Raw genomic sequence first — 136,183 nt, 5'->3', positions numbered from 1 at the left:
CAAAAAAGCTGAGACACAATACAGGGTGTCCCATAAGTCTCCATACACAGGAGACATAATACATATGGTTCTAACATGTATTTCTTTATATTTCTTCTTTATAGTTCTTCAGCAGTGGAGGACACGCATTGAAATGTGTTCCCGACAAAATGGCAGTCATATAGAGCATATTATATAAATAAAAATGGTTTATGTCAAGAAATGTTTATTTTCCTTTGTATGGAGACTTATGGGACACCCTGTAGAATAGACAGCTGTGGTCTACTGAGCCTTGTCCTCAGTTTACATTCACTAATTTAGGAGAAAAGCTGATCATTGTTCATCCTTAATCATTAATATTATACATCATAGATTTAAGATGATATTAGACTCATCTGGTCAAATGGTTGATCTAGTGGTGGGATTGGATCAGTGGAACTTCTACATAGTTCATGGTTGGATTATCACACATTAATGTTATATATACTTTTATGAAAAATCTTTGCCTTTTCTAAGAACTTAAAAAAATGGATTAAATTCAGTAGCCTAAGAACTCTTTGTCAAGAATGGATGTCAGCTGCTTCCTGGGGGCTGAGCCCCCCCCCCTCCCCAAAGGTCAAATCCTAGAATCACCCCTGACTGTCCTGATGCTAAATGAGTGTCCAGCTCAGATCAGTGTGAATCCAGTCAAATATTGTTGGTTTGATGAATCCTGTCTGTTCCAACAGTGACAGTGTCAGAGCTGAGTTAGAAGGAGGAGCTGCTGACTGGCTCCATTATTGACTTGTGTCATAGATCCCATGGGATAAACCAGTGCACGTGTGTGTGGTGCTTTCATCAGCCTCAGCTTCTGTCTGGAACTGGTCTGTGGTGGATTTGTGGATCAGGATCAAACACATCCATGTTGTGTTTCCTCTCAACACACACCAGTACATGAAGAGTCTGAAGCACCTTTACTGATCCACTTCCTGTTTGTCACAGCAGCTGCTGATTCCAGCTCTGTGATTGGTTCCACAGTCTGTCCATCAACTGCTGTTCCACAATCCACTGACAGAACCTGTTCAACTCAACATCTGGGTTCAAATGATCCAAATGATCCATATATGATCAGTTCTGGTTGAATGTTTTTTGAATCCATCCATCAAACATAAACTGAACAATAATCAGTTTTATTCAGTCTGGGTTGATTTCAGTCGATTCATTCATGATTCCTCCAGTTGGACTGATCCTGCTCAACCTAAATGTGTCAGTTTCATCTTGTGGTGGTTCATCTGCTGCTGTTCAATCATGTCATAGATTTGGATTTGAACCTTCATCTGTGTCTCATGTGCTGCTTTGGTATTTAGACGCCGTTTGTCAAAGTCAAAGCACAAACACAGTTCAGACAGATTTGGATCCAACCTGATCAGCCTCAGTTTCCTGTTTGGTTCCTCATGTGGACATGTTGGAGTTCTAATCCCAGTCTTGTCCTGTTTTCATGGCTGTCCTTTGTGTTTTTCCTGCAGGGCTCCTGTCTGAAAACAACAGCACTTCAACAGGTAAGAAATGCACAAAGGAGGGATGTGAACTGGGCTGAAGCTGAACATCCTGGTTCAGGTGGTTTTCATCTGAACAAACTGGAGCCAATGCAGAGGATTCAGGAAGGATGGGTTTACAGAAGCTCCACTGAGTACGCTCAGCTCCTGTTCCTGACATTTGGACAAGTGTGGCTTTAAAGATCCACAAGTGAAGGAAACACTGACAAACAGGAGCAGACTGAGCCATTCAATTCACTGACTGAATGAATGAGGGATGAACTGAGTCCGTTTGGACACAAAATCTGTCAGTGGGACTGAAAACACTGTTCACACATGGAAACCACATGTGCTCAAGAATCCAGTCCATGTGGTCCACATGGGCTGGGCTGGTTCTGGACTGGACTCTGACTGGTCTGTCTTATTTCTACAGGGGCGGTCCACTTCAGGTTGGTGGGAGGAGCCAGTGGTTGTCATGGTGACCTGGAGATGAAACGACAGGATGGAAACTGGAAACCAGTGAATGGGAGAGACTGGAACAGGAAGTTAGGAAACAGAGTCTGTGCAGAACTGGACTGTGGATCTGCAGTTTCAACGAGACGCAGGTGGAATATTTCACCTATAGATAGTTGGTGGATCAGTTCAGTCTGTGATGAATCTGAACTGAGGAACTGTTTTATATCTCATCCACGTCTCACTTCATCTGTGGAGCTGAGTTGTTCAGGTAAGAGCATGAACACTGAACCTGAACCCTTCCACTGTCACTGTGGGCTCCAGACTCTGTGGACTCTCAGATCCTGGTCGGTTCAAGACTTCAACTCAGATTTAATGTGAACTCACACAAACTGATCAATACAATCAATCAATCAATCATATCCACATCCACAAACAAACAGCTGATGAACATCATGTCACACAGAAGAAACAAACACAAACACATATGAATGTGAGTCCACTACAGTCCACTACAGTCCAGTAAAATCCACTATGTAGTCCAACCCCCAGACCCCGGTCTACTCCAGTCCACTACAGTCCAGTAAAATCCACTATATAGTCCAACCCCCAGACCCTGGTCTCCTCCAGTCCACTAGAGTCCCTTAGAGTCCACTTCAGACTCTAGTCTTATTCCAGTCTTCTTCCATCTGTGTCCACAGACTCTGTCAGACTGGTCCATGGGTCCAGTGTGTGTTCAGGCAGACTGGAGGTCTGGTCTAACCAGTCCAGGTCCTGGTCCTCAGTGTGTGAAGGACACTTGGACCTTCCTGGTGCCCAGGTGGTCTGTAGGGAGCTGGGCTGTGGGGCTCCTGGGCTCCTCCAGGGGGCGCTCTCTGGAGCAGCGGAGGCTCCTGTGGTGCAGACGTTCACCTGTGAAGGCCATGAGTCTGCTCTGCTGGACTGTGGAAGCTCAGGGGCACAGACCTGCTCATCTGGAACAGCTGTGGACCTTACCTGCACAGGTGGGCGGAGCTTTGACTGACACCAGCTGACATCAGTTCACTCACTTTGAGCTCATGTATCTGTCACTTGTATTTGATCAGATCCTGATGATGTCAGACTGGTGGGAGGAGCCAGTCGCTGTAACGGTGAAGTACAGATGAAACATCATGGAGAATGGAGAGACATGGGATATGATATTTCTTATCCCTCTGACCCCTGGACCCTGAAGGCAGCAGATGTCATATGTCGTCGACTGGACTGTGGATCTGCTGTTTCTGGGAGAACATCTGGTTCATCTGGTTCATCTGATCATGTGTGGTCCATCAGCCCCTACTGTCTTCTCTCTACATCTGCACTGACGGACTGTGTGATATCAGATCCTGACTCCAGTGGCTCCGCCCTGTTCCTCACCTGTTCAGGTAAGTCTACTGATGATGGTTCTGATTCTGTCCCAGTTCTTCCATGAGTCCATTCAGGTGTGTTTTATCTGAGCTGGGTCAAACCAGACCCAGTCAGACCAGGTCCACACATTGGACAGTTGGACTGAACCATCAAACACATGCAGCTGAATTCAGTTCCAGTCCATGAACGTGGTCACATGACTCTGCTTTCCAACAGGCTGTTGAACAGCTCAGAAGGACTGAGTCCATTAGTTTGAACTGGACTTTGTGTTGGTCCATGTGCTCTTTTTCCAGCTCTATGTGGGTCTGCTGGACTCTGAGGACACCATGGAAACATCACTGACACTAAAGCATGTCCTTAAATGCAGATGTTTGACATGAGCCACATGTTTCCAGTGGTCTGAGATGAACCAGTGCACAGGTCACTGATCAAACCCACTGCATTATGGTGCATTCACTGACCACTGGGACTGTGTGTGTGCCTTTGAACAGACCCCACTCACACATATTGAATGTTCAGTCTGACTTCAGAATGACTGTGTGTCCACCAGCGCTGACGTTCAACTAACTCTAACCTGTGACTGAGGATCCAGAGTGGACCTGAGGGAGAGCCCTTTGGTGCTTAGAGCCCCCGAGCCACCAGGGGGCCCCAAAGCTGCATGTCCAGCCTCATCTGAGGAGAATTCAGATGTCCTGTCTGTATCTGGAGCTGTCTCTTGTGTTTATTACATCCCTTATATGCTTAAAAAATAAATGTAGGATATGAATAAAATAAACTGCATTCATAGGCTGTAGCTGGTGTTTTTGTGGCATTGTTAGGTCATATTCGTTGGACCGCACTGTCACACAGTTAGTGATGTAGCAGGCCACTGACAGGTATGATGGGAATGATTGACAGCTACCCACCTACCATTCCTGTTAGCCAGAATATTAAACAAAACACACAAAAACCCCTTTTCCACAGCACTTGTGTTGTGGGAACGTTTTACCTTTGTTCCAGAACGACGTCTGCGTAAACACAATGTTGGGATCATTTGGTCCCACCTCTGTCACGGCTCTGTAACGCCTCTGGAGGTAGGAACGGAGCCCAGATAAAGGTGGGATCAGGATTCTGGAACGCTGTGGAAAAGGAACACCTCTGGTTCCACAGCCAAGGTGTGACGTTTGGATGACAGCGACCCCCAGTGTGGGAGAGACAGCAGGTGCACATGGAGGCACCGGCATGATTCAGCTACAGCACCAGTGTACGAAGCCGCAGCGGGCAGGACGCCAGGCATGAAGCCGTCTGCAGCGGGCAGGACGCCAGGCATGAAGCCGTCTGCAGCGGACAGGACACCAGGCATGAAGCCGTCTGCAGCGGACAGGACTCCAGGCATGAAGCCGTCTGCAGCGGGCAGGACACCAGGCATGAAGCCGTCTGCAGCGGACAGGACGCGGTGGTACGGGTCGGCTACTGCACAGTCCATGCCGGTGCCTCCATATGCGTCCGCTGTCTCTCCCGTGCCGGGGGTATTTAAAAATGAGCGCTGCGTCCCCACCCCTTTGGTCTGCTGTGTAAAAGTCCAGCCTATCTCACCTGTTCCGCCTTGGTCTTGGCTGTGGAAATCAGACAATAGTGGAAAAAGGTGGATCACCATCTGAGCTTTTTTCATTGTGTAAAAGTGGCTAAAAAGAAGTTATGTCAGCAGTCGTACTTTCTTATTTAAAGTGAACATTTTTTATAAACACTCCAAATCTGACTGTTTTCTTTGAGGACGCTGTGTCTCTGCTTGAACTGGTCCATGAGTCCAGTTTAGTTCCTGTGTCACTAATGACTGACAGGAGGCTTTGACAGAGTCCACCCTCACACTGCCGTCTGTCCAGGGGCTTTTGTGTCTTTAAACATGTGTGTGTGTTGTTGTGTGTCCACAGACTCTGTCAGACTGGTCCATGGTTCCAGTCGGTGTTCAGGCAGACTGGAGGTCCGGTCCAACCGGTCCTGGTCCTCAGTGTGTGAAGAGGATTTGGACCTTAACGATACCCAGGTGGTCTGTAGGGAGCTGGGCTGTGGGGCTCCTGGGCTCCTCCAGGGGGGGCTCTATGGAGAGGGGGAGGCTCCAGTCTGGACCAGTGAACTCCAGTGTGAAGGAAATGAGTCTGCTGTCCTGGACTGTAGGAGGTCCAGCTCAGCTAGGAAGACCTGCTCACCTGGAACAGCTGCTGGACTCACCTGTACAGGTATCAAGGGGGCGTGGCTTTCATATGACAGACTTTTACACATCCAATGAGAGAATGAGGGATAGCACAGGTCATTCCTTCACAGCCATCAGAACACAGAACAGTTCTCAGGAACCCCCCCCCATATCACACCATGTGCATGTGCAAGTATGTAAATATGAATATAATATTTATATTTAAAACTAAATTTATATAAATACTTGTTACTTTATATTATTATTATTTTTATTTTTAGGGCTGGGCAAGTTGACGCCTTCTTACCGCGTTAACGCATTCATTAAATAATGCCGACAATTTTTTTTTTTATCTCCAGTTAATGCCGTTCTGCCTTTCAAGCAAGTCTTAGGGTGTATTCACACCAGGAAAGTCCGATAGTTCACTTGCTTTGGTCCGGACCAAATTTTTTTTTTTTTTTTAATTTGATGCAGTTCGCATTCACTCTGTACATTTTTGTAAGTGGACCAAAATCTGTAAACAAAACCACGTGTGCTGAGGTCATTCATCCATTGGACAGAAATGCGCAGAAATTGCACAAGTGTTTGAGCAGCAAGAGTGTTTGATGCAACGTCAGGTTTACAATATTGTAGAATTCATTTCTCAACGATGCAGACACAGGGCAAGACGACTACGGAGGTCAGCGCTCATGTGCACATCATGTTGTGACGGTTGGTCTGATTCACACAAGACGGAACAAGTATGAAGCTGGAATTCTGCTACTATATGAAAAGACTGTTATCAAAAAGCATTAGTGCTCCATACTGCTTACCTATGCGTATCTATCCTATATCACCGTTCAGTTTAACCAGGGACAGAATTCCTTAACACAGGTAAAGTTTGCTGGGGCTGGTGAAGTCGTTTATTATTTTTTATTTCAAGCACAACAGACAAATCTAACCATCATCCTAATCATTCTCTCGCTGAACAAGCTGAAAACGTTGGAGTTTTTCTGTGTCCTTTCCAGCAGTTGTGTTATATGTACATCTGCCCAGATGTCCTAAAGGCAGCGTGTCTGTTCAGAGCTCCAAGTTTGACCACGGCTCATGTTCAGCTCCGTAGCCTATCCTCACTCTGAGCAGTTCTCTGGTAAAACTCTATTGTCCATAATGCTCGACACACGACGGGAGCTCGTTAGGTACAAAAACCCCAACTGTGTCGGATCGGGTCCGGTCTGCTTTCACACCTCAAACGAACCGCACCAGGGTTCGTATGGAACCGCGCCGAGACCACCTCTTCAACTGGGTCTCGGTTCGCTTGTTTGGTCCGGAACAGAGTTCGGTGGTTTTTATTCACACCAGCCCAAAAGGTCCGAACCAAGGGAGCAAACGAACTCTGGTCCGTTTTAAACGGACTAAACAAGGCAGGTGTGAATACACCCTTAGTTCATTTGTACATAGAGACTCTTATTTTGAAACTCATGCTTTTATTTTGGCGCTCCACACGCACCAAGCGCCGGTGCCGGTGTAGCTGAGAGGAGAACACTTTCCGAGTAATGCTGAATCAAACTGTGTGGAACTCCTGCAGTTCAACACCTGTATGTGTCAATCATTCTGTTGTTTGCTAAATAATTTCACATGCAAACGTGCCGTTAGAAACATGTTTATGAGGTTATGTTGGATGTGTTTATTACAATGTATTATTAACATGTTTAAGCTAATTGGTTTATGCTAGCGGTCACAGATGGGTTGCTAATTCTTTCTGCAGGCTCATGTTCAGTTTATGTAAATTCATTGGTTGTGTTTAATATGCCAGCCTTTGAACGAACCTGGACTTATTTACCATGTGACTGTTGGATTAGCAGTCAATTTAAGTTTAGAATAATTACATCTATGTATTCTCTGTGAATATGCATATCATTAATAGACATAACTAATTGAATTATTTTGTCTTTATTTTATAGTTTCACTCTGTCAGTCTGCACGATGTCAAGTATGGACATTAAAGCTGCAGACTGCAGAGCACAGATCTGGCATCGTCAGTTCAGAGTTAAGCTCGCTGTCTAGCTCAGACTAAGTACAGACGTCTTAGCGAGGACAGTACAGTTATAACCCCTATTCTTCTGCTTGTGTGTGTGTAGCATTAGCTCGGCAGATAGACAACAGGTTTACCAAGAAAAGCCGGACGCCCTAAACTTCTGTTCAGATCTGTTCCTGTAGACTCACTGTAAAACTGTAACATACAAACAAAATATGTCTGAGTTCTGTTCATTGCTTTAGTACATTTACATGGCATTATACATTTGCCATGGGAAATTGGAATGGGAAAAAGATTGCTAGCTTTATGCTAACTTGAATGGGAAAACCCATAGACACGCTAATGATTAGCATTTACAGATTAATTTAAGATTTACAACGTCTTTTTATCCAACAACAAAGGTTCACACCAGAGATATTTGATACTATTCATTCTGACAACATCTGAACATAAAATACTCAAACATTTTTGGGGCCATACAGACAGAGTGAAAGAAACGTGTCTGTTAGTTCCTTCTTATGTTAGAACTGACTACGGGAACACCGCAAGGACAAAACATACATTAGTGCAACTTATTCTGACCACTAGAGGGCCCCCTTTGCTTGCTTTTAACAACTGAACATCACATATTGTTGGGCTTATTAGTATTACATAGTACTTATTAATGGGCTTAAGACTCCTGTCATTCACTCACAAGTGGAAATAAACTGGTGTGGACATAAACATGGAGAAAAGTACCGGTCTTTTCCATGGACATTTTCATTTGAAATGTCTTCAGGTGGTGGGGTTGAGAAGGACAAAGTTGTTTGGAAGCACTGACATGTGGAATTATTTTTTATCACTGGAGTACTTCAGTCTGAAATATCACTGAGAGGAAATACACGCTGTTGATGACCGCACCCCTCCATAACTATGTGATTAATCGCGATTAATCACAGAAATCCACGCGATTAAAAATTTTAATCACTGCCCAGCACTAATTATTTTATATTATTACTTCATTTTTCATGCTTCTTACCTTACCTTACCTTTCCTTTCTTGGACTCCTTTCTTTGTCTGTGTAGGTTCTCATTTGTCCAGGTTATGGTTCTTCTGGGTTGAGCTGGACTGCTTCAGCTCTTTTGAAAATGTTTTGTTTCTCTTCGTCTCTTGGATGACAGTCCAAACATTTTCTAAACAGCTGAACCAGTCCTCCTGTCTTTGTGTCTCTGCTCACATACAGGTGGTATCAGGCTGGTGGGACAGCTGAGCCGCTGTGCTGGTACTTTGGAGATCCAACACCAGGGACAATGGAGACCAGTAGTAAACCATCTTAAAGCCTGGGACCTGAAGTCTGGATCTGCTGTGTGTCAGTATCTGGACTGTGGATCAGCTGTTTCAGTCAACAACACAGATGATTCTACAGTCAGACCTGTGTGGTGGGTCTCAGTTCCTTGTGTAAAGCTGACATCTGGACCCAGGGACTGTGTTAAACTAGATGATTTCTATGAACTCCCATCTGCTGTGGTCGTGGTGTGTTCAGGTACAAACGGACACAAACTGTGTCTGAACTGAATTCTCAGTGACCAGATGGTTCTGACTCTGACGTTTAAAGTTCCATCGAATGAATCTGTTCATTTCATCAGTTGATTATTTTGTCTCAGTTCATTGTTTTTTCTGTCAAATGTGTCAAATATTGACCTTTGACCTTTGGAACGTCCAGATCCCAAATGAACGTCTTCATTTGGACCAGATGAGGCTGAAAACACAAACAGATTTCACATTAGTCTCATTTAGGACAAAAGGACCAAATGTTGACATGTGAGACTCTAAAAGCACCACATGTGTGTCCTTTTTTACCCATAATGCCTTTGAAGGTCAGCTGTGCTCTAAATGAGCCATTCCTCATGTTTTCATTGGTCAGTGTTCATCCCATCCCAAACTCCTGTGGATCAGATCCATCTGTGTCTCTGAGGAGGATGGATTCTCTGACTGCTTGTTTGTGCTCATGTGTGCTGCTTGGTCCAATCATGTCTCTGTGTGTGGACAGATCTGCTGCCTCAGCCCAACATCTCCCTGTCTGACGGGGTCTTTGAGGTCTACCAGCAGGGGTTCCGGGTGCTGGTGTTCTCCGACTTCACCATCACATGCTCCATTCGACCACAGTACCCAGGAGGCTCCTTCCAGCTGATCTCTGACACCAAGAAGCCGCTGAACCTCACCCTGCCGGCTATCAATCACTCCGCCCACTTCCTGTTGTCCTCCATGGGCTACGCCCACCGAGGGAACTACACATGTGTTTATCACGTGGTCGTTTATAACCGCAGCTTCTTGTCGTCTCAGAGCTCCGCCCTCTATCTCACTGTCGGAGGTAACGTCACGACAAACACACAAAACACCCACAATGCATCAGTACCAGTCACATGACCATGTTCCACAACATTCCCAGTGAGCAGAGTGAACAGGTGTGAGCAGAACCACGATGGTAGGAGTGAGATCAGGTAAAGCCGGTCCAGTTGAACCTGTCAGAGACTGGGCTGAACCAACAAACACTCCTTTAATCTGAGCTCAGTTCAAAGCACAGCTGAGTTTAAACCCAGGTTTAAATCCAGGTTTAAAGCCAGTCCATCCAGTTGAATGTGAAGCCCAGTTAGTGTCCACAGTTCAAGGTGCATGTGTACATGTGTGTGTGTGGTCCACATGTCCAGGGTCTAGAGGGGGTCCACTGGGATCAGTCAGTCTATGAGCTGCAGCAGATGGAGGTCTGGACCAACACAGTTGGACACATGCACTGGAGTCCAGTCTGTCCAATAGGACCAGTCCACTTCAACAACATCAACCAACACTTTGAAGTCAACTTCAGCTCAGAACTCAACTCATAGTTTCAACAAACAAGTCCGACTTCATCCTGTCAATCAAGGTGGTTTAGACAGAACTGAGAGAAAATGGAGAAATTAAACAGCATTTTGTACAAATTTGAGTGTGAGTGTGAAAAGGACATGAAAGCTGGTAAATGATCAGATGAAAACATGTTGGAACACAGATATGAAACAGTGAAAGTTGAGTTTCTAATGGATCAGTCTTTTTTTGAGGCTTTTACAGACGTATATATGCACTGGAGTTCCAGACGATAAACGCTAAACTAACTAAAAACATAGATCACATACATATAGGATTTAGGACCACATGTGAAAGAGGTCCGGGTCAGATTTAGGACCACATGTGAAAGTGGTCTGGGTCAGATTTGGGACCACATGTGAAAGTGATCTGGGTCAGAATTAGGACCACATGTGAGAGTGGTCTGGGTGGGATTAGTGCTGTTCAGACTGTCTTTAACAGATCAGATCCAGGTCACATATGGGCAGATAAATGGGACTTGGGCCACGTTTACCTGCATCTGAACGGAGCCTCAGACACAAATGTGACTTCAGTCTGAACTCAGACTCAGAATCCCACTGAGCTCAGCACACAAACGTCCTCAGGATGAAAATATGTCCCATTGGTGCAGGTTTCTTCAGACTGAATACACTGGTCTACAATTATGACCCCGCCCTCCAAAGGGGAGGCAAGGGCTATTATGACACCCCCCCCCCCAAGGGGACGCGAGGGCTATTGTTCTTGTTTTGGTTTGTTTGTTTGTTTGTTTGTTTACACTTTAGCAGCAAAGCTACTGTTTGAATTCAGTCCTAACTGGGTTTATAGATTACCAGTGACCCAGAATAGATGTGGTTACATTTTGGGAAAAGTGGGTCAAAGTTCACATTTTTTATGAATTTTTAAAATCTTTTTCTCCATTTATTTATAATGGGTAAAATTTCAAATGTTTATAAAATCATCAGTTTTGTTTCAGTTTACTTCAAACTTGGCTCATACATAGAGGTTATTGTTCTCCATCACTCTGACATAAACCTAAAGCTTATGTATTTTTTCATATTTTAGGTAAATTATTTTCATTTTCCCCCATTTCCCTAACATTGTGGTACTCCACCGTTATAAAGGATCAGGAAATCAGTCAAAAAATAAAAAAAGCCTCCATCAAAAATTCATCATTTCTAATGAAGTCATTGTGAAAAAACAAATGAACTTGTTTTAATTAATGAATGTGATTAAAGTTGCTGTGGGTTAAATGTTGAGCTCTGGGGTTGAAGGTTCGAGTCTGTGACTTTGAAATAATATCAAACAGACCAAAGTCCTGAAAACATACTGTGCATTTCTTTATTCAACTTCATGAACGTTATCACGACACCAGGGTGGAGAATAAGCTCCAATAGGAGTGAGGGGGCGGGGTTTGTTTGGCCTGACACCACTGGGTTAGAAATGATCTGCCTCACATGAAATGTGTTCAATGTTCCAGATGTGAATCAGATTAACTGTGAAACTAATGACCACAGGGTTGGTTTGTGCTGTTTTCCAGGAACATGATGGTGTGTTCTAACACATATGTGTTGGTTTGGGTCCATTTATCCAATAGATGTGTAGATGTTCCACTGGTAGAACCTGTCCAGTCCATTTATAAACAGATGTGTAGATGTTCCACTGGTAGAACCTGTCCAGTCCATTTATAAACAGATGTGTAGATGTTCCACTGGTAGAACCTGTCCAGTCCATTTATAAACAGATGTGTAGATGTTCCACTGGTAGAACCTGTCCAGTCCATTTATAAACAGATGTGTAGATGTTCCACTGGTAGAACCTGTCCAGTCCATTTATAAACAGATGTGTAGATGTTCCACTGGTAGAACCTGTCCAGTCCATGTGTTGTCATGTGCAGACAGTGTTTGCAGTTGATCTGACACTAATATTCATCTGGATTTAAACTCATTCTCTGGTTAATTTTTCATTTTCTCATTTTCAGCCCAGACCTGATGGTTGTTGTTGTTGTTGTTGTTGTTGTTGTTGTTGTTGTTGTGTTTCAGACTTGGTGACAAACCTGATCATTAGGGTGGTGCTGGTGCTCTTCCTCCTGATCATGGGGACCATCTCCCTCTTCTTCTACTGTCGGGTCAGTTCACAGCTTTATTCAACACTAACACACTTCAGCGCTGACATGGGACGCTTCTGCCAAACTGGGTTTACCTCCAACATTAGTCCCATGGGTTTCTTCAGGTTTCAGAGGCTCATGGTGCTTTTCCACCGTCAAACACAAATGACCTTCATGTGTGTTTAATGGTTTGACTGGTTGAACTGGGCTGGGTTTCATCTGGGAAATGTCCACACAGATGAGATCATATGACTCAGGTCATGTGATGGTCTAAAGGTCCAACCTGGAAGGACTGAGGATGGGAACTCCAGTCTGTGGAGTCCAGGTCCTGGGTTTAGTCAGTCCTCCTCCTGTCTGTTCCAGTCCACCAGGACAAGTCCAGACAAACAAACACTGAGACTGAACGTCTGTGTGCGTTCAGAGCCGACCCATGTCAGCGTTATGTCACTGATCAGCTGGAGTGGATTCAGTGACCGACTGGACATGGACTCACACACACGAGTGACCGACTGGACATGGACTCACACACACATAAGTGACCGACTGGACATGGACTCACACACATGAGTGACCGACTGGACATGGACTCACACACACATGAGTGACCGAATGGACATGGACTCACACACACGAGTGACCGACTGGACATGGACTCACACACACATAAGTGACCGACTGAACATGGACTCACACACATGAGTGACCGACTGGACATGGACTCACACACACATGAGTGACCGACTGGACATGGACTCACACACACATGAGTGACCGACTGGACATGGACTCACACACACATGAGTGACCAACTGGACATGGACTCACACACATAAGTGACCGACTGGACATGATGATGACATGTTTGTTCCAGGCCAGCAGGGGGCGGAGCCGACTGAAGGCACGACACACACCATGAGATACAGCAACACAGTCTACAGCCACAGCAACAGGAACCGCCACAGCAACCACCATGGACACAGTCTATGTCCACATCCCTGTCCACCCTGCAGAATAGTTGTGTGTGTGTTGTTTGTGTCCCAGTCCCAGTTCTGGTCCTGGAGTCCTGGTCTGGTCTGAATGTTCAGTGTGTTTGTGTTTCAGTGGTTCTGGTTCTTCTTGGACTTGGACTCAGACCTGTTCGGTCCGGGGTTAGGGTTGGGGTTCTTGGACTTGGACTCAGACCTGTTCGGTCCTGGGTTAGGGTTGGGGTTCTTGGACTTGGACTCAGACTTGTTCGGTCCTGGGTTAGGGTTGGGGTTCTTGGACTTGGACTCAGACCTGTTCGGTCCGGGGTTAGGGTTGGGGTTCTTGGACTTGGACTCAGACCTGTTCGGTCCTGGGTTAGGGTTGGGGTTCTTGGACTTGGACTCAGACCTGTTCGGTCCGGGGTTAGGGTTGGGGTTCTTGGACTTGGACTCAGACTTGTTCGGTCCTGGGTTAGGGTTGGGGTTCTTGGACTTGGACTCAGACCTGTTCGGTCCGGGGTTAGGGTTGGGGTTCTTGGACTTGGACTCAGACCTGTTCGGTCCGGGGTTAGGGTTGGGGTTCTTGGACTTGGACTCAGACTTGTTCGGTCCTGGGTTAGGGTTGGGGTTCTTGGACTTGGACTCAGACCTGTTCGGTCCGGGGTTAGGGTTGGGGTTCTTGGACTTGGACTCAGACCTGTTCGGTCCGGGGTTAGGGTTGGGGTTCTTGGACTTGGACTCAGACCTGTTCGGTCCTGGGTTAGGGTTGGGGTTCTGCAGATCAGCTGTTCAACACTGTGGTTGACGCTCACACATGAACTCTGCTCTGAAATCAGCTGCAAACACTTGGAAATCCTTCAGATGAATTCAACCCTTTTCCTTCAGTTGGACTCCACAGTTCTACTGGAGTTTGTAGTTTTTATTCACTCTGTCTCTGTGCTTTTCTGTCTTTCTGTCATCCAGGTGTTTGTGAGTTTGTTCTGTTTTTCTGTCAGTATTGTCAGGGCCAGTTCCACACATTTTGGCGCCCAAGGCCAGATAGGAATTTGCCCCCCCCCCCAGATACACACACATATCTATCTATCTGTATATATGTATATATAGGGGGGAGGGGTCACGAAGAGGAGATGTACGAAGCATAAAAGGAGATGTACAAAGCAGCCAGCAGTAAACCAGTTAGAAACATATATAAACCAGATAGAAACATATATAAACCAGCTAAGAGGGAACATTCTCTATAAGTTCTGTTCAGGGTTTGAAGAAAACATTGTCATTTAATGTAACAAGAACATTTTCAGAATGTTTCATTGAATATAATGTTCCTATAATGTTAACTGTTAACAGAGGAATAAGGTTTTGGGTCCAACATTCTGTAGATGTTTTGGGGATATTCTTTAGGGAACAGATTCTAGAAAGTTCTACTGTAAAACGTTCCTACAATGTTAACTGGTAACAAATAAAGAATATTCCCCTAACAACATTCAGAAACTGTTTTAAGGATGTAATTTAGGCCTCAGATTACAGAACATTTTTATAAAACGTTTCTACAAAGTTACATGGCAACAGAGAAAGAACATTGTGAAAGCCACATTTGGAAAATGATTTTGGAATGTTGGACAGCAGAACCAACCCATAAAGATGGAAGAGGCTAAACAGCGTCGGCTCTCCGGTTGGAAATATGAGCCCAAAAACCCCCCCGAGGCAGAACAGTTTATACAGTTGTTTTGTTGAAAGTGCTGAAGATGTTTAATAAACACATTAAGTGCATATATATTTCCTCCTTTCTTGAGTCTCTTTGCTCATGCAAAATGAAACACAATTAATATAAATTAAAAATGAATGATATTTAATCATGATCAATCAAAATTATTCCACAGCAACCCTGTGATTAATCTGATTAAAAGCTATAATAGTTTGACTGCACTAACTCAAATACAAATCAGCAGAAAAGAATATGTACAATATAAACATAGTGCAATTATTAGATGCAATGTAGAAGCAGTGTCCACAGTCCTGCCATTATTTCAGTCCACTCTGATATAGACATGTCATTTCAGTCACGGCCTAATATAACAGAGAGAAGGCCTTTTACCTGCTCTGCTGTAATATAAAAAAACAGACTCAGGTCTTTTACCTGCTCTTTTGTAAAGTGTCTTGAGGTCACATTTGTTATGACTTGGAGCTGTACAAATAAAGCTTGATGGATTGGTTTATATTTATTGTACTATATGAATCAAAAGTGATTTTCTGGCAACAAATCTTAAGTTGCAAAAGTACAACTAAAAGTAAATTCTGCATATGTTTACATGTATATTTTATATTGTACATTTATTTATACTATGGGTTGACCAATTATCGACCTGACTAATTTGGATCTGATATATATATATATATATATATATATATATATATATATATATATATATATATATGTATGTACAGTACAGGCCAAAAGTTTGGACACACCTTCTCATTCTTCACATTTTCTTTATTTTCATGACTATTTTCATTGTAGATTCTCACTGAAGGCATCAAAACTATGAATGAACACATGTGGAATTATGTACTTAACAAAAAAGTGTGAAATAACTGAAAACATCTCTTATATTCTAGTTTCTTCAAAGTATCCACCCTTAGCTCTGATGACTGCCTTGCACACTCTTGGCATTCTCTTGATGAGCTTCCAGAGGTAGTCACCTGAAATGGTTTCCACTTCATAGCTGTGCCTTGTCAGGGTTACTTAGTGGAATTTCTTGCCTTATTGATGGGGTTGGGACCATCAGTTGTGTTGTGCAGAAGTCAGGTTGATGCACAGCTGACAGCCCTATTGGACAACTGTTAGAATACATATTATGGCGAGAACCAATCAGCTAAGTAAAGACAAACGAGTGGCCATCATTACTTTAAGAAATGAAGGTCAGTCAGTCTAGAAAATTTCAAAAACTTTGAATGTGTCCCCAAGTGCAGTCGCAAAAACCATCAAGCGCTCCAACGAAACTGGCTCACATGAGGACCGCCCCAGGAAAGGAAGACCAAGAGTCACCTCTGATGCTGAAGATAAGTTCATCTGAGTCACCAGCCTCAGAAATCGCAAATTAACAGCAGCTCAGATTAGAGACCAGATGAATACCACACAGAGCTCTAGCAGCAGACACATCTCTACAACAACTGTTAAGAGGAGACTGCGTGAATCAGGCCTTCATGGTCAAACAGCTGCTAGGAAACCACTGCTCAGGAGAGGCAACAAACACAAGAGATTTATTTGGGCCAAGAAACCCAAGGAATGGACATTAGACCAGTGGAAATCTGTGCTTTGGTCTGATGAGTCCAAATTTGAGATCTTTGGATCCAACCGCCGTGTCTTTGTGCGACGCAGAAAAGGTGAACGGATGGATGCTACATGCCTGGTTCCCACCGTGAAGCATGGAGGGGGAGGTGTGATGGTGTGGGGGTGCTTTGCTGGTGACGCTGTTGGGGATTTATTCAAGATTGAAGGCAACCTGAATCAGCATGGCTACCACAGCATCCTGAAGTGACATGCCATTCCATCCGGTCTGCGTTTAGTTGGACCATCATTTATGTTTCAACAGGACAATGACCCCAAACACACCTCCAGGCTGTGTGAGGGATATTTGACCAAGAAGGAGAGTGATGGAGTGCTGCGCCAGATGTCCTGGCCTCCACAGTCACCGGACCTGAACCCAATCCAGATGGTTTGGGGTGAGCTGGACCGCAGAGTGAAGGCAAAAGGGCCAACAAGTGCTAAGCATCTGTGGGAACTTCTTCAAGACTGTTAGGAAACCATTTCAGGTGACTACCTCTGGAAGCTCATCAAGAGAATGGCAAGAGTGTGCAAAACAGTCATCAGAGCTAAGGGTGGATACTTTGAAGAAACTAGAATATAAGAGATGTTTTCAGTTATTTCACACTTTTTTGTTAAGTACATAATTCCACATGTGTTTATTCATAGTTTTGATGCCTTCAGTGAGAATCTACAATGAAAATAGTCATGAAAATAAAGAAAATGCAAAGAATGAGAAGGTGTGTCCAAACTTTTGGCCTGTACTGTATATATATATATATATATATATATATATATATATATATATATATATATATAAAGAGTTATTGATAGATTTGTTGAAACTTTTGTTCAGTTGTATGTGTTTTAATAACTTTACTCTGAGCTTTAATGACCATCTACGTGATAGATGACAGATATAGGAAAATACATAATAAACACAGAGGATAAAATTAGAATAACTGGTGATAAATAAGTTTTAAAGGGTTAAATATAGAGGGGAACTTTCACTAAAGTAGTTCTGTTTCTTTATGTGTAATGTTTTTATTGGTTCTTCTGTTTTTATCCATATTTTCCAGTAAATGTTTTTCCGGTTGGTTCCTGGTCACGTGTCCATAGTCACTCCTTTGATCTTTGCTCGTGCCTGGATCACGTGTCCAGGTTTTGCGCCTGCGCTGCCCCAGGTGAACCCCAGGGGGCGCGCGGAGCCTTTTGCAGCCGGTTCAAACTGTAAACTTTATTGACAGCAGACCGCGCAGACAGAACAGAGGAAGAGTCCGCTGTGGCCGGACGTGAACCTGGACCCAGACTGGGACCGGAGGACCCACACGGCTCTGCAGAGGACCGGGACCGGAACAAAACCCGGACACGGACCAGGACCGTCAGCGGAACCGGGACAGGGACCGGCAGAACCGGCTGACGGCAGTCCGGAACCAGGAGCCACTTCCCGGTGAGTCCGGACCTGATGTCGGTCCGCCGGGTGTCCGTCCGGTTCGGCGGTGTTCGGCTGTTTCCGCGCCCTTTCGGTCTGCTTCGGGTTTTAGTGCAGAATCAGACTGAAGGTAGAAGTTAGTTTGTGTTTGCGTTCAGAGTTCATGTGGAGGTCAGCGGTACAGGTTTACGGACATGGATGAGTTCAGAGCCACAGAAGGCACCGAACACAGGTTAGACCAACCAGGACCAGGACCTGGACCAGGACCAGCGGACCCGAGGCTCTGTTTGGGTCCAGGCTGAGGTCCGTGAAGGCAACACGAGTCCAAGTACAAACACGAGCAGTAACTGTAACGAGCAGACTGAATAAGACACAGGAGTCAAACATGCGGCCCGGGGGCCAAACCCGGCCCACCAAAGGGTCCAGTCCGGCCCTGGGGATGGATCTGTAAAATGAAAAAAGTACACTAAGATCTGAACAGTCCGTTTAGTTCAGTTCCACATTCAGACCAGTTCAGTCTGCAGTGGGCAGGATTCAGTCACATACTATCAGAAGAACATAGAAATAATGACAACTGCTAACTTGTCTCTGTGGAAATGTTTTCATGTATTTACACTAAAACAAAGTATAATTTCACAGCAAATATGAACAACCTGAACTGTCTGAAGAGAAATAAGTACAATGTGAACAATATTCTGTCTGTTATTAAATGTTTTGTGTGTTTGTAGATCCACTGTGATCTGTCAGTTCTAATGTACATGTGGAAATGATAAACTGAGGCAGAATAGTGTTAAAATTACACTGATTTTTTCAGTTTGTTCATGTTATTCACATCTTTTGAAAGGATAGTTTGTAGATGTAAACCTTTTCATAATGTAAATTAACTTTTTTGCTCTAAAACATAGAGAAAAGTTTGGAGTTGACATTATTTCTATATTATTATTCTGTTCTTATTTGACTGGTTCAGCCCACTGCAGATCAAATTTAGTTGAATGTGGAACTGAACTAAAATGAGTTAGACAGCCCTGGAATAAGACATGTCACAATAAAGACCAAAGTCAGTCTGGATTCAAACTTAACCCTTTTGTGGCTGTTCCAAAATATTTTTTTTTCTATATGTTACTTTTCTTAAGTGATTTATCAGCATTTATTATAATAGTATCCCCTGTATGTTTCTTTTTTCTCAGTGATCATTAGGTATTTTCCTATATTTCATTCACGGATCATGTAGATCAGGGCTCTCAAACTCATTTTCTTTCAGGTTCCACATTCAGCCAGATTTGATCTGCAGTGGACCGAACCAGTAAAATAATAACAGAATAACCTGTAAATAATGACAACTGACTCTTTTTGCACTAAAACTCTGTTTTAGTGCAAAAAAACCCCATTAACTTATGAAAATTCTTAGTTTTCTCAACTATCCAAACAAAAAAGATGTGAATAACCTGAAAAAACTGAAATTTCTTAAGAAAAATCAGTGTAATTTTCTCAGTCTTCTTCCTCCACTTCTCATTAGTCCATGTGCATTCTGGATCAGATCTCCAAAGACACTAAACACTGAGGAACAGGAAGAAAAGAGTTCAAACTGGACTGAATTTAATACAGACATTTCAGGTTGTACATATTTGTTCAGGTTAGTCACATTTTATTGTTACAGGATAGTCTGGAAATGTGAATATTTTCATAATTTAATGTAATTTTTCGCTCTAAAATGAAGACAAAAATGTGAAATTGTCATTATTTACAGACATAATGTAATATTATTTTTCCATCAAACCCAGTAGTAAATCTGCAGTCCTTCTTTTGTGTGGGTTCTTCTGCTGTTATTATTGGACTGTAGATCAGATTGGTCTGGATGTGGAACCTGAACTAAAATGAGTTCCACAGCCTGGACTGTGGAATTTAGACACTTTGTAAATTCATCCCAGGGGTCGGACTGGAACCTTTGGTGGGACGCATTTGGCCCCCGGGACGCATGTTTGAGACCCCTGGTGTAGATGTTTATAAAAACTCAGATTAAAGTTGAGGGTGATTATATCAAAAACAGAGAAAACTGAATAAACAGTGACTTTTTCAGTAAAATCTGTCATTAATTAAACACAAACCCAGTGTGTCCATCCACTGGCATTGATCCAACTCCATGGGGTTTACTGGTGAATCAGTGTTGTAGAACAGGGGTGTCAAACTCATTTGAGTTCAGGGGCCACATTCAGCCCAATATGATCTCAAATGGGCCAGACTAGTAAGATGTTTATGTCTACAAACAAAAAGGGGGAAAAAAAAGAAGTATGATTTTACCAATATTCTGCCTGTTACTAAATGTTTTGTGTATTTTTTTTGTTAATAGAGCCACTGTGATCTGTAGTTACATATGTAAATGATAAACTGAGGCATGATATTGATAAATTGCACTTATTTTTCTTAAGAAATTTCAGGTTGTTCATATTATTCACATTTTTAAAGGATGCTTTCTAGACGTAAACATTTTCATAATGTAATTTAACTTTTTTCACTCTAAAACAGACAAAAGTTTGGAGTTGACATTATGTATAGGTTATTATGTTATTGTATTGATTTTAACGTCACTGATTGTTAATATCTTCAGTGAAATTTTTGCACTTCATAAATTCATCCCAGTGGGCCTGATTGGACCCTTTGTGTGTGTGTGTGTGTGTGTGTGTGGGGGGGGGGGGTTGTATGTTTGACACAGTGGCGATTTCTGTCAGACTGCAAGGAAAGCCCGAATTTCCCTAAAATGACTCCCATTAAATGCTCAAATCTGTTCAGTTGTTTTCATTTCATTGACTCCAAATGTGTTGGAACCCGTTCATCTCTCAGACCAGTTGGTTCAGAATCAGTTTGATCCCAGATCAGTGGACTGGATGTTGTTCACTTCTCCTCCATTCCCGTGTCTGTGTTTTCTCCTCCATCTCTGCTCAGTGCATTTGTCCGTAGACGCTCAGCGTCCATGCACTTCAACGGGACTGAGTGGAACTGCTGGAAACTGACTCTGAACTGGACGATCATTGGATAAATGACACCATGTTGTCCCGCCCCTGGACGCTGGGCGTCTCTGGGGGTGAATGGAGCTGTGGGCGGAGCTCGGCCGGGCTGGACGCCAGAATCCCATGTGCTGATTGGAGGATCAGTCCAAAGGCTGAATCCCGTTTGATTGACAGCTGTTTTCAGATCTGCTCCTTCACTGACGCAGTTCAGTTTAATACCGTCACACATTCTGCTGGGAAATCACACAAACCACTACCAAATTAATCGTTCATTTCTTGCACTGTAAATAAAACACACTCATTGTTCTTCCTTGTTTCAATTTAACATCATTTCAGCGTTTTCTTGTTTCACTTTCATAATTTAATCACTTCTTGTTTGAGTTTAATATCTTTTTGTAGATAGTTAAATCAATCATACTGTTAGGTCGGAGTGAAAGGAGACTCTCTTGATTAAAAGGCTGAAGTCTGACACCCACAATGCACTGGGCCAAGGCCGTCTGAGCAGCCCAGCTCTGCTGGACATTCAGAGGACACTGGTCCAGTCCCTGGAAAAGACGCCTACTGGTACGATAAGGACACTGAGCATTTTCTGAAAAAGGAACGGAGGGACGAATTTATGTTTAAATAACTTGACAATTTTTTTTGATGTAAGCCGACAGTGAGCTTCCCCTGTCTGAAAGACCAGCAGCCGCCACTGGTTTGACACCTTTGTTGTAGAAGATTACGGTGTGTGAGGTTCACTATGGAGCCTCTGAATGTCCAAATATGGTCATATCTGATGACCATGAAAAGATGAAGAACTGTATTTTACACCAATTATTGACATGGATTAATAGGTTTAGTGGTTCAGGAGTTATCAAACATTTTAGATCAGTAGACGGTTTAGGTTAAAGGTGGACGTCTGGGTCTGTAAGGGTTAAAGATGAAACTATTTTTAAGTTATTTATATGTGATGAAACACGTCAAAACACACACGTCTGTAATTATCCAGAGTTTATATGAATCATTTTCTTTCTTTCACAACAATGAACAAATTCTGAGTTCTTATTGAACAAAATGATGCAGTGAATGAACTGCTCTTATCGTCAGAACATGTTAGACGTCTATAATACTGAACACTGAAATCTGTTATAACGAACAACAACATGAGATTAAACAGGAGTGAAACGACAAAACACTCAAACATTTATTACCTCCGCCTGGAGGTATTGTGATCACTTTGCTTTTTGTGTTATTGTTTCTTTGTTTTAGCAACTTTAGGGGAAAACTCTTCCACCCATCTTTCCTGAATCTTCCCCACAGATAGGCCTAGGCCCTGGGACCAACCCAGTCCATTTTGGTCCCAGTAGGACAAAGTTCAAGGTCACAGCAAGGTCACAACTTCTACAGTTTTCCTATCTCTCATCTCTCATTGAGCAATTTTTGAAAATTCATAACGACTCTGATTCTCCTCCAATTGGATCCACCTGTAGCTTAGAACAATATCTTGTATCTGGCAAAAAATTGTCCACATCCACTGTGGAATGTGGACTCTGTGGACATTTACGTTAAACATTGAAAATCCCATTTACCACACATTTAAAATTAGAACTCAACTAATATTGATGGGAATTTAATATAATTTGACATACACATGACTGGTACCAAGCTTCAACTTTGTACCAAATATCATTCTGCTCCATTTCTCTTCCGTTACGCTCTGTTGACTTTTGTTATTTTTTATGCACCGTTTTCAAAAAATCATAAAAAATGCAATTCATGAAATATCATCATAAAATTTGACATATGTTCTATGACATAAGTTCCAGTTTTTGTTGTTCATAAATAAATAAATAAATAAAAACTACAGACCCCCTGTACCGAACACCTATAGTTCAAATCTTTGAATTCAATCAAACTATAAAAATTTAAAACCTATAAAAATTTATTACCATGTTTGACTACAGTTTTTCTGCTGTATGGAACAACCTTGAAACTGTTTAATTTAAACAGAAATAGTCGATCCACACATGCACACCATTCGGGGTGCTTGGCGGAGGTTTGCATTCTCTGAACACTAGTTGGAGTTTTATTTGAGACTGTGAATAAACTGAACCTACAGACCAGTGCGTAACAGGATCATAATTAGTTTACTGAGCTGAAATAGTTGTAATGTTTACACGTTTGAAGGTGAAAAGTATGAACGTTTGGAGGTTGAGGCGGTGACTGGAGCAGATCAGATCAGCTGTCAGATATTCAGACAATGAAAAGCATCCATCCACACAGTATTTATAGCATCTGCGTATACATTCACTGCACCTCCCACCGTTTGGTGTCGGACTCTGAGCCTCAGCTCAACTTTTCAGTCATTTTCATTTCATTTAATTATTTATTTTGACCGTGTGAAGGTAGAAAAAGAACAAACAGCATAAAGCAGTGATTTTCAACCTTGGGATCGGGACCCCACGTGGGGTCGTCTGAAATGTCCAGTAATTGATAACAAATCAAAACTTACTAATAAAAATTCACATTATATAACCCAAATGTTACCTAAAATCAACCTTTATTTGCAACATATTATAGCAAACTATTACATGATCAAAAACAAATTAATTTTAGCCAAGAAAAAGTCTCTGTTTTGAATGTCTGGGGTCACCTGAAGTTTCTAATAATTTATAAAAAAAAAAAAAAAGAAAAAAATTAAAACTTACTAATAAAAATTTACATTATATAGTCAAATGTTGTCTAAAATTAACATTTATTTGCAACATATTATAACAAACTATTACACGATCAAAAACAAATTAATTTTAGCAAATAAAATGTTTCCGTTTTGAATGTATTGTGTTGTATTGGCAAGAACCTGGTGATATGATACAAATCACAGTGCTAGGATCACGATACGATATATCACGATATATCATGATACTGTTAAAATGGCAATTTTTTGTTTGTTTCTTTTTTTTAAATGATTATTTCCTTGAAAAACTGAATTCCAGCAGAAATCTGCACAAATCCTAAACACATTTTTATTTGATCCCAACAGGATTGAATGTTCTATCACCAAATGTTCAAACTGTGTTCAAACTGAAATTCTGTTTTACAGACATTCCAGTTTCAGATCCTGTTCAAATGTTCAGATTCTATTAGTTCACAACTAACATCAGAACAGGATTTGAGTTCAATCCCAACAAAGGAACAAACATTATTGAACAAAAGAGTGTGAAATAATAAGAAATAAAATATAAACAAAAAAGATAAACAAAAATGAACCTCCACAATATCTGCATTTGAATAAATACCTAAAAGTATCCATACAGTACTTTTTAATATCGATACAGTATTGTGAAATGAAATATCGCGATATATTGCAGAACTGATATTTTCTTACACCCTCGTGGTGACTGGGAATCTCCTCACAGTGGAAGGAATCATGAAGAAAGAAGGACGTGAAGATTTGAAAGAAAACCTCCGTCAGCAGAACTGTGTCTGACTCCAACACGACCATGACCCAAACCAGAGGTCACTGCTGCTGCAGAACTATGTCCAGGGAATGTTATGGAGCGGCCGGTGCATAACCCTGAGCTGAAACACTTTGAAAACCTACGGCTGGACTGAACAACAACGTCTAAAAAACCAAAATACATGAAAGCCGATTTTCTATTATTGCAGTTTTTTCAGTGTGAATATTAGTTTATTTCCTTTTCTCTGTCATGAACTGAATATGTTAAAAATCTGAACCGACACTTAAGCATGAATCCTAATTAATTTTATGACTTTTAATCAGATTATTTTCATCTCATACGTGACTTTTTACATGAAGCGTTTTAATCTGACTGGACTTTAAAAGACTGAGAGAACAATAAAGTTTGGAGTTCAGAGTCAGTGACTGATAAAAGGACAGTTTTCTGACATTTGGTTTTAACCCTTTCAGGCATGAATTATGAGAACCTTAGTGGAGACTTTTGTTCTGAGTGTTTTTAATTCCTCTTTTTAAATCAAATTTATTTATAGATTTTTCTGGTGTGAAGGAAAATTTACAATATTTGTTCAATTGAAGACAACGTTTTTCAACACAGGAAACAAATATCAGACTCCAACAACCAAAGCAAAACAAACAAGACAGAAACTAGAAGCACTCATAGAGCACAGACCTCTGCCAAGGCAGATCAGTGGGCCCCCGTGGGCCGCCCACCCCCGATCACCGCCAAAATTTAATCATTTGTTCCTTGTGCCAGTATCAACATTTCCTGAAAATTTCATCCAAATCTGTCCATAACTTTTTGAGTTATCTTGCACACACACACAGACAGACAGACAAACCAACGCCGACAAAATCATAACCTCCTTGGCGGAGGTTAAAAGAAAAAAAAAAATCCTCTTTCGACATGAAAACAACAATGCGATTGAAATTTTTTTATGAACCTAATTTTCATGGAGTTACAAAAATGTCTGCTCAGCTGGACACCATGTGTTTAATTTCTGAAGAAAACAAACATTTATTCAAAACCCATCATCAGAAAGTGATAAACTGTGTGAAAACTATGAAATATAGTTGTAGTTATTTTTATTTGATTTCAATGTTTTTTAATGCTTTTGTACATTTTTTATTGTGCTTTTATTCTTCTGTACAGCACTTTGGTCCACTGTAGTTGTTTTAAAGTGCTTTAGAAATAAAGTTGGATTGGATTGGAAATAAAAACATTTTTAATGCAGTCAATCTGATGTTTTCTCACATTTTATCATACTCTAATACTAGTTATTACTCACTTCATGGAGATAATATGCAAAAAGAAACCCTGTTTGTTTAAGAAAACTGGTAATTACAGTCTAAAAACAACTAGCAGTCGATTTACACTCAAACATGTCACTGCAGATCAGGTTTGTTAAGAACAGCAAAGTTACAGTAATGGTCTGAATTACAGAGTATGAGATGGTGCATTAGTGTCTAATGTGTCGGCTGATATGAACTAAAACAACAAAACCCATGAATATACAAGAGAACAGCTGGAGAAGAACTGTCCACTGTACTGACCAGTATGCATGAAAGGGTTAAATATTTTAACTGACCTAAAGGTTCATAAGATAAATAGTACACACACACACACACACACACACACACACACACACACACACACAGATAAGCTAGTTGACGTATGAGTTGATAAAGTCAATGACATGTTTTCAGTCAGAGACAAACCATGTGACATCTGTGGAGAACAAAAGGAGACTGAAAACAAAATAAATCCTGAAGAAAAAAATAAAAAGAATGTAAATAACATTGTGGAACATTGCGCTAGTTGTTCAGTTCACAATAAAAACAACAGTGAACAAATTAAAACTCTGACAGAATAAGGACATGTCATCATAAATCTCCTCCTTTTACAGTTCTTTACCCATCATGCCTCAGTGCATGTTATTACCCATCATGCCCCAGTGTCAGAGTCCATGTTGTGCTTATATGAGTTTATCTGTGTTGACTGGGTTCATTTCAGCCTCCTGTCGTCACCTCTCACTGTGATGATGACTGATCTGTCCTGCCCCCCCCCCCCCTCACCCCTCCCCCCCCAGTACCAGCCAACCCCAACAGAACAGGGAACAGGGTTATTTCTGGACAGAGGTCAGGCGCCAAGAGGAAAGACCTGAGACATGTTTAAAGGACTGAAGTCTATGCAGTCAGATTCAACCTCCGCCTCAGCCACTGAGGGCGGAGCTGAGGGCGGAGCCGGGGGCTGTGAAGGGGCGGAGTCAGTGCAGTCAGATTAAGCCTCCGCTTCAGCCGCTGTGGGCGGAGCCGGGGGCTGTGAAGGGGCGGAGTCAGTGCAGTCAGATTCAGCCTCCGCTTCAGCCGCTGTGGGCGGAGCCGGGGGATTTGAAGGGGCGGAGTCAGTGCAGTCAGATTCAGCCTCCGCTTCAGCCGCTGTGGGCGGAGCCAGGGGCTGTGAAGGGGCGGAGTCAGTGCAGTTAGATTCAGCCTCTGCGTGAGCTGCTGTGGGCGGAGCCGGGGGATTTGAAGGGGCGGAGTCAGTGCAGTCAGATTCAGCCTCTGCGTGAGCTGCTGAGGGCGGAGCCGGGGGCTTTGAAGGGGCGGAGTCAGTGCAGTAAGATCCAGCTTCTGCATCAGCCGCTGTGGGCGGAGCCAGGGGCTGTGAATGGATGTGAATGGCAGGCGTCAGGTGGTGTTCTGGTGATGTTTGTGGTGTGTGTTCATGTCCGATCAGACTCTAGACTGTTAATGGACTCTGTTGTCGACGGTCTGCTTTGGGCCATGTGGGTTCGTGTTTTCATTCATTTCGGTTCATGTTGTCGGTTTGATAAACACTAGGACTGCAACGACTAGTCCACTAGTGGATGAATAGTCAACGGCAAACTTAGTGGATGACTAAATTATTCATCGACAGGTCGTTAGTGACGTCATGCACTTTTGTTTGAGGAAAAATGTTTATTTCATTGATGAATACAACTCCTGATTATTTAGCTGTTTGTTTGTCTATTAGTCACTGGAATTGTTCTGCACAAAATGCACTTTAGTTTAAGGGGAAAAAGTGTTTTGTTGCTGCTTATTGAATTGAATATTTATTTAACAAACTTTATTCTGCATTCTAATTGTTGTGCACTAAATGTTCTTGTTAAAGGGAAGAAAATCAGAATCGGAATACTTTATTAATCCCAGGGGGAAATGATTGTGTTACAGTCGCTGCATTCAAGTAATAATAATAATAATAATGGGTTGGATTTATATAGCGCCTTTCTAGACGCCCAAAGCGCTTTACATTATTGACCCATTATTCATTCGCTCTCATATCAGGAAAGAAATTATCAATACAACAAAAAAGAAAAAATATACACATATACATACAAGAAGCTGTAAATATACAAATGTGTGTGTGTGTGTGTATAGCTCTGAATATACAGGGTGTCCCACAAAAATGTATACACACTTTAAATAATTGTAAAGTAGGTGTTTATTCAAATTCATTTAAATTTCCTAACCTCCTTTTCTTGTTTGTTCCTCCTGTTCTCAAACTGACGTCCGTTCTGGTCCAGACTCTGCTGACGACAACCAGTGGAACCACACACATCACAAACGGTTCCACTGGTATTTGTGTGCATCCACCTTCAGTGGCTGCTCTCAGTTCAGCCACTGCTGCAGGTCTCATAATGGAGACTTTGTCTTTTAGGGATCCACATAAAAAACAGTCTGGTGGTGTGAGATCTGGAGAACTGGACAAACAGGTGGATTGGACGGAGGGGTTTGGGTGAATATCCTCTGCATTCTCCAGAACCTCACACCACTAGACTGTTTTTTATGTGGAACACAAAACCAAATATTTATTTTTTGAAAGATGTTGAACTTTATTTAAAGCTGTTTGATAAATCTGGAAACAAAAAGGCTATACAAACTCTGCTCTTTGCTCTGATTTGGACAATTTATAGTAGTGTATTCCCCCTGGCAAACTTGTTATGTTATTTTCTTGTTGTGTACATTGTTTGTATACTCTACTTCATTCAATAAAGATTTAATGAAGAAAAAAATAAAACTTTTGTAGGTTCATCACGTGATACCATCACAGATTGGAGCTAGGGAGCAGTGCCTTGCATTGTGGGCTGCTCACGAAAACGACATGCTGACTTCTGTTGTCTTTTGTAGTTTTACCCAAAAATAGAAATCGAAAATCAAGTTTTTAGAGGAAAAAATCGGGTGTTCGGCTGATGTATGCAGCAGCAACAGTCATCCTAGAGATGCTCAGCTAAAAGATGAACAGTATTAGTAGTAGCCAGAAGGAGTGACTTGCCCCATGGAGGAGAAGGCTAGAGGCAAAGATTGTGGCGGCACAGAGAGAAGTCCTCCTTCTAACAGAACTAAGCAGAGGTGGGACTCTAAAGAAAGAGCCGCCCAGGAAATACAACAAACTGTCCACAGCTGAGGACCTGGAGACTGCTAAGCAAACACTCACAGCCCTAGGTACCCCCTAAAGAGGTCTACAAGAGAAGAAGAGGCAAGGAGAAGAAACAAAGTGTTCTCCATCGACCCAGCTGAGGTCTACTGTCAATGGAAGGGTACCAAGGTGACAACAGACCCACCCAGAGCTGAGACTGAGTAGTACTGGAAGAGTATCTGGGACAAAGAGGAAACACAGAACACTAACGCCCAATGGCTGATGGACTGACAGGCAGAGCACAGCCAACTTCCAGAACCAGACCCAGTCGTCACCACCCCAGCAGACACCCAAACAAGAAATGGTAATCATGAGGAGGCAGCTCGGCGGTCAGCCACAGCAGAATACCTACACAGGGTAAGGCAGGTCCTGAAAAGTCAGCTGAACGGCAAAAATAAGACCCAGGACATTAACACCTATGTCCTGCCAGTGGTCAGATACCCCAGTATACCCCCTGGTATAACATCCTGGCCACTGGAAGAGATACAAGCCACTGATATCAAGACTAGGAAGCTCCTTACCATATATGGAGGGTTTCACCTGAAGTCCAGCGTCCTGGGGCTGAACACAAAGAGACAGGAAGGGGGCCGAGGACCTCAGGAATATATGAAGAAGATGGAAAAATGGCAATCGTGTTGGCTTTATTTTAGAAGATTGCCATACAGTAATAAAGGCATTTTATTTTTACACAAATCCTACAGTGTGCCTTGGAAAAAAATTCTGAAATCTTGCATGTTTATGTGGAGAGAGAGATCACCACTGACCGGTCTGGATCAGATCACCCTAACATGTTTTTAAATCCTCATTCTTTCAGAATATTTACATTTGTTCATTAAACCGTTCATGAAAATCTGTTTGTGTTTGACTTCCTGTTTGTGTGCATAATGGAGTATATGTGTGACACTGGGAATGATCTGATCTGAAAAGGGTCAAATAAACTCTGACCTGTCCAACTACTTTTGTTCCCACTCAAAAAACCACTCAGGAATCAATAGGAGAATTGATATGGAATTGGATTGATAAGCAGAATGGACAATGGCATTGATATTGATCAGATCCTATCAGTTCCAGCCCTGGTGCACATATCTGTTCTGTCCTGAATGTTTGATGTTTACATGTTAATATTTGAATGTTTCTGCCAACAGAACATTGTGCGTGTCATTTTATTATTGTTATTTTCAAAATACAACTTTGTTAAATTATTTCAGTGTGTGTATCAGTACTTTTGACCACTGTGATCACATTTCAACAATACCACGATAATAATGATTACCATGATCATTTTGATCATGGTAATCATGATATGATATCTATCTATCTATCTATCTATCTATCTATCTATCTATCTATCTATCTATCTATCTATCTATCTATCTATCTATCTATCTATCTATCTATCTATCTATCTATCTATCTATCTATCTATCTATCTATCTATCTATCTATCTACGTTCGTTCTTTCTATCGTTCTATCGTTCTATCTATCGTTCTATCTATCGTTCTATCTATCTATCGTAGGGATTAAAGTTCTCCGTCACCACGACAGATTTCCGTCAAATGGAAAAATTGAGGGAAAAAAGTCATATTGAAGTAACTTCCACACGTGTTTCATGGAGTCCAGTCGGCACCACGATCCTGTCCTGGGTCTGCAGTCCTGGGTCTGCTGTCCTGGGTCTGCAGGTGTTTAACACAGGCTCAGGGGGCTGATAGGTTTAACAGTGATGATAATAAGATGACTTCTTTATTTTTATGTCGGGAGGACAGATTGATGAGTATTTCTCTTTGGAAGGAAACGCTGCTCATTCTGTGCCTCAGAAACACATGGACAAGTTCAGCTTTACCGAAGTTCAGCCTCCAGACTAACTTTAGTTTAGTGCTAACAAGTAGCTTTCATTATGAAAGAACCACAGCGAAAAGGGAAGAAGATGGAACTGATCTGCATGGACCTTCATGTTTGGGTTCAGAGCTGATCTCCTCTTGCCGGTATATGACTAGTGTGTGTGTGTGCGTTTGTGTGTATGTGCCCTTCCCGTGCGTGCGGCTGTGCGCGCCGCGGCCTTACGCGGTTACGCGCCTGACTGCATAAGTGCTTTATTTGGACCCGTTTAGCATCTTATTTCTATCTGTGTGGTACAGTACGAAGAGAAAACTGAATGAATGAGTAACACCCTTGGTATTTGCAAAGCCACTGTATTTGAAATCCCCTCAGAGAGGATCTGGAACGGAATAGAATTTCTGTTTCAGTTGACGTAATTTCTTCCAATCAGAACATGATATTGGTGGGAGGGGGTTGTGGACGCAGGTTTGACGACGTACAGATTATTTTGGCTAGCATATACGACATCATGGACACGTTTGTAGAGGAAGGTGCTGAAGTGGTAACTATTGAGAGATGCGTGAAAAACAGATGGAGGTGGGCGTGGCTTGATGAGAAGGGAGACGATGGAACTCCAATTAGATCATGGTGCAAAAAAACATTTACACAGACATTTTCCCCAAAATTCATGTGCTGTTGGAGTTGGAGTTATGTTTTTGGAGTTCCTAAATTGTTAAATAAAAAGTTTTTCACTCATTTTTTGCAGTAAGGTTTTCTTCTAGTTATTTTCACTTGCTTCACAGGTTTTCATACCCTTTAAAATTAACCACAGAACACCAAAATTGACCTGAAGCTTTAAAAATTTTCTGGGGGAGGACCCCCAGACCCCCCACCAATACCACTCATGACATTTTTTCTATCCATGTTACTAATCTTCTACACCTGTACACTCTCCCATTCAGTGGGTTTTACAGTATTGCCAAATTTGACTATATAAACTTGTACGCTATAGTAGTATTGTATTGCATCATTTTTAATAGTGGCCAATGATTTTGACCAGAAGAAAATTTTCAGTCAGATGAAAAATTTTTGCTTTAATCCCTTATCTATTGTTCTATCCTTCTATACACTCTACAAAGACACAAAATTAGAACAGCAATTTGTACCATATGTACTAGACAATACCTTATCAATATGATAATTAATTAATGAAATATAAATAAGTGTACAAAAATATTCAGTACATATAATTATGAGGTCATAAGAAAATGTATTTTATTGCTTCAAGAAATATAAATAAGATGGTAGTTTTTTGCAGTTCATACTGTGACGAGTCGACAGTGTAAACAGTCATTAGTTCCAGCCTTAATAACAGTAATAATCATTAATCTGGTCGGTCTGATGTGGTGGTGCTCCTCACTGACATGTTTCTTCTTTCTCCTCTGACCTCAGATGCTGACGCTGGCGTTTCCCTCCGTCTGAACATGTGAACGTCTTATCAGTCGACTCATGGCTCTTTTACAGCTCGGATCCATCTGATACCTGAACACACACCTACACACCTGTCCTGCACATGCTCTCTGTCCACGTCTCCTGATCACCTGACCCGAGCGGAGCCTCCCCATTGGCCATGCGGCTCGGCACTCTGTGATGTCCGAGCGGCGCGGCGGTCAGGGGCGGGGCTGCAGAGACGTTCCTCGGTTTGTGGTCGGATGGGAAGATGATGAGCAGGACTCCAGTCGAATGGAGGCGGGGCTGAAGAGAGACATGTTCAGAGAAGAAGACATGGAGTATGACGATGACGACGACTCGGTAAGAGGAAGAATTTACTGAGGCTGACCGTTTATTATAGCGTTAGCCTCCTAGCATAATGTTCTAACTCAAACACAAATGGACAAAAGTCTGTGTACACGTTGAATGCAGGTGTTTGTGTTCTAACAGGGCTCTGGGATCCAAAACAAGAAGGACTAATGTCAGAATATACTTTCATATTATGGGATAGATATCCTGTTGATTATTAATACTGATGTTTCTGTGTCTGATCCTCATGAACAGGACATCTGACAGCTGGAGACATGATGTGTCCACATATTTATGTCCATAGAGTTTAGAACAGGGCTCTCAAACTCATTTTCTTTCAAGGGCCACATTCAGTCTGATTTGATGTGAAAGTGGGCCAAACCAGTAAAATAATAACATAATAACTTATAAATAATGACAACTCCAAATTTTGTCTTTGTTTTAGTGCAAAAAACCCCAATTAAATCATGAAATACTTTTATAAACTATCCAGACAAAAAAGATGTGAAGAACCTGAAAAAAGTGACATTTCTTCAGATAAATCAGTGTAATTTTCTTAGTCTTCTTCCTCCACTTCTCATTAGTCCATGTGCATTCTGGAGCAGATCTCCAAAGACACTAAACACTGAGGAACAGGAAGAAAAGAGTTCAAACTGGACTGAATTTAATACAGACATTTCAGGTTGGGCACATTTGTTCAGGTTATTCATATTTTTTTGTTACAGGATAGTTTATAAATGTAAATACTTTCATAATTTAATGTTATTTTTTGCACTAAAACAAAGACAAACATTTGAAGCTGTCATTATTGATAGGCATAACGTAATATTTTTTTTTTCACATCACAGGGACTACAGTGCGCATGCGTGGCGTCTGTCAAACCGCCGGCGGATCTACTCTTAGAAATCCAGCCTTTTAACTACTTATTTCTTGCCTTTCAATGCTTACTCACTTGAACCCAACCTCTTAACCGTGTCTTTTTAACTTGACGCTATCAACCCAAACCTTCATCAGGACAGGTCAGTATTGTCAGTGGATCCTTACCTCTGGTTGTCACCCACCGCTTCCCGCGCTCTGCCCCGTATCTCGCTGTTTCCACCATGGCGTCATCCTCATCAGCCGGAGATAGTCCTCTCGTCCAAGCAAACAAAACCCTGGTAAAGGCTTACCAAACTATCGCGGATCTCAAAGAGGAAATACTGCGCCTCTCCGCAGAACTCGCGGAGAAAAATGTCCAGCTCTGTGGTTTCTCCAGCCGCCTTCCCACACTGTCCAGTCTGTTCCTGAAAAGCGCAGAGAAGCCCAAAGCCTCCTGTGATGATACGGTGTTATGGGATCCTTCCTCTGCCTGTTCTCGCCCCCCGTGTTCTACACCCTGGTCTGAAGTGGTGATTCGTGGCCGCAAAAAGAACACCAGCAAAGACTCACCACCTCCGACCATCAGCACATCAAACCGCTTCGCCGTCCTGTCCGTGGAGGACGCTCCGGCTCCCCCCGCCACGGCTGGTGTGCCCCCCATCCCACCTGGCTCTGTCCCGGAACCGGCTCCTGCTGACACCGTGGCTGCCACCGAGCTGATTACCGGCGACGGTCCTAAAGCCGGTCCTCCTGTAAAGCCGTCGAACAAGGGTCCCCGCTCCTCGGTCCGCTCCTCTGCCCGGCGCCGCCTCCTCCGAGAGGCCGTCCGCCGTCACACTGACGGTCCACCCGTGGAATGTCCACCTAGAGAGACCAGGAACCCTTCACCTTCAACACCGTCTCCTCGACCACTTTTCCCTCCGACCACCGCTATCCTCGGGGACTCCATCATCCGTCACGTCCGTTTCTTTAACGCCATAACCAGGTGTTTTCCTGGTTCCACCGTCACCTCCATCCTCCATGAACTGCCTCAGCTGCTGCTCTCACTGCCGTCCACCGTTACCCGGATCAGAGTTCACGTGGGCTTCAATGACACTGTCCACCTGTCAACTAACCTCCTCAGTGAATTCCTCTTCTCCTTCCCCATCTCCAGCAGCCTACACCTCTGCCTTGCTCTTCCCCATTCCTGTCATATCCAGGTCTCGTATGGGGTTTCACTCTGCTAAAAGGCACCGTAGGTGGTTGACACAAATCCCATTACACACAGCGGACACGAACACCATGATGTCACCACCACCTAGCCGGTTTGGATTACTAAATGCACGTTCCATTGCCAATAAATCCTTCTCCCTAAATGAGCTTTTTACCAACAGGAACTTGGATGCATTATTCCTGACGGAGACGTGGCAAAGGGATGGGGAGTTCATTCATTTAAATGAACTGTGCCCTCCTGGCTGCTCTGCTTTTGGTCAGCCCCGCCCCTGTCGCCGGGGCGGTGGCCTGGCTGTAGTGCACCAAGACAAATACATATGCAGAGGGATGAGCACCGATGACTTTCCCTCATTTGAGTCACAAATGATCAAGATTGGCTCGTCCAGTGTGTTTTACTGTTTCTTAATCTACCGTCCCCCTGGCCCTGCTGGTGCCTTCTTAAGCGATTTCAGTGATTTCCTAACATCAATAATAAAACTGGAGAAGGTTTTAATTCTTGGGGATTTCAATCTGCACATCGATAACAATTCATCCAGCCCAGCAATGGAACTTTTAGCCATGACTGACACTTTTAACCTCAAACAACATGTATCTGGCCCCACCCACAGGAAAGGCCACACCCTGGACCTGGTTTTCTCATTGGGCTTACACGTCACAAATGTGTGTGTTGAGGATGTCCACTTGAGTGATCATTGTGGTGTGTTTTTTGACTTATGTGTGCCTCTGGAGCCCAAGCCTGCACCTAGAAGGGCCAAGAGGAGGATCATTACAGAGTCCACAGCCCAGGATTTCCGTGCCCTGTTTAACCCTAGTCTTCTTAATGAGTGTCCTGATGTTGATGAGTTTATCCAGTGCTTTGCCACACACTGCAGCTCTATTCTTGACCAGGTGGCTCCCGTGAAAACTAATGTCACTGGTAAGTGGTCTTGTCCCTGGATAAATGAAAACATCTTAAACCTAAGGAGAACTTGTCACAAAACTGAGCGTCTTTGGAAATCACCCCAGTTGGAAGTACACAGGTTACATCTTAAAGATCTCATAACCTCATTAAATAAAATGATTAAGGAGGCAAGATCCAGCTACTTCCACAAACTTATAGCCACAAACAAGAAAAACCCCAAAGTAATCTTTGACACAATCCAGTCCATTGTGTCCCCTGCTGCCCCCCCCCCCCCCCCCCCCCTGTGCTCTGTAAAGCTGACAGCAATGACTTCCTAAACTTCTTCACAGACAAGATCAGGGATATTAAACACAATATCCCACCACCCTCTGGCCGTCTGACCCTATCTGATCCCCCTCTGCAAACCTGGTCCTCTTTCGACCCTGTGACACTGGAGGACATCTCAGCACTTTTATCCAAAACGAAACCCTCCTCCAACTCTGCAGACCTCCTCCCCCATAAGCTCCTTGTCGGTGTCTTTGACACTATTGGACCATGGGTCATAAAGTTTTTTAACCTGTCGCTCACAACTGGTTTGTTTCCCAGCTCCTTCAAACAGGCCATCATAGAACCTAAACTAAAGAAAACCACACTGGACCCCACAGACTTCAAAAGCTACAGGCCCATTTCAAAGCTCCCCCTATTGGCCAAAATCCTTGAGAAGGCAGTGTCTAAACAACTGACAGCTTTTCTGGAGACACACCAGATCTATGACACTTTTCAGTCTGGGTTTAGACAACGCCACTCAACACAAACCGCACTATTAAAAGTGTCTAGTGACATCCTGATGGCGGCTGACTCCGGGAAATCCACGGTCTTGGTCTGCTAGATCTCTCCTCGGCCTTTGACACAGTGGACCATACCATAATGATTGAGAGACTGAGGGACCTGGTAGGGATGTCAGGTCATGTGCTAGACTGGTTCTCCTCTTACCTGACCGGCAGAAGCTTCACTGTGTCAATAAACAACTTCCAATCTGACTCAGCGGATCTACTGTGTGGTGTGCCCCAAGGCTCTGTCCTGGGACCAGTCCTATTCTTACTCTATGTCCTCCCACTTGGCCACATTATCCAACAGTATAGTGATGTCTCCCATCATCTATTCGCGGATGACATCCAGATATACTGCTCCTTTAACTCCTCTGAGCCCCACAAACTGAGTTCCTTAATCAACTGCTTGTCAGAGCTGAAGCAGTGGCTAAATGAGAACAGCCTCCAGCTGAACTCCAGTCAAACACAGACCCTCATCATTGCCCCGGATAGTGCAATCCCAGGGATCAAACATCACCTTGGAGACCTGAGTTCCTCGGTAAAGACCAAACTGAGGAATCTGGGTGTCATCTTTGACCAGGACATGTCTTTAGAATTCTACTCCAAACACCTAGTCAAAAACTGTTTCTTCCACCTACGCAACATCTCCAAACTCAGATCTATGGTGTCCACAAATGAGCTCGAGATGATCGTTCACGCTTTTGTGTCTTCTGGCTCAGACTACTGCAACAGCCTGTTTACATGCTTAAACAAGAAGGAGCTGGCCCGTCTACAGTTTGTCCAGAACTCTGCTGAAGGCTCCTGACCCGCACAAACAGGAGAACCCACATCACTCCCATCCTTAAATCTCTCCACTGGCTCCTGTTCTATATCGTCTTCATTTCAAAATTCTTGTGCTAACTTTCCGGGCCCTACATGGCCAGGCCCCTGCATACATTGCTTCCCTGATCCGCGCTACAGCTCGACTCGTAGCTTGAGGTCTTCAGGGACAGCACCTGCTGATGGTTCCACGGACCTGTTTTAGCACACGCGGTGACAGGTCTTTTAAAGCTGTGGCACCACGTCTATGGAATGACCTGCCTCTACACCTACGGTCCATGGACTCTGTACAGAGCTTTAAGAAACACCTCAAAACCCTCCTGTTCAAAAAGGCTTTTTAGTCTCCCACCTGACCAGGACCACCACAGACTGATTACACTCTATGTATTCATCATAACGTACTCCATGTGTCATCCCCCCCCCCCCCCCCCCCAGTCTCTCTATATCTCTATCGCTCTCTCTTTTCTCCTCCTTTACTCTCTCTCTCTCTCTTTAACCCCAACTGGTCAAGGCAGACGTCCATCCTTCAGGAGTCTGGGTCTGCTCGAGGTTTCTGCTGTTAAAGGGAAGTTTTTCCTTCCACTGTCACCAATCACAAGTGTTTGCTCCTGAAGGATTCTGTTGGGTCTCTGTAAACTTAATTTGATTCTGATTTGAATTGATAAAGCACTTTGTGACTCTGTCTGTGAAAAGTGCTCTATAAATAAAATTTACTTTACTTACTTACTTAAATTGAGAAGAAAATATGGGGTCATTATTTTTTGTAGATTATTATACTGTTATTTTACTTGAGATCATATTGGTCTGTATGTGGAACCTGAACTAAAACTAGTTCAACAGCACTTTGCTAATTCATCCCACGGGTCGGATTGGAACCTTTGGTGGGCCGCATTTGGCCCCTGGGACGCATGTTTTACATCCCTGGTTTAGAAACATCAGTATTTGACAGTAGTTTAATGGTAAATTTTTCTTGCTCAGTCAGATGTGATGACAGTAGATGGTTCGATGAGGAAGAAAATTATTATTTACAGTCAGAGCAGGAAAAATATTACAGACATTTAGAGGAAGAACATTTAAAATCAGGGTCATGGATAAAAAAAAACCAATGTTGAGAGAAATTATGTAAAAACCATCTCAGGCATTTTGGAAACAAAGATAATAATTGAACCCAAATGAACCAATGCACTGATATCTATCCCATAATATCAAACTCTATTCTGACATTAGTCCTTATAGTTTGGATCCCAGACCCCTGTTAGAACACAAACACCTGGATTCAAGGGCTCCACAGACTGTTGGACACACAGTGGAGAAACAACTGTATTTACACTGATTTATTCATTTTGTTGATTATTTTATCCATTTGTGTTAATTTTGTTCATTATTTTGGTCTTCCTTAGTTATTTTTGGATTATTTTGTTCATTTTATTGATTATTTGGGTCTTTTTTACTCTTTTTTTTTTTTTTTTTTTTTTTTTTTTTTTAAATAAACCAAAACCAAACTAACCAATGCACTGATATCTATCCCATAATATTAAACTCTATTCTGACATTAGTCCTTATAGTTTTGGATCCCAGACCCCTGTTAGAACACAAACACCTGGATTCAACAGGTCCACAGACTGGTCCATTTGTGTTTGAGTTAAACAGTTATGATCTGAGGATAACAACATGACAGTTTTGTCCAGTTTTTTTTTTGTCTCTAGTTTTAATTTTGACACATTTAATCCTCTGTTTAACATCTGAAATGAGGCCTGAAGACATGGATATGTTGAAATAAACTCGGTCCAGGTTTGACTCATTGCACCTTTAGTTCTTAGTTTGGTGTGAACCTTTAAACAGGTCCAGAACAGGAGACATAAGACACTGCAGTCGTGTTAAAGTTGGGTGGAAAAGGTTGAGTTGTGCTCATTTTCTGTGTGGGAATCAAAAGAGGAACAGAATCTGTGGACAGAGGAAACAGACATCAGCTGACCTGAGATCAGTTTAGACTCAGGGCTGTTAAAGTCATTTCAGTTCAGGTTCCACATTCAGACCAATGTGATCTGAAGTGGATCAGAACCAGGAAAATAATAACTGTGAAAAAAGTCCAATTACATCATGAAAATGTTCACATCTACAAAGTGTCCTTAAAAATGTGAATAACATGAACAAGCTGAAATGTCTTAAGAAAAATAAGTGCAATGTGAACAATATTCTGCCTCAGTTTATCATTTACCACACGTGTATTATTACTGACAGATCACAGTGATCTACAAATACACAAAAAAAAACATTTAATAACAGGCCAGAATATTGGTATAATGCAGTGGCAGCTGCTGGTCTTTCAGACAGGGGAAGCTCATTGTCAGCTTCCATTAAAAAAAAAAAAAAAAAAAAAAAAAAAGTCAAGTTATTTAAACATAAATTCGTCCCTCCGTTCCTTTTTAAGATAACAGTCAGTGACCTTATCGTACCAAGTAAACAAGAAAACGTTGAAATTATGTTAAATTGAAACATGGAAGTCCAATGAGTGTGTTTTATTTACAGTGCAAGAAATGAACAAGTAATTTGGTAGTGGTTTCTGTGATTTCCCAGCAGAATGTGTGATGGTATTAAACTGAACTGTGTCAGTGAAGGAGCAGATCTGAAAACAGCTGTCAATCAAACAGGATTCAGCCTGTGGACCAATCCTCCAATCATGCACGCGGAAGCTCAGCGTCCGGCCCGGATGAGCTCCGCCCACAGCTCCATTCACCCCCAGAGATGTCGAGCATCCGGGGGCGGGACAACATGGTGTCATTTATCCAATTAGCGTCCAGTTTAGAGTCAGTTTCCAGCAGTTCCACTCAGTCCATTGAAGTGCATGGACGCTGAGCGTCTACGGACAAATGCACTGAGCAGAGATGGAGGAGAAAACACAGACACGGGAATGGAGGAGAAGTGAACAACATCCAGTCCATGATCTGGGATCAAACTGATTCTGACCAACTGGTCTGAGAGATGAACGTGTTCCAACACATTTGGAGTCAATGAAGTGAAAACAACTGAACAGATTTGAGCATTTAATGGAGTCATTTTAGGGAAGCTGAGCTTCCACTGCAGTCTGACACTAAACACCACTGGTCCAATAGGAGTTACTTCTTTTCAGACATGTCAGGTTTTTCAGGTTATTCACATTTTGTAAAAGGATAGTTTCTAAATGTAAGCGTTTTCATGAAATTTTACTTTTTTTACACTAAACTTATGAACTGAATTATGAACTGAAGACCAAACAAACAATGCCTCCTATCAATCAAATTTTTTTCCTTCTGTGTAAAAATTCATCTCGTGGGTCGGATCGGGACCCTTATGCGAGCCGGTTCTGGTCCACGGGTCGGATGTTTGACGCCTGTTTTAGAGCAGTGTTTCCAACCTTTTTGAACCACGGCGCATAAAAATTACAAGGCACACCACCAAACAAAAATGACACAGAAAATATATGTATGTAAATATAATGCAAATCTAGTCTCTTTACCTCCTGGGTGGTGAAACCTTGGCCTGTTTAGTCGAACACAAAGATGATACTCCAGCAGGAACTGAAGAAAGAAACACAAATCTGCCTCAGCAGCTCTGAGTCTCTCTTTTTTCGGGTTAGGGTTAGGGTGCGTCAGCGACCCCTCGGATGGACCCCCGGATCGAGGTCCGTTGTATAATAGTATGGGATGGCGCTCCGACCGATAGATTAATGCCCCCCCGTGCACGCTCTGACGAGGATGAACCACCAACCCGCCCCCTGAAAATCACGGACCCCCCCGTCTTATGAACTATTCACCCCCCCCCCCCACACACACCCCCATGTCCGTGCACTTCCTGTCTCCCTCACAGTTTCATTCCTGCAGGCAGGCCTGGGTGTTAATAGTTGTAGGGGAGACCGGGGACAGTTGTAACTCTTGCAGTTGCTCCAATCAGAAACAACTTAGGACTCACCTAATTCACTCTGCACATGCTCAGTTTAGTTCTTAGTCCACATGGGCAGTTGTAGTGCTGTGAGGCAGACACATCCACATGGTGTGAGTGAAAACAGAATTGTGTGCTCAGTCAGATTTTTTGCTCTAATTATTTTTGTGATTGCATAGTTTACATTTGAAAGTTGTCGTCAATTATCTGTGTGAGATAAACACAGATTTATGCAACTGTTTATCCACCTGTCCACAATTATCTAATGTAAGATTATTATATCCTGTGTGGATCAGTGTTCTTATTTCATATATCGGCCAATATATCGGCATCGGCCAGTTTTGGATATCGGCCGATATATTGGAATTCAGCTTTTTTTAGCCCCAATATCGGTATTGGCATCGGCCCCAGAAATCCCATATTTGTCGGGTCTCAGTATGGGAGGCATACCCCCCACCCCACCCCACCCGCCCCAACCCAGTACCCCGAGGTTTGCGGGTCACTCACTAATCCACACATCACTAGTGGGGGGTGGTGGTGGGGCTTTCTCAACAGAACGCCCCACATCAGGGCCGGGTTCACTTTCACTTTCACCTTTTATTTTGACAGGGGAACAGTAGACTGTTGTACAGTGGGTCGTTGGTGTGTGCAGTCGTATGTACGAGGGCCGTTCAATAAGTTCATGGCCTCACCCAGAACAGAACAACACAGACTGATAATTTATATTTTATTTTTCAACATACATCTCCATTTACACAATGCACTTGGTCCATCGATGTTCAAGCATCACTAGCCCCATCACGAAAGAATGTAACATCCTGTATTATAACAACCAGTATTTCTGGGTGAGGCCATGACTTATTGAACGGCCCTCGTATGTATATGACGCTGCTCACTTACAGAACCAAACAGGTGAAACTGGATAATTTTCCACGGCACACCTGATGATTTCTCATGACACCACTGGTTGGGAAACACTGTTTCAGAGGATTATACTATTCTTTTTTTCTTTGCTCAGAATCAGGTATAGGTTGGTTAGATGTTCCCTGCGTTACAGTTCAAACCTTTTCTGAACAACAGAAGAAAGAAAAGTATATTCATGAACAGAAGACAACCTGAAGCTCCTTAGCCTGGCTGTTGTAGAGGATGTGAATGTGTCTGCTGCTTTGTGCTAAATGCGTCCCGTTCTGGAACGGTTCTTGTGTTTAGGTCTTTGTGAACACATATTCCTGTCTTCCCTCCAGCCGTCGGAGCGACAGATCATGGTCGGAATCTGCGCCATGACGAAGAAGTCCAAGTCCAAGCCCATGACTCAGATCCTGGAGCGTCTGTGTAAGTTCGACTACATCGATCGTGGTGATTTTCCCAGAGGAGGTGATTCTGGAGGAGCCGGTGGAGAAGTGGCCGCTCTGCCACTGCCTCATCTCCTTCCACTCCAAAGGTACAGGCCTGGTGCATCATGGGAAAGCAACCTTCAGATCTGTTTGTTATCTAACACCAGAGGAATATTTAATGTGCAGTTTATCACACATGTTACTGATGTGAAACAGATCAAGTATTTCACTCCTCACAGAAGAAAAAGGATCTAAGAGTCAGTATTCTAAACATTCAGGTATTTTTGTCAGTATTATTTTGTTGTATACGTGTACACACACACACACACACACACATGTATATATATATGTATGTATGTATGTATATATATGTATATATGTGTGTGTGTGTGTGTGTATATATATATATATATATATATATATATATATATATATATATATATATGTGTGTGTGTGTGTGTGTATATATATATATACGATATTATATATATACACACACACACACATATATACATATATACATACATACATACATATATATATGTGTGTGTGTGGTGTATATATATATATATATATATATATATATATATATATATATGTATGTATGTATGTATATACAGGGTGGGGAAGCAAAATTTACAATATTTTGAGGCCGGGATGGAAAGGACAGTGTATGCCCAATTAGTTTATTGAAAGTCATGAGAATTTATTTGCCACAAGAAAATGTCCATAATAGAAAATGTTTTTTAGTCTATGTGTCCTCCTTCTTTCTCAATAACTGCCTTCACACGCTTCCTGAAACTTGTGCAAGTGTTCCTCAAATATTGGTGGTGGACAACTTCTGCCATTCTTCTTTAATAGTATCTTCCAGACTTTCTCGTAATAGTTTTGCTCATAGTCATTCTCTTCTTTCCATTATAAACAGTCTTTATGGACACTCCAACTATTTTTGAAATCTCCTTTGGTGTGACGAGTGCATTCAGCAAACACACACTCTTTGACGTTTGCTTTCCTGATTACTCATATGGGCAAAAAGTTTCTGAAAAGGTATGGATAATAGTGTTAGGTTATGATTATGACATCAGTATATGTTGGGTTCAAAACAACTGACGTAGTGCCTGCTGAGAAAAAACACTAAATGTTCATTGTACATTTTGCTTCCCCACCCTGTGTGTGTATATATATACATATATATATATGTATATAGATATATATATATATGTAAATTATGTCTGTTTTCAGGTTTTCCTCTGGACAAAGCTGTAGAATACGTCAAACTGAGGAATCCACTGTTTATCAACGACCTCAACATGCAGTACTACATACAGGACAGGTACCACAAAGTACTACATACAGGGACAGGTACCACAAAGTATTACATACAGGACAGGTACCACAAAGTACTACATACCAGGCCAGGTACCACATAGTATTACATACAGGACAGGTACTACAAAGTACTACATACAGGACAGGTACACAAAGTACTACAAAGTACTACATACAGGAAGGTACTACAAAGTACTCATACTGGATAGGTACCACGTGACATATTGTATGTATGTTTGACTCCTCCAGGAGGGAGGTGTACCGCATCCTGTTGGAGGAGGGCATCGATCTGCCTCGATATGCCGTTTTAAAACCGAGACCCAGGACAATCCTGAAGGTAAACACCCACTGTTAGTACCAGACCATGACCCACTATTAGTACCAGGCCAGGACTAGAAGGGAAAAGATGCTGATACAGCGCCTGCAGCTGCATGGACAAAACAGTTCCAGCTGTTTACATGGACAATAAATATATGATTCATGTACACGTATTTGTTGATTCACACACATTCATTAAATGTTATGTAGAGGTGTTTGTCATCACCATAATATGTTGATAAATGTTAGAATAATCAAAATCTGTGTGAATGGAAGCCTTTAGATGTTGTGCAGAAGAGGACACAGGAAGGAGCCTTGAGGAAACTCCATGCACTCACATGAATGAATCAACTGACACAAAGTTTGAAGAACTCACAGAACTATTAGGAACCTGAAACTCAGGAGTGACAGTAGCTTAAAATGTCAGCAGAATTATATGAACTGTCTTATTGTAACATTTAGACGTGGTTAAACAAACCAAACACAGTACAGAGCAATAAAAGGAGGAAAACAAATAATGGGCTTATCGTATCATAAAACCATTTGTGATTTTAAATGATAAGAGGATTTTACAGCTGTAATCTCAGTCATTCAGTCCAAAGTGTGTGTTGGAACGACAACTTTGTCTATTCCAACCCTGATTGCAAAGACCCCGCCCCCTTTATTAATTAGCCTGGACCTTGGAACCAACAACAGGATCCATGATGGGACACGGGACAGTAAAAGATCTGTTACCATGGAAAGGAATGAGGCCTCGAAGGCTGTAAAAGTAATCAATACTCATTAAAAATCAATTATGGAAGTAGGGCTGCACAATTCATTGATTTTAAATTGATTATTGATTGATTATTTAATTAGGACGATGTTTAAAAAAGGGTAATTGTCAAATTAAATTTCATCTCTCTTGTGTCTCCGGGCCGTGTGCCTCGGGCTACCGTAGGCTCCTCCTCCTCTGGGCTACGTAGGCTCCTCCCCCTCTGGGCTACTGTAGGCTCCTCCTCCTCCATGGTCCCTATACGTCCAACAGATATGGTCCCTCGCAGATGGAGGACACATTCTGTTTATGTAAACAGGCTGAAGGATGAGTGTATCATGTATATTCGGTTTGTTTTGTGTGTTGTCTGTGCAGAATGTAACCTGGTGGAGTGCGAGGACCATGTGGAGGTTAACGGAGAGGTTTTCCCCAAACCGTTTGTGGAGAAACCAGTGTGTGCCGAGGACCATAACGTGTACATCTACTACCCAACGTCTGCAGGAGGAGGCAGTAGAGACTGTTCAGGAAGGTACGACTCCCACCGCTCCACCCTTTCAGGAGCTTCATCCTCTAAACATTTACAGGAACAACTGTGCGTTTGTGTCTCCAGTGAAAATAAAAAAGCAGAAGGTCATCATTAAAGACAAAACTGTGTCAGTCTGATTTTAAACCTAAAATTGAACATAATTGTATTAAAAGGGGTTGAATTGTCAGAGGTTCAGTCAGAAATTCTGTTCCATGAACTCATTCTCCTCTTGGTTGCAACAGTACTGTGGTCATATATGGAGTATACTTCAGTTCATTCTGTCCGTGCATTTTCTACCACAGTACTGTGGCAACTGACGGAAGAAGAGAAAAGAAAACGACTAATTAGTGATAGTTTATAGTATAGAATAGGAATTATTGTTCTGATTGTCTATATGTTGTGTTATTGTGTTGTTTGCTCTGTTCAGTCAGTGAGGCTGGAGAAGAAGGTGGGCGGAGCTACATGTTATACCAATTTCCACTACGTGGAACCGGTTTGGCTTGACTGACTTGACTTTGACTTGACTCGACTCGACTCTGGGTACCAGGTCCTATTCCTGGAGATCGTTTCCGTGACAGGATACTACCCACTTTACAGGACCTGGTCGTCATAGCGATGCAGCGCGTTCCTTCCGTGTTGTCTGCTCAGAGTTGCTGGTAAACTTGCTCGTTTCGTGTTCTCTCGTCAAACTCATGCTGAATTTTTACGTCTGAACCTCCTCAACAAACCAAACCATTTACTGTCAACTTCTGCATCTGTTTTTTGTAAAACGGCGGGTCACAGAGACGACTCTGACCAATCAGTGTCTGCAGTGTTTACACGTCACCTTTTAGTATCTGGTTCCCAGTCCTGGTGATACCAAAAAACTAGTACCGGGTACCAGATTCCAGGTCCTTTTTTGTAATGGAAACGCAAAAAGGTCGCGCCGAGTCGAGTCGAGCCGATACCACATAGTGGAAACGCGGCATTAGATGCAGCAGTGTGCCATGTGACTTGTCAGTTCTGTGTCAGTTCAGTGTGTTGAGTACTGTGGTGTGAATTCTGCAGTCTGAACGTTGTCCAGTGGCTGACTTCAGTCAATGTCGGATTTGCCCACCCCCCCCCACCCCCTTTGAAAATCTATTAAAAAAACAAGAAGTTACTCTGACTGGGATTTGAACCCTAGTCTCCTGGATTACAGTCCGATACGTTACCAGGTGAGCTAAATCTCCGCTGTATCCACATCTGACCTATTTGCTGTCTGATTGTCCTGGTACTTTTTAGGCTGTGACACGTTACCAGTCTAGACATGATATAACGAGGGCGCTGATTGGCTCTGTGGTCATAGACAACCCATGCTTTGTGCCACAGTACTGTGTCAATAGCCTCTTTCTATTTTTAATGTGTCCTTTCCTTTTATCCTTTTACTTTTATACTTTTTGTGGTTGTTGTTTCAGTTGGTTATGGAATAAAGGACAAGACATTTGTTTCACATTTTTACATTTTTTTTTCACCCATTCAAATAATCAAATTTTAAAAAGTAATCAATAGCTGCAGCACTAAATGTGATTGTTTTTTTGTTTGTTTGTTTTTTGCAGATCGGCAGTCGCAGCAGTGTTTATTCTCCTGAAAGCAGCGTCAGAAAGACCGGGTCCTACATCTATGAGGAGTTCATGCCGACAGACGGCACCGACGTGAAGGTACAGAGTCCTGTCGGTCCTGATGCGGGTCTGAAGGGGGGTTCTGTGGCCCTGGTTCTGTATTTGTGTTTGTGCTTGGTCTCAGGTCTACACTGTGGGTCCAGATTACGCTCACGCAGAGGCCAGGAAATCTCCGGCTCTGGACGGGAAGGTGGAGCGGGACAGCGAGGGGACAAGAGATCCGATATCCTGTGATGCTGACGGCCATGGAGAAACTGGTGGCGAGAAAAGTCTGCCTGGCCTTCAAGGTGATCAGGAAATAAGAGCAGGCATCCAGGTCGTGTTCCAGGATGAACACATCGTTAGCCTCAGAGCGTAATTACTAACTCATAAACTAAATGGACTCAAGTCTGTGGACACGTTGAATCCAGGTGTTTGTGTTCTAACAGGGTCTGGGATCCAAAACAATAAGGACTAATGTCAGAATGGAGTTTAATATTATGGGATAGATATCAGTGCATTGGTTAGATTGGGTTTGGTTTATCAAAAAAAATGAGTGAAAAAGACCAAAATGACCAACAAAATGAACAAGAAAATCAACAAATGAACAAAATAATGAATAAAATGAGTAAGAAAGTGCAAAATAATCGACAAATGAACATAATTAGCAAAAGGAACAAAATAATCAAAAATGAGTTTAAAAAAACCCCCAAACAATCAACAAAATGAACAAAATAATTTAAAAAATGTACAAAATAATCAACAAAATGAACAAATTCTCAAAAAATGAGGTAAGGAAGAGCAAAATAATCGACAAAATGAACATAATAATTAACAAAAGGAACAAAATAATCAAAATGAGTTTAAGAAAAACCCCAAACAATCAAAAAAATGAACAAAATAATTTTAAAAATGTACAAAATAATCAACAAATGACACAAAATAATCAAAAATGTGTAAAAAAAAACAAAAAAACAAAAAAAAACAACAGCGACAAACAAAATGAATATAATAATCAACCAAAACAAACAAAATAATCAAAAAATGACTTTAAAAAACCCCCAAAACAATCAACAAAATGAAGAAAATAATCAAAAATGAGGTTTAAAAAAACCCCAAGAGATTCAACAAATGACAAATAATCCAAAAATACTAAGAAAGACCAAATAATGAACAAAATGAAGAAAATGGATAAATAATCAACAAAATGAATAAATCAATGTAAATACAGTTGTTTCTCCACTGTGTGTTCCAACAGTCTGGAACCTGTTGGATTCCAGGTGTTTGTGTTCTAACAGGGCTCTGGGATCCAAAACAATAAGGACTAATGTCAGAATAGAGTTTATGTTATGAGGATAGATATCTTATTGATTATTAATATTGATGTTTGTGGTCTGATCCTCATGAACAGGACATCTGACAGCTGGAGACATGATGTGTCCACAGATTTATGTCCGTATAGTTGATAAACATCACATTTCACTGTAGTTTAATGGTAATGTTTCTTCCTCAGTCAATGTGATGAACAGCAGATGGTTCCATGAGGAAGAACATTAGTATTTACAGTCAGTGCAGGACAAATATTAGAGACATTTAGAGAAAGAACAGTGAAAATCAGAGTCATGGAGAAAAACCAAATCATGCTGAGAGAAATTATGTAAAACCATCTCTGAGTCATTTGGAAACAAATGCCTGCGTTTCGACTACGTGGTACCAGGCTCAACTCGGCTCGGCCTTTTTGCGTTTCCATTACGAAAAGAACCTGGAATCTGGTGCTACTTTTTGGTATCACCTCCGCAAGGTTCCAAGACTTGGGACCAGATACTAAACTAGTGACGTATAACACTGCAGACCACTGATGGTCAGACAGTTTTCTGTGTGGCCCGCCCTCAATTTACAAAAACAGATGTGGAATTGGACAGTAAATATAGCGGTACATTAATCCACAGAAAGCCCAAAACTACACCATGGTCGGTCGAGGAGATTCAGTCTTTGGTGGCCGACGTAAAAATTCAGACGAGACAACACGCAACGAGCGAGTTTTCAGCAACTCTGAGCAGACGACACGGAAGTAACGTGCCGCATCGCTGTGACGTCCAAGTACTGTGAAGTCAGTAGTATCCTGGAATGGAAACGGTCTGCAGGAATACCGAGTCGAGCTGAGTCGAACTGGTTCCACAGTGGAAACGCGGCATATGATAATAATTGAACCCAAATGAACCAATGCACTGATATTTATCCCATAATATCAAACTCTATTCTCTCAAATCTGTTCGTTTTAATTGCAAATCCATTCTTTTTGATTGATGAATAAAGAAACAAATGTCTCTCCATACCTCCAGTGAAAGTCCCGCCCACTTCTACTGTTAGATTAATCTGCATCCAGACCTCAGGACTGGAACATAGAACAGAACCTGACAAGGCTTTGGTTCTGAGGTGGTGGTTGAAGCTACAGGAATGCAGACTGCAGTTGAATGTTTAGAAGTGACTGTACAGATATGACGGTATTTTCCCCGTGAGAGTTTGGTAAATGAACAGGAACCAATCAGTTTGTCTGGGAGAATGGAGTGAAGTCCAGTTCAGCAGAATCCAGGCAGCAGTGGAGAGTTAAGCAGCGTAGTAGATAACATCCACCTGACTCAGATGACCTTATGGTCTGTGTTTGAAATACTGGACACATTTAACCCTTCGGTGTCACACCATTAATGAAAGATCAGTTTGCTGATTGTATTGATGACAGACACATGTCCTGTGTCTGTCCTGATCTGAGTCGGTCGGTGAGAGAAGTAAAGCTGTTAAACAGCTTTGACAGGACTGGGAATAATTAATTTTTTATTTAACCAGAGAAAGTCCCATGGTGGTCTTTTACAAGGGTGACCTGGCCACGAAGTCAGCACCAAACACTGTAATGGAAAACAGGTTAAAGGTGTGGGAGACTTTTGGGAGCAATTTTTCCTCAGATCTGTCCGTCCTCAGTCATATCCTCAGTATCATGAATCTGTCAGTACGTCTGTCATTCCTCAGCTGAATCTCTTCCTCATGCTGAACAGTTTCTTAGTTCCATCCACCACAAACAAACCATGTGTTCACAAACAGTCAGGAGGAACTGGGCATCTGAGGACAGATCTGAGGAAAAATTGGTGACGAAAGTCTCCGGCACCTTTAAAAGATCAGTGGTAACAATAAATAAAAAAAAATTATTAAAAAATGCAGGAGGAGGTGTCTGGGGAGAGGGAAGTCTGGGCATCCCTGGTTAGACTGTTACCCCCGCGACCCGGCCCCGGATAAGCGGTGGATAATGGATGGATGGATAAAAAATGCCAAAAAAATAGTAATGGCACAAAGTAATAACAGGAGTTTGACAAAATGTTTAAAGTGCAGTGTAGTTTAGGTCAGGTGAGATTTGGAGAAAGCTCCTCCTTATTTCAGAACAGATAAAGCCCAGTACAAATGCACCTGGTTCTGTGATGAGACCAGGACTGTCAATGAGGTTCTGAACCCAGTGTCCTGTTCTGCATCTGTTCTTTTATTGTTCTTACAGTTCATAAAAGTCATTAAAATGGATAGAATAGAATAGACTTCATTTGCCGTTTGCACAGATACATAGCAGTATAGGTACACTGGAATTAATGTGCATTTCCCTGAGTCACGGAGTTAGAAAAAGATAAAGATATGACCAAAAAAGATACAAAACATAAACACAGCTAAAACATAACAAAAAAACAGTTATTGCACGGACAAGCACAGTATTATAAAAAAGTAATAATAATAATAATAATAATAATAATAATAATAATAATAAGAGTACTGAGAGGTAACAACAAGTTATTGCACATTTGAATGAAAAGTACTGGGAGGTTGAGTGGACCAGAGACTGAAATTCATCATATTCAACTCATGGAACATTTTTCCGTCTCTTCTGCTGTGAATCTGTTTTTCATGTCCTTCTGTTCTTATTTGTCTTTTATTGAAATTCACAGCAAACAGTCTGTGGCTTCGACCTGCTCCGAGCCAACGGACACTCCTACGTGTGCGCGTCAACGGCTTCAGCTTCGTCAAAAACTCCATGAAATATTACGATGACTGTGCCAAAGTCCTGGGGTGAGTCATGACTTGAACGTGAACCGATGAACCCTGAACTTCCTGGTTCATAATTACGCATTAATGACTGCTGTAATTATTATTATTATTATTATTATTATAATACCTCTGGGATGGGTGGGGCTATAACATAGAGATTGGCTAAAATGTCCTTAGGGGGTCAAATGAGTGTCCATTTTTGTCAAAAAAACAGTTGTCCTAAAGTCATAGAAGTGTGTGTAAATAATGCTAACATCTGTGCACAGACTACTGATATTCTCTGACAGTAGAAGCTCTATTTTCATAAATATTGGATTTGGAATAGCACGTGGATGTGAAAACTTTTGCTGGTGGACGGACGTGACATTACCCATGATGCTCTGGTCAGTCCCAGTACTTTATTAGGAATAAACTTCTAGACTTCCTATTGCTAATTGTGCTCTTCTTCAAATGTTGGTATTGTGGATCTAAACAATCCCAGCTGACACAAAAACACTAAATGTGTCAGTGGACGGATGTGACATGGTTGTTGTGGATCCCATCATACTGATGCTCTGCAGCCATGTCAGCGTTTACACTAATGATCCCTGTGCAAAAACTAGGAGCACTATTATTTATTGGATAGTTTAGCATCAGACTAAAGAGGAAAGAACAATAGAATTGTTCTTTGTGTCTAAAAATGCTTCTTATTGTAAAAGTGTTGATGTAAACAGTGCTGTGTGCCATTCTTCATGTATGTATTGGTGGAACAGAAGCAGGATGGATCAGCACCATACTCCAGATTGAACCTGTACAAATAAAACATGTGATATGGAGGAGAGAATCTGGGAAGAAAAACTGGGGAATCCAAAAGAAGAGAAGATTTGTTTTTCAGCTCAGTTCAGTTCAAATAGAACTTGTCCATTTGTGACATGAAAATATAGCATTAATTGTGCTGAAATGGTCATTTTGGAGCTGAAAACATAGTTCATATGAGCATCAACATGTTGAACAGAACTGAAATCCTGTCCATTTGAACAACTGTCATTTACCAACACAAAGTTCCTTTGGATTCACTGAGACTGATTTAATATGAACACAGACACAAAGAAGAGCTGTGAGCACATGTGAGCCGAAATATACCAGGAATTCTGTCCATCTGAGGTGTTTGTCCGTCCCATCTCTCAGACACTTTTCACCTGATTCTTTTTAAATTTCACACACGTTCTTTACACCAGGGTTCATATAGGTGCTTGAAATCCTTGAAAATGCTTAAATTTCAATGTTGTGTTTTCAAGGTCTGAAAAGTGCTTGAATTTCCATTTAAGTGCTTGAAAGTGATTGCAATTATGACTCTGACGTGGTTTCTTTAATTATTCTTAATATTAACTCAAGCCAAAGCTACTTCCACAGGTGATACATTTGGAAAAATAAAACTTAATGTCAAAAAATTAAAATTCCAGGTGTTCTCAGGTCGACTCCAGGTACAGTTTTACTTTAAGCTTTGTCTCAGTGCGAGTGTGTCTGAAGAACCCCAAGTGTCTTCCCTTTTTTGGATCAGACTTTGTGTTCTTTAATTTCTGAAGTTTTTGCTATTATGAAACATAATTTTAGATGTTCATAGCATAATATAATGTACATCATGTGATAAAAAGTGAATAAAATAACTCTGAGTATCTGTACCTCAATTAAAATATGATCATAAATAGAACTCAAATTACAAAAAACTAATTGAAAAACACATCTAAAACTGGTCCGTTCATGTAAATAAACTAAACCTACTGGTGACGTTTCTAAACAACCTGACATGTTTTTGATCAGACAGTTTAACGGTTTGTTTTTGTCGCCGTCAGAGTCATGTCTCCTCTGGTTCTGATTTATTTCGTCTCTTTTGAGGTGAAGTAACTGGAGCTTTTTTTTATGGCCCCACGCTCATAAATTTTCCAGACAGACAGTAAACGCAGCACGGCTACAGTAACACACACCAGAGGGAAGATCACGGGTCAACATGCAGAACGCCACATGTTCCACGTGGATTAGGACATGTTTTAGCCCACGTCAGGGTCGCTATGCAACGTGTGATTTTGGTTTCATGGACATACGTCAGAATAAACATGTGACTCAACATGTTTGGTTTGATGAAATCACAACGAATTGTATTTTCCAGTCATGTTGGACTTTTAAACTACATGGTTCCTGATGTCAAAAAGTACAGTTGTATTATGACAAACTAATCTTTAACCTCCTAAGACCCAGGAAATGTCAGCAAAGTACCAGCTTGTTTGTTTTATTATTACATAAGTGCCTTTATTGGAAACATCATGATGCAACAGTTTTTTCAGATGCAGTTTTTAAAATTTTTATGGAATGTCCTTTGTGGTGGACAGTTTTCCTTTCTTTTTTTTTTTTTTTTTGTTTGTTTGAAGTTGTGAAACTCTTGTCCACAAATGTGGACAGTGGGTCTTAGGGGGTTAAAAATGTGAATAATATGAGCAACCATGAAAAAACTGAAATTAATGCAGAAAAATAAGTGTAACTGTGACAATATTGTGCCTTGGTTTATGATTTACACATGTTCATTATAACTACGGATCACAGTGGATCTACAAACACACAAAACATTTAATCCAGTAGTTCCAACCTTTTTTTACTCCTGATTCCATTTTAACATCACAGAATTCACACAACCTCAGACATTCAAAACAGAGACTTTTTAAAAATTTTTTAAATTTATCTTTTTTAGCAATGTAACATTAGATACAAATGAACAGAATTACAGTGCATTCATTATACATTGCCTTTTATATCATTTTCCCCCCATGTCCAAACCAACCCCAAGGCCCTCTGAGAAGGGGCAACAGCAGAAATAAGAACATTAGAACATAGTGTCTGAGCAGCAGAAAATCAAATAAGTACAAGCAGTATCGAATATGTGATGTACAAGAATATTAACTGAGCTAACGGAAATAGAAGAAAATAAAAATAATAATAATTACAAAATTTTAAAAAGTCATAGCTTGTAGATACCTGTGGTTACTTTAAGATATTAGACATTACATAGATGTATCAAATGTGACAATAATTGGTGGACAGAATGAATTCTGACAAAAAACAACACCTAAACAATAACAAAATAGAGTAGGGTGGAGGTGTGAGAGATCAACCTGAAGGCAGTGTTCGTAAAGTTCGAAAGTAATCTAAAAAAGATCGCCATTTATTAAAAAATTTTGTTGAGGAACCTTGTAGTGAGAGTCTACTCTTTTCTAATGTAAGAAAAAACATAACATCCTTAAGCCAAAGTGAAATAGATGGGGGTTTAGGAGACTTCCACAAAAATAAGATGCATCATCTTGCAAGGAGGGATGTAAAAGTTATTATATCAGACTGTATTTGGTTCAAACAGGAGTCCACAGAGAGCCCAAATTGACTATAAAGGGCACGTATTGATATTTTTCCCCAAGAGACATTTTTTTTTTTAACTAAAATTCATTTGTTTTGATCATGTAACAGTTTGTTATACTATGTTGTAAATGCAGGGTAATGTTAGGGACTTTTAGTCTATATAATGTATTATTGTGGATGGAGGCAGTAAATCCAGGTGTAGATTTCTGCACAAAGTGAGAATTTTATTTTCCTTGGTCAGGATATGCACAGTCAGTCCAGCTGTGATTTACAAGTAGGACAATTAATACTGAACAAACAAGAACTGAAACTATGAATTATGAAAGAGCTGCAGCATCTGAAACTGACCACATGAACATTTGACACAGAAACAGAACCTCAGTTCTGCAGTTTCACAACCACAGTTTGTCTGATATGGATTGGGATTGGCTCTGTCAACTCAACACAGATTTTTATTTGCAAGTTTTTCTTTTTCTTTTAATCAATTACTAGAAATTTCAGGCGATCCCACTTGAATTTCAGGCGACCCCACATAGGGTCCCGACACCAAGGTTGAAAAACACTGATTTAAGAACAGGCAGATCATTGGTACAATTGCATTTATTTCTCTTCAGACATTTCAGGTTCATATTTGTTCAGATTATTCACTGCTTTGTGAAAGGATAGTTTGTAAATGTAAACACTGTCATTATGTCATTTCAGTTTTTACTGTTATTTTACTCCAGATGGAATTGGGCTGAAAGTGGAACCTGAACTAAAATGGTTGTTAATGTCTTCAGTGTAATTTTTGCATTTCACAAATTCATCCAGAGGACTGAACTGGACCCAGTTTTGGCCCGTGAGCCGTAGGTTTGACCTCCATGTGTTATACCAAGGGTCTAAGCCCTACTGAAACTGTTTTCATGGTTGAAGCTGACTGTTCTGGAAAATTTCAGGAAACTTTGCACATTCAGACGAGCCAAACAAATCTGTGTTGTCTTTTTCCGTCCAGAGTCACTATAGCACGGGTGTCAAACATGTGGCCCGGGGGCCAAATTTTACCCCTCCAAAGGGTCCAGTCTGACCCTTGGGATGAATTTGTGAAATGCAAAAATTACACTAAGATGTTAACGATCCTTTTAATTCAGGTTTCACATTCAGACCAGTTCAGTCTACAGTGGGCAGGATTCAGTCAAATACTATCAGAATAACATAGAAATAATGACAACTACAAATTTTTCTCTTTGTAAATGTAAATATTTTCATGTATTTACACTAAAACAAAGTATAATTTTGCAAAAAATGTGAATAACCTGAAATGTCTTAAGAGAAGTAAGTACAATTTTCACAATATTCTGTCTGTTATTAAATGTTTTGTGTGTTTGTAGATCCACTGTGATCTGTACGTTATAATGCACATGTGTAAATGATAAACTGAGGCAGAATATTGTTAAAATTACACAGATTTTTTCAGTTTGTTCATGTTGTTCACATCTTTTGAAAGTATAGTTTGTAGATGTAAACCTTTTCGGAATGTAAATTCACTTTTTTGCTCTAAAACATTGAGAAAAGTTTGGAGTTGACATTATTTATATATTATTCTGTTATTATTTTACTGGTCCGGCCCACTGCAGATCAAATTTAGCTGAATGTGGAACTGAACTAACATGAGTTTGACAGCCCTGCACTATAGTTTAGTCTTCTAACTTGTCACTGGCTGATGTTTGTGTTGTTTGTTTTGTAGGAACATGGTGATGAGGGAGCTGGCTCCTCAGTTCCACATCCCCTGGTCCATCCCCATGGAGGCTGAAGACATCCCCATCGTCCCCACCACCTCAGGAACCATGTATGAGCCAACACAACACTTCCCCTTTCATTCACATCCATCTAAACTGCACCTGCAGCTGACAGTTTTTTATAATCAATTAAGATACTGATTATTTTCTTTGATTTGATTAAAGGATTATTTAAGCCTTTATAGTTCACTCACGGAAATACTCTGAAATTCAAAATTTCAACCTTAGTGTGTTTTTGGAGGACAGACTTTATTACTTTTGTGAAAATTTTCAACAGTTTTTATTGTCATGTAGAAAATCAAGGTCAATGAAGTTACCATATTGGGTTCCTTACTTATAAGTGGCATTAAAAAAACAAAAATCCAAGAAGTGTATATAAAAAAGAATAGAAGAAAAACACATGTAGTGTGAACGGAACGTGTATTTTAGGATCAGAATAGTTTATCAATAACAGGGCGAAATTATTTGGTGTTACAGTCACTCCATTCAAGTTGAATAAAAAATAGCAGGGAAGAAATTATCAATACAACAGAAAAAGAAAAATATATAAATATATATGAAGCTCTAAAACCAACTGAACATGAAACTTACATCCAACTGAAACAAATACACACTCAGATTTATAATGTCTGTGTTAAAGCTTCAAAGATTAAGGAGTAAGTGATGGTTCCAGTGGAGAAAGTCCACATATAGACATTTTCTGCCTGTTTGTCCTCATCTCTTCTGTTGTTTGTGTTGATCCTGGCGTCATGTGCATCATAATAAGTGTCCGTATAACACAAAACACTGGAACCAATGTTCAACAGCAGAGAAATTAAGGAAATGAAGCTTTGATTCAAGAAAATTTTAATTTGATCATTTGTTTCAATTGATTTGAGTTGATTAATTAATGAATTGTTTCAGCTGTAATCCAAGCATGAATGAATCTGAGGTTTTTGTTGTGTTCAGCTTCATAAGAACATGGGTCTGTCCATGAAACATCAGACATATTTCCCCCCAGGATGGACCTAATGATGACCTCAGATAGGCGAAAAAAAAATGATCCTTTCTCTGATCCATCCAATAATTAATGAATTTTTAATCAATTTTTGGGTCCAAAAATAGGACCCAAATATGGACGTTAAATCTCCTTAGGTGTCAGTGCATTAGATGTGTAAACATGTGTAAATGCTCTTCTGCAGACTCGAAATACAGACCCTGTGTGTTCACCGTGGTGTGGTTTTTCTAATCCACATGTGGGTTTGTCATCAGTCTCAGTCTCATTCCAGGTTTGGTGTGGAACCCATCATGTCCACTGGTGTTACATACAGACCCTGAACATTTAAACACATGTAAATCGTGAATGATTTTTCAACAGCGGTCATTTTTGTCAAACACTCTGCCTTGAATATTTACTGCGATTCCCAAAATGCACCTGTGAGAGAATAAAAAGATATGCAAAAAATAGCGCCTAATTTCCATGTCCTTTCCTTTGGTTCCATCGTGGTAATCACTGCTGCAGAATCATCGGTGTGCTGTTGGAATACTGACTAGTCCTAATTTCAGTTAAAACTCTGATATCACTGAGTTGTCTGTGGATTTGCCTGTAATAGTGTGGGGATTGGAACAAAAAAACCTGACAGAAAAAGATAAGGAGTTCTTTATAGAAACCTGGTGTTTGTGTTACATGTGGATTTATGTAGGAGTGTCAAATAAACGTGTTTTATCTGAAAAAATAGACCCAAAGTGCTTCCAAACCTGCTTCCTAACACATTCCATGTGGTTTGAATGTTCAGCCCCTCTGTCCTGTTTTTAGGACCAGGTTCGAAAAAGAACCCACGTTTTTGTCCGTTTCTGTGTAATCCACCTGTAATTTTAATGGTATTTTAATTGTTTTTTTTATTTGTACTGTTTATTTGTACTTCGCACTGTAAAGCACTTTGTGACTCTCTCTGTGAAAAGTGCTCTGTAAATAAAACTTACTTCCTTAATCTGATGTGGAGGACAGGTCAGGGTTTCAGTCACAGTGTCTGCTTTGTTGTCGTCAGGATGGAGCTGCGCTGCGTCATCGCCATCATTCGCCACGGAGACCGAACACCAAAGCAGAAGATGAAGATGGAAGTCCGACATCCACTGTGAGTCTGTTCTTCGGTGTGTTTTATTTCAGCAGAGTGAAACTGCATCAGAACACCCATTACCCACAGGTGGACAGATGGAAAAACTAAATGGAAGAAGTATCCAGTCATAGTCGTACGTCTTTGAAAAGGTCACTTTCCTTTACCTGACATCAGTGAATGTAGAAATTATTAGTTAGTGTTTGTGTGTCTGGGCATCACACTAACTCCGTACACAGCTGACTGCTGCAGTTTGGCAGACTTATGTATTTGTGGTCAACGGAGACAGTAGCGAAAACAGCAAGTTGATACAACCAGTATTTGGGAAATATTAATAATTTTGAATATGATAACCTTGGATAAATATGATACCATCAAAACGAGCTCATAGTAGTTTAATTTCAGAGCTGATGTCTATCCATTTAACATGTTTTCTTGATTAAAACCAAAATCCCTTCAGTTTTTCCATCAGTATCTCTCATTGTACTGACAAAAACAGTGCTTTTATTCATTCCATGTTTTCTTTTGTCTGTTTTAGTCACATGACACACACAGGAGTTAGGACTGGATTACAGAACCTTTGTTTTGATGACTGTTGATGGTCTAATAATTTATTTTGTGACTATATATATATATATATTATATATATATATATATATATATATATATATATATATATATATATATATGCTTCCTATATACTTATACATATTGTGCATACTATATTATCTTAATATTACAACCTAATAAACTTCTTCTTCTCTTCTTACTACTTTGCCACTTGTTTCTACTAGTACTTTTCAGTGTGTAATGGCATGTTTCCCTCCTGTTGTTTATAGTTATTGTTTTACTATTTTCTTGTTGTATTTCTTGTGTGTATGTTCAGTGTTTGTGCTGCTGTTGGAACTCCACTTCCTGAAGGCTTGGCCTAAAGGATCAGCAAAGTTCAGTCTAATCTAATCTAAGTGTGGTTTCTAATTCTGGTTTTGTCACAGATTCTTTGAGCTGTTTGAGAAGTATGGAGGATATAAGTCAGGAAAACTGAAGCTGAAAAAGCCCAAACAGCTTCAGGTGAGTCTGTTTGTTCATCAGTATTATCACAGTGGATGGTCAGCTGCTCTAAATACACACCTTCTTTATTCTTCCTCCATAACAACTGGATTTATGCTGCTGTTAAACTTGAATGCATCATAAATAATGTGTAGTGATGATGTGGAGTTCAGATTTGCATCATTATAATTAATTTCACAGTTCTAGTAAAGGCATCCTGTGAGATACACCTTCTCTTCCTGAGGCTTTCATGAGTCAAAGTCCTCATGAAGAACATTAAACATCCATCAAATGAATCAGTCTCAAAACAATATGAAATTATGAAAATATTTGCATTTGCAATCTTTCCAAACAAAAAAGATGTGAATAACTTGAAAAACTGACATTTCTTAAGAAAAATAAATGCAATTTTAACACAGTTCTGCCTCTACTTATTATTTCTACATGTGCATTAATGATCTGATCTACAAAGACAAAACATTTAATAACAGGCAGAATATTGTTAAAATTATGTGTAATTTTCTTTAGACATTTCAGGTTGTTCATATTTGTTCAGGTTATTCTCATTTTATTGTTAAAATGGTGGGCTGGTTTGGGTCCGCATGCTCCAGGTTTGAGGGCCCTGCTGTGGAGACATACGTGGGACTTTAAAACAAGGTTGAAGCGGTTGGAAAATAACTCATGTCATGATGGGAAACGGACTCAGATGAGTTCAGGTAAAAGCCTGATTCAAATCACACAGAAAATGACCCATGTTCTGGCTCATGGATGAACATCTGTCCTCAGGGCTCAGAAGGTATGAAGGCATCTGTAAAAGCAGCTCTGAACTCAGGCAGGACCGACTCAGACCAACACACCCTGAAGGACTTTTCCTTCTGTGCGGAAACAAAATCACACAGTCTCATTATCCAGTAGGAACTGGTTTTAAACAGCTCAACAGTCATTCATCATTTAACCCTTTACAGGACACTGATTAAAATACTCCAAATGTCAACTGCAGTCCATTAACAGTTGGACATCGTCATCCTCCTCCTCGTCATCGGTACTGATGACAGGGTGGGTTGCTGTGACAACAGTTTCCCTCCGTAATAATCCTAGCAGACACTTGCTAAAATTAAACGCATGCAATAAAACTGTCATAAGGTCATAAACTGAAAAAATCACTCACATTCACTATTTAAACCAGGGTTCTCAAACTCTTGTTCTTTCAGGTTCCACATTCAGTCTGATTTGATCTGCAGTGGACCAAACCAGTAAAATAAGAACAGAATAACCTAGAAATAATGACAACTGCACATTTTTGTCCTTGTTTTAGAGCAAAAAACCCCATTAAATTAAGAAAATACTTACTTTTATAAACTGTCATTCAAACAAAAAACTGTGAATAACCTGAAAAAACTGAAAATTATTTAGAAAAATATTGTGGAATTTTAACAATCTTCTTCCTCCACTTCTCATTAGTCCATGTGCATTCTGGATCAGATCTCCAAAGACACTAAACACTGAGGAACAGGAAGAAAAGAGTTCAAACTGGACTGAATTTTCTGTAGACATTTCAGGTTGGGCACATTTGTTCAGGTTATTCACATTTTATTGTCACAGGATAGTCTGTAAATGTAAATATTTTTGTACTAAAAAACAAAAATTTGAAGTTGTCATTATTTCTAGGCATAGTGTAATATTATTTTTTCACATCAAACCAAGAGTCATTTTTTTTGTAGATTATTATGTTATTTTTGGACTGCAGATCAGATTGGTCTGGATGTGGAACCGACACTAACATGAGTTCCACAGCCTGGACTGTGGAGTTTATACACTTTGTAAATTCATCCCAGGGGTCGGACTGGAACCTTTGGGGGGACGCATTTGGCCCCGGGACGCATGTTTGAGAGCCCTGATTTATAGTTTCAAAATGTCTATAAACAGATTAAAATTCTCTCTGAATCACTGCATGGTGTTATGAAAACTATAGGAAATGCACTAAGAACGGTTTGTTAGATGCACTGGGCATATGTCCAAAAACGGACACATCAAATTAACTCTAATTTTTAAGTGAACAGGGCGTGATGCATTTTTCATGCTACAGTTTCACTCATTTCACTAATGCCGTGTTTCCACTGTGTGAAACCAGCTCGACTCTCCTCACCTCGCCTGGACTCCAGTAGTTGTATCTGTGGGGGTGTGGTCCATAACTAACGTAACCGTGGCTGGGGTGAAATGAAAGTGAAACCTAACATGCTTTCAACGTCTGACTCCCGGCTTCTGTTCCTCTGTGGATCCAGCGGATCTTATACTAAATTTTCACCCCTTCTTAACCTGTATCCACTGGACCCCCTCCACATGAATTTGTCATGTTTACCCCCCCCCCCCCCCCCCCCCTTTATGGCGCCCCAGCTGCATATAATGTTATTTTGACCCACATCAGTCTGGTCCAAACTGAACCATTTCCAGGCTGGTGATGTGGACCCATGTGAGCTATGAAACCATCTGCTGGACAGACACTCCTGCAGATTTCCTTCATGTGAGACCATGTTGTGTTTTGGCTCCGCCCAGTCACCACCTGACTGAATCCTGTCCGCTGATTGGATTCTGGGGCATGCATTCGGCCAATGAGGACTTTCATGTGCCTCTCCTTTACCGTCTATGAACCGTCCGTTTGTTTTATTTTGTTACAGTATGAATACTGGATAATGTAAAATTGCGCACTGTCAAATCAACATTTACAATATTATCGCAGGTGACATACATCGGCCACCTCTAACTGTAATATAACATGCAATACTACATGTAATGTGCAATAATCTGTTTACATTCAGTCATTTCTCCTCTTCTTCTGTATTGATTTCTTTATTATCTGCACTTTGCTCTGTTGTTTTCTATTTTAAATGTGTGTTTTTAAATATTCATTCAGTTGATCCAGTGGATTACAATTTCGTTCATCGTAATAATGTTGAAAGAATCTGGAATCAAGTCCAAGTCGCAGCCATGAAGGTCCCAAAGCTGTAAACGTGGTCTCTTCCATCCAAGGTTCTAATAGTTTAGGATTTTTCATAATAGTTTAGTTTTGTTTGGTTTTGACTTTTTTTCCTCTAATTCAGGTAGTTTTAATTCGTTTTTAGAGCAGGTTTGCTAGATTTTATCTTTTCTAAATGCTTAGTTGTAGTTCAGTTGTAGTTCAGTTGTAGTTCAGTTGTAGTTCAGTGGTCTCTTTTCTCTTCTTCTCTGTGCTCCTATTCAAATCAATCCCAGACAGGACTCTGTGCTTTAGTCTCCATGTTTCCAGGTAGAGTGGGGACCAGAAGACGACTGGAAACCACAAGTGATGGACCCTTAAATATCATTCGGTGGCAGCAGCTAAAATTGCTTGAGGGAAATAAATCGCTTTCATATCAATCCGACATTGACAAAGACGAAAACGAAGGGAATTTCATCCATAATTTTATCTGTTTTAGTTAGTTTTGTAAACACACAATACAGTTTCAGTTAGTTATAGTTGTTTTCTTTTAATTATAGTTTTTATTTATTTCAGTTAATGAAAATGTTTTTTCAGTTCTAGTTTTCGTCATTTCGTTAGTTTTCGTTAACAATAATAACCTTGCTTCCATCCAGTGGTTCTAGTGTCAGTGTGATCCGTCATGTCGGTCTCATGTTGGTCCAGTCGGTAACAGACGGTGTGTGGTTTTACAGGAGGTTCTGGACATCGCTCGGCTGCTGCTGGTGGAACTGGGCCAACACACGACTGTGAGATCGAGGAGAAGAAGTCCAAACTGGAGCAGCTGAAGACGGTTTTGGAGATGTGAGTGTCTCTTCATCCTCATCCTCATCCTTTATGGTTCTTCAGCAGCTCGTCACTGTCATCTCTCACTCCACCTTCATGTCTCTAACTCTGAGCTGTTTTCTCCTTCTTTTCCAAAAGGGAATCCAGCTTGAATGACACTCAGTACGCACTCCTCTGTTTAAAGGATGAGGTTTTCCTGCCTCCTTTTCTTTAGCCTGTCCAAACGGCAGCGGCAAAATATCAGGAACACCAGCGTCGGCCTGTAACCGAGAGGCAGCGCTGATATTACAGCATCCACACCCGACGCACATTTGAACAGTTTTATCTCATAAATTACAACTGAAACCTCAGAACATGCGCATTTTCTCTTGTAGATTCATGACTTTCAGGTTGTTTTTGTTTTGTTAGTTTTTTTCTCAGAACGTCCCCCATCCCCCAGCTCTTTGATAGACCGGTCCAGACCTAGTCCAGATAGATCACCATACGGTCACTACTAGGGCTGTTAGAAAATATTGGTTCTACAATATATCGCAATATTTCATTTCACAATACTGTATCGATATTAAAAGTACTGTATCGATATTTTTAGGTATTTATTCAAATGCAGATATGGCGGAGGTTCATTTTTGTTTTTTGTTTTTCTTTATTGTTTATATCTTATTTATTATTATTTAACACTGTTTATTAAATAATGGTTATTTGAATCATCCTAAAAACACTTTTTACTGTCTGAGAGGCAGATGGTAGTTCCTTTGGAAACTAGGAGAGTTAGAAAAATGTTGTGATATAGCATTAGATTCTGTTGTGATCAAACAAAATGTGTTTAGTATTTGTGCAGGTTTCCGGTGTAATTCAATTCTTCCAAGAAATAATCCTTAAAAAAAAAAAAGAAAAAAGAAACAAACAAGAAGTGGCCTTTTAACAGTATTGTGATATATCGTATCGTGAGTCTAATATTGTGATGTGTATCGTATCGGCAGATTTTTGCAGATACACAGCCCTAGTCACTACGATGGATTGGACCCAGTTCATATGAAACCGAAGGTGTTCCTGATGTGTTGTACGCTCACTTCCATTGACTTCCATTCATTTGTTCCTGTTAACTCCACACATACAGTCACATGACTTGTGTGTGTTTGTGTGTGCTGTGTGTCGTTTGTAGTAACATGATCAGATTCACCACAAAAAAACAGGTTTATAGTGAAATACATCAACTGTTGAAACACAAAAAGTGGAGTTGGGAATAATTAGATTAAAACGACCATTTGTTTCCAGCTCACGACTTGTATTTTGTTGCATGGATCACACTAACAAACTGTAAAAAAAAAATCAGTTTATTGATCAAAATCTTTAACAGGGATTTTAGACTGTTGGGTTCTTCTCTGAAACTGGTCCTAAAAACAGGACATGGGGGCTAAAAATTCAAACCAGATGTAGACCAATGTTATGAAGCACTTTGGGTCTGTTTTAAAAATAAATAGTTTGTTATTGAGCAAACAGTTGAATTTTTACGAATATTTCAAATAAATCATACGGTCAGAACGCTCAGCACTGACACGTCAGGGGTTAAAGGGTTAATAATGCATCTGCTCACTGCACAAAGGAAGGAACTTTGATTTAGCATGACCGGTGTTTTAATGCAGAGGTGAAACGTTAAAAGTGAATTCATCAAAAACTGAAGTAAACTAAAAAAAATGAGTGAGAATCAGATCATTAGAGTGAAAATGACTTTGACCCAGTGAATAGTTTTTAACCCCAGTGGTTCAAAGTGTTCAGAGTCGGCACAAAAATGAAAATGACTGTTTGTAAAGACTGGAACAAACGTATCCGACCAGGCAGGAGTCAAATGTGTCCGACAGCTGAACACAAACCTCTGAGGTGAAGCTGAGGCTGTGCACTTCTGCTTCCTGTCACACCTGCTCACATTTGTCCTGGAGTTCAAGTCTTGTGTGTGTTGATTCCAGGTACGGCCACTTCTCAGGCATCAACAGGAAAGTCCAGCTGACCTACCTGCGCTACGGCCAACCCAAAGCCTCCAGCGAAGAGGAAGGTACGCAAACGATATTTTTATCAACCCCCGTTTTCTTTTTTTCTCCCTCTCTCTCTCTCTCTCTCTCTCTCTTCTTTTCCTTTCTCCTCATCTCAGTTTCAGCTACCTAATGATTGTATTTGGTCATACCCCTGACTTTTATTTTTTAAATTTTTATTTATTTATTTATTTGTTTGTTTTCCTTTTTTATTTTATTTGATTTTTAGTTTTATTTATTTATTTATTTTATTTTTCTGGAGAAGTCCACATCAAAACAGTCCCACCACATCCACATCCTACACACTCCACCACACACAGAACATTTACAACCAGGACAGGACATTGATATTTATTACTGACTGACGTGTGTTTCTTTGTATATTACATGCCATATATCCTAACCCCCCCCATTTTAATGATGTCATGTAAATATGTAATACTGTACTTAAACCTCTGTGTCACTTGGTGTTGCTTCAGTAAAGGTTAAAAAATAAATAAATAAAATGGATGATCTGTTTCAGATTCCAAGAAGGATGGCCCGTCTCTGCTGGTTCTGAAGTGGGGGGGCGAACTGACGCCTGCAGGCCGGGTCCAGGCAGAGGAGCTGGGCCGGGCGTTTCGCTGCATGTACCCCGGAGGTCAAGGTACTCAAAACAAACACAGCATCACTCTGAAACTCACACTGATTAGAACAGCAGCAGTACATGTCCCTCTGTGTGATCATCTCCCCAACCTTCCTCTGGTCTGGTCACCTGTGGAGAACACCGGTCCGTTTATCGGAGAACATGTTCCAGGGTACCCTCAGAGACACTTCTGGTGGAACCCACTTCCACAAATACAAACACAAAATGGAAAAACATGCATGATAAATGACATATGATGTACAGATGTGGAAGTTTGGACTTTGACTTGGACTTGTTCAACTTGACAAGGTTATTAGCAAAGGAACTGCTCAGCTTTGGCAGAATTTGTTCTTGACATGGGACTTGTTTGTGACTCAGGCTGTATTCACACCTATCGTTTGGTCCGTTTAAAACAGACCGAGTTTGTTTCCCCTGAAAGTCTGGACTTTTTGTTTGGTGTGAATACAAACATGCGAACTCTGATTCGAATCAAACAAGCGGACCCAGACCTCCTAGAAGAGGTGGTCTGGGTCCACTTCCAAACGGACTCTGGGCCGGTTCACTTCTGGTGTGAATAGAACTGACCTCGAACCGAAACAAACCAAGGAATTTTGCACCTTTTTGTGCTTGACGAGCCACCGTAGCTTCTGGAAGTAGCCGAGGTTTACGGGTGGTCAGAGCGAACAGCAGCAGATATGAGCTGTGGACAGACGAGGAGCAATGAGGACACTGAATGTGTCACTGACATTTGGTCACATGTCCATTTTACCAAACTGGCTCTGAATGAGCTTTTCTTGAGTGTTACATTATCTTCGTAAATTTGTGTCTGATAAAATAGAATAAATATTCTGAAAATGATAACTGTATGTAGGAGCACCACGTCTATTTTCATCAACACCGGTCTCTGATTCACCCCGCCCCCAACTTTTCTGTCCATTGCCAGCGCAGTTCATCACATGCTGCTTCTGTTCACGCATTTTGGTCCACTAGCAAAAAGTCCAATGAGAATGCAATCCGACCCAAATGAAAAAAGAAAGTCCACATTCGATCTGAATCAAATAAGCGGACCAAAGGACTTTTCAGGTGTGAATACAGCCTTAGTGCTTTTTTTTGATAGAGGACTTGCTCAACTTGTTGGACTTGGGACTTATTCTTGACTCACTACTTCTTATTCTTTTCTTGAAAGTTGTTCTTTACTTGGGACTTGCTTGTGACATTGAACTTGGTTTTTGTGGTAAAATTTGCTTTTAATTTGGGACAGTTGTTTGTTGTGAGGTGTGTTTGACTTGTTGGTCCAGACTTGAGACTTATTCATAACATGGGGTTTGTTTTTGACCTGGGGTTTGTTCAGGAGCTGTGTCTTGTTATTCTTGACTCTGAATGTGTTTTTGTTGTTGGTATTTTTTGTGACTTGGAACTTGTTCTTGGTTTGGAACCTGCTGTTCTTGACTTACGTCGCGTTTCCACTACATGGAACCGGCTCGACTCAACTCTGGTGCCAGGTCCTATTCCTGGAGACCGTTTCCATTCCAGGATACTAACCACTTTACAGTACCTGGTCGTCATAGTGATGCGGTGCGTTACTTCCGTGTCGTCTGCTCAGAGTCGCTGATAAACTCACTCCTTGCGTGTTGTTTCATCAAGCTCATGCTGAATTTTCACGTCTGAACCTCCTGGACAAACCATGGTGTAGTTTTACAGACTGTCATCATGTGGATTCACCTACTGACAGATTTACTAGAAACTTCCACATCTGTTTTCTGTAAAAGGGCGGGTCACAGAGACAACTCTGACCAATCAGTGGTCTGCAGTGTTTACACATCACCTTTTAGTATCTGGTCCCCAATTCTGGAACCTCGGCGGAGGTGATACCAAGAAACTAGTAGCGGGTACCGGGTACCAGATTCCAGGTCCTTTTTCGTAATGGAAATGCAAAAAGGCCGAGTTGAGTTGAGCCGGTACCACATTGTGGAAACACAGCATAAGTGCTTGTTCTTAAAGCTGCAGTATGTAGGAATTCTGTTCTAAGTAACTGTAAAATTGCCTTGACTGTCACCAGACATAAGGAATCATGTTCATTTCAAATCTGATCTCACTGACAGTAGTAGTCCAGCCAGAATATGTGCAGTTGAAAAGCTCAGTGTCAGCCCGAAATGATGTTTATGTTGACATTGTGTGTTTTGGTCTGATGCCCCGCCCATCACCTGTCTGCCAATCACAGAGTCAGAAGCCTTTCAGCTCCAGGTTGCCAGATCCCCGTGGGCTGCAGCTGGAACATTTCTGATCACAAATGTCTGACGTTATTAAACCTAAAAGGACTCTTATTATTCCCAAATACATCGTGACAAAGTGAGAAATAAAACAAGGAGATGTATAGGAGATGATTCAGAAACATGGAGACGGCTGAAAGAGGAGAAGGATTTGAAGACCGACGCCGGCCTGCCTTAGTCTGACCACCGGTAAGAGCCACTCAGAGCCGGGGTCGCGGCCTCTTCACCTGGTCCCTTCTTCCGGGGCCGGGCAGCAGTCTCTTCTCCTGGCCCCGGTGAAGAGACTGCCGGTCCGGGACTGGTGAACAGACCAGGTACCGGTGTAGGACTTGTCTCTATCCATGGTAGCTCCTTGTAGTTCAGTGTTTTCTGTGGAAGTGACCTGTTCATTTAGCGGTGTGTAATCCGAACGGGGGGGGGGGGGGCGGTGTCCGTGGTTCGGTGGGGGGTTCGGTTGGTAGTTCGGCGTCTGTGGTTCGGTGGTGTGGGGGGGATCAGTAGTCCGGAAAGTGTGTGTGTGGTGGGGGGGGTCGGGTGTCGGTTGTCCGTGGTTCGGTGTGGTGGTGGGGGGGGTTAGAGCTCCTGAATCTTCGCAAATTTTCATTTGACTGTGCAGGACGTTTGTTCTGGCCTGTTATATATTAGACTTATGTAGAGTAAGTCTGGTGATGATTTTTTTGTATGAAATTTATGGTGTGGTGGCAAGGATTAGAGGAAACGCTAGTAGTGGATGCTCATGCGGGATCTGGCAACCCTAGCCTGGGGGGAGGAGGAGAGGATACCACGTTCTACAGTATTTTGAATGTAATTGCAGTACCAGTTTTGGCCACAATCCTACATACTGCAGCTTTAACGTAGAGGTTATTTTCTTGACGTCTTGACTTGGGGATCGTTCTTGACTCTGTGCTTCTTGTTCTTTTCTTGACATTTGTTCTTGACTTGGGACCTGCTTGTGACATTGGACTGTGTTTTGTCATAAAATTTGCTCTTGACATTGGACTTGTTCAGAGGTTGTCTTGTTATTCTTGACTGTGCTTTTGTTGAGGTATCTTTTTATGACTTGGGGCTTATTCTTCACTTCTAATATTCACCATGTGATGATGTATTTAATACAGATCTGTATTTATAAATCATCATTTTATCTTGATGTTCCAGGTTTTAACACTGAAAAGAATAAATTGTGACTCAAAGTCAAATCATTCTTTTTAGTTTTCCATAGATTTCATGTGTGTTTGTGTGAACATGCTGTGTCCTTTAACCTCAGCCTTAAACCTGAATCCTGTGACGCTCAGGTGTTTGGTGTTGGAATGTGGATGATTGAAGTAGAGTCTGTGTAACGTGTGGTCAGGGCAGACGACCATCCAAGGTCTGCTCCAGGTTTTGTGCCTGTTAAAAGGTAGTCTTTCCTCACCACTGTCATCTAGTGTTGACTCCTGGAGGATTCTGTTGGGTTTAAGAGTCTGGTTTAGACTAGGGATGTAACCATATAAAAATATCATATCACGATTATTGTGACAAATTATCACGGTTGTCAATATTATTGCGGTATTGTTGAAAATTGTGCTCAAAATGTTCAAAAGTACTAATACACACACTGAAATACTTTTACCAAGTTGTATTTTGAAAAATACAATACTGGATGGACCGGGTCCTTGTGCTCGCTCGGACAGACCAGGTCCGTGTGGGAAGCCCACTATCTTTGAATCTGCGGAGCTCCACGTACCTTCCACAATGTTTTCAGAGGCCAGACACTGCAAACTACGCACACGCGCCCTGGAATGATGCTGCTTCTCCAGGAAATGAACAGTACCGTGAGTTTTCAAAGTGTGGTAATCGAACACGGTTATCATGATCATCAGAATTTAAACGGTAATACTAACTGTCGGAAATTTTACCACGGTTCATCATTATAGTGGTAATCGTTACATCCCTAGTTTAGACCAGCTCTAAATGTTAAGTGTCATGAGATAACTTTTGTTATGGTTGTGATGCTTTATAAATAAATTGATTGTTTTGTTGCTTCTGAAGACATGATGGAACGATGACTTCAGAGTGAAGGCGTTCACTCGATGATCTTGTTGGTGGAGTTCTAACATGATACGGTCTAAACCAACAGTGGAAAAGAAACTTTAGACATACCTCCCCATTATTAGAATTATTATTATAGAATAATTATTTTATAAGTGGTGTAAAACATCTTGGATTCCTTATAAAACTCTGTTGGACACCTGTCTCATCACCTAAACCATCCTCAGACCACAGAGAAAACTTAGACCAAACCCTGATGAAGAGGTGGTTCAGATCACAGATCCTGAATCCATCATGAGACTTTAGACCAGGGGCCTGCTCTGCATTCAGGTCTGGGCTCCAATTTTCAAACCAGGTCTCTGTTTAGGTCTTTCTGTTCAGATCTTTATTCAAGACTCTTTGTTCAGGTCTATAATCAGGTCTTCATACAGGCCCATATTCAGGTCTCTGTGTTCAGGTCTATGTTCTGGTCCATGTTCAGGTCTGTATTTGGGTCTTTGCGTTCAGGTCTATGTTGTTCAGGTCTCTGTGTTCAGGTCTGCAGTCAGGTTTTTATTCAGGTCCTTGTGTCCAGGTCTGTGTCTAGGTCCAGGTCCAGGTCTCAGTATCTGCAGGTGGACAGTTGGACTCCATCCGGTTCTTCCTCTGTCATTAAGGCCGTTTTCACACTGCGAGCCGAGTCCGTACCATACCTGAATACTTTCACAACTTTCCTGCAGATGTTGTGTTCACAAGTACACACCGCGGCCCAAGTCCGAGTGGATGTTACAGGGTCGAAACAGTAGGTGGGGGTGTGGAAGGAATTATGTTTATGTTTATTATCCAACAAACACGGAAGTCCGAAGAAAACAAACCCTTACGTCATCAGCTGAGTGACTGTTCTGGGGCCTCATGTATAAAGACTTGCCTGGATTTCATCCGTAAACCTGGCGTACGCTTAAATCCAGAAAAGTCCGTACGCACAAAAAAATCCAGATGAATAAAACTGTGCGTACGCCTGAATCCAAGCACACTTCCTTTATTCATCCCAGTCAGCGTGGAATTGACTGAATATGTTGGAGTACCTGACTCCTCCTCTCCATGCTCATATTTAAATATGCAAATGAGCATAAACAGGGTCTGCAGGTGGGATTCCTCTGGGATTCTTCTCTCTGCATGATCACATGACGTCAAGGTGGACGCGAAGCGGAGGACGAAACAGACGGAAGAAGAAAAGAGACGAACTCAGACCGTTTGAGCAGAGAGTGACCGCTAATGTGAGAGACAGTGGTGTCACAGGACTGACTGGGATCAGCCCCAAAATAAATATAGATTTAGTATTAGTGTCAGTCACACATTAGTTCATTCTGTGGGTCATCCAACAGTCTGATCACAGACAAACAAGATAAAGGTTCATGTGTGATCATGTCAGGAGATCAAAGAGGAAATCATAGACTTTGACTCCTGTTAATTACTCCATTTATTATTTCCCAAAAGACAATGAGACAGAAGACGGTCAGACGCAGTCCCAGCCTGTCACAGACTGTGGGATTTCTCCGATCCAACAGCTGCTGTTGTCCGTCCTCAGCCGTGTCCTCACCTGTGTTCACCTGAGTCACCAGAGGACATCGAGTGCCTGGACCGAATAATAAATGTTCCCATAGACATTAGTGTTACATTAAATGCATTTATCAACAAGTGAATTCTGTGTCCTTGTGTCTTCATGTGGCTGAAATCACATCCTATTTGGATGGCAGGATTGGTATTGATGGGTCCAGGGTTGATCTGGTTGGTTCTGGTTCTGGTTGGTTCTGGTTCTGGTGGTGGATGCGCTGCTCTAACAGTAGGATGACCTGTCTGTGTGTTCACTGTTCTTCTGTGTATCTCTGATGTGCACAACAATCGGAGGAATGACCTTTTTCACATTATTAACAGTTTCCCAGGATCTCCTCAAAGTGTCTCCAGTGGTTCCCAAAGCAGTAGAAACGTGCGTACTCCAGCTGTGGAGTTGACGTGGAGCACTGCACATTTCCACGGTCATTTCAGTCTTTATACATCTGAACGTGAGCGTGGAAAAGGGCGTACGCCAGGTTTTTGTGCGTATGCAACCTTTGTACATGAGGCCCCTGGTCTGTGTGTTCAGGTCCTGGTCTAGGTTCTGGTCCAGGTCCAGGTCTGTGTGTTCAGGTCCTGGTCCAGGTCCAGGTGTCAGTGTGTCTGTGTGTCCAGGTCCAGGTCTAGGTTCTGGTCCAGGTCCAGGTCTGTGTGTTCAGGTCCTAGTCTAGGTTCTGGTCCAGGTCCAGGTCTGTGTGTTCAGGTCCTGGTCCAGGTGTCAGTGTGTCTGTGTGTCCAGGTCCAGGTCTAGGTTCTTGTCCAGGTCCAGGTCTAGGTTCTGGTCCAGGTCCAGGTCTGTGTGTTCAGGTCCTAGTCTAGGTTCTGGTCCAGGTCCAGGTCTGTGTGTTCAGGTCCTGGTCCAGGTCCAGGTCTCAGTGTGTGTGTGGTTCCTCCTCTTTGTCATTAACTCTGCTCTTCTCTTCCTACCTGTTGACCCCCCCTCCCACCCCCCCTCCCTTACCTGTGCTGTAAACGAGCCGGTGGCCCCCGGTCCCGAGGCTCTGAGTCCCCTATAGACTTTGGTAAGACAGTCCAGTCCAGCTCCTCCTCCTCGTCTGCCTCATCTGTCACTAACGGCTCTGATCTGTCCTCGTCTCATCATGATTGGTCTGATTGACTGTGGGCTCAGATTGCTGTGCTGTTTGTGCCGTCGCTGGGGTTTGTCGGCTGAAAACGCTCCAGAACCACAGTGTCTGAGGAGGTGGACGCTAACCACATCAGCTCACACTAATCTGCATCCTTTCATCCACCTGGACCACAGTTATTAGAACCACGAACGGTCTGGACTTTCACAACTGGCGTTTCTCAATATCGAGTTCGACGAGTACGGCCTAGGTAAAAACGGTCCCAGATAACCGACTTCCTAAGAACACCAGTCTGTCTGTTAGTGGAACAGTTGCAAACTTTCCTCCGTGGGGTCTCAAACATGCGTCCCGGGGGCCAAATGCATCCCACCAAAGGTTCCAATTCAGCCCCTGGGATGAATTTACAAAGTGTATAAATTCCACAGTCCAGGCTGTGGAACTCATGTTAGTGTGGGTTCCACATCCAGACCAATCTGATCTACAGTCCAATAAGAACAGCAGAAGAACCCACACAGAAGAAGGACTGCAGATTTACTACTGGGTTTGATGTAAAAAAAATATTACATTATGTCTATAAATAATGACAACTTCAAATATTTGTCTTTGTTTTGGTGCAAAAATAACATTAAATTATGAAACTCTTTCCATTTCCAAACTCTCCTGTACCAATAAAATGTGACTAACCTGAACAAATGTGTCCAACCTGAAATATCTGTATTAAATTCAGTCCAGTTTGAACTCTTTTCTTCCTGTTCCTCAGTGTTTAGTGGCTTTGGAGATCTGATCCAGAATGCACAATGGACTAATGAGAAGTGGAGGAAGAAGACTGAGAAAATTACACTGATTTTTCTGAAGAAATGTCAGTTTTTTCAGGTTATTCACATCTTTTTTGTTTGGATAGTTTATAAAGTAAGTATTTTCATAATTTAATGGGTTTTTTTGCACTAAAACAAAGACAAAAATTTGGAGTTGTCATTATTTCTAGGTTATTCTGTTCTTATTTTACTGGTCCGGTCCACTGCAGATCAGATCAGGCTGAATGTGGAACCTGAAAGAATATGAGTTTGAGAACCCTGATCTTGATGATAAAGCAGTTCAGAAGGTGATTAAATATTTTGTACGTTCTTCAAAACTTTACAAACAGATTTCATTGAATCTAATATCATGATAATAAAGGTGTATTTTCTCGCAATTCTGCTTCTCACGCATGTTCCGACATCCTATCATATGATCTCATGACGCTCATCGACTCAATAAAACATTTCTGAGGTAAGTTTTCACAGATGCTGCCATTGTCTTTGACATTAGCACCAAATGCATCCTGGGGATATTTGCAGCAACAGTCTACACCAGTCACAAACCCAGTGCATTGGTCCGGAGCTAGGAGACAAGAACAGCATCTGCGAATTTTATCCGATGTTGGTTTGCGCAAACTTTTAACATGGAACAGTGCTCGGGCTGCGACTGATGACCTTTCATGCGATCGCGAGAACAGACAAGAACGTGTATTGAGAACGCCCTTTTGAGTCAGTTTAACAAACGCATCAGTAGTTTTATTTCCATCAACTGACCAGTTTGACTGGAGTCTGGTCTTTACTGGAGTTTTATTTACATGAGTCAAGTAGTTTTGTACGACAGCGTATTAGGTCCACATAAGGAAATATAACGCTTGTCACTACGAGAATAAAGTCGCTAATTAACGAGAATAAAGTCATTATTTAATGAGAATTAAGTCGTAGTTTGAAAAAACTCATTATTTACCAAGAATTAAGTCGTTATATTTCGAGAATAAAGTAATTATTCAATGAGAATGAAGTCGTAGAATAAAGAACTCCTTATTTAATGAGAATAAAGTCGTTATATTTCGAGAATAAAGTCATTAATTAATGAGAATAAAGTCGTACCCACTCATCGAGTACTGCAGAACTGTGAACATTTAGTTCAGTTCTCCTTTCATTTGTGGTTTAGACACAAAGACCAAATACTGAGTCTGTCCTCCATCAACACATTAGCGTTAGGACTGTGAAATGAGTTTGCACTCATTTGGGTTTGTTGTAAGAACTGAACTGATTTGTAGCAAATTTCCTCTTTTGTGGAGGAGAAACTGCAGAAGTGTTCGTCTGTAGGACTTTCAGTGGAAACAGCAGAACTAAACACAGGGTTTGTGTTTCTGAACAAACTGTGAGGATTCTACTGTGAGTCTGAGTCCAACAGAAGGAAAGGATCTGCTTCACTTTTTTCCTTCACTGTAAAAACCTGAAGTTCTGTCGAATTTTCAAAATACTACGACTTTAATCTTATACAAGTATGACTTTATTCTCATTAAATAATGACTTTATTCTCATAGTGACAAGCGTTTTTATTTTCTTATGTGGCCCTAATACGCCATCGTAGTTTGGACTGAGTTGACTTGTGATTTTTATTGTTATTTTTTATCTCAGGTAAGGTTTTTTTTGTTTTTTTTGTTTTTTTCATGCCCTATAATAGCCGTGGCCCGTACAGGAGTTTGACCCTCATAACCCTGTCATGGTTTCACAGCTCCAGGCCGTTAAATGCATGAAGCATCAGTGTGATTTGATGTGAGGCGTTCCTTTGCATCTCCACCAATCTGTTTTGTTTTTTTTTTTTTTGAGCATGTAACGTCTGTGCAGAAAAAGACAATCTGAAGGATGTGATCACCGTCGACTAAATTGACTTTTCACTTCACTTTCACTTCATTTTGGTTTTTAAACACACGTTGAGTCATTTGAAGTGAAAGTGACGTCACACCTCCGTTTAAATCCCTGGTCCTTCTGGGTCCAAATCAAAGCCGTGTTCATGTTTCCTTTTCCTCCACTCGGACTTTTCCTGAATCTGATCTGCTTCTTTTCTTTGCTAACAGTTGTGTCTCTGTGTGTTTTCCCTCATCAGGTGACTACGCTGGGTTTCCGGGCTGCGGTCTTCTGCGACTTCACAGCACGTACCGCCACGACCTGAAAATCTACGCCTCAGACGAAGGCCGAGTGCAGATGACGGCCGCCGCTTTCGCTAAGGTGACTTCTGCTGGAAAGCAGACTGAATACTTTAGTTTGGAGTTGTGATAACGTTCAGCTTTAGTTGCTTTTTTATCTCACCGGCCGATGGGTTACGAGTAGGGATGTAACGATTACCAGTATAACGATAAACCGCGGTAAAATTGCAGACGGTTAGTATTACCGTTTAAATTCTAATTCTCATGATAACCGTGTTTGATTATCGCACTTCTAGAGGAAAAAACGCCTATGTAAAGATCTGCTTTTATGTCAAATATTTGAGTATAGTTTAATTTATTACAATTTTAATTTTCTATACCTAATATTTGGAACCAATATTCACTTTTAAAAGTCTGTGAAAAGGTTCGTTAAGCATTTGTGTGTTATTTATGCAATAAATTATATTCATTTTTCAAATCAGATTTTCTATATTTTTTTGTGTGTTTTCTGTCCTTTTGTGTTTTTATAGTAGGTTAAAGTGAAAAAAAATAACAGACAGATGATATAAATGAAGTTGTGCTGAAAAAACAGATCCAAACATGGGTATAGTAAACATTTGTTTCTATAGTATATAAAGGCAAAATCAAAAGGACTGAAAACGGACAAAATAGACTCAGACCACTAAGGGTTAATATTTGAATGTTTGTTGTACCATTATTTTATTTGTTTTTTTTCAAAATACAACTTGTTTAAATTTTTTCAGTGTGTATTAGTACTTTTTGAACATTTTGAGCACAATTTCAATAATACCGCGATAATAATGATAACTGTGATCATTTTAATCACAATAACCGTGATATGAAATTTTCATATCGTTACATCCCTAGTCGTGAGTTACTGTGAAGGCGGAGTCCAGCGGCGTCTTTGTCTTCATTAGCAATTTCGTTTTGTATCGTCTTTGATGTCAGCTGCACACAGGACAGGCTTTTATTACGTCACCGGCCGATGGGTCATGAGCTGTTGTAAAGGCGCTGTCTGTCGTCATTTTTGTCGTAGTCTTCGTCATCTTCGTTAGCAATTTCTTTAAACACGTTCTCAGACAAAACTACTGATCAGATTCATGTCAAACTGTTTTTTTTATCTTTCTTGGGACAATGTCTACAAAGTTGTTCACATTTTTGAGAAATTTAGATTTTTAATTTTTGACAAATTTTTGAATTACTAAAATGTTCCTTTCCTTCTAATGGTCCATACTTTGATGGTTACAGACATCAGTCTAGTTCCTACTGATCATTGTTAGAAGTCAGATATGGACTTTCATTTGGGTCCGTGACTTTTGACCTTGAAGGGTCAAACTCAAGGTCACCAGTATCTAGATTTTAACAATTGTCTTCTTCGACACTACTGGTTGGAATCATTTTACATTTTATATGTAGTTTTATCAGGACAATGTCTATAAAGCTTGTAAACAGTTTTGAGAAATTTTAATTTTTGTATTTTTGATGAATTTTTGAAATTCTAAAAATTGCCCTTCCTTCTACTAGTCCATATGTTGATGGTTTAGAACATGTAAATGGTTCCAGATATTAATGTAGTTCCTATTGATCATTGGTAGAAGTCTTATGCCACGTTTCCACTACGTGGTATCGGCTCAACTCGACTCGGCTCGGCTCGACTCGGCCTTTTGCGTTCCATTACGAAAAAGGACCTGGAATCTGGTACCTGGGACTAGTTTTTTGGTCTCACCTCCGGCGAGGTTCCAGGACTGGGGACCAGATACTAAAAGGTGACACTGTGTAAACACTGCAGACCACTGATTGGTCAGAGTTGTCTTTTACAAAAACAGATGCAGAAGTTTTTAGTAAATCTGTCGGTAGGTGAATCCACATGATGACAGTCTGTAAAACTACACCAGGGTTTGTCCAGGAGGTTCAGACGGAAAAATTCAGCATGAGTTTGACGAGACAACATGAAACGAGCGAGTTTATCAGCAACTCTGAGCAGACGACACGGTAGGAACGCGCCGCATCGCTATGACGACAGGTACTGTAAAGTCTGTAGTATCCTGGAATGGAAACGGTCTCAGGAATAGGACCTGGTACCAGAGTCGAATAAGCCGAGCCAAGTCGAGCCGGTTCCACGTAGTGGAAACGCGGCATTAGTTTAGGTTTTCTTTAGTTTTAGTGTGAGTTTGAGTTTTTCAGATACTGTTTTGCCAAAGCTAATGAAGGTTGGATGAAACCCAGGCCTGAACTATTATTTCTCCTTTCTAATTGTCATGGTGTTCCACTTGGGTCTGTCCTCAGCCCCCTGGTTCAGGTGTAGATCTGTAACGTAGACTTGTGTGATGCCTTTGTGTTGGATGTGGGTCCGTTCAGGGTCTCCTGGCTCTGGAAGGGGAGCTGACCCCCATCCTGGTCCAGATGGTGAAGAGCGCCAACATGAACGGCCTGTTGGACAGCGACAGCGACTCTCTGACCGACTGCCAGCAGAAGGTGAAGGCTCGGCTGCACGAGATCATGCAGAAGGACCAGGACTTCGCTCAGGACGACTATCAGAAGGTAAATGGGACGGTTAGAAACATGGAGAGTCCACAGGACCAAGCTGAAACAAACTCATAAAGGTTTTGGCTTCAAGATTTTTTTAACTGAAGATTTTTTTGGCTTAATTGAGGATTTTTTTTGGCTAAATTCAAGATTTTTTCCTTAATTCAAGCTAAATTTATAATTATTTTCATGTATTAACACTAAAACGAAGTATAATTTCACAAAATTCTGAATAACCTGAACAAATATGAACATCCGGAATGTCTCAAGAGAAGTAAGTAGAATTTAACAAGATTCTGCCTGTATTAAATGTTTTGTGTATTTTTGTGTATTTTAAATGTGTAAATAATAAACTGAGGCAGAATATGCTAAAATTACACTTATTTTTCCAGTTTGTTCATGTTACTCACATTGTTTTAAAAGGATAGTTTTGTAGATGTAAACCTTTCATAATGTGAATTTACTTTTTTCGCTCTTAAATGCAGAGACAAGTTTGGAGTTGACATTCGTTCTATATTATTCTGTTATTATTTGACTGGTTGGGCCCACTGCAGATCTAATTTAGCTGAATGTGGAACTGAACTCAAATGGGTTTGACAGCCCTGGTTCAGATTCATTCCTTCTTCGCTCTTCCTGTTGTTTCTTTGTATTTTAGTTGAATATGTGACTCTTCCATCTTTGACTTGAGGACTTCTAAACCACATCTGTGTGTTTGTCTCAGCTGGCTCCGACCGGTAGTCCGTCTCTGGTCAACTCCATGAAGGTGATCGAGAACCCGGTCCAGACCTGCGATAAGGTCTACGCCCTGATCCAGAGCCTGACTTCCCAGATCCGACGGAGGCTGGAGGATCCCAAGTCTGCAGGTAATCTGACACCATGGGTCATGTGATCAGTCTCAGCTTTTTCATCTCGTTTGGTCTTGGACATTATTTCTGTCTTTTATACGGTTTTTATTTTGTATCGTCTGTGATGTCAGCTGCATACAGGACAGGTTTTTATTACGTCACCGGCCGATGGGCTATGAGCTGTTGCGAAGGCGCTGTATCGTAATTTTTGTCTTAGTCTTTGTCGTCATTGTCTTCGTTAGCAATTTCTTCAAACATCTTCTCTGACGAAACTACTGGTCAGGTTCATTTCAAACTGTTTTAGCATGTTTCTTGGGATAATGTCTCCAAAGTTTGTTCACAGTTTTGAAAAATTTAGATTATTGAATTTTTTTTTTTTGTACTTTATTTTTTATTGTTTTAATATAAAATACAAAACAAAGAGAAACACAGTCACAGGTCACAGGTACATTCACACATTTACAGACTGTTTACTGTCCACAGATTGAATGAAAGAGTCCCATTTTTTCCAGTACTTTACACCCTTATGTTGTTGTAGGCGGAGTTTGTATGTCATCATTTCCATTAAATGGATTTGGTTGACAATTTTTATCCCCAAGGAAATTGAGGGAGGGTCCTTTTTAAGCCAGTATTTGGTGATGGCTTTTTTGCCTGCGGCAAGCAGTATTCTAAATAAATATATGTCACTTTCCTGTAATTCCTCTGGGGGAATGCTAAAAAACAAAGTAGCCAGTGACATATCAAATGAACACCAAAAACTGAATACATCAACTTAATCATCTCTCCCCAAAAGCCTCCAACACCAGGACAGGACCAGAATACATGTACTTGATCTGCCTCCAGTGGACCACACTCCCTCCAGCAGAAAAATGAACTCCAGAAGAATGTGATTTTCGTGCAGGTGTAATAAAGAAACGGACCAGACATTTCCAACAAAAACCCCTCCATGATAGTGAGTTTGTAGTACAGTTTTGAGATTTCCACCCCTCTGACCAGATCTCATTTGGTATTTCCTCTCGCAGGTCCCTCTCCCACTGTTTTTTTGTGTGAAAATATATCTCATTGTCTTTTGAATTCAAAGCTGTATAAATTTTACCAGTGATGTTTTTGTTACTGGAACCTTTATAGGCTTCTACCAGTATTTGAATTAGATGAGAGGGAGTCTGTGTCATAGAACGTTGTATTTCCTTTACAAAGTAATGACAGAGCTGGAGATATCTGAAAAAATCATGTTTACCAAGTCCAAATTTGAGAGAAAGATTTTGAAAGCTGTCCGTCTGTCCTTTTGAAAGTATCCTACAGAAAGCAGTTAGACCATGTTTAGACCACGGTCTAAATCTGTAGTCATGTAGTGCAGGTTAGAGGTGCGGGTCACTCACAGGCCAGTTTAGGATCTGAATTTGTTTATGAAGTCCAAATGTCTTGACCACTTGTAACCAAACTTTAATTGAGTTACATACACATAAATTGTCCAACTGTAGGGCTGCTCTAGCGCAGTCCAGACAGCCAAGAACTGAAGGTAACAGAACTTCAGTGGAGGAAAACTCCATGCCTTTCCATTTGGCCGTATAGGACTCACTACACCAAAGTACTAGTGATCTTACTTGAGCTGCGATGTAATAATGTTTAAGGCAAGGTAAGGCCATGCCTCCCCTGTCCCTTGGCAGCTGTAAGACAGAGAGCTTTATCCGTGGTCTTTTTGTTCCCCAAACAAATCTAGAAATATGCTTGTCTCTGAATTGTTTCAGTGGAACCTCTACTGGTAAAGCCATGAATAAATATAATAATTTAGGAAGGATTACCATTTTAATTGACCTTATTCTATCACCGATGTCTAGGGGAAGCAAAGCCCATCTTTCCAAATCCTTGTATATTTTTTTACTAATTTTTTCATAATTTGTAGCAAAGAGAGAGGTCAAGTCCCTTGGCAAGGACACACTTAAATACTGAATAAGGGATGAGTTCCAGTTAAATTTATATTTTTCAATTAAATCTGGAGTGGGGATAAAATTAAATAAAAGGGCCTGCGTTTTATGCACATTAAGTGAGTATCCTGATAGAGATCCATACATTTTGAGAGATTATTGAATTTTTGATTAATTTTTTTAAATGTTAAAAATGTGCCTTTATTTCAATGGTCCATATTTTGATGCTTTATAACACAGGTGTCAAACATGTTTCCCGGGGTCCAAAACCGGCCCTCCAAAGTTTCCAATCTGGCCCGCGGGATGAATTGGCAAAGTGCAAGTTAGGGCATCAAATCAAAAATAATATCATAATAACCTAAAAATAATGACAACACCAATTTTTTCTCTTTGATTTAGTGCAAAAAACATTAAATTATGAAAATATTTACATTGAGAAACTATTACTTAATAATAATAACAGCAGAATAACCTACAAAAAAGAATGACTCCAGATTTTCTTCTCAATTGATGTAAGAAAAAAAAAAATTACACTATGTCTATAAATAATGACAACTTCAAATTTTTGTCTTTGTTTTAGTGCAAAAAAATAACATTAAATTATGAAAATATTTACATTTACAAACTATCCTGTAACAATAAAATATGAATAACCTGAAAAAATATGAACAACCTGAAATGTCTAAAGAAAATGAAGTGCGATTTTAACAATATTCTGCCTGTTACTAAATGTTTTGTGTCTTTGTAGATCTGATCTGTAATGAACATGTAGCCTATAAATGATAAGTCAAGGTATAATATTGATAAAATTGTACTTACATTTCTTTACAAATTTCATTTTTTTCAGGTTTTTCACATCCTTTTTGTTTAGGTGGTTTGTAAATGTAAATATTGGCATAATTGAATGTTATTTTTTGCACTAAAACCATTTGTAGTTGTCATTATTTATTGACTGTCATGCTGTTATTTAAACTGGTCCGGCCCACTGCAGATTAAATTGGGCTGAATGTGGCCCCCGGAAGAACATGAGTTTGACACCCCTGGTTTAGAACATGTCAGTGGTTCCAGATATCAGTCTAGTTCTTATTGATCACTGATTGAAGTCATATATGGACTTTAACTGAATTAGTTGAATTCTCCACCAGTGAAAGTCCCGCCCACTTCTATAGTTAGACTGATGTGCATCCAGACCACAGGACTGGAACACAGGGTTCTGGATTTTTCATAGTAGTTTAGTTTTATTTAGTTTTGACTCTTTTTTTCTGTAATTCAGTAGTTTTTATTAGTTTTTAGAGCAGGTTTGCTAGTTTTTATTAGTTTTGTTTTTTTCTAAATGCTTAGTTTTAGTTTAGTCGTCTCTTTTCTCTTCTTCTCTGTCGTCATATTCAAATCAATCCCAGACAGGACTCTGCTGCTTTAGTCTCCATGTTTCCAGGTAGAGTGGGGACCAGAAGACGACTGGAAACCACAAGTGAACACAAGTGACGGACCGTTAAATATCATATGGTGCCAGCAGAGAAAATTGCTAGTATGAAATAAATCGATTTCATATCAATCCAACACTGACAAAGATGAAAACGAAGGGAGTTTTATATCCATAATTTTTATAGATTTTGGTTATTTTTGTAAACACACAATGCAGTTTCAGTTAGTTATAGTTTTTTTTTTTCTTTTAATTATAGTTTTTACTAGCGGCATTGTACCCGTGGTGCCACTGTACGCTAGCATGATAAGTAGAAGTTGTCTGCCACCACTGTTCATTTGTAAACTACCATTTACTCCTGCATTGTGCAGGTAATAATTAGAGCCAACATGTGAGGCATGAAGGGAAGAGCTTGTATTTGTTTGTCCTGTCAAACATGATTATATTCATCCAGCGGCAGTGAACTGCAGCCTTCACATTGTAGCATGGTCTGCCAGCAGGAGAAATGTCATGAACGGCAGCAGAACCACTCCTGAAAATATAGTGTGGCGGCAGGGATGAAGAATTCAAAGTAGAAAGAGGCTAAAATCACCCAGCATACCTCACAACATTTGAATACGGACATAAAATTGTGCCTAGTAGATAGTCAGGGAATGTTTGTATTCATTTGGTGAGTTTGGTGACGATCGGGCCTGTGAAGGCTGAGGAGAACCCGTACAAACACCCTCCTGTGCTGCAACATCGATCGATGGGACACAGAATGTGCATTATATAGTAGGAGCATTTATTTCAGTTAATGAAAATGTTTTTACAATTCTAGTTTTTGTCATTTCGTTAGTTTTCTTGAACGATAATAACTTTGCTGGAACGTAGAGACAGAACCTGACCACCTCACACATTCAGCTGGTTCGGATGCAGCAGAACAGGACGCTACAGGGACACGGGTCCTGTTTTTAGATATTGTAACGCACCGTGGGTGACACAGTGGTGCAGTGGATAGACCTGGTGCTTCTCAGACAGAAGGTCCTGGGTTCGATTCCAACACCAGTCCATGGGGGTGGGACCTTTCTGTGTGCAGTTTGCATGTTCTCCTCGTGTCTGCGTGGGTTCTCTCTGGTACTCTGGCTCCTCCCACCATCCAAACACATGCTCTGATAGGTTCATGGGTTAATCTAAATTGCCCATAGGTGTGAATGTGACAGTGATTGTTTGTCTCTATATGTTCAGCCCTGAGATGAACTGGTCACATGTCCAGGGTGAACCCCGCCTTCACCCCTATGTAGCTGGGATAGGCTCCAAGTGACCCCCGTGACCCTAGTGAGGATAAAGTGGGTTCAGAAAATGAATGAATGAATGAACTCAGACTGGCTTGGATGTTGTTCTGCTCAGACCTGCAGCTCTACCACAGTGAGACACTGGAGCTGATGCTGCAGCGCTGGTCCAAACTGGAGCGAGATTTCCGCATGAAGAGCGGCCGCTACGACATCAGTAAGATCCCCGACATCTACGACTGCATCAAGTACGACACCCAGCACAACAGCTCCCTGGGTCTGGAGGACACGCTGGAGCTGTTCCGACTGTCACGAGCCCTGGCGGACATCGTCATTCCTCAGGTACGTCTGACGTCCGAACAGCCACGATCACATGTCCTCACATGTTCTATGGACCTGGTTCAGATACACCTGTTAATCCAGGGGTGTCAGACATGCGTCCTGGGGCCCAAATGTGTCCCACCAAAGGGTCCTATCCAACCCATGGGATGAATTTACAAAGTGTATAAACTCCACAGTCAAGGCTGTGGAACTCATTTCAGTTCAGGTTCCACATACAGACACAGGAAATTTGCCTGAGTAAAATTTACTCAAATTGATGAAAATTTTACTCAGATAACATTTGGTCCCTCTCTAAAAAGAATAAAAGTTACTCTTTGGGTAGAGCTCTCCAAACTCAATTTTGAGCCAAATTTACTCATTATAGAACAAAATTTATTCTTTTTTAGGAAAATACATTTGACTCTGGAAAACATGCTCAGTAATTTTTCCTGTGGACCAATCTGATCTACAGTCAAATAATAACAGCAGAAGAACGGACAAAAAAGAATGACTGCAGATTTTCTTCTCGGTTTAATGTGAAAAAAATAATCTTACTTTATGTCTATAAATAATGACAACTTCAAATGTTTGTCTTTTAGTGCAAAAAATAACATTAAATTATGAAAATATTTACATTTCCAAACTCTCCTGTACCAATAAAATGTGACTAACCTGAACAAATGTGACCAACCTGAAATGTCTGTATTAAATTCAGTCCAGTTTGAACTCTTTTCTTCCTGTTCCTCAGTGTTTAGTGTCTTTGGAGATCTGATCCAGAATGCACATGGACTAATGAGAAGCTACTACTCAAAAATCACCCAAATTCACCTAAAAATTACCCTAAAACCACCTAAAAATTACTCAGAAAACACCTAAAAACCACTCAAAAAAAACACCTAACATTATGCCTATAAATAATGAAAACTTCAAATTTTAGTACAAAAAAATATTAAATTATGAAAATATTTACATTTACAAACTATCCTTTAACAATATAAAATGTGAATAACCTGAACAAATATGAACAACCTGAAATGTCTAAAGAAAATTAAGCACAATTTTACTAATTAATAATTAATTGACTTATTTTTCTTAAGAAATTTCATTTTTTTCAGGTTTTTCACATCTTTTGTTTAGATAGTTTATAAAAGTAAGTATTCTCATAATTTAATGGAGGTTTTTTTGCACTAAAACAAAGTCAAAAATTGTCAGTTGTCATTATTTACAGGTTATTCTGTTCTTATTTGACTGGTTCGGTCCACTGCAGATCAAGTCGTCCTGAATGTGGAACCTGAAAGAACGTGAGTTTGAGAGCCCTGGGTTCATCAGTGCATCTGCAGAACAGGCCTGTGCATGACAGTCGGCTTTTCCTCCAATCTGAAGACAAAGTCCAGCTCAGAAATCTAAACTGATCCCCCCTGTATTTAATGTTTATCTGATTATTACAGCTGAAAATACTTTCTCATAGAAATACATGCTTTTCTCTCCTTCTGTTCTATTGGCCTTAAATAAAAATCCTGACACACAAACAGACATTTCATATGCATCACACCTATGTATATAATTTTAATGTAATTTGTCTTTGCAATATGTAGACTTTTAGCTATCAAACATTTTTGAAATTGACTTTTTTTTATATTTGATTAAATGATTATTTGAATGGGTGGAAAAAAATAGTACAAATGTGAAGCAGACAAGTCTGAAAAGAATTTGTGCTTTATCCCTGAACCAACTGAAGCGGCAACTACAAAAAGTATAAAAGGGAAAATAGAAAAAATGTTTATATAGAAATAACAATAACAACAGTATAAAAGTATATATAAAAATATCTGTAGATATGGTAATCTTTAAAATAAAATTTACTTACTTACTTACTTATATAAACAACAACAGACCAGTCCAGTGACATCTACAAACAATCTGTCAGGTCAGTCTGAAACACATTGGATCCAAATAATGAACTTCTACCAACTGACACAAACACACACTCAGATTTAGAAGGTTTGTGTTAAAGATTCAAAGATTAAAGGAGGAAGTGATGGATCCAATGGAAAAAAGTCAACAGATAGACCAGTGGCGGCTGCTCGTCTTTCAGACAGGGGAAGGTCATTGTCACTTACATCAAAAAAATTGTCAAGTTATTTAAACATAAATTCAGCCCTCCGTTCCTTTTTAAGAAAATGGTCAGTGAGATAGCTAGTTCACTTTGACCTAGGCGACAGTTCGATTGATTTAACTATCTACAAAACAATATTAAACTCGAACAAGAAATGATTAAATTATGGAACTGAAAGAAGAAAATGTTGAAATTATGTTAAATTGAACCATGGAAGTCCAATGAGTGTGTTTTATTTACAGTGCAAGAAATGAACAAGTGATTTGGTAGTGGTTTCTCTCTGGATTTCGCAGCAGAATGTGTGACGGTATTAAACTGAACTGTGTCAGTGAAGGAGCAGATCTGAAAACAGCTGTCAATCAAACGGGATTCAGCTTTTGGACCCATCCTCCAATCAGCACGTGGAAGCTCAGTGTCCGTCCCGGCCGAGCTCCGCCCACAGCTCCATTCACCCCCAGAGATGCCAAGCGTCCGGGGGCGGGACAACATGGTGTCATTTATCCAATTAGCGTCCAGTTTAGAGTCAGTTTCCAGCAGTTCCACTCAGTCCCATTGAAGTGCATGGACGCTGAGCGTCTACGACAAATGCACTGAGCAGAGATGGAGGAGAAAACACAGACACGGGAATGGAGGAGAAGTGAACAACATCCAGTCCACTGATCTGGGATCAAACTGATTCTGAACCAACTGGTCTGAGAGATGAACGTGTTCCAACACATTTGGAGTCAATGAAATGAAAACAACTGAACAGATTTGAGCATTTCATTTGAGTCATTTTAGGGGAAGCTGAGCTTCCCTTGTAGTCTATGAGAAATTGCCTCTGATATCGACATTTTCTGTCTTTTTGTCCTCGTCTCTTCGGTTGTTTGTGTTGATCTTGGCGTCGTGCATCACAATAAGCGTCCGTGTGAAACACAACAGTGGAACCAATGTTTAACAGCAGAACAGTCAGTTGATTAATGGCTTTAACTCTTCTTTTTTGTATTATTGCCTCCACCAAGTGTAACGGCAGAGGTAATGTTTTCATCGGGGTTTGTCTGTCTGTTAGCAAGGTAAATCAAAAAGTTATGGATGGATTTGGATGAAATTTTCAGGAAATGTTGATACAGGCACAAGGAACAAATGATTATATTTTGGTGCTGGTTGGGGTTGGGGGGGGGGTGATCTGCCTTGGTGGAGGTCTGCGCTCTCCGAGTGCTTTTCTAGTTTTACATGATTTGTGTGGTTGTGTAACGTGACAAAAACGACATGAAAGAAGCAACAAATTGTACAAACATCAGTAAAGTATCCTGTCTCCTTTCAGGCATACGGTGTTGGTAAAGTGTCTTAATTTCCGGTGAACGCCGTGGCTTAATTGCATCTTTCTTTCAGGAGTACGGTATCTCTAAGGTGGAGAAGCTGGACATCGCTCAGGCCTACTGCGTCCCTCTGATGAAGAAGATTCAGCTGGACCTGCAGAGGACCCACGAGGACGAGGCCGTCAACAAACTGCATCCGCTGTGAGCAAATAGATAAGGAGGGTGAGGGCGGGGCTTCCTGACTCAGGCTCAGCTGATGATGTCACTTACTGTCCCCCTCAGGTACTCTCGAGGTGTGATGTCTCCGGGCCGTCACGTCCGAACGCGACTTTACTTCACCAGTGAGAGCCACGTCCATTCGCTGCTCAGCATGTTTCGCTACGGTGGCCTGTTGGACGTACGCTCGTTACATCACACACACACACACACACACACTAATCTGTTTATATTAATTATGTTTTATATTAACACCAGAAAGACATGAAATGATACACCCAGGTCTCTGACATTTGCGCATATAAGGTCCAGACTTCTGACGAACATTTCTCCAACATTTGGTTTAACTCTTAGTTTAACAGTATTAGTTTGGACTGAACCTGTTCTACGCAGACTGTCCATGTGGTGGATTTAGTCAGAAAATCAGGTAAATGTGACCCTGGATGACCACAGCAGTTTAGAAATGACCTTTACTTCCATGGAAAAGTGTGTGTGTGTGTGTGTGTGTTTATGAGTGTTTGTGTGTTCAGGAGGAGAAGGACCAGCAGTGGAAACAAGCCATGGATTATCTGAGCGCTGTGACTGAACTCAACTACATGACGCAGATTGTTATCATGTTGTACGAGGACAACAATAAAGTGAGTTTGGAGGATGTGGGTCAGTTCAGCGGGTCTGGAGGATGTTGTATTAAGGGGTTAGTTTTACAGTTCTGTTTGGAATTACTACTGTAGAGACAGAACATATACGACTATCCTTCTTTCTGCTCCTTTTCATTCATGATGCGGTCGGTTTACCGACATGCACCAGGAGATTTTATTTTATGACTGAAATAAATAAACTAATTTGAGCTTTTACATAAATGTATCCTGTTCTTGTTCTATATTAGAACAAAGAGAATGTAATAAAAATAATAAAAAACAGTATTATTATTGGTTTTTATTAGTATGGTGTCCTCAGTGGATCTGTGTGCAGTGGTAGATGTTCAAATATGAACTTCATCCATGTTTTGGACAGGACCCGTCGTCAGAGGAGCGTTTCCACGTAGAGCTTCACTTCAGTCCAGGAGTCAAAGGATGTGACGACGAGGACAACGTCCCTCTGGGCTTCGGTTTCCGTCCAGCTTCATCAGAGGTAAGAAGGTCAAAGGTTAAAGAGAAACCGGTGAAGGTCTGAATCTAAAGTTCAGATGCTGTTTACACATGAGGTTTCTGCCTGTGGTTTTTAAACCACAGCACATGACCTGATCAAACATCGATCACCTCCTCCCTGTTTCTCTGACCAATCAGAATAAGGACAAAAAGCCCAACCAGGGCAGTCTGGAGGACCTGACCCAGGACCAGCCGGACCAGGCCATCCCTGTCTCTGAACCCATCAACATTCAGAGAAGGTCTCCCATGATCCGCAACCGCAAGACCGGCTCCATGGAGGTGTGTTGCCCCCACACATCCACATATAGTCGTCTCATATCAGATACAGATCAGGTTTGGTTTTCAGACTGCACACTGAGCCTCTTCACATTCACACTAAAACTCCCATCATGAGTTCTGCACTTTTCAGATGGTTTGGGGGATCATGTGAACCAGTTTAGTTCAGGGGCCACATGGTCCCAGTTTGATCTGAACTGGATCAGACCAGTTAGAATTTGGGCTGTAAGAAAATATGGGTTCTGCAATATATTGCAATATTTCATTTCACAATTCTGTATCAATATTAGAAAGTACAGTATCGATATTTTTAGGTATTTATTCAAACGCAGATATGGAACAGGTTCATTTTTGTTTTTCTTTTATTATTTCACACTCTTTTATTAACTAATGTTATTTCCTTTGTTGGATTGAACTCAAATCCTGTTCTGATGTTAGTTGTGAACTAATAGAATCTGAACCTTTGAACAGGATCTGAAACTGGAATGTCTGGAAAACTGAATTTCAGTTTGAACACAGTTTGAACATTTGGTGATAGAACATTAGATCCTGTTGGGATCAAATAAAAATGTGTTTAGTATTTGTGCAGATTTCTGGTGTAATTCAATTCTTCAAGAAAATAATATTTGAAAAAAGAAACAAACAAAAAATTGCCTTTTTAACAGTATCATGATATATCGTGATATATTGTATCGTGATCCTAGTATTGTGATTTGTATCGTATCACCAGATTCTTGCCGATACACAGCCCTAGTTATAATAACCTTTAAATAATGTCAACTCCAAACTTTTTTCTATGTTTTAGAGTAAGATGTATGGTGGCCCAAAGGTGCAACAGCCCAAAAAATGATCCATTGTTCTGTTTTTTTTTCTTATAGTGGATTATTTTTTTGGGCTGTTGCACCTCTGGGCCACCACAAAGAAAAGTGAAATTACATTATGAAAATGTTTGCATCTATAAACTGTCCTGTAAAAAACTGAATAACATGAACAACCATAAAATAAATAGAATATTGGTACAATTACACTTTTCATGTTGTTCGTATTTGCTCCGGTTATTCACCTTTTTTGTAATAGTTTATAAATGTAAACATTGTCATCATGTCATTTCAGTTTTTTCCTGGTTCTGACCCACTTCAGATCATAGGGGTCCGAATGTAGAACCTGAACTCAAATGTTCATATCTTCTGTGTCATTTCTGTATTCCACATTCTTCCCATGGTGAACCTTGGACCCTTTGGTGGGCCGGGTTTGGCCCACAGACTGTATGTTTGACACCCCTGATGTAGACAGTCTAATCTGATCGGTTTGATCAGATAACAGCAGTAATCTGATTATAATCAATGAGATTACCACACCTGAATTGGTCCCCAGTCCTCCCGTGTCTTCTGCATGTGTAAAGGTTCATCGGATTTATTTAGTCCTTTTACGTCTGAACATGCAGAAAAACTATAAAAATCACAGAAAACTGAAGTTACACAGTCAAACGTACATATGAACTCTGAAGGAAATCCGATAATGAACTGGAGCATCTAAACCAGGGTTTACGATTATCGCATTTCTGAAGTTTATGTAAAGATGTCAGATCTGATTATGACATGTATGTGACAGTTATCAGATTTTTCTGCTCATGTAAACAGACTGGTTGTTCATTCATGGATAGTCTATACCCTCCTGTTCTGTGACGGGTTTTTCCTCCGCATATAACCCCCCCCCCCCCCCGTCTCCCCCTGCAGGTCCTCTCTGAGACCTCCCCCTCTCAGACGTCCAAAGGTGGCCCCTCCCACCGACTCTTCCCCTCGTGTTCTCGACAGTCACCAGAAGTCAAAGCAGCCGGAGGACTAGGTGAGCACAGCCTGTGGGGGGGGGTGGGGGTGGGGGGGGTTCATGTCCATGTGCAGCTGCTCTCACTGATCCACCTCATCTCAGACCCTCCAGCCCTCAGACCCTCACCTCCCCATCACATTCTGACACTCACGAACAGGATCAGCTGATCAACGTCCAACCAGGATCAGACTGTGAACTATGTGAGTTCAAACCAGAGCAGGAGTTCAGACAGCTGTCAGCAGGTCACATGACCAAACACAGACAGAATACACTGGAGACTAGACTAGATTAGATTAGATTAGATTAGATTAGATTAGATTAGATTAGATTAGATTAGATTAGAAAAGACCATATGAGACAAGACTAGACTGGACAGAACAGTATTGACCCTTTGAACCCTCAGTAAATGGAAGTTCCAACAGCAGCACAAACACTGAATTTACACACAAGAAAATACCACAAAAAAATAACAAAACAAGAACTATAAAAAACAGTGCAATTGCACAATAATAATAATTATAAGTATCTTATTATGTTATAATCATGCTATACCACATTTGTCCATTTGACTGTTTACACTGGTCTGTTCACTGACCAAAAATACACAAGTATGACAAACTGCAGCAGTCAGCTGTGTACAGACACACACACACACACACACACACACACACACTCAGAGGCCACTTGGGTTTTATAATATAGATATTAATAATAATAATAATGCTAATAATAATAGTGCAGCCCAGTCTGGCGGTAGAATCTGCTCTTTTTTCTTCGTTTCTATTTTCTGCTTGAATCTCAGTGAAGTGATAAATGAACTCACAGCCTCTGAAAACAGTTGTCCACATCAGAAGTTCCACAAATGAACCCATGTTTTACTGATCTTCTGAGTAGCACATGAAAAGGACAATTCCGTAAATACAGCCCCTAAACCAGCAGTGTCAAACATACATGCCCCCCCCCCCCACAGTAGATCCACTGTTAGTTCTTTAGTAGATCCACTGTGTGTGCGTTAGTAGATCCACTGTTAGTTCTTTAGTAGATCCACTGTTAGTTCTTTAGTAGATCCACTGTGTGTGCTTTAGTAGATCCACTGTTAGTTCTTTAGTAGATCCACTGTGTGTGCGTTAGTAGATCCACTGTTAGTTCTTTAGTAGATCCACTGTTAGTTCTTTAGTAGATCCACTGTGTGTGCTTTAGTAGATCCACTGTTAGTTCTTTAGTAGATCCACTGTTAGTTCTTTAGTAGATCCACTGTGTGTGTGATATCGACATAAGCTCAGGTATAATATTGTGTTATTATACATTTCAGGTTATTCATATTTTTTGTGAAAGGATACTTTGTAAATGCAAACATGGTGAAGAACCTAACTGAACTTCCTTTCCACTAAATCAGACACATGTGCAGTTGTCATTATCCGTAGTTTCTTCTGTTATTATTTTACTGCTGTTCTATGATGTTCTTTAGGTCCAATTGGACTGAATGTAGAACCTGAACTCAGATGAGCTTTGACCATGTGACACATGTTCAGTTCAGTTGTTCTTTAACAGACTTTAATTAATCTGAAGGTGTTGAGATTTGGACACTTGGACAGTATGTTCATATAAAGACGTTTAGTTGGTGTTTTTTCCAGGTTCAGGCTGAACTTTTATTTCCATGTGACATTCATCTGGATCTGAAACGGTTCCACTGTTCCACACAGATCTACACTTAGTATTCCTTTGGATGTTTGAGGTTCGTTGACTCTAAAACCACTAGATTTACAAAGAAATGACAGAACCTGAAAGCACCACCTGAGACAACTAGAACCCTCAAAGGGACACGGGACCGCTAGAACCACATTCCAGACCCATTCACCCTTCACAGTACATGGAGAAGATACGATCTAATCTAGATGGGTATAGAACCTTATAGAACACAACATGTAGAACCTCATTAAATAGAACCTGTAGAACCTGAAAATACTGGACCTGTAGAACCTTAGTAAATAGAACCTGTAGAACCTGCTCATCTGCTGGTTTTATAGCTGTTGTCATAGTTGTGTTCTTGTGGTGTGGTTCTATGTGTGGTATTCAGTGGTTTGAATGTCTTCAGTTTTTGTCTGTGTTTGTTCATTGTTCTGGGTTCTCTGTTCTGGGTTCTCTGTTCTGGGTTCTCTGTTCTTGGTTCTCTGTTCTGGGTTCTCTGTTCTGGGTTCTGGGTTCTCTGTTCTGGGTTCTCTGTTCTGGGTTCTCTGTTCTGGGTTCTTGGTTCTCTGTTCTTGGTTCTCTGTTCTGGGTTCTGGGTTCTCTGTTCTGGGTTCTGGGTTCTGGGTTCTCTGTTCTGGGTTCTCTGTTCTGGGTTCTGGGTTCTCTGTTCTGGGTTCTCTGTTCTGGGTTCTGGGTTCTCTGTTCTGGGTTCTCTCCTTGTGGTTCCTCTGTAAACTGTGCGACCCACCCTCAGCTCTTTAATCTGGTTCCAGGTCTGCGCTGGTTAAAGTCGTCTGTTGAGTTTTCAGTTCCCACAGACGTGACCCCTCACCGACTTGTTCACACTCTGACACTCTCAGAGGCACGAGACGCTAACGCCGCCGTCTAAATCAGGACGTGCACATGAATGTGACGACCAGCGTGGAAACAATCTGTGTCACATGCTTCAGTCCATCCAGCGCTGTGCACACGCCTGCTTCAATTTAACGTGAACAAAGACATGTTTAAACCTAACTGTGGTCGGGGCCTGATGGGGGGGGGGCGGTTTAGTGTCGGCTCTAAGACTTAATGATACTTAATGAACTCTGCGTTCTGTCAACATCAGCGTGACCTCAGCACAGTGAACCTGTGAAGGAGATTAAAATACCTGCTGTGTGTCCTGTGGTCGTTTGGTGACCTCTGGTGGCCGTGGGAATAAGTACAGGAACAGAACTGAGGTGGGCGGGCACTGTCCAACAGCAACAAATGAATTCTAATACAGGAGTCTGTGCTGTGTTCTCATTGGTTCTAATGCAGGAGTCTGTGCTGTGTTCTCATTGGTTCTAATGCAGGAGTCTGTGTAGGGTGTCTCAAAAATCACTTTTCTCTTCAGATCACAGTGTAATTTAAACCAGTTAATCTCCAACATGATAATAGCCCCCCCCCCCCCCCCCCAAAAAAAAAAAAAATTCAGCAAAATCCGTCGACATTTGACCCCCTGTCCACTGCAAAATATGAAGAGCCCATCAAAAAACACCAAAAAAATGCTGTTTTTAAATGCGTTACCATGCTTAATGGAGACTAAATGGATCCTAAAGTACAGACATCCATACTGCGTCACATGTGGTACCTGACTGAGTCTACTGTGGTACCTGACTGAGTCTACTGTGGTACCTGACTGAGTCTACTGTGGTACCTGACTGAGTCTACTGTGGGACTAAGTCTGTTTGATAAAGAAGTACCAATAGAAACCAACGCAGCCATGGCAACACACCTGCAGGCCAAGCCCAAACCTGCAGGATTCACCAGAGGAAAGCCCCCCCTTCCCACACAGAAGTTCCTGCATGGACAGCAGCCTGACCTGGAGGATCTGTAGGACCCCAGTCCAGCCCTGGCTGATATTTGACCTTCTAGGCATGGATGGGACATGGCTGGAAGCCCCCCCGGAGCAGTGGGAGGAAGAGCCACAGTACAGACAAATGAGGGCTGTGGTCTCAGGTGACACGGTGGTACAGTGGATAGACCTGGTGCCTCACAGACAGAAGGTCCTGGGTTCAGTTCCAACACCAGTCCATGGGGGTGGGACCCTTAGTTCATGGGGGTGGGACCTTTCAGTGTGGAGTTTGCACGTTCTCCTCGTGTCTGTGTGGGTTCTCCCCAGGTACTCTGGCTCCTCCCACCATCCAAACACATGCACTGATAGGTTAATGGGTTAATCTAAATCACCCATAGGTGTGAATGTGACAGTGCATCCATGGATGGAGCCCACAGAGGAACATGGTTCCACAGAATCAAACTACCAGAGAATCTCAAGAATGAAATGGAAGAGAAACTGTAGAGCCAGTAATATCTGAATAAAGTGTGAAATGCACATGTATGAAAGTATGTCCACATTATCAGAACCATGTCATCATTAATGTCTTCAATTTATGCAACCTTAAATCTTGCCTGACTATTAAAGTGTTCAGCTCTATTTGTCTGTAACTCAAACCTGTATTTTGCTGAAAAGGGGGTTAAGAAAACAGACATTGTGTTCAACTAGATTTACTGTTCTGAACTTCTTTCTATTTCCAGTTTTTAGCCTATAATTGAGTTATTTAATCTTAAAATCACCTTGTTTTCACTTCTACAGGGTGTATCAAAAAAAAGTAGACTGTCCAAAAAGTGCCCACCAAATTTACAAGTGAATGTTTTCATGAAAGGTCTTTGTTTGCCTATGTTGATATGGACGTCCTGCATCTGTCCATACCAAAATTTATTACATAACTGCATGCATGACTTCACACGGGCCCTTTTTAAGAGGGGGTAAAAAAAATTTTTCCTCCAAAAAATTAAAGGGTTAAAATTGGTTGAAAAGCCTTAAACTGTGGTGCAATGCGTGATTCTTTGGTTTTCTTCACTGCGGTACCCGGATTAACCCTTTGTTTCTTGTCAGGTAAACTTGAGCAATGGGTATGAATTGGAATGTGTTTGAAAGTAACGCCATGGTTAGGAAGTAATGACTACCCACCTGCATCCCAAAGAAGGTTAATTAGGTGCACATTATGAGGAGTAAGTCACTTACTTACCCTGTTTTTGTCCACTTAGTTCTCGACATGACCTCCATCTCTTTGGATGCACACTTGCGCTCTCCTTATCATGTCCTGCACTGCTCGCCTGATCATTCCTCTGTCTCGCCGCAGGATGTCCACTTCGGCTCTGATGCGCTGTTCAATGTCATCAAGGTCACGTGGTGGTGTCTCATACACTTTGGATTTCAAATGTCCCCAGAGGAAAAAGTCAAGGGGCGTCAGGTCAGGAGACCTGGGGGGCCATTCCACTGGGCGGTTCAAGGCAATGACACGGTCACCAAAAAGCTCTGTAAGCCGATCCGTTCTTCTCCGGTGTGGGGGAGCACCATCTTGTGCCCACCAAGCACGTGCCAGTTGACCATTCTGCTGAAGATGAAAACGTGGCATTGCACGGAGAGAACGAACATTGAACAGCGCATCAGAGCCGAAGTGGACATCCTGCGGCGAGACAGAGGAATGATCAGGCGAGCAGTGCAGGACATGATAAGGAGAGCGCAAGTGTGCATCCAAAGAGATGGAGGTCATGTCGAGGACTAAGTGGACAAAAACAGGGTAAGTAAGTGACTTACTCCTCATAATGTGCACCTAATTAACCTTCTTTGGGATGCAGTTGGGTAGTCATTACTTCCTAACCATGGTGTTACTTTCAAACACATTCCAATTCATACCCATTGCTCAAGTTTACCTGACAAGAAACAAAGGGTTAATCCGGGTACCGCAGTAGAGAAAACCAAAGAATCACGCATTGCACCACAGTTTAAGGCTTTTCAACCAATTTTAACCCTTTAATTTTTTGGAGGAAAAATTTTTTTTACCCCCTCTTAAAAAGGGCCCGTGTGAAGTCATGCATGCAGTTATGTAATAAATTTTGGTATGGACAGATGCAGGACGTCCATATCAACATAGGCAAACAAAGACCTTTCATGAAAACATTCACTTGTAAATTTGGTGGGCACTTTTTGGACAGTCTACTTTTTTTTGATACACCCTGTATATCACCTGATACAATAACCTGTGAAGTTGATATTACAGGGACGCTGTAAAATACCAGAAAAAGCCATTTATGGACACTTAAGACCTCATTATATGTGATTTTCTGTGTTAAAATGAGTGTTTTTGGCATTTTTTGACAGACCCTTCATACTTTGCGGTGGGGGGGTCAAATGTTGACAGATTTTGCTGAAATTTTTTGGGGGGGCTATTATCATGTTGGAGATTAAGTGGTTTTAATAACACCATGATCTGAAGAGAAAAGTGCTTTTTGAGACGCCCTAAGCCTGTGCTGTGTTCTCATTGGTTCTAATGCAGGTTGTTATGAACGTTCCGTGCATGGTGTATATGTTCCGTGCATGGCGTGTACGCTCCGTGCGTGGCGTGTACGTTCGGTGCATGGCGTGTACGCTCCGTGCGTGGCGTGTACGTTCGGTGCATGGTGTGCCCCACACTAACCCTGCTCCTCCTCACAGGCTCGCTCTGCTCTGGACTCTTCAGCGCCTCGGCCCTGGGCGTGTCCTGCAGCGCCCCCAACCTGCGGGACTACGTCCGAACGCACCACCACCACAGGAAGCCGCCGCTGTCGCCGGGCAGCCTGCCGTGTCAGATCGGCGTGTTCGGTACGTTGACGGCGCCACCGCTGCTCCGCCGCCACTCTTCAGCGCCTCCTCTGCTTCTGCAGCTCCTCTTTTTTATGCTGGTTTTTTCTTTCTTTTCTCTGGGAAGTTTCTGTGTCTCCACTTTTCCCTCTTTCTCTGCTGCTTTTCTTCTGAACACTTCGTCTTAACGTCGTTTCACCTGAACAGAAGTCCCACAGAAAATATCACACTGCAAGTAAAAGTATGAAGAGGAAGATTAAAGTGTGAAACAGAAGAGTGGATGGTGGTCTTTTCTGGAGCTGTGTCTGAGTCCAGTCCATCTGTGGGACATTTCCTGCTCCACTCTGGGTTTTATATCAGTTCTGAACAGATTTCAGTCTCAAATCTTTTAAATGTCAGTGGTGTCAGTGAAGGTCACATAGCATTCATGCTCCTTTAGTGATATTCTGTTACCAGACAACATTAAGTCATGGTTTGTAGATGTATCTGATGTATTTCCTCAAATAAGAATGGACTGAATTAAAACCGTCAGATAATCGTCACAGAAAAAGGCCTGAAATCCAGGCTGAAGTTACTGCATGATGTGTAAACGTCCACATGAACAGTGGGATGGACACTGTGGTGCATGTGGGTGGACTGTGGCTGACCAATAGAACTGTCCACTACTGTTTACATCTGGGACACCGTCTCATGTACACTTCATGTCCTGACTGTTTCTAAGCCTCGTGATCCTTTTCAGTTTTTATTCATTCATCAGTGTGTTGCTCTTGTTCTGTTTCTGTTTCTTTTCCTTAGACTCAGGTGGTTGAATCTGCTGAACGTTAGCTTGACTCTGCAGGTTTCACAGCCTTTTTCCACTGGTCTCTGTTCATCTACATTGTTGTCATTTCTGTCGACTCTTTCCAACCTGTAGAAGTCGAAAAAAATGCACATTCACACCACAGTGGAAAAATGGTTTCCTGGTTTTCAAGCAGTGTAGTTTTAGTCCAAAAGCTCCAGCAGTTAAAATGTAGGTTCAGACCTCAAGACCTGTAGAACCTGAACATACTGGACCTGTAGAACTTCAACATACTGAACCTGTAGAACCTGAACATACTGGACCTGTAGAACCTGAACATACTGGACCTGTAGAACTTCAACATACTGAACCTGTAGAACCTGAACATACTGGACCTGTAGAACCACATCAAATAGAACCTGTAGAAGTTGAAGAAAACACACATTCACACCATGGTGGGAAAATGGTCCAGGATGACAGCAGGTGTGTGTTGGTGGAGGATTATGGGGGTCACAATCAGCAGGTTCTGACATAGAAGGAGAACCTGAGAACTGTTTTCAATATTAAATGTAGCTGTCACTCATCTCAGGTGTTAGTGGCTGACTGTGGCCACTGCAGGTGTGTGTTAATATTTTAAACTCATTTGAACATGTGGATAAATGTGCCTGTTAGATAATGTCAGTTCATAAACATGGTTGTGATTGGCTTTTCAACACACCGCAGTAAGTTAGTGTCAACTGAAAAACATCAACATGTGTGGTGACATAAACTTAACCCTTAAAGTGCTGGAGAGTTTTTTTGTTTGTTTGTTTGTTTTTAATATTGAATTTTAATATCAAGATTTCAAAAAGCTGTATCTTGGAAGTGGTTTGAGATAAAGTCATCCTGAAAATAACAAAATATTGGGTATGAGCTGAAGCTTAGGATGGGAGTAAATGTACTGTGTTGTTACATCACAGGGCGGCAGCCATATTGGATTGTGTAACTTTTAGTAAAATTGAACTTTGAACATATTTAGATGGAATTTATATTGTGTTTTTGTTTGTTTGTTTTTTTTATCTTATCTTTAAATTAAATGAACTTAAACATTAGTCGAAAATAAAATGCAGTAAGTTTTAGTAGCTTTTTATCCAAGCAGTAGAGTAGACAAATTTGTCCATATCTACTAAAACTAAAACTAATTTGACTTTACTCACTAAACCAGGTCGGACCACGCCTTTAAAGTGGATTTTCTTCTTCACTTTGAATACAAACATGCCCTGAAATGGTGTTAGGATTGAAGGGGCACATGTCCGCCTCCTATTGGTGGATGGTGGTAACAAGATTTGGCAACTCCATCTAACTAACATCAAACTATTATGGTCTGTTTCAGTCAGTTATGTTGCTTGTTGCAATATTGGGACTTTGGCGCTAAAGGGTTAAACAACAAATACATTGTCAGTAGTTGCTTTTCCATTGACCCTCAAATTGCGTGAATATAACTTGCACATAAAAATTTGCCTAATGGGAAAACGACAGTTTCGCCAAAACACGCGTTTTTACGCTGAAATTTTTTTGCACTTGCAAGAGGTGTTTTTTTTTGGGGCATAGTGAAATTGGTATATCACACAAAATTGCAGTGAAAACAGCATTTTGTGCAACTAGAGTCTCATGAGAAAAAAAAAAAACAACTATATTCAACTATAATGAAAAATCCAAAACTATTCTAACCTGGGTTGGATGTGAGAAGACACTCAGAAATGAAAGGATGTGAATGCTTTGCCGTCTTTTCCTCAGTTGTTACTGACTTGGTTAATATTCCCTTTTAATGGAGCTCATGTAACAGCCGTGTTTACTAATGTGTTCGTTGACCATTTGATGGATTTGTTTGTCATTTTCTTTCAGGTGTCAGTCCAGACTCCAGACCTGTTGCAGGAGTCGTGTTAGTTCTGTTAGTCCTCACATTAAAAACCCTCTACGCTGCATCATTAATGGCTTTTGTGTCCGTCATGAATCTGACGGACACGTGTTCACCTTTGTTTGTGTCAATAACATGTACAGATGTTCTGGCAGGTCATCTGTTTGTGGGTTTTGGTCCTGGGCAGATGTTGACTGTGTCTTAAAGGTCCTGCAGTGGAAATAAACTCTGCTGACCTCTGTCTACTGGTCACATGGTGTTTAGACAGGTCTAGTGTCAGACGTCTGTTCCACAGATGAAAATGAAACGGGTTTAATGAAAGATGTTCAAACCTGAAGAGACTCTATTTAGTTATTTATTGCCCCGTTTCCACTGTGTGGTATCGGCTCGACTCGACTCGGCCTTTTTGTGTTTCCATTATGAAAAAGGACCTGGAATCTGGTACCTGGTACTAGTTTTTTGGTATCACCTCCGCTGAGGTTCCAGGACTGGGGACCTGATACTAAACCGTGACGTGTAAACACTGCAGACCACTGATTGGTCAGACAGTTTTCTCTGCGACCCGCCTTTTTACAAAAAACAGATGTGTTAGTGGACAGTAAATACAGCGGTAGGTTAATCCACATGAGAACAGCCCAAAACTACACCAGGGTCGTTCCAGGAGATTCAGTCTGTGGTGGCTGACATAAAAATTCAGACAAGACAACACGCAACGAGAGTTTATCAGCAACTGTGAGCAGGTGACACGGAAATAATGCGCCGCATCGCTATGGCAACCAGGTACTGTAAAGTCAGTAGTATCCTGTAATGGAAACGGTCTGCAGGAATACTGAGCCGAGCCGAGCCGAGCTGGTTCCATGTAGTGGAAACGCAGCATATGTCATCCTGTGTCAACAGCAAGGTTATAATAGTTTTGGATTTTTAATTATAGTTTAGTTTTAATTAGTTTTGACTTTTTTTTCTCTTATTCAGTTAGTTTTAATTAGTTTTTAGAGCAGGTTTGTTAGTTTTTATTAGTTATTGTTTTTTTCTGAATGCTTAGTTTTAGTTTAGTTTAGTTTAGTTTTAGTTATTTCATATATTTTATCTTCCTCATCATCCTATTCAAAGAAATTAGTGAGGCGTGGATATGGGTTACCCTGGACACTTTATTTGGGGGTCGGGTTAGGGCGGCTCATGGACTGAGCAGAGACACAATGTACCGTACAATGTATAAATTCCCTATAGCAGGTTGAGGTGGGGTGCAATCCACACACAACGTCACTTACGTGAAACAATGCGAAGATGTGCAAAGCTTGAGAGGAGATGCACAAAGCAGCCAGCAGTTAAACCAGATAGAAACATATATAAACCAGCTAACCAGCAGTCAAAGCAGATAGAAACATATATAAACCAGCTAACCAGCAGTTAAAGCAGATAGGAACATATTATAAACCAGCTAACCAGCAGTTAAAGCAGATAGAAACATATATAAACCAGCTAACCAGCAGTTAAAGCAGATAGGAACATATTATAAACCAGCTAACCAGCAGTTAAAGCAGATAGAAACATATATAAACCAGCTAACCAGCAGTTAAAGCAGATAGGAACATATTATAAACCAGCTAACCAGCAGTTAAAGCAGACAGAAACATATATAAACCATCTAACCAGCAGGTAAAGCAGATAGAAACATATATAAACCAGCTAACCAGCAGTTAAACCAGATAGGAACCTATTATAAACCAGCTAACCAGCAGTTAAAGCAGATAGAAACATATATAAACCAGCTAACCAGCAGTTAAAGCAGATAGAAACATATATAAACCAGCTAACCAGCAGTTAAAGCAGATAGGAACATATATAAACCAGCTAACCAGCAGTTAAACCAGATAGGAACCTATTATAAACCAGCTAACCAGCAGTTAAAACAGATAGAAACATATATAAACCAGCTAACCAGCAGTTAAAGCAGATAGAAACATATATAAACCAGCTAAACAGCAGTTAAAGCAGATAGGAACCCATTATAAACCAGCTAACCAGCAGTTAAAGCAGACAGAAACATATATAAACCATCTAACCAGCAGTTAAAGCAGATAGAAACATATATAAACCATCTAACAAGCAGTTAAAGCAGACAGAAACATATATAAACCATCTAACCAGCAGTTAAAGCAGATAGAAACATATATAAACCAGCTAACCAGCAGTTAAAGCAGACAGAAACATATATAAACCATCTAACCAGCAGTTAAAGCAGATAGAAACATATATAAACCAGCTAACCAGCAGTTAAAGCAGACAGAAACATATATAAACCATCTAACCAGCAGTTAAAGCAGATAGGAACATATTATAAACCAGCTAACCAGCAGTTAAAGCAGATAGAAACATATATAAACCATCTAACCAGCAGTTAAAGCAGACAGAAACATATATAAACCATCTAACCAGCAGTTAAAGCAGATAGAAACATATATAAACCAGCTAACCAGCAGTTAAACCAGATAGGAACCTATTATAAACCAGCTAACCAGCAGTTAAAGCAGATAGAAACATATATAAACCAGCTAACCAGCAGTTAAAGCAGATAGAAACATATATAAACCAGCTAACCAGCAGTTAAAGCAGATAGGAACATATTATAAACCAGCTAACCAGCAGTTAAAGCAGATAGAAACATATAAACCAGCTAACCATCGGTTAAAGCAGATAGGAACATATTATAAACCATCTAACCAGCAGTTAAAGCAGATAGAAACATATATAAACCAGCTAACCAGCAGTTAAACCAGATAGGAACCTATTATAAACCAGCTAACCAGCAGTTAAAGCAGACAGAAACATATATAAACCATCTAACCAGCAGTTAAAGCAGATAGAAACATATATAAACCAGCTAACCAGCAGTTAAACCAGATAGGAACCTATTATAAACCAGCTAACCAGCAGTTAAAGCAGATAGAAACATATATAAACCAGCTAACCAGCAGTTAAACCAGATAGGAACCTATTATAAACCAGCTAACCAGCAGTTAAAGCAGACAGAAACATATATAAACCATCTAACCAGCAGTTAAAGCAGATAGAAACATATATAAACCAGCTAACCAGCAGTTAAACCAGATAGGAACCTATTATAAACCAGCTAACCAGCAGTTAAAGCAGATAGAAACATATATAAACCAGCTAACCAGCAGTTAAAGCAGATAGGAACCTATTATAAACCAGCTAACCAGCAGTTAAAGCAGATAGGAACATATTATAAACCAGCTAACCAGCAGTTAAAGCAGACAGAAACATATATAAACCATCTAACCAGCAGTTAAAGCAGGTAGAAACATATATAAACCAGCTAACCAGCAGTTAAACCAGATAGGAACCTATTATAAACCAGCTAACCAGCAGTTAAAGCAGATAGAAACATATATAAACCAGCTAACCAGCAGTTAAAGCAGATCGGAACCTATTATAAACCAGCTAACCAGCAGTTAAAGCAGATAGGAACATATTATAAACCAGCTAACCAGCAGTTAAAGCAGATAGAAACATATATAAACCAGCTAACCAGCAGTTAAAGCAGATAGAAACATATATAAACCAGCTAACCAGCAGTTAAAGCAGATAGAAACATATATAAACCAGCTAACCAGCAGTTAAAGCAGATAGAAACATATATAAACCAGCTAACCAGCAGTTAAAGCAGACAGAAACATATATAAACCATCTAACCAGCAGTTAAAGCAGATAGGAACATATTATAAACCAGCTAACCAGCAGTTAAACCAGATAGGAACATATTATAAACCATCTAACCAGCAGTTAAAGCAGATAGAAACATATATAAACCAGCTAACCAGCAGTTAAACCAGATAGGAACCTATTATAAACCAGCTAACCAGCAGTTAAAGCAGACAGAAACATATATAAACCATCTAACCAGCAGTTAAAGCAGATAGAAACATATATAAACCAGCTAACCAGCAGTTAAAGCAGATAGAAACATATATAAACCAGCTAACCAGCAGTTAAAGCAGATAGAAACATATATAAACCAGCTAACCAGCAGTTAAAGCAGATAGAAACATATATAAACCAGCTAACCAGCAGTTAAAGCAGATAGAAACATATATAAACCATCTAACCAGCAGTTAAAGCAGATAGAAACATATATAAACCAGCTAACCAGCAGTTAAACCAGATAGGAACCTATTATAAACCAGCTAACCAGCAGTTAAAGCAGACAGAAACATATATAAACCATCTAACCAGCAGTTAAAGCAGATAGAAACATATACAAACCACTTATAAACATATATAACCCAGTTCCTCATCAGTAAACCACACCTCAGCAGATATGTCATCTCTTAATCATCTCCAGTTCCATTATTATCCAACTTTGCTTCAGTTCAGTTCAGCTAGCTGTAGCTGTAACATCAAACGTTTTTGAACATTCTAACAGGTTCCATACCTCTGTAATTGGATTAGTTTTCATCCTCCTCTTTTCTCTTCTTCTAAACTGTGCAGTTCAGGGCTTGGAAGGCCTTTTCATGGTGATAAACTCTCCAGTTTTAACCTGGATGCTAGTCCTGTTTGTCCTTTAGCTCTGCTCTGTCTCTGTCACTCACGCGCACACACACGGTACGCCAAAAAAAAAAACAAAAAAAAAACCGACCCATGTATGACTCCAGTAAACCCCAGACAGGACTGTGCTGCTGTGTCCCAGCTTTAGTCTGTATGTTCCAGGTAGAGTGGGGACCAGAAGACGACTGGAAACCACCAGTGACCAGACATGACAGACTGGGAAGTGTCGTATGGTGTCACCAGCTCAAACTGCTGGAGCCAAATAAATTAATTTCATATCAATCCGACATTGACAAAGACGAAAACGAAGGGAATTGTATCCATAATTTTTATACGTTTTAGTTAGTTTTGTAAGCTCACAATACAGTTTCAGTTAGTTATCGTTTTTTTCTTTTAATTAGAGTTTTTATTTATTTCAGTTAACGAAAATGTTTTTTCAATTTTAGTTTTCGTCATTTCGTTCGTTTTCGTTAACGATAATAACCTTGGTCAACAGGACAGTTGTTTGTTTGTTTGTTGACAGGACATTTTTATTTGTTTGTGGGTTTAAATCTTTGATGACATGACCATTGTTTGCTTGTTTGTTGACAGGACACTTCTGTTTGTTTGTTTGTTTGTTTGTTGACAGCTCTGTCAGCTGCACAGTCCACTCTATGTTCTCAGTTCTGTTGTTTCCTCAGAGCTGTCGGTCTGTTTCCTGGTTTGTTAGTCTTTGTTGGTTTGTTTTGTCTGTTTGTTTGTTTGTTTGTCTGGTTGTTTGTTTGTTTGTTTTGTTGACAGCTCCTCGGTCGTCCTCCTCTGACCCCAGCGTCCACTCTCTAACCCTGCTTCCTCTTATCTCCTCAGAGCTGCTCTCTATGCCGCCGGTTAAGAGATTTTCAGTGTCGTTTGCCAGACATCCGACTAACGGTATGTCTGCTCCTCCTCCTGTTCGGACGCTGTTGCCGTGTTGGTGTTGCATGACGGTTTGAGGGGAAGCGTGTCCTGTGGTTCACCTTTAACTCCACCTGCAACCGGTTCATGTTCACGCCATGGATGAATGGATGGACTGACCTCTGACCTCTGATCTGTCACGCATCGTAACACCACTCACCTTCCAATCATGTTCAGACCTCATATGAGGCGTCAGTGATTGAAAACTCCCTCACAAACCAATCAGAGTCTGTGTCCAAGAAAAGTCTGAGGGTTTTCTGTGATTATTTTATGATCGCGGTGGATTTAGGACACACAGCGGACAGTGATGGTGAGTTTCACTGCATTTATCTGTGACTTCAGATCAAAAATAATCACCTTGTCTTTGTGGATCCTGATGTTCAACCCTTCCAGCAGCAGATCTGGTCCAGACTGGGCCAGATCTGGTCCAGACTGGTCCAGATTGGTTTTGGTGTTGAACTAAAGCTGAGTGTGTTGGAGAAGAGTCCAGTCTATTCTGTCATTCAGTCCATTAACCTGTGTAATGTCCATGTTTAAAGGAGCTGAACTCATTCTGTCAAAGGATGGGGGGGGTTGGACAAATGTGTAACCACGGCAACATGGTATCATTCCATTCAGTGATTTATTATTTGTAGAAGAAGAAGACAAAATGATAAAACGAGACAAATGGATGCAGAACATGAAACAAAAACAAAAAAACCGTAAAAGATGAAACCGTGTAAAATATGTGTGAAGATGAAAACGACCTAAAGACAAAAATGTTGCAGGATGTGAGCGAACGACACCAAATGGAAGGAAAGTCAAAGGAGCGGATTGTGTTTCCCATCCTGGTTCTGAGGACAATCCCATTCTGAACAGAACCTCCAGAACCACTACACCACAGAGCAGGTCTGTCATAGAAGGTTCTACTAGAACCAGACAGAGGCCACGTGTGCACGCAGCTGCTATCTGCAGAGCAGAGGTTTTTCTGCATTTGTGTTTATCGTTTACATGACAACGATGGCCACACCCACTGAAAAACGATGGTTTCTAATGCTGCATTCCAGGCTGTTTTTTGAGCCCGTAAGTCACAACTTCAAACCACAACTCACGACTTTGTAGCGTTCCAGGCAAGTCACGTCAAACTGCCTGAGTGCAAGGAATTGTGGGAGTTAGATGTAAACAAACCAGCATAGTGGAGCGTACGTTCTGTTCATTTACAATCATTTCTATCGCTAAAGGTGTTTGTTCTAAAGGTGAGAGAAGCTGTTCTACCTTTAATGTTACTTGTAGATTTGGATTTGGTTTTAATTTATTCTGTCACTCATTGAACTGAAAACTAGCTAACGCTAGAGCAGCTGCTGATTATACAGAACATTTACAGACAAATAATGTCAGAGTAGAAGACCTTGTTTAAATAAACCATCTGCATAAACACCACATCCACTGGTACGTGACGTCAGAACTCAGAACTGGGAGAACATGGATCTAGTTCACAGGTGTCAAACATGTGTCCCGGGGGCCACATCCGGCCCATCAAAGGGTCCAATCTGGCCCGTGGGATGAATTTGTGAAATACAAAAATTACACAGTAGATATTGAAAATCAATGGAGTCAACAGAGTTTGAGTTCAGGTTCCACATCCAGGCCAGTTCAGTCTAAAGTGGGTCAGAACCAGTAAAATAGTCCCATAATAACCTAGAAATAATGAAAATGTCAAATCTCTTTTTTTAGTGTAAAAAAAGAAAAATTACATGAAAATGTTTACATTTACAAATTATCCTTCTACAAAAAATGGGAAAAACCCAAACAAATATGAACAACCTGAAATGTCTTTAGAGAAGCAAATGTCATTTTACCAACATTCTGCTCGTTACTAAATGTTTTGTGTATTTGTAATTGTAATGTAAATTGTAATGTACATGTGTAAATGATAAACTGAGGCAGAATATTGTTAAAATTGCACTTATTTTTCTTTAGACATTTCAGATTGTTCATGTTATTCAGATTTGTAAGGAAACTTTGTTGATGTAAATATTTTCATAATGTAATCTGACTTCTTTCCCTGTTCTTCTTTTACTGGTTCGGCCCACTGCAGATCGTATTGGGCTGAATGTGGAACTGAACTAAAATGAGTTTGACAGCCCTGCTCTAGTACGAGTTCACAGGTGGAAGTCACAGGTTTGACTGACATTCCAGTGCATTTACACCAGTAGAAGGATGGAAGAACACCAGTTACAGGTGGACTGGAACGCAGCATATGAACTCCAGCAAAAATGGAGATTTCAGCAAATCTCCGTTTTTACATTTGCATGTAAACAGAGGGAAATACATTTGCGTCACATGTGAAAAGTAATGTTTTGTTGCGATTCTTTCCAGGATTCTGATTGGTTAATGGTACTGGACGATCTCACCGCTGCCATCGACAGGCTTTCACGCTCCTGACGCTGTACACCAGGGGTCTCAAACATGCGTCCCGGGGCCCAAATGTGTCCCCCCAAAGGTTCCAGTCCGACCCCTGGGATGAATTTACAAAGTGTATAAATTCCACAGTCCAGGCTGTGGAACTCATGTTAGTGTGGGTTCCACATCCAGACCAATCTGATCTACAGTCCAATAAGAACAGCAGAAGAACCCACACAAAAGAATGACTGCAGATTTACTACTGGGTTTGATGGAAAATAATATTACATTATGTCTGTAAATAATGACAACTGCAAATGTTTGTCTTTGTTTTAGTGCAAAAAATCACATTAAATTATGAAACTCTTTCCATTTCCAAACTCTCCTGTACCGATAAAATGTGACTAACCTGAACAAATGTGTCCAACCTGAAATGTCTGTATTAAATTCAGTCCAGTTTGAACTCTTTTCTTCCTGTTCCTCAGTGTTTAGTGTCTTTGGAGATCTGATCCAGAATGCACATGGACTAATGAGAAGTGGAGGAAGAAGACTGAGAAAATAGCACTAATTTTTCTTAATAAATTTCAGTTTTTTTCAGGTTGTTCACATCTTTTTTGTTTGGATAGTTTATAAAAGTAAGTATTTTCAGAATTTAATGGGGGTTTTTTGCACTAAAACAGACATAAATTTGAAGTTGTCATCATTTATAGGCATTGTGTAATATTTTTTCAAATGGGGCCGAATGTGGCCCCTGAAAGAAAATGAGTTTGAGACCCCTGCTGTAGATGTACGAGGCCGTGTAAACTCAGATTTTTCTGAAAACGGTCACGTGTGCATGAGGTTTTTTTTAAACAGAGAAGGGGAGATATCTGTTTTCCAAGGCAAGAGCGTCAGACTCATTTTAGTTCAGGGGCCACATACACATCCAGGTCAGACCTGGAAAGTAATGGTATAAAAACCTAGAAATAATAAATCTAGGTATTTCTTTGTCTCAATGTGAAAAATTGTGAAAGTACAATCACATAATGAAAATGTTTACATTTCCAAACTATCCTTTCATCAAACGTGATTAACCTATGAACAAAATTACATTTATTAATAGAAATAAGTGGAATTTTAACTCTATTCTGCCTGTTACTAAATGCTTTGTGCCCTTGTAGATCCACTGTGATCTGTGAGTTGCGGTGCACATGTAAGATAAGATGAGGCAGAATACTGTTCTTGGAAAGTTCAAGTTGTTTGTATGATTGTATGATTGTTCAGGTTATTCATTGTTCAGGTTATTCACATTTTTTGTGAAAGGATCGTTTGCAAAACTAAACATGTTCATAACGTATTTTTACTTTTTTGTACTAAAACATAGAGAATATTTTTGAGTTGTCATCATGTATAGGTTTTTATGCTGTTATTTTACTGGTCTGAGCTGCTTGAGCTGAATGTGGCCCCTGAACCAAAATGAGTTAACACCCCTGGATTAGGTTTTGGAAAAGCAGAAATGACGACATCTGTCAGGAGTGGACCTTCTGGGGGAGGGCTTTAGTGAAGGGTCCATTAAGAGGGAAAACTGTCCTGTGAATGCAGACATAAACTACTGATGTGTGTTTAGAAGCAGCTGGTTCATGTTGAGTAAGTCTAGTTAGTTCAGAATGTGTCAGACCCATGTGTGAGCCCGAGTTCTCCTGTGGGCGGAGCTTCTTCTAGTTGATTCTGTTCCATCACAGACTGATGGAGTTCGTCATGTGTTGATTCTCACAGTTTAGTGTGAACTGAAGTCTGTCCCTGATGCGGTCTGCATGTTTCTCCTTCTTCTTATTCTTCTTCTTCTTCTGCTGCTGCTCTTTGGCTCCTCACAGCTCTTTATGTTCTGTGTCTGAGGTCAGTCTGCAGTGTCTGTCACTGTGATCATAAATGGACACTTCAGGTTTGTCTGGAGCCTGTTGTAGTTATTGTAACATTGGTGTGTGTGTGTGTGTGTCTCAGGTTTCGAAGGCTGCTCCATGGTGCCCTCTATCTACCCTCTGGAGACACTGCACAACTCTCTGTCGCTGAAACAGGTGGATGAGTTTCTGAACACGGTGTGTGAGAGCAGCAGCGAAGCCCACGCCAAGACCATGAAAGGTACGTTCATCTGTTCAGCACAAGGACGAGGAGGTTTTACTGTCAGATCAGGTATGAAATGTTCCTTGTATTTTGTTTGTCGATGTTTTTATTGAGAAATGAATCAAAACAAAGGTGAATAAAAAGAAAAAACACACACACTTTAACGCCCCTCCCACTTCCCAGGACTTACATTCATTTATTTATTAGTTTATTCAACAGGAACACTGTGCATGAATTCACGTTGCTGTAAGTGCACCAGAGTTAAAAGCATGTCTAATCTGTGTATCATTCATTCTTTTCATATTCAATTGACAATCAACAATCGGAAAATGAAAAAATGACTCATTTCATTTTCATGTATAAATCAAAAACAGAATAAAAAAATTAGTTGCTTTTCCATTATATCGATTGAATGCATGAATTAAATATTGGAAATAAGCAAATGGACTAAATGTGGAGTTTCATGTTGACACTTTTGATATCCAGTTTGGTTTGACCCAGAAGTTACTACTTCATGTGATCATAAAAATATTAACATGACACCCCCATCTCCCACTTTTTGTTTCTTTCTTTCTTCTTCTTATTTTTTATTCTTTATTATATATATATATATTTTTGTTTTGTTTTGTTTGTTTGGTTTTGTTTTTTCAGTTGTCATGTCATCCTCCCCCTTTTCCACCAAACTGGCTCCTGGGCCAGATTTTGATTAATAAAGTGGAGAAAAAAACAAAAAAAACACGAAACCTGACATTTAGTCCATTTGCTTATTTGCGATTTTTAATTTGTGCATTCAGTCAAAAAAAATGAAAAACTCGTTTTTTGTTTTTTTGATTTTTAATTCGTACATGAATAATGAAATAAGGAGTCATTTTTTCCTTTTCCGATTGTTGCTCCTTAATCGAATATGAAAAGAACAGATGATACACGGATTATGTCTGTTTTCCATCGGCAGGAACTGGACAGATGTTGAGCTGTCCCCCTACAAGGAACAACAAGGTTATGAACATACCATTTACATACATACAGTTAAAATACCCAAACACAGACGAGTACAATACAAGATTTACAATTAATAACACATCAGAAAAATACAACAGAGACAGGACTAAAGGACGTCTAATGTTGTCAGCTCCTATGATTACTGGACCAGTTTTCAGATGTGGTTTGAACCCATTCGCAGATGTCAGTTCTCTGCTTGAACTGGAACGGTGTTCTGCTCATGTGCAGCTTTTACTGAACTTCAGCTCGGTGGAACTCTGCCGTCCCCTGTGGATGCACCTGTGGTAAAACGAAACGAGGCTGTTCTTACTAGGGATGTAAACAATTAATCGACTAACGATTAATTGTTGATAAGAATTTGCTCGATTAAATTATTGTCGGTTAATGCCCTTTTCCGCTCGTCCACACCTGTCTGAATGCTGCTGGTTTGTCCGCGCTGTGATGCCGCAGCTGGGATAGCCGATGAGTTAGAATGTGTGTATGGACATGGAGGAGCCAAACACAGACCGGTCCGTCTGTTTGTGGCACATACAAATACACGCACAAACGTGGGGTCGGTATCAGAGCGTTTTCCTGGAGGTTGGTCTAGTCCACGGTCAGTGAGACAGAAGTTCAAACATCCTCCAGGATCCTGATCCAGGACACAGGTATGTCGAGCATTTGTGAAGCTTCAGGACGAAAAGATAAATGAGTGAAAAGTTTCATTTTCACTTCTGCAGGGGCACGGACTGCACCGTACCCCCATAGGATTAGAAGGAGGACGGAAAGTCACGCAGTGACGCACACACATGCGCAGTTACCAACAAACACACACATGTCCCCTGGCCGTACTGCGCACGTGCGAGTACCCCCCCGATGAAACACACGCACGTGCACCCCCCCATTACACACCACCACATCAACAGATGAATTCTTCATGAAGTGTTTAAACAATATTTAGCTTTTATTCTTATAGACCGTATTGAAAAAGAAATTCAGGTTCTCAGGAAAATCGCTGCTTATCAATTAATTGTTAATCGATCAATAAGGGCAACCAACTAACGATTAATGAATTAATCGATAATTTTCATCCCTAGTTCTTATGTTTACAAATTTGTCTGAGTGGAGGAGATGACAGGTCATTAATGATTTGGAACATTAAACATGACTTTGTATATTTGATCATGTTTTCCCAGTTCAGGAGGTTATATTTGTGTAACATATGGGGCAGTGGTGATACTGCATTAGTTTCCTCTCAGTATTTTTATTGTCTGTTTATAGATAGATAGATACTTTATTGATCCTTTGCAGGAAATTGTTTGGTTACTACAGTTGTACAAAAAACACACTGACCCATCACCACAGACATCCCACATACAACCAACAATGGAAGGAAGAAGTGGTAAAAACAGAATAAAAGATATATGAATATATAATATGTGCAATAAAAGTAATGTGAAATAATACAATAAAACACCTGTAGTATGCACAGCATACAATAATTTATCGCCCAATGATGAGGCTTCCCATTTTTGGGACTTCTTTTCTGATCAAGCTCTGTCTGATCAAGCTTCAGCCACAAGTCTATGGCTGAAGGTGCTCACCACCACAGTCTGCTAGAAGCTGCACACAAGAGGCTCGAACATGTTGAAGGACTTTAATCTCCGTAGGAAATAAAGTCCACTTTGGCCCTTCTGGTGCAGAGTCTCCATCTGACAGGACCAGTCCAATGTGTTGTCCACACTGTAAAAAAAAATCTGTAGTTTAACAGAATTTTCACTGTTTATTTGACAGATTTTTCCTGTATTTTTAAAATACAGGAAAATATCAATGAAATGACAAAAATAGACTGTGATTTTACATGTCAAATGTACAATAACAGGAAAAAACTGTAACTGCAGTTTGTTTCATAAACATACTTTTCTGGTTTAAATGTTTAAAAGTTTGATATTGTTCATCCAAACATCCAAAAGGTTTGAATCTTTCAGATTTTTAGTCCCACTAACAGACTTGTGAGGACTAGTATATGGATCAAACTGAAAGGCCTTTGGGTGTTGGACCTGGGCGCTGGGCTGTGGTGGTGGTGTGGTTCAGGTCCAGTTGTGTTCGCTGGTCGTCGTTCTCTCAGATGATGGTGTGTTCAGGTCAAAGGTCACACAGCTGTGGAACCTGCTGGACTTTGAGCTCATGGATGTGTGAGTGTCGCTTAAAGAGGAACTACACAAGATTTGACTGTTTTGGTCCTTCACTGTTTTTCTGTCATTTTTCTCTCCCATCACTAGTCCTACAGACATAGTTCATTAAAGGTCCTGTACAGATGTTCTGTGTTCTGTTCAAGTCTCATTTTTATATATATGTCTGATCATAGTCCACAGTTTAAAATGAGATGATCTTCACCAAAATAGGTTCTTTCCAAATGCTTTTTCCATCTTCCCTGGTTGGGTCAGACCAGACTGGACTGATTTATGGCAGACTTACATCACCATGACAACAACACACCGACCGGCAGAGTTTAGTAGAAAGAAGTCAGATGAACGAGTGAGGAGTCAGATGAACGAGTGAGGAGTCAGATGTGTCCTTGAACTAAACAAAGGGATGAGTTGGATTTCTTTAGTTGTACTGGTAGACACTGGAACTGGAGCTGCACTGGAACAAAGAAAGAGAAAACTAAAGGTTCGAGTGAACGAGGCCAGACTCAGAGGGTTACCAGTGCACTGAACCCATGGATAGAACTAAGGACAGAGTTAAAGGACTGAAAACAGCTGCAGTCGTCCCTCTTCCTTCTCCACAGGTTCAGAATGCTTCTGTTCTTCACACACATGCATGTGAACATTGGATTGGACTCCAGTGTGTGTTGGTAGCTCAGTCCAACACTAACGCCATGTTTCCACTATGTGGAACTGGCTCGACTCGACTCTGGTACCAGGTCCTGTTCCTGTAGACCGTCTCCATTATAGGAGACCACCCACTGTACAGAACCTGGACGTCACAGCGATGCAGCACGTTGCTGATAAACTCACTTGTTGCGTGTTGTCTTGTCAAGCTCATGCTGAATTTTTACATCTGAACCTCCTCCATAAACCATGGTGTAGTTTTACAGGCTGTCATCATGTGGATTCACCTACCGACAGATTTACTTGTGTGTGTGTGTGTGTGTGTGCGTGCGTGTGTGTGTGTGTGTGTGTGTGTGTGTGTGTGTGTGTGTGTGTGTGTGTGTGTGTGTGTGTGTGTGTGTGTGCAGCTCTGTCCAGTCTGTTCGACTCTCAGACCTCTGCGTCTCCGTTCGGTTCTGCTCCTCTGCTGTCGTCCTCGGGGTCGGAGACGTCCCTCCGTCCTCTGAACCAGACGCTGTGGTATCGTGAGTCTGTTTTCTGTCCGTCTGGTGCATGATGACCACAGGACACGCCGCTGTGTGCTGGGGCTGTACAGACACACGGGGGGGGGGGTCATGGTGCATTCAGGTGCACAACAGTGACACCACATACAGCACAGTGTGTTCAAGTGCATGTTGTAAATTCCAGAATCTTCCCTCCAGCGATCATAACGGTTGCTTCAGAGAATGGTGTGATTCCAATGAGCCCGTTTCCATCCACACTAATACTTCAAACATCATCTGATTTCTGTGATTATTATTGATTATTGATCATATAAACAGTCTAATCTGATCTGTTTGATCAGATCACATCAGTAATCTGATTATAATCAATCAGATTAACCCACTTGGATTGGTCTCCAGTCCTCTTGTGTCTTCTGCATGTGTTCAGGTTCATCTGATTTATTTCATCCTTTTACGTCTGAACAGGTGGAAAAACTGTAAAAGTCATAGAAAACTGAAGTTACACAGTCCAACGTCAGTTAAAGACAGAAACAGGAAGTTTGATTCTACTGTAACTACATATGTACGAACTCTGACAGAAATCCGATAATGGACTGGAGCGTCTAAACCAGGGTTTACGATTATCGCATTTCTGAAGTGCATGTAAACGCATCATATCTGATTATCACAGTTATCTGATTAATCCCACTGATTGAATGTGATGGTGTTCAGGGGTGTAGCGGTGCACAGAAGGTGGGTCGGATGTTCAAAGGGTGATGTTTCACTTTCGGTTTATGATAGTTACGAAGTGCCACACACACACACACACACACACACACACACACACAGGTCTCCTTCACTGTGCTGAAACGTATCAAAAATGTACAGAACTGAAGACCCCTGGACTGAAAACATACCAAACTGAAATTTCTGTACGGTTCCACCCCTAATGGTCGTGTAAACGGACTCACTGACACCACATACAGCATGGTGTGTTCAAGTGCATGGTGTAAATGCAGGAATCTTCACTGCAGTAATCATAAAGGTTGTTTTAGAGGGTGGTGTGATTGACCTTGTACTGACACCAGGGTGTGAAGCTCCTCCTCATCTGTCTGTTTGTTTGTTTGTTTGTTTGTTTGTTTGTTTGTTTGTTTGTTTGTTTGTTTGTTGTCCCTCAGACAGCAGTGTTCCCTCCAGTGCCGTCTCCAGCGCCGGCCCCTCCTCCCCCATCACAGAGAACTCAGGTCTGAATTTCAGTTTCAGCGAGTAGCCCCGGTGCCTTCTGGGTAGGGAGTCCAGGCCTCCTCAGGTCCACCTCCTGGTCGGTCTTCTGAACTGCACTCAGTCTCCTCTGGACTTGGACCCGGTCCTGGTCGTCCTGGTTCAGTCTGGTTCTGGTTCTGCCATCCACAGTCAAGGATTCACACAAAGGCTGAAAACTAACACACACTGGAACCATCAAACACAAGTGGACCCCCTGGACCCTCTGAGGTCTGGACCATGGACCCCCTGGACCCTCTGAGGTCTGGACCATGGACCCTCTGGACCCTGTAAGGTCTGGACCTAGGACTGTCGTGGACCCTTTCAATCTCCTGTTTGTGGTTTTTCTGTCGTTGTGTGTCGCCATCACATGTCAAACATTATTTAAGCCAAACCTGGTTGGTTTTAAAGTCAGTCCTATTTTTTTTTTGTCCGCTAATGAATGAAGAACCTGCCAAACCAAAGTGTCGGTAAAAGCTGGTGTTATCGTTTCTGTCAGATCAGACAGCTTCTGCTTTAAACCAACGTCATTCCAACTCATTGACTCCACTTTACTGGTTCATGAACAGATCCTCAGTACGCGTCCTTTATTGATTCTGTCACTAGTTGCTTTTCCATCAGACATCTGCGCAAAACTTTACCAATATTTACTAAATGTTGAAAAAACAGAAGTGCGTAATGTCGGCTTTTCCATTAAATCACAAATGTGATGATTTGTTTATTTATTCTTGCGAGAAGACATGAGAAGTCATTCCATAAACATGAACATAAATATGGTGTTGATTTACTTACATATTACCACTCTATCTCCAATTAAATTAGAAAATGATGTGGTTTCCTGCTGTGTCCACTAGGGCTGTGTATTGGCAAGAATCTGACAATATGATACAAATCACAATACTGGAATCACGATGTGATATATCATGATACTGTTAAAAAGGCAATTTTTTTTTTTAGGATTATTTCCTTGAAGAATTGAATTCCAGCAGAAATCTACACAAATACTAAACACATTTTTATTGGATCCCAACAGGATCTAATGTTCTATCACAAAATGTTCCTGTGTTCAAACTGAAATTCTGTTTTACAGACGGTTGGGAGGAGCTAATTAGGGCTAGTTTGTCTAGAGTAAACTGTAAACAAGTCTGTCAGAACGCAGGTGAAGAGACGGGACTCCAGTCTGCCTTCCAACAGCCGTTATTTGGTGTTCCTTTATACAGATGTAGCTGCACACACACACACACACACACACACACATATATATATATATATATATATATAATGTATGTATATACTTCAATTTAATTTGGTCTGAAACAACAAACAAATAAAAGTCATTAAATTCAAACCTTTACAGTGTTCAATCATCATAAACAAATCAAACACACATGCATACAGAACCCCAGTGTGTTTCCTGGTTTACATACAACATGGAAACTGAACCCATAACCCACCGAAGAGAAAGAATACAATGGTGCCATCTAGCGGTGTTAAATAAACGAACATGGCGACCACATGTACACACGATCTACAACTTTATATCCACCCCTGCACCAACACAACAATGAATAACAAGTGTTCCAACACTACATAACTGTACTATGTAAAAGCTCATTAAGGAGCTCTGAACTATGCATCTGAAGGACCGCGGCCCTAAGCTAACAGGTTAGCATGGCTAACAGAATTACACAGAAAATTACACCTACACTGACCGTATGTAATGAACACGCAGAACATGGACTTACTTTTTTTCATTAACTTGTACTTAAGACATCTGTGGTAAAGACGAACACAGAAAAAGAGTTTATACTTTGGTGAGTCGCTCACTATAGAGGGTCTGCACATACGTCACTGCCCCCCCAGGCCACGCCCCTCTCAGTCAGACTGAGTGTCTTAAACCAACCTGCTCAACATGACGGAGTATAGCAGTAAACACAGCCAGAGCAAAGGACCATGGGAAATCTGAAATGAAATGAAGGAAAGTTGGACTGGACATGGATCTGTACCAGCTACCAAAGAACAAGTGGTCCAAAACTAGGACCAGAACCAGCTGGTCCAAAGGGTCTAAAACTAGGACCAGAACCAGCTGATCCAAAGGCTCCAAAACTAGGACCAGAACCAGCTGGTCCAAAGGGTCCAAAACTAGGACCAGAACCAGCTGATCCAAAGGGTCTAAAACTAGGGCCCAGAACCAGCTGATCCAAAGGCTCCAAAACTAGGGCCCAGAACCAGCTGATCCAAAGGCTCCAAAACTAGGGCCCAGAACCAGCTGATCCAAAGGCTCCAAAACTAGGGCCCAGAACCAGCTGATCCAAAGGTCATTTCCAGTAGGTCGTGGACTGACCCCAGTGAATATATGCATGATCTACTGGGACTGAGCAGATTTCCTGAGTCTAGTTCAGATCCAGTCCTTTATCCAACACAGATACTACTGCTGTGGACCAGCAGGGCACCACTGCATTCTGGGAAATTAGCAGATTTACACCACCTGGTTTAAATGAACACATTATTCTGATAATATTATGGCTTTAGTGTCAGAATATGACGACTTTAATCTCAAACGAATGACATTTTTGTTAAATTATGAGTTTTTTTAAACTATGACTTTATTCTCATAAAATTCCAGGTTTTATCTCCATATTTTCTGACTTTCTTCTGGTAGTGCCCAGTGTTTTTCTTTTCTTCTGTGGTCCTAATACTCCGTCGTAGCTTTATTCTCCAGTTCCTCCGTATTTGTAAAACTAGGTTGGCCTCAGTTTCAGTTCGTTTACTAATCATGTAGGAGCACAAGGTTCACAATCAGAAAATGAGACAAAAACCAGGAAAGATCTGATCATGAAACCAAGAGCTGCACTAAGAAGGACCGTTAGCCAAAACAGTCGGTCATTTCAGGTCTGATTGGACCCAAAACTTCAGCATCAGTGAATGTTAGCTGACACCAAACAGGATCCACAGATCTAGGTTTGGTTTCCTGGATTTGTGGATCCATCTCCTTCTGTTTTCTTTGTCTTTGGGTGTCTGTAAACGATAGCTCCCACTGCTTTAAGAACCTGAAAATACAATCAATGAACAACAGCTCTGCCCCATTTTGGATTCAATCTTGTTCTTCAGTTTAGACAGGATTGAAGCCAACGCTGTCACTCATCTGCCTCTGTCTGACACTCAGTGGGCGGAACCACAGTGACTTCCGCTAGCGGTGACGTCACGTGCAGACCCTTTATACAGTACATGTGCTTCACATCAAGAAACAGGAAATAAACGAAACAATGCGAGATCATATACATAATCTTGCGTGACTTCCCTAGTGAAGAGCTGAGCCTTTGTTTTCCAGACATTCCAGTTTCAGATCCTGTTCAAATGTTCAGATTCTATTAGTTCACAACTAACATCAGAACAGTGTTTGAGTTCAATCCCAACAAAGGAACGAACATTACTGAATAAGAGTGTTAAATAATGATAAATAAAATATAAACAAAAAAGAAAAACAAAATGAACCTCCACAATAAAATATCGATACAGTACTTTTTTAATATCGATACAGTATCGTGAAATGAAATACTGCGATCTACTGCAGAACCGATATTTTCATACAGCCCTGGTGTCCACACATATCCACACGTTTCTTCTTCGCTTGTTGTAACGTCCGTCAACATCCAATTTTTTTAATTCACCTGATTCTAGTTGCGAAAAAAGGTCTTTCCGTTGCAGTTTTTGCGTGAAAACTACCTCTTACCGGCACAAAAACTTTTATTTGAAAAATGAAACTTTTGGTGAAATTGTCATTTTTCCATTTGGTAAATTTTTATGCACAAGTTATATTTGCGCAATTTGAGGGTCGATGGAAAAGAGACGAGTGGGTCTGGAGTTCAATGAGCTGCTGTTGGTTGTTGGTTTTTTAGTTTTTGGCGCTGTGTATAAATTGCGTCTTTGAGTGTAGTAGTTGTAGTCAGGACCAACGGCGGTCCAGTCGGCCTTTTCTGCTGTTGTGTCTTTTGTTTGTGTGACAGAGACAATCATTCATTTTATGTTAAAGAACGTAGACCCATCCCCTTTATTCTGGTCTGATCTGACCCACAAACAGGAGGATCGATTAAAAAAACGGATCTGGAACGACCGTCCTCTGCAGAGACAACATTCACAAAGGACATGATCTGTGTCTGTCCTGGTATTATTCATATTTATAAGAATAAAGAGGCGACTTTTTCAAACTCACTTTCTTTCAGGTTCCACATTCACACCAGTTTGATCTAAAAATAGGCTGGACCAGTAAAATAAGAACAGAATAATCTATAAATAATGACTCATAATTACTCCAAATCTTTGTTTTAGTGCAAAAAATAACTAATGAGTAGAGATGGAACCATATGAGAATTTCAGATCACAGTTATTGTGACCAAAACTATCACAGTTATCATTATTATCGCAGTATTATTGAAACTGTGCTCAAAATGTTCAAAAAGTACTGATACACACACTGAAAGAATTGAACCAAGTTGTATTTTGGAAGCCCTGCGATGAACTGGCGACATGTCCAGGGTGAACCCCGCCTTCGCCCCTTTGTAGCTGGGATAGACTCCAAGCGACCCCCGTGACCCTAGTGAGGATAAAGCGGGTTCAGAAAATGAATGAATGAATGTATTTTGGAAAAAAAAAAAAATATATATATATACACATAATTGGTGCAATGTCCCTTCTGTGTCAGAAACATTCACATATTAACCCTTAGTGGTCTGAGTCTATTCTGTCTGTTTTTCAGTCCTTTTGATTTGGCCTTTATATACTATAGAAACAAATGTTTACTATACCCATGTTTGGATCTGTTTTTTCAGCACAACTTCATCTATATCATGTCTATAATTTTTTTCACTTTAACCTACTGTAAAAACAAAAGGACAAAAACACACACACACACAAAAAATCCAATCTGAAAAATGTATATAATTTATTGCATAAATAACTCACAGATGCTTAATGAACCTTTTCACAGACTTTAAAAGTGAATATTGGTTCAAATATTAGATAAAGAAAATTAAAATTGTAATAAATTCAAACTATACTCAAATATTTGACATTAAAGCAGATCTTTACATCGGGTTTTTCCCCTAAAAGTGTGGTAATCAAACACAGTTATTATGAGAATTAGAATTTAAACGGTAATACTAACCGTCTGCAGTTTTACCGCCGTTTATCGTTATACTGGTAATCGTTACATCCCTACTTATGACTAACTTAATAATTTATACATTATGAAAATATTTACATTTACAATCTATCCTTTCACAAAAAAATGGGAATAACCTGAGAGAAAAAAAAAGAAATTTCTATTAAAAAAATAAGTGTAATGTTAATATTCTGCCTCATCCTTTCTACATGTTTATTACAGATCAGACGTTTAATATTCGGCAGAATGTTGGTAAAAGTACACGTAATTTTCTTTAGACATTTCAGGTTCTTCATATTTTACTGTTCAAAGATAGTTTGTAAATGGAAACATTTTCATAATTTCATATTTTTATTTCACATTAAACCAAGAGGACAGTGTGTGTTTGGGATTCTTTACAGGTTATTCTGCTGTTTGACTTTAGATCAAACTGGTATGAATGTGGAACCTGAACTAAAACCAGTTCAACCCATCCTGGACTGTTTACATCATCCTGTGGGCCGGATTAGAACCTTTGGTGGGCCGGTTTTAGTCCACGGGCCGCAGGTTTGACAGCACGGTTCTAGAGCTTTGTAAAGACGGTGTTGTTTCTGAGGAAGGTCTGACACTGCACCTGCCGCTTCACCGTCTGCAGCTGCCGCTTCACCGTCCGCAGCTGCCGCTTCACCGTCCGCACCTGCCGCTTCACCGTCCGCACCTGCCGCTTCACCGTCCGCAGCTGCCGCTTCACCGTCCGCAGCTGCCGCTTCACTGCACAGACTGTGTGGGATTCCTGCTGTTTTCTGAGTTAAAGGGAGGAACCACTAAAAATTAAATGAAATTTAGTTTAAATCTGGAACCAAATCCTGTTTTATTTTTGAATCACAGTTGAACAGGGTCGGTTCATTTTCATGTTCTAATCCGAGGCGCTGAACGTCCTCCAGTAGAAGTTCAAATACTGGTGTAAACGCAGGAGAACCTGAAGCTGAACTGAAGCTCATGTCGTTAATGTGAAGCTGATGAAACCATTTGAACCTCAGATCGAATCAGAACGTCCGACTGAAAACCACCTGGAACTGAAACTGAACCATGAGTCTGAATACGGTGGGTTTTCTGTCATTTATGTCATTTTAATCTTTTCATCTTGTTGCATCTTAGTTTTTTTTTTTTTTAACACTTTTTTCTTTTTTGCTTCTTCTATGATTTTGCCATTTTCATCAGTTTCATCCTGTTCCGTCTCTTTTTTTTTTGTCTTTCTCCTTTTTAAATTTATTTATTTAGTTAGTTTTCATGTCGTTTTCTACGGAGCCCCTTTGGTGATGTGAGGAAAAAAATATTAATGTGCGTCCACCAAGGTTATTATCGTTAATGAAAACTAATGAAATGACCAAAACTAGAATTGAAAAAACATTTTCGTTAACTGAAATAAATAAAAAGTAGAATTGAAAGAAAAAAATGATAACTGAAACTGTATTGTGTGTTTACAAAACTAACTAAAACGGATAAAAATGATGGATAAAATTCCCTTCGTTTTCATTTTTTCTCAATGTCGGATTGATACAAAATCAATTTCTTTGTCTCTCTCAGTTTTCTGTGCTGTCTCCATACGACACTTTTTGCTCCGTCACTTGTGTTCACTTGTGGTTTCCAGTCGTCTTCTGGTCCCCACTCTACCTGGAAACATGGAGACTAAAGCAGCAGAGTCCTGTCTGGGATTGATTTGAATAGGAGCACAGAGAAGAAGAGAAAAGAGACCACTGAACTACAACTGAACTACAACTGAACTACAACTGAACTACAACTAAACTACAACTGAACTAAAACTGAACTACAACTGAACTACAACTGAACTACAACTGAACTACAACTAAACTACAACTGAACTACAACTGAACTACAACTAAACTACAAATAAACTAAAAAATGAACTACAACTGAACTAAAACTGAACTACAACTGAACTACAACTAAACTACAACTGAACTACAACTGAACTACAACTAAACTACAAATAAACTAAAAAATGAACTACAACTGAACTAAAACTGAACTACAACTGAACTACAACTAAACTACAACTAAACTACAACTGAACTACAACTAAACTACAACTAAACTACAACTAAACTACAACTGAACTACAACTAAACTACAACTGAACTACAACTAAACTACAACTGAACTACAACTGAACTACAACTAAACTACAACTAAACTACAACTGAACTACAACTGAACTACAACTAAACTACAACTGAACTACAACTGAACTACAACTAAACTACAACTGAACTACAACTGAACTACAACTAAACTACAACTGAACTACAACTAAACTACAACTAAACTACAACTGAACTACAACTGAACTACAACTAAACTACAACTGAACTACAACTGAACTACAACTAAACTACAACTGAACTACAACTGAACTACAACTAAACTACAACTGAACTACAACTAAACTACAACTAAACTACAACTAAACTACAACTGAACTACAACTAAACTACGACTGAACTACAACTAAACTACAACTAAACTACAACTAAACTACAACTAGACTACAACTAAACTACAACTGAACTACAACTGAACTACAACTAAACTACAACTAACATTTAGAAAAAAAAGAAAACTAATAAAAACATCAAACCTGCTCTAAAAACTCATTAAAACGAACTGAATTAGAGAAAAAAAAGTCCAAACTAAATAAAACTAAACTAGAATGAAAAATCCCAAACTATTTGAACCTTGATGGAAAAATCATAATGCAACAGTTTTTTTCAGATGCAGTTTTTCACATTTTTACAGAATGTTCTTTGTGGTGGACAGTTGTCTTTTTTGTATAAAGTTGTGAAGCTCTTGTCCACAGATGTGGACAGAAAAGCCCCAGCTGGGTCTGAGGAGGTTCAAGGTCACTGTTCCCAAAGCGGACTCAGTTTAATCTCCACAGAATTCTTTTTCCTCCTTTGACTCTCAGTTCCGTTCATGACCTGCGCTGGAATTCCACCCAGAGAAACAGAGATGATGAGCTGAAGATGAACCGACCTCATGCACAAACTGAATGTTTTTAGTTTGACTGTAGAGCGACCTGAAGCTAAAAGTATTTATGTGATTCTTTTATGTTGGAGGTGATGTATTAAAAACGATGAAAGCTGTGACATGTTTGGTGTGTGTTTCTGGCTTCACATGTGTGTGTTTGAGGTGAAACTGGTGAGTTCAGAGGCTCCCAGGTCCAGACGTCTGATGAACGCCTGTCACCAGAGAATACAGGAGATGGCTGAACCCTTTCATGCACACTGGTCAGTCCAGTGGTCAGTCCAGTGGTCACTCCAGTGGTCAGTTCCTCTCCAGCTGTTCTCTTGTATATTCATGGGTTTGGTTGTTTTAGTTCCATTTCAGCCGACACAGTGGACACTAATGCACCATCCCATAATAATCCACTGACATTCAGACCATGACTGTAACTGTTCTAGATAAACCTGATCTGCACTGACATGTTTGAGTGGAAATCACCTGCTAGCTGTTTTTAGACTGTAATTAACAGTTTTCTGAAAGAAAAGGTGTGTTTTTTTTGCCTATTATCTCCATGAAGTGACTAAGAACTGGTATTAGAGTATGATAAAATGTGAGAAAACATCTGGGTGGTGGCATTACAAATGTTTTTACTTCATAGTTTTCACACAGTTTATCCCTCCCTGATGCTGGGATTTAAATGCATGTTTCTTTGCTTCAAAAATTAAACACGTGGTGTCCAGCTGAGTGGACGTTTGTGTAACTCCATGAAAAACAGGTTCATATGAAAATATCAATTGCATTGGGTTTTTTTTTCATGCCTAAAGAGGAATACAAACACAAAAGGAAAAAAAAATTAACTAAGGTTCTCATAACTCATGCAGGAAAGGGTTAAAATCCCCTTCAAACCCTGATTACAACCAGTTAATTAAATGCTCTAACACACAGGTGTCAAACACGTGGCCCGGGGGCCAAAACCGGCCCACCAAATGCCTGGTTTCCACTACGTGGTATCGGCTCAACTCGACTCGGCCTTTTTGTGTTTCCATTATGAAAAAGGAGCTGGACTCTGGTACCTGGTCCTAGTTTTTTGGTTTCACCTCCTCTGAGGTTCCAGGACTGGGGACCAGGTTCTAAAGGTGACACTGTGTAAACACTGCAGACCTCTGATTGGTCAGAGTCGTCTCTGTGCCCCGCCCTTTTACTAAAAACAGATGCAGATGTTGACAGTAAATCTGTCAGTAGGTGAATCCACATGAGGACAGTCTGTAAAACTACACCATGGTTTGTCCAGGAGGTTCAGACGCAAACATTCAGCAGGAGTTTGACCAGACAACAGGCAACCAGTGAGTTTATCAGCAACTGTGAGCAGAGCACACAGAAGGAACGCACCGCATCGCCATGACGACCAGGGACTGGAAAGAGGGAGGATCTGGAATGGAAAGGGTCTGGAATAGGACCTGGTACCAGAGTGGACCTGGTCTGGAAAAGGACCTGGTACCAGAGTGGACCTGGTCTGGAATAGGACCTGGTACCAGAGTGAACCTGGTCTGGAACAGGACCTGGTACCAGAGTGGACCTGGTCTGGAACAGGACCTGGTACCAGAGTGGACCTGGTCTGGAATAGGACCTGGTACTAGAGTGGACCTGGTCTGGAATAGGACCTGGTACCAGAGTGGACCTGGTCTGGAACAGGACCTGGTACCAGAGTGAACCTGGTCTGGAACAGGACCTGGTACCAGAGTGGACCTGGTCTGGAACAGGACCTGGTACCAGAGTGGACCTGGTCTGGAATAGGACCTGGTACTAGAGTGGACCTGGTCTGGAATAGGACCTGGTACCAGAGTGGACCTGGTCTGGAATAGGACCTGGTACCAGAGTGGACCTGGTCTGGAACAGGACCTGGTACCAGAGTGGAAAGGGTCTGGAATAGGACCTGGTACCAGAGTGGAACCGGTCTGGAATAGGACCTGGTACCAGAGTGGACCTGGTCTGGAACAGGACCTGGTACCAGAGTGGACCTGGTCTGGAATAGGACCTGGTACCAGAGTGGACCTGGTCTGGAACAGGACCTGGTACCAGAGTGGAAAGGGTCTGGAATAGGACCTGGTACCAGAGTGGAACCGGTCTGGAATAGGACCTGGTACCAGAGTGGACCTGGTCTGGAACAGGACCTGGTACCAGAGTGGACCTGGTCTGGAAAAGGACCTGGTACCAGAGTGGACCTGGTCTGGAATAGGACCTGGTACCAGAGTGGACCTGGTCTGGAATAGGACCTGGTACCAGAGTGGAGTCCAGCTGGTTCCACGTAGTGGAAACACGGCAAAAGTTTCCAATCCGACCTGTGAGATGAATTTACAAAGTGCAAGTTAGGGCATCGAACTCAAACATAATATAATAACCTAGAAATAATGACAACACCAATTTTTTTCTCTTTAACTGCAAAAAAGTTAAATTCTGAAACTCTTTCCATTTCCAAACTCTCCTGTACCAATAAAATGTGTCCAACCTGAAATGTCTGTATTAAATTCAGTCCAGTTTGAACTCTTTTCTTCCTGTTCCTCAGTGTTTAGTGTCTTTGCAGATCTGATCCAGAATGCACATGGACTAATGAGAAGTGGAGGAAGAAGACTGAGAAAATTACACTGATTTATCTAAAGAAATGTCAGTTTTTTCAGGTTCTTCACATCTTTTTTGTTTGGATACTTTATATATGTAGTGGTCGGGGTTTTACCGCCACCTTGTAGGGGTTATTTAATTATTTCTATCTGGGGAGAACTGAGTGAGGTGGGATCTGGGTCCCCCTTACCCAATACTTAAAGCCTCAGTGCTCAAGAGTATGAGCAGGTTGTATCCTGTCCAGTAGTCTAGCCTTAGCGCAGCTTAGATTAGATGAGGAGAAGAGGACTTCAGGATAAATCTAACATCCGGTGGCAGCCTGAAGGGTGTATGGTGTATGAGAGTTGGATGCTGAACTACTTTGACACCACCCCTATTTCCAAGATCTAACTGAACAGGCCAGGCGCCCCTACCCCCAGTTAGACAGAATATTATGAACAAGAAATGGTAACATTTATTACCACAGTAATGAATAAAATAATAGCAGTGTTTTAACCCATAATAACAAGGCTAAAGCAGTTTAAAAATAATAATAATAATAACAATAATAACAATAAAAAAACAATATTCTCTTCCACAAATAGCCAAAGAGTTTCAATACACAACCCTACCTTCACTTAGAACAACCTTTGAATCGCTTTTCAAAATAAATTTCACCGCGTGAGCTCTCATCTCTGTAAGACAGATAACATTCAGCTCCAATCACATTCACTTATGTCACCAAACATGGAACAGCAAAGATAAAACATATTCTGTTCAAACTCTTTCAAACAGGAAAAAAAATAACATTCTGCTGAGAAATTAACACAATGACAGAGTGGGTTTGTTGTCCAATATGTGTGTGTGTGTGTGTGTGTGTGTGTGTGTGTGTGTGTGTGTGTGTAAATGTGTATTTTAGTGCGGCTCCAGTTCAGTTCAGTTCAGTTCGGACCGCACTAATACACATGGATCAGTCAGGGTGAATGGTGGTGTGTGTGTGTGTGTGTGTGTGTGTGTGTGTGTGTGTGTGTGTGTGTGTGTGTGTGTGTGTGTTGATGTTACCCACAAACTGCCGTAGTCCCGTCCAGAGTGTTGGGTGGATGTCAGGGTAAACCACATCAGACTGACCCCCAGACTCACAGAACAGATGCCAGCTCCTCCACTGGTCGGAGGGAAAACTAACTCAGGATAACACCACCTGTGGCAGTCCCAGAGGAAGACGGTACTCCACTGTCAGCGCTCCACGGAGTGATTACACACCTGACTAAACGGAATCACGCCGGAGTAAAACTTTTATACTATTTCAAGCGGTCTACGCGACAAACAGGTGCACTAGACGCACTTGTTAACACTCTTCCAGGTCCTCATGGTTGTAGTCCATTAGCTCGCCGCCACTGTAGCTCCGCCTGGCCGCAGCAGCAGGGAGCTTAGCCTCTGTTCACTTCAGGGTCCGAACTACCAAAGAAAACGGGCTGGAAACGTAACAGTCTTACTGACCTCTCACTTAGGTATCCACTAACACGGTTCATTAAACCTTATGTTTTTCTCCGGACTTCAGCACAGTGTAGCATTCACATCTCTCTCTCTCTCCTCTCTCTCTCTCTCTCTCTCTCTCTCTCTCTCTCTCTCTCTCTCTCTCTTCTCTCTCTCTCCTCTCTCTCTCTCTCTCTCTCTCTCTCTCTCTCTCTCTCTCTCTCTCTCTCTCTCTCTCTCTCTCTCTCTCTCTCTCTCTCTCTCTCTCTCTCTCTCTCTCTCTCTCTCTCTCTCTCTCTCTCTCCTCTCTCTCTCTCTCTCTCTCTCTCTCTCTCTCTCTCTCTCCGTGCACGCCCCACTTCCTCGTTCACGAGGGCTCCCGTTCCTTAAAAGGACAGCGCAACTTTGCACCTGCTACATATACTTTAAGTATTTTCAGAAGTTACCGTGGGTTTTTTTGCACTAAAACACAGACATAAACTGTCACTTGTCATTCTTTCTGGGTTCTTCTGTTCTTCTTTTCCTGGTTCAGTCCACTGCAGCTCAGATCAGACTGAATGTGGAACCTGAAAGAACAGGACTTTAGAACCCTGGTGTAGAATATATTATAAAATAAATCTACAAGATAATACAGAAAAAAGAATATATTCCCAAAACATTAAATATAAGTGAGTTCATGGTTTGCTGAACTCTCCTGCAGTTACTGACAGACTCACCTACACAGTTAAACAGAAAACTCCTGTTTTCCACAACACATGGAATTCATGTGTAAAATTTGTCGAATCCAGACCTGATATCTCATCATCATAACTTATGAAGTGAGACTGAGACCACACCCCTTTTTCTTTTGTTGTTGTTGTTAAATGATGTTTGATATAATTCAGATCTAGAAAAATGGATGTTGAAAAGTATTCAGTTACTATTACTTATATTATCTGTTAATTATTATTGTTTTCTGTTATTTACTTTCACAGCTGTTTAAAAATTCAGAGGTGGTTCTGGGGGGGGGGGGGGGTGTCAGGGCAGACCCAAAGAAAGTTGTCGATTCATGTCAGAAAATATATGTAATGTGTTCAAACTTAAATAAAGACAGGTGTTAAAAACAGATTAAATACAGGTGGAAAATATGAGCTGTATCTCCAGTATTAAATATTTCAGTCACAGTCAGAGCCATAAGTGTGGCAGACTTCTGTGTGAGGAAACTTTCCTCCACAGATGAACAGACGAACTGGACCAGGGTCAGCTGTAAACCACAGCTGCACTCAGACTGGGAATGAGCACAGGCCTGGAATGGTTCTGGACTGGTTCAGACACAACTGGAACGGACACGACACTTTAACACTAAAATACAACCAACACTGTTTTCAATGAGTTTTCACATTTACTGTTTATAAAAAATACAATAAAATGAAATCTACATTAAAGTACAGTAGAATTTCTGGATTAAGATGCAGAACTATACAGTTGTGTGGTGGTCCGTGGAGGACTGGGTCTACTCTTAAGTTTTGCCTTTTTTTTTTTTTTTTTCTAAAGTAGTCCAGAAAAATGCCCTATTTTAAAACCAGTGACATGTCAGACTACTGTTTCTTTTACCCATAAACCCATCTGTTGCATTTGTTCACTTTTATAAAATTGTGAAAGGCTAAGTACAAAGGCTGAACCCAAAAGCAAGACCACCAATAACCAGTAAGATTTAGTGTTTTTATTAAACACTTTAACAGGGAATAATATACAACACAGAGATAATGTAACTTCTGTGAAGCCTCCGATTCTGGGAATAAACGTCTGGGCTGCGGGTGAATACGGCAGACGACCAGCCTGGCCGAGCCGGGAAACCCCAACGGAATCCCCACTAGGGACAAACAGAGGGTGGTCACAAAACAAGCCAGGTCATACACGGAAAAGCAGTCACACAAGCAACGGTACATGGGGGACAGGCAGACTCACGGTAGTAATCCAGGCGGAGGTCGAAGCACAGGTAATCAGTGGAGGCTGAGGTATTTAAAGGGAGCAGGCAGAGACAGAGTCGGGTACACGAACCAGGTCAAGAACAAGCAGGCAGGATAGGAACAGGCTGAATCGGTGGTCGAAGGACGAAAACAGGTCAAACACGGCAGACAAACGAACAGGATCCAAGTAATGCTGGTAAGTGAACACAACGAGTTGTAGAGCACAAACTGGCAAAGGAACAGGGGAAGACACAGGGTTTAAATACACAAGAGGGCGGGAAGACAATGAGACACAGGTGGAGATAATCAGGGAGGAGCAAGGTAATCAGGTGAAAGGTGAGCACAAAAGGAAGTAAAGACAACAGACAAGACACATGAGGGAAACTTAACAAAATAAAACAGGAAATGACAAACAAAACAGAAAAGACAGACAAAGTCCAGAAGCCGACATGACAAAAATGATCAGGACTTGATCTGGAGCAGTTTGTAGGTTTGACTGGAAACACCAGGAACTGTATGAACGGAAGTGGACTCAACAGGAGGGAAACAGAGGAGGACCTTAGCCTTTCATAATGTTAGCCTTTCATAACCTTAGCCTTTCATAACCTTAGCCTTTCATAACGTTAGCCTTTCATAACCTTAGCCTTTCATAACCTTAGCCTTTCATAACCTTAGCCTTTCATAACCTTAGCCTTTCATAAAGTTAGCTTTTCATAACGTTAGCCTTTCATAACCTTAGCCTTTCATAACATTAGCTTTTCATAAAGTTAGCTTTTCATAACGTTACCCTTTCATAATGTTAGCCTTTCATAAAGTAAGCTTTTCATGTTAGCTTTTCATAACATTAGCCTTTCATAACATTAGCCTTTCATAAAGTTAGCTTTTCATGTTAGCTTTTCATAACGTTAGCCTTTCATAATGTTAGCCTTTCATAACGTTAACCTTTCATAACGTTAACTTTTCATGTTAGCTTTTCATAACGTCAGCCTTTCATAACGTTAGCCTTTCAAACCGTTAGCTTTTCATAACGTTAGCCTTCATAACGTTAGCCTTTCATAATGTTTGCCTTCATAATGTTAGCTTTTCATGTTAGCCTTTCATAACATCAGCTTTTCATAAAGTTAGCTTTTCATAACGTTAGCCTTTCATAACGTTAGCTTTTCATAACGGCCTTCATAACGTTTGCCTTTCATAACATTAGCCTTTCATAACTTTAGCTTTTCATAACGTTAGCCTTTCATAACGTTAGCTTATCATAACATTGGCCTTCATAACGTTAGCTTTTCAAAACGTTAGCCTTCCATAACATTAGCTTTTCATAACATTAGCTTTTCATAATGTTAGCCTTTCATGACGTTAGCTTATCATAACATTGGCCTTCATAACGTTAGCTTTTCAAAACGTTAGCCTTCCATAACATTAGCTTTTCATAACATTAGCTTTTCATAACGTTAGCCTTTCATAATGTTAGCTTTTCATAACGTTAGCCTTCCATAACATTAGCTTTTCATAACGTTAGCCTTTCAAAACGTTAGCCTTCATAACGTTAGCTTTTCATAACGTTGGCCTTCATAACATTAGCCCTCATAATGTTAGCCTTTCATAACGTTAGCCTACTCACACAGTTTAACTATTGGCGACAAAATCTCTTCTCCTCTAAATGTGCAGTCATGTGACCACTAGTTTGAAACGGTGACTCATTCTGAAACCACCTTAAACTGACCTCAGCATCGTGGGTTCTATTAAAGTAGGTTCTCTCCATATGTGTCAGTCAGTTGAAATACGTTTATTCTGCCTTTCTTGTTCGCATTTCCAATAATCGTGCATCTTTCAATGAGATGTGCAGTGACCTGTCAATCAACTGGGGTGGCACTGGCACCTGAGGAAGTGTCCAATCAGGTTCCAGAGGTGGGCGGTGCTAAGCAGAGCCCTGGCTAAGTTAGCAATATTTCCCTCAGCATGACCCGCCCTACTCTGCCTCTGATTGGCTCATCAGTCCTCATGTCTAAAGTTAACCAATCTAATCAGTGAAGGCAGCAAATACTAGCCAATTAAAGGCAGAGGAGGGCGGGACATGGCTTCACTATCTGAGGGACAATTTGGTTCAGATCCGACTGAACGGAGCACAGGAGGGGGATTTAGAAGAGAGTATAAGCAATGACTGAAAAATAAGTCAATATACTCTGTATACTGCCGTACACCCTGGACTACAGCGCTGAAACTATAGGTAGATATTTGAACAGAACAGAAAAAATAATTCTAGTGGTTGAGTTTGTGACTAAAAAGGTGAATTCAGTGTGAAATTCCTCAGTTCTGTTCAGAACAGAAAAACTGACGAAAGTCTGTTCAAGCACTTTCTGATCTAGAATGGAAAGTAGAACCCATGAGTTCAGCAGAGTGGATCTGCAGATTTAAGAAGAAACTGGACTAAAAAACTAAAAGACAGGAGTCAGACACAGAACATGACAGTTATACTCAAATATATTTAATATATTGACTGGACAAAAGATGAAATGTATTTTTAAAAACATGAGGCATTTTTATGGATTCAATAATAATCTGTATTAGAAGAATAAAAGAGTAGGAGACACAGCACAAAAAGACACTTTAAACATATGAAATGTAAACAATAAAATGTGAAATGTACCTAAAAAATGTTAAACATGTCTACAAAAGATGAAATCTATGTAAAATACATTAAATATATCTATAGATCAAATAATAAACTGTATTAAAGACAGAAAAGAAATCAGGGGACACACAGCACATGGAATAGATCTGAAATATATGAAATATATATAAGATGAAATATGCATGAATATTATAATATCCTCTAAATATACCTGAAGAATATCAGATCTATTTATAGATTAAATAAAAACAATAAAAAGATTAAAAGAATAAAACAGGAGGTGGAAATCCAAAACAGGAAATACATTCACTAAATATTAAATACATGTATAACACAGGAAATTATGACTTTATTGTCATTAAATGATTTTTTTTTTTTTGGGGGGGGGGGGGGGGGCAATCACTATCTGGCCTAGGGCGCCAAAATGTCTGGAACTGGCCCTGACAATACTGACAGAAAAACAGAACAAACTCACAAACACCTGGATGACAGAAAGACAGAAAAGCACAGACAGAGTGAATAAAAACTATAAACTCCAGTAGAACTGTGGAGTCCAACTGAAGGAAAAGGGTTGAATTCATCTGAAGGATTTCCAAGTGTTTGCAGCTGATTTCAGAGCAGAGTTCATGTGTGAGCGTCAACCACAGTGTTGAACAGCTGATCTGCAGAACCCCAACCCTAACCCAGGACCGAACAGGTCTGAGCCCAAGTCCGAGAACCCCAACCCTAACCCAGGACCGAACAGGTCTGAGTCCAAGTCCGAGAACCCCAACCCTAACCCAGGACCAAACAGGTCTGAGCCCAAGTCCGAGAACCCCAACCCTAACCCAGGACCGAACAGGTCTGAGCCCAAGTCCGAGAACCCCAACCCTAACCCAGGACCGAACAGGTCTGAGCCCAAGTCCGAGAACCCCAACCCTAACCCAGGACCGAACAGGTCTGAGCCCAAGTCCGAGAACCCCAACCCTAACCCAGGACCGAACAGGTCTGAGCCCAAGTCCAAGAAGAACCAGAACCACTGAAACACAAACACACTGAACATTCAGACCGGACCAGGACTCCAGGACCAGAACTGGGACTGGGACACAAACAACACACACACAACTCTTCTGCAGGGTGGACGTAGACTGTGGACGTGGACGTTGAAGTGGACGTTGCTGTGGACGTCAGCGTGGTCGTAGACTGTGGACGTGGACGTGTATCTCATGGTGTGTTGCGTGCCTTCAGTCTGAAGCGCCCCCTACTGGCCTGGAACAAACACAGAGGTTACACAAGACATTTTTATTGTCCGTCATTTTGACAGACAGGGTCGTAAAAATTCCGTCATAACATATTATCTGTCATTTCAAATTTTTATTTTTGAATGATGAGATATATTTAGTTGTATTTAATGTTCAGAAACATCTCAATGATGCAGCAGCTGTAGTTACGACTCGCATGATTATATACACCACTTTGAACTGGTGTGTTGTCTGTAGACATTCTAAACTTTCCTGGTGTTTGTTCAGTGTCAGCCCCATGCACTGAGGGTTAGAGTTCAGCTTCTGTGAAGCACAGATCTGGACACAAATGGACATGACATCAAATAACACATGAAAGGCAGAAAATGCGTACATGTAACACACCAAATGAAAGAAGAACTGGAGTTTAACTTGCTTGTCTGTCATCCTTCAACGCATCAGTCCCTCTTTTTTCACCACGTTTATCAATGCCATCACATTTACTGGACTGGAAAGAACTGAGGAGACTCAGCTGTGTGCACAGTTTGTGGGAGCAAAGTAGCATCGAATTTAGACTGAAGTCAGAGAAACAACGACAAGACTGACACTGAGTAATATGAACACTGACACCAACTGGACAGGGTCTACTACAGGTGGACTAACTGGACAGGGTCTACTACAGGTGGACTAACTGGACAGGGGGTCTACTACAGGTGGACTAACTGGACAGGGGGTCTACTACAGGTGGACTAACTGGACAGGGTCTACTACAGGTGGACTAACTGGACAGGGTCTACTACAGGTGGACTAACTGGACAGGGGGTCTACTACAGGTGGACTAACTGGACAGGGTCTACTACAGGTGGACTAACTGGACAGGGGGTCTACTACAGGTGGACTAACTGGACAGGGGGTCTACTACAGGTGGACTAACTGGACAGGGTCTACTACAGGTGGACTAACTGGACAGGGTCTACTACAGGTGGACTAACTGGACAGGGGGTCTACTACAGGTGGACTAACTGGACAGGGTCTACTACAGGTGGACTAACTGGACAGGGGGTCTACTACAGGTGGACTAACTGGACAGGGTCTACTACAGGTGGACTAACTGGACAGGGTCTACTACAGGTGGACTAACTGGACAGGGTCTACTACAGGTGGACTAACTGGACAGGGTCTACTACAGGTGGACTAACTGGACAGGGTCTACTACAGGTGGACTAACGGTGGGTCATGTGACTGCAGTAGTGCTGTTGTATTCAGTGTAGTTGTGAACAGTGGTGCTGTTGGTTCTGTACAGGTAGGATACTGTTACAGAATGTTTGATGCCTTGCTCACAGACAGAGCAGTGATCCTGCTGCAGGTTCTGTTCAGTGTTGTGTGAAAACTTTCTTTGGTAGATTACCCTCAGTATTTTAATCTGTCAAAATGATGGACGGCCTTCAGAATTTTCCGTCATTTAAAAAAAAACACCCGTCAATGTTATATTTTCAGTTAACGCGACCTCTGATCCAACATGTGCTGCTGTCACTCATGTGTGTGAGTCCATGTCCAGTCGGTCACTCGTGTGTGAGTCCATGTCCAGTCGGTCACTCATGTGTGTGTGAGTCCATGTCCAGTCGGTCACTCGTGTGTGTGAGTCTATGTCCAGTCGGTCACTCATGTGTGTGTGAGTCCATGTCCAGTCGGTCACTCATGTGTGTGTGAGTCCATGTCCATTCGGTCACTCATGTGTGTGTGAGTCCATGTCCAGTCGGTCACTCGTGTGTGTGAGTCCATGTCCATTCGGTCACTCATGTGTGTGTGAGTCCATGTCCAGTCGGTCACTCATGTGTGTGAGTCCATGTCCAGTCGGTCACTTATGTGTGTGTGAGTCCATGTCCAGTCGGTCACTCGTGTGTGTGAGTCCATGTCCATTCGGTCACTCATGTGTGTGTGAGTCCATGTCCAGTCGGTCACTCATGTGTGTGTGAGTCCATGTCCAGTCGGTCACTCATGTGTGTGAGTCCATGTCCAGTCGGTCACTTATGTGTGTGTGAGTCCATGTCCAGTCGGTCACTCGTGTGTGTGAGTCCATGTCCAGTCGGTCACTGAATCCACTCCAGCTGACCAGTGACATAACGCTGACATGGGTCGGCTCTGAACGCACACAGACGTTCAGTCTCAGTGTTTGTTTGTCTGGACTTGTCCTGGTGGACTGGAACAGACAGGAGGAGGACTGACTAAACCCAGGACCTGGACTCCACAGACTGGAGTTCCCATCCTCAGTCCTTCCAGGTTGGACCTTTAGACCATCACATGACCTGAGTCATGTGATCTCATCTGTGTGGACATTTCCCAGATGAAACCCAGCCCAGTTCAACCAGTCAAACCATTAAACACACATGAAGGTCATTTGTGTTTGACGGTGGAAAAGCACCATACATACATCTGTTACATACACCATACACATCTGTTTCTAAATGGACTGGACAGGTTCTACCAGTGGAACATCTACACATCTGTTTATAAATGGACTGGACAGGTTCTACCAGTGGAACATCT

General features: G+C 41.1%; 1 protein-coding gene across 1 annotated transcript; it reads left to right on the top strand.

The window, feature by feature from the left end:
• Positions 1 to 18,020: 18,020 nt before the first annotated feature.
• On the top strand, positions 18,021 to 116,524 carry LOC115421530 (inositol hexakisphosphate and diphosphoinositol-pentakisphosphate kinase 1-like). The gene is given in 35 exon segments (XM_030137456.1): positions 18,021 to 18,195; positions 32,370 to 32,729; positions 42,479 to 42,583; positions 42,585 to 42,675; positions 43,811 to 43,901; positions 44,147 to 44,219; positions 44,222 to 44,234; positions 45,345 to 45,479; positions 45,482 to 45,498; positions 47,073 to 47,174; positions 47,260 to 47,343; positions 47,345 to 47,422; positions 51,095 to 51,146; positions 51,149 to 51,215; positions 56,299 to 56,400; positions 58,378 to 58,464; positions 59,439 to 59,514; positions 63,181 to 63,226; positions 63,229 to 63,289; positions 65,236 to 65,321; positions 65,822 to 65,944; positions 75,810 to 75,931; positions 78,229 to 78,411; positions 79,118 to 79,259; positions 83,979 to 84,202; positions 87,669 to 87,796; positions 87,878 to 87,992; positions 88,342 to 88,449; positions 88,826 to 88,942; positions 89,098 to 89,238; positions 90,972 to 91,080; positions 97,268 to 97,414; positions 109,930 to 110,067; positions 114,269 to 114,385; positions 115,522 to 116,524. Coding segments are annotated over 34 exon segments (3,534 nt in total). The 5' UTR covers positions 18,021 to 18,195; positions 32,370 to 32,567; the 3' UTR covers positions 115,614 to 116,524.
• Positions 116,525 to 136,183: the final 19,659 nt, after the last annotated feature.

This window comes from Sphaeramia orbicularis, chromosome 6 (assembly GCF_902148855.1).
Source record: "Sphaeramia orbicularis chromosome 6, fSphaOr1.1, whole genome shotgun sequence".
Classification (NCBI taxonomy): Eukaryota; Metazoa; Chordata; class Actinopteri; order Kurtiformes; family Apogonidae; genus Sphaeramia; species Sphaeramia orbicularis.
The sequence above is the reverse complement of the archived record's forward strand: the minus strand, read 5'-3'. Positions and strand labels throughout refer to the sequence as shown.